The 144,179-nt window shown below is 40.6% G+C and overlaps 1 protein-coding gene and 1 long non-coding RNA gene across 3 annotated transcripts; one reads left to right on the plus strand and one right to left on the minus strand.

Annotated features, from left to right (window-relative positions):
- Positions 1 to 37,646: 37,646 nt before the first annotated feature.
- Positions 37,647 to 105,747, plus strand: LOC141548369 (uncharacterized). 2 transcript variants are annotated; one of them, XR_012483911.1, is made up of 5 exons: positions 37,647 to 37,933; positions 70,926 to 71,066; positions 78,059 to 82,445; positions 87,237 to 87,553; positions 104,528 to 105,747. It is a non-coding gene; the product is annotated as an uncharacterized LOC141548369 (long non-coding RNA). The 2 variants fall into 2 exon arrangements; XR_012483912.1 differs by lacking the exon at positions 70,926 to 71,066 and having other exon boundaries at positions 37,659 to 37,933; positions 78,059 to 78,258.
- Positions 105,748 to 116,512: 10,765 nt separating this feature from the next.
- Positions 116,513 to 117,798, minus strand: LOC141548427 (diphosphoinositol polyphosphate phosphohydrolase 3-alpha-like). The gene has a single exon (XM_074277307.1). The coding sequence runs from the start codon at positions 117,119 to 117,121 to the stop codon at positions 116,552 to 116,554; it is 570 nt and encodes a 189-aa protein (XP_074133408.1). The 5' UTR covers positions 117,122 to 117,798; the 3' UTR covers positions 116,513 to 116,551.
- Between the last annotated feature and the right edge of the window lie 26,381 nt (positions 117,799 to 144,179).

The raw sequence follows: 144,179 nt of genomic DNA on the forward strand, positions 1-144,179 counted from the left end.
ATCCTCCCCCCTTCTCATATGCCCTTCCCCTCCTTATCCTGCAAGGTAAGATAGTTTTCTATATCCATATTGTGTATGTTATTTTTTTCTTTGAGTCAATTCTGATGAGAGTAAGGTTCACTCATTCTCCCTCCTTCCCCTTTTCCCTTCCATTGTAAAAGATTTTTCTTGGCTCTTTCATGGCAGATAATTTGCACTATTCCATTTCTTCCCTTTCCTTTCTCCCAATACATTCCTCTCTCACCTCTTAATTTTATTATTTTTTAGATATTATCCCTTCACATTCAACTCACACCTGTGCCCTCTGTCTATCTATGCTCCTTTTAACTTCCATAATAATGGGAAAGTTATTATGAGCTACTAGCATCATCTCTCCATGTGGGAAGGTAAACAGGTTAACCTATATTAAGTTCCTTATGCTTTCTCTTTCCTGATTACCTTGGTATGCTTCTACTGACTCCTGTATTTGAAAATTAAATTTTCTATTCAGTTCTGATCTTTTCATCAAGAATGCTTGAAAGTCCTCTATTTTATTGAATATTCTTTTACCCTGATAGATTATACTCAGTTTTGCTGGTGGATGATTCTTGGTTGCAATCCTAGCTCCACTGCTCTCCAGAATATCATATTCCAAGGCTTTAATGTAGAAGCTGCTAAACCTTGTGTTAGCCTGACTGTGCCTCCACTACACTTGAATTGTTTTTTTCTGGAAGCTTGCAGTATTTTCTCCTTGACCTCGGAGTTATGGAATTTGGCTATAGTATTCCTGGGAGTTTTCATTTTGGGATCTCTTTTAGCAGATGATGGGTGGATTCTTTCAATTTCTATTTTACCCTCCAGTTCTAGAATATCAAGACAGTTTTCCTTGATAATTTCTTGAAAGATGATGTCTAGGATCTTTTTCTGATCATGGCTGTCAGGCAGGCCAATATTTTTAAAATGATCTCTTCCGGATTTATTTTCCAGATCAGTTGTTTTTCCAAATATTTAACATTGTTTTCTTTTTTTCATTCTTTTGATTTTGTTTGATTGTTTCTTGATTCCTCAGACTTCTGTTTGCTCAATTCTAAGTTTTAAGGAATGATTTTCCTCAATGAACTTTGATACTTCCTTTCCCATTTGGCCAATTTTGCTTTTTAAGGCATTCTTCTCCTCATTATTTTTTTTTATTTCCTTTTGCCTCTTAGTTCTCTTCCCAATTTTTTTTACCTCTTTTACTTGATTTTAAATTTCCCTTGTGAACTCTTCTATGGCCTGAAACCAATTCTTATTTTTCTTCAAGGCTTTTGGCTGTAGGAGCTTTGATTTTATTATCTTCTTCCGAGAGTGTATTTTGATTTTCCTTCTCACATAGTAGGTTTTATATGGTCAGAATCTTTTCCTGTTCTTCATTTGTTTTCCCAGCCTGTTACTTGGCTTTTAACTATTTGTCAAAGTAGGACTCTGTTTCCAGGATAGAGAGTGTAGTGTCTCAAGCTTCAGGTGCTTTGTGCAGCTGTTTTTAGAGATCCTTCTAGGGACCTGTGACTTTTCAGTTTTTCTAAGTGGGTATGATTCAGGAAGTATGTTTGAGTGACCACAAGCACTCTTTTCTGTCCTGGAACTGTGAGGAGGGTCCCCCCACCCCACCATTGCTATTAGTTTTAGTGTGCGAAAGCACAGTCAGTGCTAGAGAAGAGATCTCCTTCTGACCAGTTTAATCCCTTATCATTTATGGGCTGAGACCTCTGAAAGCTGCTGCTGCTGCAGCCTGCTAACCCACCACTGTTAACACTGTTAATTCAATGGCTCCTAAGGCCTGCTCCTGATTTGCTGGTTTCCCAAGGCCTTCTCACCCTAGTGAAACAAACTTTTTTTTTTTTTTTTTTTTTTTTTATTAACCAAACTTCCAAGTTGTCTTTGATGTCTCTAGGTTGAGAGGTCTAAAAATCACTGCTGATTCAGAAGCCCCAAGGTCCACTTTTGATCTGCTGGGTACAGGACTGTGCTAGACTCCGACCCTGGTGCAACGCCCCTCCTCTGTTGACCGTCTAAGTTGTCTTCAGCTGGAAAATTTTTCCACTCCTTTTTTTTTTGTGGGTTCTGATGATCTAAAATTAGTTTAGAATCATTTTTAAAGGTGTTTGGGGAAGAGCTTAAGTGAGTCCCTGCCTTTACTCTACCATCTTGGTTCCATCTCCCCCCTTTTCATTCTCTTAAAACATATTGGGTTAAAGGGAATAGAACCCATACTTCTCCTCTACACTGAAATACTATTGGAGTATCACTGTCCTTCCTAGAATCTGTCTTTAATGCTGGGTCTATTTTCATACCGACACTGTTGGAAATCTCAGTGGTTCTCCTTACTTCCATCGCCCCTTTGCAGATGGTCATTTCCAGCTCTGACACAAGAGCTACTCTGTTAGGATTACTAAGTGAGAACTGAGGTTTTCTGGACAATTACAAGGTGAGAACTCAGGTTGACTTGATAGAGGGGGCAAGCTCATTGGCTGGGGTGGTTCTTCCCAGAAGCCCTTGCATTATCCCACGCCCATTCTCTGGGAGAATAAAAGAGAGGACTCTCAGAGAAAGAAGAAGACTCTCTGCATTACATCAGGCCTGACGGGGCTCTCTGCAGGAAGGGAAGTCACTTCTTTGGACAAGAGTTAACAGCAACTGCCTGGAGACAACGGTTCATTACGGGAAGAAGAATCTGTCGGAGAGATTTGAGTAGAAGACACAGCAGATCTCTTCCCAGAGAGCGATCCAGCAGCTTCTGGAGACGACAGCTCGTTACAATTGGCGTCCACACGTGGGGCAAGGACTTTTACTTATCCTGACAAGAGGAGCTAGACCAGACCTTTGCAATTTGGCGCCCGAACAGGGACAGACACAGTCCTGATTCCAGTGGAAAAGCTTCCAATCTAGATCTCAGTCTCTCTGACCCAGAACCGTGAGTAACGAGGAAACTTTGTTAAAGATTAAGTGAGCGTGCTAATAGATAAATAAGGAACTTAACTTGTGAAGGGCTAAACCAGGAATCTCTTATAGCTGAAATGGGGCAGATGTTAGCTATATTCAATCCCTGGACCTCAGCCGACTCAACCTCAGCCCCAGACGCAACCTCAGCTCCATTCAGGAGTGGTACTATAGAGAGTATAATCAAGATAATTGAGGAGCAGAGTTTACTTGTAACCTGGGTACAGATTGCTAAACTCTTGGCTGCATTAAGACGCATATCCCCTTGGTTCTTAGAGGAAGAAAAGATAGATGTAGATAAATGGAAGCTAGTGGGATATGAAATGAAAGAATTTCAAGCAAAAAATGGGCCTCGTTCAATTTCTGCAGAAGTATTTTATATCTACAACATAGTTCAATTAGCCTTAAACTATCAAGCAAGTTGTAGGAGAAGGAAAAGTTCTAAAAATGAACAGAGGAGGAAGTGTGAGGAAAAAAGGAAAGATCAAGATCTTTCCCTAGACCAAGAGGATTTAAATGAGGAATTATGGTATGATTCTCTTGAAGAAGCTTCAACCCTGCCTAGAGAACAGATTATTGACAGGCCCACATCAACCCCACCTTCAGAGATGGAGGAAGAAAGAGGGGAAGAGGCAGAAACACAAACAGAATTGCCTGTGAAGAAGCCTAAGCCTATGACAAGATTAGAAAAAGCATTGGTTAAAGCTAAGAGAGAAGGACAGGATATAAGTGATTTTATACATGCATATCCTGTGATTGAAAATACTGACTCTGTAGGTAAAAAAAGGAGAAGATATGCACCTTTAGATTTGAATACAATTAAGGATTTGAAAAAAGGTTGTACCCTTTATGGGGCTACATCAGCTTATGTCAAAATGTTACTAGATGGTTTGTCTTATGAAGTCCTAACCCCGAATGATTGGAAATCCATAGCAAGGACATGTCTGGAACCTGGAGAAAATTTATTATGGCTTGCGGAATTTCATGAATTATGTAAAATTCAAGTCAGATGCAATTTGGAAATAGGAGTTAACACACAATTCACTTTTGAGCACTTAGCTGGTGAAGGTCAGTATGGAGAGAATTCGGAACAGATTAATTATACCATGACAATATATGAGCAAATTGCTAAGGCTGCAATAAAAGCTTGGGGTGTCCTTCCTGGACAGAAAGATCGTGGAGAGGCTTTCACTAAAATACAGCAAGGTCCCAATGAACCTTTTGCAGATTTTGTGGGACGTTTGCAAACTGCTGTCAAAAGAACTATTGGAGAAAATTCAGCTACAGAAATAATGACCAGACATCTGGCTAAGGAAAATGCCAATGAGATTTGCAAAAGAATTATATGGGGATTAGACAAAGATGCTCCTTTAGAGGAGATCATAAGACGCTGTGCTACAGTGGGAACAAATGCTTTTTACACCCGGACTATGATGAATGTGGAAAGGCAGGGTCCCTCCTGGCAAGGGACTTCTAGAGAAACTCGGCGATGTTTTCAATGTGGAAAAATTGGGCATCTAAGAGCTCAGTGTAGATATGGAGATACAGTGAGAAGACAGGGTGAGAGAAGACCTAAAACTCCATGTCCAAAATGTCACAAGGGCCTCCACTGGGCCTCCGAATGTAGATTGACCCAGGGAAATGACAGGTGGGACCCAGCTTCAGCCCCCCAAGTGGGGCATGATGGCAGCCGAGGTTACATCCAGAGAATTTTAAGACACGATCAATCAGCCAAAAGGCAATCAGATGGAAGAAAGGGATTGAAATTAGGAAAAATAGAGTTGTGTGCAGTAGAGACTACCGAGATACTCCCTGGAGAAGTGAAATCTGTTCCTGTTGAGCCTATGGATCCTTTGCCTCCAGGCACAGTAGGCTTGACCATTTCACCTTCTGAGAGTGCCTACAAAACAGTGTCCATCCATACACTGATGTGGGAGACTGGAGAATCTAATATCCCAGTCACTAACACAGGCAGACAACGTGTGATTTATCAACCAGGAGAAGTAGTAGCATCAGGCTTATTGTTACGGACCCCTAATAAGCAACCTAGTGATAGTCGCCTAGATTTTGACTCCAATGAACAAAATCCAGGAATATATTGGACAGCAGCTGTGACAGCTGACCGACCTATGCTTACTATTTATATAAACGGAATACCATTTGAAGGATTGGTAGACACGGGTGCAGATCGTACAGTTATTAGAGGTGCCAATTGGCCCGGTCACTGGCCAAAGATTAAAGCAGACACCTATATGTCTGGGGTGGGAGGATCAATAGCAGCAGAAGTTAGTGCTAGGCCTTTGAGATGGGTATTTGAAGGAGAAACAGGAGCTTTTACTCCTTTTGTGGTTGAAAAAATCCCCATCAATCTGTGGGGAAGAGACATTTTACAGCAGATAGGATTACAAATAAGCACTTCGGCTTTTTAGGCAGGGCTGCTGTTGAAGGCCTACCTGCACTTTCACCAGTTCCTATTCAGTGGAAGACTGATTCACCAGTGTGGGTAGAACAGTGGCCCTTAAGAAGTGATAAAATTCAGGCCTTATTAGACATAGTGCAAGAACAACTTGACCGAGGACACTTGCGGCCTTCTCTAAGTCCTTGGAATTCCCCAGTATTTGTGGTGAAAAAGAAATCTGGAAAATGGAGGATGATAACTGATCTAAGAAGAGTAAATGAACAGATGGAAACTATGGGAACTCTTCAGCCTGGACTTCCATCTCCTACTCAGTTGCCAAGAGAATGGCCTCTATGGGTTATAGACATTAAGGATTGTTTCTATTCTATTCCTCTAGATAAGGAGGATATGAAAAGATTTGCTTTTTCAGTGCCTAGTGTTAATTTGGCTGAGCCTTATAAAAGATATAAATGGACAGTTTTGCCACAGGGAATGAAAAACAGCCCTACTATGTGCCAAATGTATGTTGCAGCTGCTCTTGCTCCAGTAAGAAAAGCCTTTCCAAAAGTAATATTGTTACATTATATGGATGATATTTTGGGATGTGCACCTGAGGAACAAATGTTAGAGGCATGTCTACAAAGGACCATGGAAACATTAAAGTACTACAAACTACAAGCTACAGAAAAAATTCAAAGACATGCTCCTTTTCAATATTTAGGATATGAAGTATATCCTAAGGTGCTTACAGTACAAAAACTCTCCTTAAGAACAGAGAAGTTGAACACCTTAAATGACTTTCAAAAATTAATAGGAGATATCCAATGGATGCGTCCAGTGTTAGGCTTCACTACCAATCAACTACAACCTCTCTATGACATTTTAAGGGGAGACAGTGCTTTAAATTCACCACGCCAGCTTACAAAAGAAGCACAAAAGGCTTTGAGAGAAGTTGAACTGGCTTTATCCAATGTGGTTGAAAGAGTCACTCAAAAACCCTTGGAAATATCAGTTTTTGCTACAAAAGAGGCACCCACAGCAGTCCTTCATCAAGGAGACAGAGTGATTGAGTGGGTGAACCTCCCAGCACAACCAGAACAAAGCCTTACACCTTACCCAGTGCTTGTGGCTAGGATTTTATTAAAGGCTATTAAGAGAGTAACACAATTATCTGGGATAAGTCCTGAAAAAATATACACATTCTATACTAACGCACAGATTAATGTATGCTGTGAGACCATCCCAGAATGGCAGATTTTATTAGCCACCGCTCCAAATTTTGCACATGGATCTCCATTAAAGATTACCCGGCTACTACATAATTGGCGATGGATTTTTGAAGAAAAGGTTTCTAAGGTTCCTCTTAAAGGACCAACAATCTTTACAGATGCCTCCAAAGAAAATATTTGTGCCATATACTCTCATGATTTAACCATAAAGAGAGTAATCAGGACTCCTTTTCAATCCACTCAACAGAATGAATTATTTGCTATCATGCTAGCTCTCACTTATTACCCAGGAGACGTAAATATAATTACTGATTCAGCCTATTCAGTAGGTGTAGTACAAAGAATTGCCACAGCCCAAATAAAATTTGCAGCCTCCAATATTTATCAGCTCTTTAAGGAACTTCAAGAGCAAGTGAGAAAACATCCAGGCAAGATTTATATCTTGCATGTCCACTCACATAGTGGACTCCCAGGTCCCATTTTTGATGGAAATTCAAAGGCAGATAGCCTTCTAACCATGTTAGCCAGTAGTCCTTTATTTCAGGAAGCACAAGAATCTCATTCTAAATATCATCAGGCTGCTCGAGCTTTACATTTACAATTTGGAATCACAAGAGAGGAAGCTAGGAGCATAGTAAAAAGCTGTACAGCTTGTCTTCCTTTCCATGCTCCTACACTCCCTCCAGGGAAGAATCCTCGTGGTTTGAGACCCAATGAAATCTGGCAAATGGATGTGACCCATTATAAATCTTTTGGTCGTCTATCTTTTATTCATGTTGTGGTAGACACCTTTTCAGGATTCACATTTGCAATGCCAGCAGCAAAAGAGACAGCCCGAGTGGTCACTGAATTCCTTATACAGGCTTTTGCAATTATGGGTGTGCCACAAGCAATAAAAACAGACAATGGACCTGCATATACGTCCAAACATTTTACACACTTTTGTGCACAGTATAAGATTTTACATACCACGGGCATACCCTTTAATCCTCAAGGGCAGGCAATAGTAGAGAGAAGAAACAGAGATATTAAGACACTCCTCCAAAAACAAAAGAAAGGGGGAGCCACAGGTAGCCCTAGGGAACTTCTAAATTTAGTTCTCTATACCATTAATTTTCTAATTTTTGACAAAGATGCACTGGCTCCAGCAGACAGGTTTTATAACCCACCAGAAGGGCAGTGTCCAGTGAGAGCATCTCCACTGTCCTTAGATAATCGCCAGGTGATGTGGAGAGATCCAGAAAGTGGTGAATGGAAGGGACCAGATAGGTTAACTGCCTGGGGAGAGGGTTTGCTTGTATTTCTTCAGCAGGAGAAGGAATCAGATGGGTGCCAACGAGTCATATTCGCCTTGTCCATCAGAGAGAGACAGAAAAAGAGAAAGGCCTCAAAATAAAGGAGAAGATCTAAGAAACATCTGACACTGAAAGAGCATGGATAATAAGAAGACTGTTAAAGAACTTTAAAAACCAGCAGGAATCATTGGACTTCCTCACACAAGATGAGACTAATGGACAATGGACTTATGGACATTTATAAATTTTCAATTTATGATTATGTTATATACTTCTAGCATGTGTTACGTTACTATGTTACTATGTGCTTATGTAATTTATGTAATTATCTGTAATACTTCCCATATTGATGGATTTATGTTTCAAGGTCATGACTGTCCTATGTTCTAAATCAAAAGAAAGGGGGAGATGTTAGGATTACTAAGTGAGAACTGAGGTTTTCTGGACAATTACAAGGTGAGAACTCAGGTTGACTTGATAGAGGGGGCAAGCTCATTGGCTGGGGTGGTTCTTCCCAGAAGCCCTTGCATTATCCCACGCCCATTCTCTGGGAGAATAAAAGAGAGGACTCTCAGAGAAAGAAGAGGACTCTCTGCATTACATCAGGCCTGACGGGGCTCTCTGCAGGAAGGGAAGTCACTTCTTTGGACAAGAGTTAACAGCAACTGCCTGGAGACAACGGTTCATTACGGGAAGAAGAATCTGTCGGAGAGATTTGAGTAGAAGACACAGCAGATCTCTTCCCAGAGAGTGATCCAGCAGCTTCTGGAGACGACAGCTCGTTACACTACTCCAGTGAATTAAGATTTCACTAATAACTGGAGAGATCATCTCATGAGATATATTCAAGTATAATAAATTTTATGCCTCCGGAGATAATTAACACAGATCCAGTAACTATCTTTCCAGTATAATTGCCCACACTTCCCCTTCTTGCTCTCGTAAAGTACCAACCAACCAACTTTCTTGCTTTTCTGTGTTCCAGAGACTTCATCTGAAGTCTCTGAGACTTTGAATGCACCCATGCCCATAATCACACCTCTCTTCAATCTCATAGAATCCTTGATTTCCTTTACACTTCACCTCAAATTACCACCTCCTGCATGAGACTTTTATGGGCCCTTGCAGTGGCTCAGGCCTCCCACTGGAAAATTTCTTTGCATATATCTTGCATCTATAATTTTAGATGTAGCCCAAAGCTCCTTAAGGATCAATAGGGCAACTAGGTGATACAGTGGAGAGAGTGCTAGGCCTGGAGTCAGGAAGACCTGGGTTCAAATCCAGCCTCAGACACATACTAGCTGTGTGACTCTGGGCGAGTCATGGTTTGCCTCGATTTCCTCATCTGTAAATTAATCTGGAGAAGGAAGTGGCAAACTACTCTAGTATCTTTGCCAAGAAAACTCCAAATGGGGTCACAAAGGATCAGACATGATTAAAACAAGTGAACAACAATAACAAAAAACCTTGAGGATCTTTGGCTCTCCAGGGCAGAACTTCACAAAGGCACATATTCTGATTGCCTGTTGATTGGCTGATGTTAATAAGGGTGTTCACATTTCATGTAGGGGTTACCTACATTACCTTGGAGGTCCCTTCTGATACTGAGATGCAAAGATTGGATGATTCTATGAAATTAACAGTTTTGAACTTGAGCTGCATGGCCAATGTGCACAGCGATGTTCAGTCAAAAGAAATTGGTTGGCTTTCAAGGACTTCCCTAGCTTGACTTGAAAAAGCCCATTGTGTGCTGGGTAGTGTACTAAGGGCTTTCCAATTATTATTTCATCCGATTCCCCGCATGAACCATGGGAAAGAGGTGCTGTGATGATCTCCATTTTTAGAGATGAGGAAATTGAGGCAGAGGTGAAGAGACTTGGCAGGGTCAAACAGCTAGAAAGTATCTGAGGTCACATTTGAACTCAGGCTTTCCTGATTCTAAACCAAGTGCCCCCTTACCTGACTTAGCTAATACTGTACCAACTTGAGAGAGTATTTGAGTAGAGTGTTATTCATTTATTTCTCATGCCTATTGGGTACTTCCTGTAGAGCAAGCCAAGTGCTAGATGCCAAGAGTAACTTTAAGAACCTTTTAACATCAAAAGAGAAAAACAAGCATACATCTCTCTCTCTCTCTCTCTCTCTCTCTCTCTCTCTCTCTCTCTCTCTCTCTCTCTCTCTCTCTCTCTCTGTATATATATATACATACACACATATGGATGTGTATGTTTGTCTTTCTCTTTTCTACACATATACATGCTATGTGCCAATACATATATGCATATACACATGGGCAAATATTTTGGGTTTGGAGGGTTGATATTTTATTTTGTAGTCAGCATATCTCATGACACAGTCGGCCTTCAGCTAGTTTGCTGCTCATTTGTTAATAAATGGACACGTGAATGATTGTACATGCACTCACATGCACATATATACACAAGCATATGCAGGTTCATCCTTCTGGATTTCTGAGTGGAGCCTTTTAAGCCCTTTCCCACCCATAGTAAACATCCATCTCAGTGCTAGTTGACCTGTGCACTTAGATGCCTACGATGGGCTGATCTCTATAGAGAAGTTCCCTTATTTATTCGGGTTGCAGGCTGTCCACACCAAACATGGACTCTTTCTCTGCTCATTTCCAGTTCCTTGATGAATGTAGTATTTCATAGTCCCACAACAGTAAGTCATAGAGTGGGGAATTAGCAGTAACAGCTAGTTCTATCTTTCACCAGAGGCAGGCACTGAGATTAATGGATAACATACTGGAAATGAAGTCAAAGTCTTCCGGATGAGACTCGGTTTGGTTAGGGTACTTAGGATTTGGGTCATGTCAGTCTGTCCATTAGCATTCTGTGTGTCAGACAGTGTGTTAAGACACGAAGCCAGGCCGAGGTAGAATGGGAGACAAAACCGGTAACCCCCTACTTTCTGATATTAAATCCCTTGTGAATTCTAGGGCTGTATCAGGGTGTATTTAGCACTCCATCAGTGGGCTCTCCCATTAGCTCTTATCCTTTTTTGTACATGTGTGCTATGTCTGGTCCTGATGACCTAGAGAGAACTGCCCTGGGAGAGGATTTCTTCCCCAATCCTCTAATTCTTCACTAGATAGACTCTCTTCTGAACCTTCTATTCAGGCCCTCCTCTGAAGTGGGCTTATGATGGTCATTCCCCTGGGCGTTCAAAGACCACCGGGAGAGCAGAAACCCTGGTGAAGAGTCCCTACCGAATCGGCAAGACTTTAAAGACAGGCCCAGCAATGGATGACACGCCTTTTGTCTAAGGACCAACCCGTCCACTGAAGTCTGCAAAAGCACCTGAATGTTGTTCACCAACGATGTGTCTGGGCCACAGCAACCCGTGAATGCAGCCTAGGGTTCTTAATATTAGTAGTGGTTATAATTTATGTTAGGCAAGTAAGACTTCCACACCACCCCAGTGAAATCACAGCTCTTCTAATGGACTGTGATATTTTTTGAATAGGGTTTCCTGTATCTCACACAAGTTATATATAATTTAAGTAAATATTTGAATGAAAGAACAACAACAAATTTACAAGTCCCCATTGAAATCACAAAGAGATAATGAGCAATTAGACCACACTTCACACTTTTGACATTATAGATAGAAATAGGTTAAGCTGGAAAAAAGGGGGTGCCTTCAAAAAATGGACAATATTATTGGAGAATCAACATTGAGAAAACAATAAACCGAGCTTCAATGGATCAACGATGTCCTCTTTCATTCGAAGGGGCCAGTGCTGCCTCCCAACTTGCCCCGCATTCTCTTTCTGACCTTTCCAGACTGATTTTGCCTCATTCCCCTTAGCATGCATTCTCTGTTCCAGCCCAATTGAACCCTTAGCTATTCCATAGCCTCTTCAGCCCACTCCTGGTGGAAATCTCTAGTTCTCGGTAACTAGGCTGGCTTCCTTTCCTCTTCTAGGGCCATTGTCCTTGTTTACACAAGAAATGCAAGTCAGGTCACTATACAGATAGGCCAGAAATTCTACAGAAGAATGCAAACTACCTTGAGTCGGTGTAAATCACAAAAGAAGCTCCCGCCAGTCCACAGGACAACTTGAGGGTGATCCTGGGCCATTCTGGCACTTTGTTCTAGTTCTAGATAAGACCTGACCAGGGCACTTTTTCCTGCTGCCCCCCAGGACGGCTGGTGTGTGTTAAATAAACTCCCCCAATTAAGCCCAGATGAAGCATCTTGCTTGTGGAACAGCCAGAAGGTCAGTGTCACTGGACTGAAGAGGGAGTATTGAGGAGTAAGGTGAAAGAAAACTGGAAAGGTAAAAAGGGGATAGGCTCTAAAGAGCTTAGAATGTCAAACAACATTTTGTATCCTGGAGGTGATAGGGAGCCACTGGACTTTCTTGAGGGGGGTCATGATCAGACCTGTGTTTTAGGGGAATTGAAATGGCTAAATGGAGGGTTGGACTGGAACGTGGAGAGACTTGAAGCAGACAGACCCACTGATGGCCATTGCAATGATCCAGGTGTGAGGTGACCAGGGATTACACCAGGGAGTGGCAATGTCAGAGGAGAGAAGGGGATATATCAGAGAGATGTTGTAAAGGTAGAATTGGCAGGTCCTGGCAACCACTTGGGTATGGGGGGCAGGGAAGAATGGTGAAAGAGAGTGAGGAGTCCAGGCCGACTCCTGTGTTGGGACCTGGGGAGGTGCCCTTGAAAGTAGTAGGGAAAGTAGTGGGGGATACAAGAATCAATAGGAGAATATTATGAGACTTATGAGAATAAAGAGACAAAATTGTGTACAACCTATAATTCAGGATAATTTGTAATAGAAGAATTTTCGTGACTGCTGACATTCATGGGAATTCTATTTGATTTCCTTGTTGACTGATAAAATGACTTTGGACAGTCATTTGTAATGACAGTTTTTGGTTCCTGATCCCCAGAATGGGAACAATAACACTCGCCTCTACTTACAAAGGTGACGTTCTAAGAAGCGACCTGGTTGTCAACGTTTGGATTTCTTGTTTTTTTGAATCAAAGAAACTACAAAAATGTAAGGATAATTATTTACCAGAATCCCCATCCTCACATAGCTGTGTTGCATGTGAGCTTTTGTTTCATGGTTAAAGATGTTCCAAGAGTATTTTTAGCACTGCTCGTGACCTCTAGAACACATCACAACCACCTTCTAACATTCTTCATTTCCATGGAAACATCTTCCTCAGATGATGTATTTGGGCAGGACCGAAAATAAATAGATGAGGGAGCCATTTGTTTTCTTCTAGATCTTTTAAGTCATAAAAAAGATCAGCAAACTTTGTGATGGTGTCAAATGCTGACCGATTCAGACCTTAGCTAAACACCAGTATAGTTGTTGTGTAGGTTCAAATAGTCCATGCTTTAGGAGCTTTCAAGTATTTTCAGTAGCTATCAGAATAGTCTATAATTACAGAAGATGATCGATTTGATGGTGATGATAGCTCATATTGCTATATAAGCTAATCTGAGCAGTATGCTCATAGGCAAGTCACTTAATCCTGTTTGCTTTGATTTCCTCATCTGGAATGTGAGCTGAAGAAGGAAATGAAACATGGTAGGCCTCTCCACTGTCTTGGCTCAGCAGAACTGCCTGTCTTCCTCAGTTCTCCAAGGATCTGTGAGTTCCCAGGTGTAGCTTCTTCTTGAGTAATGTAACTCCTCTATTATTTAGCTACAGTCTACTAGAGTTTCTCTGGATAAGAAATCATCACTCAGTGGCCAGCCTCATGGACTAGCCTTTCCAAACTAAGCTCTAGAACCCCAACATCTGTAACTGCCATGAGGGCATGATTGATACAGTAACTGTTAACCAGACTGAAACCAGCTCTGACCTGTGAGTAGCCAGAGCCGCAGAGCAAGTCAGAGATGGGAGAGTCAGGATTCCGCAAGAGGGCCTGCCATCCCCCTGCCTGCCTTGGGCATCGCACATGGTGCGGCTCAGGTAAACTGAGGTGAACCAGAGGGTGCTGGGAAGAAGGGGGTCCCACCTGAAGAAGCAATGTGGCAGTTCCCAGGGGAGGCGTGCCAGACCTTGGAGGGGAGTACAATATTCTCTATTAGGAAAGGAATGCTCAATCATGTATCTGCTATAGGTTAGGACGTGCTTACGTATGATAGAGGAACTAGAAGCAGGCACTGAGGAGCTTTTATCTCCTTTATGCAGTCTTTGTAATAAACGGAGTCTCACACCACCCTGACTCTCGCCCCTCATTGCTCACAGGCTTCGCTATTCAAGTGGCCGGGCAGTGCTGGTCACATAAGGCCTGTTCTACTCGGCAATTGGGGCCAAAACCCCAACAGGATACAAGCAGAGATTTCAAATTGTGAACGAGATGGATGGCCCTGGGGAATAAGGGAAGACTAAATTCCTCAGTGAAGACCAGGTGCTGGCCCAAGCAGCATGCTTTGCCGGAGGGCAACGTCATCCTGAGCGCAAAGGATTCCTGTTACGCCAAGCTCGGGACACAACCTCTTGCTGGGCCTTAGATCTGGGAAATAGGGTATCATCACAATATTTTGACATTCCGATTCGGGTCCAGTTGACAAAACCAAGTGATTACTATATTAATGTTCGTGAGTATGCCTGTTATTCAGTCCTTCTCTCAGATGGATCATCCGTTCAATTATAATACTGTCTGTGCGTCCACTTTCCCAGTTCTGAAGAAGGGAGAACGCAAGCTAACCTTTTCATGGCTCCATCTGTGTGCTTTTGCTGCTTTGATCCAGAGAGTGACGTAAGCAGACTCAAGAAAGAGTGAGATAAACATAATATCCTATTGAAGGAGTACAGTTTATTCTAGAGACTCGATGAGTAAAAATGAGCTGGTGTTCAGAATAGGTGCTGTTAAGTTTGTAGGCATTTGGGGCAGGCAGAGTAGGGAACACACAGAACCACTGAAACTCAGTGTTTAATCCAATTGGACCAATGCCATTTATTGAGCACCTACTTCGCGTAAAGCATATAGGTATTAAGCACTGGGAATACAGAATCACAAGCAAAACTGATCTCCTCTGGGGATTTCAAATAGCCATTTGTTAAAAGCATGTTGCCGGCTTTATCAAGACATTCCTTAAGTTAATTTATTTTATCCCGATCAAAAGAACTCCAAGTTAGCCAATGATTTCAAATGATGCCAGTTATTAAGAAATCTGTAAATATCTGGTCCATGAACTAAATGCTTATGTCCTGCAGCCAAGTTCTTTGGCAGCTTATTAACTCCAGTTTCCCATGTTACAACTGAAAGAGACACTTTGTTCCAACCAAGTTAAAGGACTTCATCGAGAAGAGACGGATGAATCCTTTCTTCAATCACAACACTAAAATTTCAATCCTTCAAGGGAGTTGAACTTCATCAAAGACAGGAGCTCAGGAATCAGAGGAGGAAAGAATTCATTCACTACCACCCTCCAAGTTGTGAATCAAACCAAGCACGACAGACTCCTGTAAGTACCATCATTCAGATAGCAGGGAAGAGGTTGTCTGTGTGGGAAGGGAGTAGAATGATTTTATTTTTCTTTCCAATCCCACTTCTGACACCAACTGCTCGCTCTTAAAAATAAATGGCCAAAAAGCCCGAGAATTAGCCGCCACCTATTAACTCTGAAAATACAAAAGAGCTTACCAACTGTTAAGTCTGAAAAAATAAAATACCAAAGAGCTCACAGAGGTCATGGGCAAAAACTCTTCTTTTTATTCCTTTGAAGGATGGAAATTAGATAAGCATGCTGGGACCTGCTCTAGGGCCCAGAGTTCCAAGGCAATGAGGCTAAACCTGGAAACATGTAGTTATGGCTAGACAAAGAATTGAGCAGTGAGGTGCGACCACACTGATAAGGCATAACAGGATCAGGGAGGCAAGGTTGCCTAATGACAAAAAGTCTATTTCGCAGCAGGGCTTCATGTCAGAGAGGCGACTCCTGCTAGGGCTTGCCCGAGCTCAGGAGCCGTTGTTAGCTTTGTGATTTCGCTCCGGCAGAATTCTTCCAGAGGGGGAGTACAAAGGGCTGTTGTGATGCCCAGTTCAGGGTACAGCTTCCTTGCTGAGCCTTAGGTCTGGAAAACAAAGTAGTTCCTAATAAAAGAGAGGGATGAAAGGACAGAAGTGATCTTGGGGCAGGGGTCCTAAAATTTGATGAAAGAGAGCAATTAAACACTGGGGGAATCAGAAGGAGCTTCCTGGAGGAGGCAATCTGTGAACCGAGTCCTGAAGGAAACCACCGATTCTAAGACAAAGAGGCGAGGAGGGAGTGCACTAGAAGAAACGAAGAGGAGTGATGTCAAATTTATCTGAAAACGAGACAGATTAGGAAGGGCTGTCGATGCCCAAGCTAAAAAGCTTGGATTTTCTCCTAGAGGCAACGGAAGATGGTGTAGAGAACATGCTCTCTACACAAGAATCAATCCCACTTGAAACAGTAAACCTGAGTAAAACTGGATATCTACTCAAAGTAACCCAGAATACGTCATAAGCCACTCTTCTTTTAGGATAATTAAATGCACGGAAATTCTTATCTGGAAACACAGAACCGAAACCTATATGACATCGACCATCCCAAGTAACAGAATCATATCCTGGAGTCACAAATATAGATGTGCTAGGACAGGAAGAAGCAGGGACATGATGGCAACAGTACAAAATAACTCCAAACCTGAATAAAAAGATAAAATCTAGTCTGTTTCAGTGGATTTCAGGTCAGAATAGTATGAACAGCTAAGTATGTGGCAGGATGTCACAGCCAGGCTCAGAATTAACCAGACGGACAGATGTCTTGGATGGGGAAATGAATTAACAGGGTTCAACCTTAGCCTTCCCAAGCTCTTCCTCCCAATTTGAATCCCAGGGTCTGATATTCACTGGCCTTACATGTCAGATGTTAGATCTCCCATTGAGCTGCTGGCATTTATGTTGAATGGATGAAGCATTGGTCCAAGGACACAACAAACATAAAAATGAAGCTCAGAAAGAATATTCAATGTTCCAAAAGATTTCATCTCAAACAGCAGCCTCACTAATCACAGAAGCAATGGACAGCATTGTTACAATTGCTCTCATGTTGTTGCACTAGATTAGCTAGCAAATAAAAATTTAGGCCTTCTTAAAAAAACACAAAAGATTTTCCTTCGCATTGCTTTCAACTAGTATTTCTCCTCAAAGAAAGTCATCAGAATCTAATCAAGTCCTAACATTCTGTATGCTCACACAGCTGCTCTCAAGGCTGCTCTTAATGAACCCTTACAGCAAAAAGTACATTTTTAAGACTGGAGTTTAAGTTGTTTAAAATGTAGCTTCAGTACAGACCACTCCAGATATATCTTCATAATTCACAATAACCAGACCTATACTATAGACAGATCCCTACCACTCTATCTCATCAAAAAAGGAGAAGATTCAGTTTCTTAAATGGATAGCCAATAAAACTTCCTTTTTACTAGAGGCAAACTGAAAGTTTCCAGTTTCTTAAATTACCATACTTTGGAATAATAAAATTTTCTTCTTTTTTATAATAGTTTTTTTTTTAATTTTCCAAAACCATGCAAAGATAGTTTTCAACATTCACCCTTGCAAAATCTTGTGTTCCAAAATTTTCTCCTCCCTTTTCCTCACTCCCCTCTCCTAGATGGCAAGTAAATCAATATATGTTAAACATGGACAATTCTTCTAAACATATTTTCACATTTATCATGCTGCACAAGAAAAAACAGATCAAAAAGGAAAACAAATGAGAAAGAAAAAAAAAAAAAAACAAGCAAGCAAATAACAACAAAAGGAAATGCTGTGTTGTGAACCACACTCAGTCCCCATAGCCATCTCTCTGGGTGCAGATGGCTCTCTCTCTATCACAAGTCTAGTGGCCTAAATCACCTCATTGTTGAAAAGAGCCAAGTCAGGGCAGCTGGGTGGCACAGTGGATAGAGCACCAGCCTTGAATTCAGGAGGACCTGAGTTCAAATCTGGTCTCAGACACTTAACACTTCCTAGCTGTGTGACTCTGGGCAAGTCACTTAACCCCAATTGCCTCAGGGGGAAAAAAAAAGGAAAAGAAAAGAGCCAAGTCTGTCACAATTGATCATCACATCATTTTCTTGTTGCTGTATACAATGCTTTCCTGGTTCTACTCACTTTACTCAGCATTAGTTCATGTGAGCCCCTCCAGGCCCCTCTGAAATCATCCTGCTGATCGTTTCTTAATTACAATAATATCCTATAACATTCATATACCATAATTTATTCAGCCATTCTCCAGTTGATTTGCATCCACTCAATTTCCAGTTCCTCGCCACTACAAAAAGGGCTGCCACAAACATTTTTGCACATCTGGGTCCTTTTCCCTTTTTTTTTTTTTTTGATCTCTTTGGAATACAGGCCCAGTAGAAACATTGCTGGATCAAAGGATATGCACAGTTTCATAGCTCCACTAATGTATGTGTGTCCTAATTGTCCCACATCCCCTCCAATATTCATCGTTATCTTTTCCTATCAATTTAGTCCATCTGAGAGGTATGAAATGATACCTCGGAGTTGTCTTAATTTGCATTTCTCTAATCAATAGTGATTTAGGACATTTTTTCATATGACTAGAACTGACTTTCTTCATCTGAAAATTATCTGTTCATATCCTTTGACCATTGTCATTTGGAGAATGGCTTGAGAATAATGACATTTTCAAACGTTTCCTGTTCCTTTTCCGGCTCATCACCTAGGAACATCCAGATTAGAAAAGAAGGTGCATTCCTAAGTGAATGCACAATATCAAAAACATTATCATAGATTTGAAACATGAAACAAAACCTATTTCGATTCAGATGGCCTCAGTTCAAATTGCCTTACACCGAAAATTATTTTGAACAAATTTGAGTGAAACTTGCTTCCTAAATATAAACTGATGTATAAACTTTCTCCTTCTAACTTGGTGTGCCTAGAGCTCTTTTCACCTCTTTAGCTCTCAGGTTTAAGCATGTTGTTAGCAGACTTGAAACAAAATAAATGCAGCTAAAACAATGCAGAATTTTTGAAACCCTTATTGTCAATCTTGTGAAACAAAATACACAATAAAACTAGTTAGCAGCTTTTAAACAATTCTTTATTATGCTGGTGTTACCAAGTTCCACAATAAACATGTATTTAATTTTGCATTGCTAGTACTAGGAAATACACATAAAGCTTCACCAAATTAAATTCACAGCTATTAGCTTTGCTTTGATAGAAATTTATGAGGCAGATCTCCTAGTTAGGCATCCTTTATTATGGTCTAGCGGCCCAGCTTCTGGCTAAGAGTTCCAAATTGAAGTACAATACATTTTCAGAAGCATGGAACAAAGAACAGAAATCTCATCAGAAAGAGAGAAGTTTAAACTTTAATACTTCAGCTTCTCCACCCAAACCTCAGTGAAGAGGCTTCAGGTCACTTCAGGATTCTAGGTGACTGATTTTCATGCTGTCTTTTTTTCTCCTAGGCAGAAATCGTTTCACAGAGGGAGTTAATAAAATAATTCTCAATTTGCATGATTCGAGGAAATATTTAAGGGCACAGATCACACTAGCCAATGTTTATAGAGTGCCTGGTATATATAATATGGGAAAACCCAAGACTAAGTAATTTATAAACAAGTTTCCTACAACCCATCCTGAAAAGGGTAGGTGAACACAGTAACTAGATGCTTATCTCATTTCACTTATAAGAGACTAAGAAAGCTTCAGAAAATTCTGAGGGCATCCTGGTACAATGGATAGGGGATCTTTAGTAATTTCTGGTTATCAACTAAAATTATTCAAACTTAATTACTTCAAATCGTCAGTCTCCTGTATTTCCAAAAAGTGGTTTTTTTTTTTTAAACATATGTATATATCTTTTAAAAATTAAATTATAACCTAAGAGAATCAAAGAATAGTTCACTTTTCCAAATTAGACTTCTAATCATGTACGTTAGGCACTATTTTTAGACAGTTAAGAAATTGGTAAGCTGAGGTCATTTGATTTGTGATCATACAGCTAACAATTTTCTTGATTCAAACATCTCCCCAATTTCTCTAAATGGCAAATAGTAATAACTTCTAGGGGGAGGCAAATTTCCCTTAAAATGAAACCAGAATAAATTCAATTATACCTGGATCTATTTTTTAAACTAGTATTGTAGTTTTTCAATTACATGTAAAGACAGTTTTTAAACATTCATTTCCCCCCACTTATTGGTATTTTATTTTTCCAATTACATGTGCAAACAGTTTCCAACATGCCCTTTTTTTTTTTTTTTTTTTTTTTTTTTTTAAAGATTTTGAGTTCCAGATTTTTTCTGCCTCTCTCTCTTACTTCTCCCCTCCCTAATATAGCAAGCAAGCTGATATAGGTAATACATGCATGGTTATTTTACACATTTCCATATTAGTTATTTAGCATCCATTCTTGTAAATTTATTTTTATTTTAATAGCATTCTGTTTTTTCTAAATACATGCAAAGACAGCTTTCAATGTTCACTTTTGCAAAACTTTGTGATATTCTCCCTCTTTCCCTCCCCAAGACAGCAAACAATCTGTATAGTTAAATATTAATATCCATTCTTATAAAACTTGGAGTTTCAAATTTTCTTTCTCTCCCTAAGATGCTATGCAATTTGATGCAATCATGTAAAACATTTTCATATTACTCATGTTGTAAAAGAAGAAACAGAACAAAAGGAAAAAACACACACACACACACACACACACACACACACACACACACACAGTGAAAGTATTATGCCTTGATTTGCATTCAGATTCCATCAGTTCTTTTCCTGGATGTGGATAGAATTTTCCATCAGCAGTCCTTTGGAATTGTCTCGGATCACCACTTGGATGCTGGGAAAACCTAAGTCAATCATAGTTGATGATCACATAATCTTGCTGTTACTATGTAGGATGTTCTTTCAGTTCTGCTCACTTCCACCAGCATTGTCTTTCTAGGTTTTTGTGAAATCTGCCTGCTAATCATTTCTTAGAGCACAATAGTGTTTCATTACCTTCATATACCACAACTTGCTTAGCCTTTTCCCGATTGATGGACATCCCTTCAATTTCCAATTATTTGCCACCGAAAAGGGCTGATATACATATTTTTGTACATGTGGGTCCCCTCCTCCTTTTTATGATCTCTTCTGGATAATAGACATGGTCACAGTACTACTGTATGCACAGTTTGATTCCAAATTGTTCTCCAGAATGGCATCAGTTCACAACTCCACCAATAGTACATTAGTGTCCCAATTTTCCCATATACTTCTGGATCACTTTTCCAAGTGGTATCATAGAGAATATCAATTTATAATTTCAATTATTTGTTATTATATTTTACACAAAAGGGTGTTTATTCCAAACATTTCATATCATGGGGTTCGCTATTTCCAGCCAATTCACTACCAAAGATGTTGAAAGTGGCAGTAGTCTATCTCAATCATCACACTTAAGATGACATTGTTATTTAGTTCAAAATTGGGTTCTACCATCTCAGAAAAAGCTCATTGCTTTTCTAACTTTCTCTACTGATTTTCAAATGAAGTTGTAATTTGTAAAGGGCTGAAACTCTTGAGTCAATTTACTGAGGTTGGACAATCGATCACTTGAGGCTAATTACCGATTGGACAATACTCTATAAGAATATGCTTGGAAAATGGCCCTTCCCACTATTCTGTGCTGGCCCAGTCGTTTGGTGTATACAGAGAATTGTGGGAGGGACTAGGAGGTACAGGGATACTAGCCAGGGTCCCTTCTGTGAGAGAGATGAGGTGGTGAGGTTGCAGAGATCTTACGCATCCACTTTCTTCACTTCTGTTGCTAAAGACCAAGAATAAAGACTTTTGCTTATCCTGACTCTGGCTGATTCTAAGGTATCCAGGGTGCTAGCGCGGTCGCCACAGTAATTTTTATTATAACTCTAGTTTCCATAAATACATAGTTTCTCAGAACCTCTCTCCTTAAGCAAAGTCAAACTTTCTCAGATCAAGAAATAACTCAGCCCATGACACCTGGCCCAGAAATCTGTATAAATATGAGACCTTTTTGTCGAGCTTGCTGCTGGTCCCTTAAGAGCTAAGTCATCTTTGCTGTTTGAAGTAAAAATCTGCCTTGACTGAGAACTGACTTGCCCCCTGAAATTCTTTTCCCAATCAATTCAAGTGTTCTTGACCAATCTTCATCAATATATTGGTAAAGATCTTGAAAAGCACACCTTTCTTATTTCTCTTTCCAAATCTCTATAACCTTTTACCCAGACTACACAACTTTATTTGCTCATATCTTACATTTCAACCAGATCTCAGTCAATCCAAGTGATCTTTAAAAATTAAAGCCTGTTGCTTGATTAGTTGTAATTCAGGCATGTAGGGGATTGGGTCACCTCAACTCTCTCATTTTCCCAAAAGGAGATAGAAAGCTATACCATCTCTTCCTGGTTCCACTATAGGAAGATGTTTGTGGAACAAAACCCTTTTTAAAAACCCGTGAAGACGTTCTTCGTAATCACAGAAACTTTTAGACGATTTGCAGTGGCTTATGCTCCCGTTGAAGCAAAGTAGTGGGGTTCTGGATTCCCCCAACCCTCGTTCACAGCTTACATAAAGCTTGACTGCCCAATTAACAATCAAGGTCTGTTATGTTGTCTACAAAGATTAAGTTAAAGCATTTTTCCAAATTAAATCATATTTTCTTCTTTTTTCTATTTACTTCTTTTTCACTTTTAAGAATCTAGAGAGAATTGATACTTTGTAATTTACAAGCCAAAAGTTGTGTTTTTCAATTCTTAACAACATTCCTTATTCAAACAGCTTGCAGAATGGTGACATACATTTTAAATATAAGTTGCTGAAATTCTAAATTGATTGTGTTTATGGCCACTATAGTGCAGCCTTGATCCACTTGTGCCTTAAAAGGATAAAACATTCCCTTCTTTTGCAATTTTGGACATATTGCCACGATCACAAACCTGCTTCCTCTCTTAGTTCTAAAACAATAAACCTGCCTGTAAATTTCTTTTTAACTTTCTTGAAGTAAATTTCAAAGGCAAGACAATAATTTCAGTGGAAAATCCACAATTTAGAGAAGCCCCTGATAGTTTCCAATGAGTTTAAATTGTCTTCCCCTTGCCACTGGCACAGTACCATCGAACATGGCTTGCCCTCCTCAGAGAAGGTGCTGTGCTCTATGAGCAAAGCAGAGTTGAAGTAGATCAAAAGAAACATGAGATGTGCAAATGTAGAGAAGCCCATTTTGTGTCTGACCTGCGGTAGAGCATTCCACGCTCATATTGGTCTGATCAGCCACAGACGCTCTGTTGACTAACGTAAGCGTCCTCTTGAGAACTAGCTAATTTGCAATGTATGAAACTTTTCATTGAAAATAGAGCTGATCTTCAAGTGTTACTCCATTCCCCAGAGGGAAAAAGACAGCCAAGAACATACCCATGGGATACACAGTGTCAGTGACTAGAAACAACAATGAATTTTCCTAATTACTTCCTCTGTTCAAGGCTCTCTGTTAACAGTACACGGACACCTAGCTGGTTGGACTTTGTCGGTTGAAGCTCTGTGCTGAAGCATTCAATCTGAAATGTTGCTACATGGAGCCCTGTCATTTGGCTCAGACTGGTTGATTTAAAGGAATTTTAAAGTTTATTCTCTCCCAGATCAATGGCCTGGCCTTCTTTTTGACACACTATGTCTTTCAAAGAATGGAGGCGCACTGCTTTGAAGCTTAGGGTTCGTAGATAGAACCCCACAATACATCAAATTCTGAGGGGACCAGAAATTGTATTTTATCTCCCTGGTCTACTTCTGGAGATCTCTATCAGTTTGAGTACGTTCTGCTGAAGACCCCACTGGAAACTCTTAAAAGCACACGGAAAACAGAATAGACACAGAATAGAGATTATTTTAACCTGGAAAACATCTAATTGTTGGGAAGAGGGACAGAGTCAATTCATAGCCAGTCCCTAATAGAATTTCCATTTGGGCCCAAAAAGATATGGAGAAGCTTTCTGATAAGTACATGGGGTACAGAGTTCTCGTCCCTATTTATGTTGACAAGTTGTAGCAAGGAAATAAGCAGCCAAGGGGAAATAGAATTTTCCTACCAGCTCTTACTTTTGAGTGGCCAGAAATCCTTCCAGAGGGGCCAATGGCTTAGCATGGGTGGTCTGACCTCTAAGAATGAAAGGTACAGGACACATAAAATTTTTGGAAAACAATTTCCCTATCATCTCTTGCTTTCTACAGCTGGATTCACAGTGACATGCTCCCTCAAGGTGGGTTCCTCTCTCTGTCTGGGGGAAGCCCAATTCATAAGTAAATGGGAGCCATTTCTGGGCATTAATAACCAATTTATTTATTATGCTGGCCAATAAGTTGATGGTCAGTGGTTACTCTTGCTAAGTAAAGACATCAAGGGAATATCTGAAACATTCCAAATAAGTCAGATATGTTCCTTTTGATAGGGAACTCCCCTAACAAGTGAAACTCAATCCTATTGGCTAACAGTTAGTGAGGAGGTGGGCTAGGAAATCTTCCCATCCTCCTGCTAAGAAGGGGCAGAAGTCATTTCCGTATCGACCTCTCTAGCTAATTTTCTCCTTCCGGAGCTTAGGCTAGCTCTAAACTCTAATGGAGGGAATCAAGGACAGGAGTTCTTTTCCCCAGGGAAAGAACCCTTTCAGATTGGATTCTGTCTATACAATGAAATTGGGTGGGATACCACCCAGATGCCATGAGTAGAGCTAGAAGGCTTCTGACATTCTTTGGGAAGGGAGAAGGGGGCTTTTTAGGATTACTTCAACATCTATGGGAGGATGGATTGCAACAGAGAGAGACCAGAGCCAGGAAGCCAATTGGAATGAGATAGATATGTGAGGGATAGAAAATCCTATCCAAAAATGACTACTCAGAGATCACTCATAGAAAAGCAGAAGTATTTATTAGAATCTCGAGAAGCCGACCCCATCCTGGTCTGTGAGCCAGATCCACAGCAGGAGAGAGCCCCTCCCTTGAAGATGTTTGCGACTTTTATACATTTCAGACAGAGAACCTCCAAAATCCCACCCTCCATAGGTCGTGATTGGTCACATTTGGTCAGTGGAATGCAGCCGACAGTGTGATTTGTAGCCTCTTCGGCCACGTACAGGTTAATCCCTATTTGGGCAAAGGAATGTGGCCTAGGCCTTCACGTGACTGGGGCCTATAGGTCTGGTTTCCCTTAGCTAGAAGTCTCTGATAATCTTTTTGCTTAATCTGTGAGTTCTTTCCCATACCTTACTCCACACAGACACAAGTAAGGACAAAAGTTTCACAAGTGGAGAGAAGAGCTATGAGGAAGATTAGGAAGATAGGGATGTCCTCAGGTAATTTTCAGTCACATTAATGAGTGTCATGTATATGTCTTATTGGGAGTAGATAGTTTGAAATAAATATAAAGTGTGACTTAGTGAAATTAATTAGGTCCATGTCCCTCATACTGTGAACAAGGTAAGACTAAGGTGATTTTAATGTCTGAGTCGATGATAATGAGCCTCCTTAAGTACCACTGTACTTGTGTTTTCAACTCTTCCAAGTTTCAAGCACCCCTATAATCAAACTCTCTTGCTTTCTACAGCTGGATTCACAGTGACATGCTCCCGCAAGGTGGGTTCCTTTCTCTGTCTGGGGGAAGCCCAATTCATAATGATGGCTATAATGATATGAACAAATGGATGGAGTGATCCCAAGGACACAAAACTTACAAGGTATTAAAAATGACCACGCTGCTCTTTGTTTTGTTTTGTTTTGTTTTATTTTGTTTTTTCATTAAATCATACCCGAAATTCACATCTGGTGAAATAGGTCATGGTGGCTATTGAATAAAATCAGGTAGAATAAAATTATCTGACCACCCCAAAAGGCAGATTATAGAAACTACATCTCACCCCCCAAAATCATCAGCAACGTCATTTATTCAATTGTACAGTTTGAGTTTTGACTTGGCTTCCAATGATCATCAGAGTCCCTTCTTTAGCAATCGTCCAAGAAAAAAGAGAAATATAAATGCTGTCCTCTGTGATTTTTGACTCTTATTCATCAGACCATTTTGATTTAATTCAGAACTTAACTAATATTCAAGCGTTTTAAACTTGGAGATTGGTGTCTACATTGGCATAGTATTTCAGGAATCTCTGACCCGAGACAGGTTTCCCTATCCAAAGGGACCTCCTGTCTTCAAAAGCTATCTTAATCCTTTCTTATTAAAAAATGGCAACTCATATTGCCAAGGCAAGCCTTTCAAAGATTTGAGAAAAGAGAAGATGGCTCTAACCCCTTAGAGGTGGTGAAGAAAGGAGATCAACAGGCAAAGTTACTCTTTGTTCAGAAGTTGGTTGTCCCCCTTAATGCATTCTCTAAGAAGTCTTTTGGTCCTCGACCTATCGCCCAACTTTCCACAGGGCTTTTTAGGATCAGTGAAGTCAATTCAATAGGTCAGTAAGTGCCAGGCACTGTGGTAATTCCAGGGATATGAGGAAAAGCAAAACACTCCTTGCTTTCAAGGAGCTCATTGTCCAATGTGGAAAATCACTTGTAAGACAAAAACAACCGATGTACAGACAATATACGCAAGCTAAATTTTTGCCTGTCTCGCATCCCTAGGAATGAGCACAATGCCCAACGGACAGTATGCCATTAAGAAATATCTGTTAGGCTGTTTTTAGAAAGGCTTGGAAAGATCTGCAGGAACTGGTGCTGAGTGAAACAAACAAAACCAGGAAAACAGCACACATATTAACAGCAAGACTGTGTGGCGCTCAACTAGGACAGACTTGGTTCTTTTTGGCGATTCAGTAATCCCATGCAATCCTAATAAACTTTAGATGGAAAACACCATCTGAATCCAGAGAGAGAACTGGAGACGCATGCTGATTCATTTTTTTGTTGGTTTTTTTCCCCTTTTGTTCTGATTTTCCCCTCTCAACACGATTCATGTGGGAATATGTGAAACAAAGAAATATCTGTTAATTGACTGATTAAATGTTAGAAGATCTTACAGGAAAGGTTCTGGCATTAAGGGGGACCAGGAAATTTTTAGTTGAAATTTGATGGAAATAAAGAAGAAGAGATGAGGAAGAGGGTCCCAGGTGTCGGGGTTCTGGAGATGGAGTGTTTTAGGCAAGAAATAGCAAAGAAATTAGTGTCACTGGGTCAGAGCAAGTGGAGGAAGAAAAGTTTTCGAAGACTGGAAAAGTAGGAGGGAAGAAGGTTGTGAAGGAATCTGAAAGCCAAGCGGAGATTTTCTAGTTGATGCTGGAGAAACAGGGAGCCACTGGCCTTACTTGAACACGGTGTCAGACTAAGACTGATCCGACTCTTACCATGTGCTGGAAGTGAGTAGGTGGCACTGCTGCCTGGAGTCAGGAAAATCTGAGTGAGTGCAAATCTATCCTCAGACATTTCCCAGCCGTGTGGGCTCAGTTCCTAGTCTATCAAGTGACCTGGGGAGGAACATGGCCAACCACTCCGCGCATCTTGCCTCTACACTTTGGTCCCTTTACCCCTGCTCTTCACATTGATCATCCCAAACACCCACCTTGGCTCACTTCTCCCATCTGGACGCCTACTTTCTTCCTCACATGCTGCTGAGCTGGGAGAGTCCCTTACAGATGCATGCGATCAGGATCTCCTAACCTCACCTGGACCATCACTGCGGACAGGTGGCCCTTTTACAACTTCAGGACCCTGCATACATCCTGCCTTAGACTTTTTCCATCTGGGTGGCCTTAGCTACTTCACTTGACTTCTGCCTCAGTTTCAGCATCCATAAAATGGGAGTGACAAGAGCACCTATCTCCCAGGGTTGTTTTGAGCATCCCAGGAGATGGTGTTTGGAAAGCCACTAGCACGGTGCCTGACCCATAGTAGGCCCTTCTGAAATGCTTTTGCTTTTTCCCTCGAGCTTTCGTAATTGATTCTAGCCCAACGCCATTTGGAGGAAAAGGCTCGCGGTGGAGTTGGTCTCCAAATAAGAAGGAAAGTGACCTCCGAGCGATGAGGACGGATTGAGCGTGAACGGATCCTTAAGGAGCCAAATCCGAATTGGGGTTTGCGTGGCACGGGGAAAACCGGGCCGGTGAGCCTGGCAGCTTCTGCTCTGATTGGCCCGCTGCGAAGTTATGCAATGAATGCGAGATGCCTGTGAAAACGGGGCTAATTTGCAAAGGAGCCCGACTCCGTGGAGGGGGGAAAGCACTTCAGCTAGCACCACACATCCCAATATTCCAAACAGCCTGGAAGCCGAGAAGGGCCGAAGGTTCGAAATTAACCTTGTCCCCAGAGCCCAGCAAAGCCCGAATCCACTTCCAGAGAAATGCGATGCTCGCGGCACGCAGTCTGGGGAAAGTGCTACTCTGATGCATTGTGGGAAGATGGCAGGCAGAGGGTTAAGACCCGCCAGAGCCTCGATATCCCCTTCTCCTCCCCCTCCCCCCCCCCCCCCAAGCTCGGAAAAATGAGCCGAGGCAAAAGCAAAGCGGAGAATCAGCAGAGACGTCGGCCGCTGGGGCCGGGCGGGCCTGCAGGCAAAGGCGGCCACGACCTGGCCGGAGGCGACGACAGGAGACTGCCGCCGGAGTAGCGGCCCGCCGGGCTCCGAGCGCGGGCTGGGACGGCCGAGTCTGCGGACATTTCCCGAGGTATCTGCGCCCGGCCCGGCCCGCGTCCGCAGCGTGCCCCGCGCGTTGTTGGGGGGAGGGGCGGGCTGCTCGGCTTTCTCGGGGTTTTCCCTCCCCCGCTCGATCTGGGTCTGCCCCCGCTGTGCCGGTCCCTCAGCTCGCCCTCGGGACCTCGGCCCGGGGTGGGGGGGCGCCTCCCGGCCCCACTAGGTATAGGGACGAGGGCTGGCTTCCGTTGCTCCGTCTCCCACTCCCCCGCTTTGTGTCTGCAGGGGGGTCTGAGGACAGCGGGGCTGGGGGGACAAGTCTGGACGCGGGGGAGGGAGCGTCGGGCCCGGGAAAGGGGGCAGCGCCTTCTCGGGCCCTTTGGGCCGGGGTGGGGACGGCCCTCTCTGCCCCCGGGGCCGCTCTGCGGGGGGTGGGGGGGCGAGATCGCGGGGCTCCCGCGTCCTGGGGAGGATGAAGGGGAGGGGGAGCTCGGGCTCAGCCCTCTCTGCTGCTTCCTTTGGCTACCTAGCCAAGGGGAAGGGGGAAGCCCCCACCGCGCCGGCCGAGCGGCCTCCCCCCCTCCCCATTCCCCACACGTTCCCTCGAGCTCCTTGGGCCACACCTCTCCGCCCCTACTCCCCCTCCCACCTGGAAAGATGCTACTCCAGCTGCTGATGCTCTTCCCCTGGTCACGTCCATCTTCCCCCCTCCCCTCCAGGGGGGGCCTGCCGAGATCGAGGATCCCCCCTTCCCCTTCTCTTAGCCGGCCTTCTCTTTCAGGACCCCAGACCCTACACAGCGTGTTCTGCTCGGGCAAGTCTTGCGCCAGGCTGCAGAAAGCCGGGGCATCGAGGGCCTGGGGATCCCCCAATCCCGAATCCTCCTTCGGGGAAACCTGGGGGACACCCTAGAAGTGGCATGAAGTGGGGACCCCAAGGAAGGCCAGTGTGATTTCAAGGGGTCCCAGCAGCGCCGAGTTTAAGCAGGCACATGATTACCTGGAGACACATCGGGTCCCTGTCCTGGCTCTGGAGAGAGGGGGGCGGTCGCTGCGGTGCTGCCGGGGCCCAAGCCGGCCGCTTCGCTTTGGAGCATTGTCTCTGCCGTCTGGAACTGGGGGGGGGGGGTGTTTGAAAGCACACGTTAGCGGTGAGCCGGGCCTGTGAGCCGGGAGGACAGTCCGTCAGTGTAGGGCAGGGTGGAAGGGACCCATTGACTCACTCCCCCCCATCCTACCCCAAGTGGGGGTTAGGTGAACCCTAGCCCTAACGCCCAGTCTTTGTGACGATTAGAAGTCTTGGAGGGCCATTTCCCGGGAACTCAGGAGTCCGCCCCAGTTGGCCCAGGGCTCTCTTTGTGAGTCCCATGGAAAAACTTTGACTCAGTGATGGACCTGGCTCTTTTCAGCAATGGGGTGATTCAAACCATTCCAACAGACTGCTCGGAAAGAGCCATCTGTGTCCAGAGAGGGGATTATGGACACTGAATGTGGATCACAGCATGGTATTTTCACTTTTTGCTTTGTTGTTGTTGATTTGCTTGGGTTTTTTTTTTTTTTTTTTTTCCTTTCTTTCTTGTTTTTCTCCCTTTTGAGCTGACTTTTCTGGCACAACATGACAAATATGGAAATGTATTTAAAAGAACTACATGTTTAACCTTTTTCAGATTGCTTGCTGTCTCCGGGAGCGGGGGAGGTAGATAGAAGAATTTGGAACACAAGGTTTTGCAAAGGTGAATGTTAAAAACTATCTTTGCATTTATTTGCAAAAATAAAATACTGTTTAAAAAGAAAAACAAAACAAAACAAAACAAAACCAGAAACCTTTGAGTTAGTCAGAATCAGATAATCCCAACGGGGGTAAGGAGCAGAAGAGAGACTGTTCCAGCACACCTAGGAGAACCAAGGAAAGGCTGAGCTGGGCCAGAGAGATGACATGGGAAAAGGGCTGTTCTTGCCCCCAACTTCCTCTCCTACAGCCACTCTTACACAGACTTTAACGTGTGGCGTGATGTTTTGGTGCCAAATGCTTCCACAGGCCAGCCCATAACAAGAGAGACCTAGACAGACACATATACACAAACACAGAAATTTGAGCAGAGATTAGGATTGAATCCTAATATTTCTTGTCAGAGCTGGATAGGCCTTTAAATAACAATGTTCCTTATCAGAAAATCCTTATGGAGTGACACCAGAACTTCCCACAGTCCCTCGGGCCTCATCCCTGAGTAATGGCATATGGGAAAGTCACTGGCCTCCTTTCAGGATCACTGGGCATGGAAAGTATTCCCTTCTTCCCGCTCCATCCCAAGAACTTTGGCAAGAATTTTGGCCTCCCCTGTATTCCTTGATATCTAGAAGGGCAAAGGGTCAGACTTCTACGGAGGATGGCATTTCTAGAGAGAGTTGTGTCTGGAAGAGAAGCTTCTTTTAGCAAAGTGGGAACGAGGTTGGGGCTCAGAAATAGTCCCTTCCTTCGAGATCCCCTGCCCCCACACAATCACTGGAGGTGGAGGAAGCCCTGAGAAGCTGGGAATTTCTCTTCTCATCTCCACAGTCACAGGAGCCTCTTCCCATGGCTGAGATCCGCCACCTGTCTAGCATGGAGATGGCCATGGGCATCTAGGGTGGCAGCGCTTGCCTGGCCCTTTAAGGAATCAGCGCGAATTTAGGGTTAGACAGGGGGCTGGTGAGAAGTAAAGTTTTTCCTAGCTGCAAGGAGGCAATGAAAGGTGATGAGAGGAGGGAGGTTCCGAGGCACTTTCTCTCTGGATTGAGAGGAGAAGGGGACTAGGCACAAGGCGGCAGCGATGAGCTGCTGGCAGCCCTAACTGAATACACTCATGACTGACTCACACATGGAAGGAGTACACGACCCACAGAGAAGTGACCTTGCCCTGCTGTGTCCCCTCTTCTGCCTCCCCTGCCTCATTGTTCCCACCGGCCCAATTCCAAGCTAGCATCAGTTACCCTCCAAAGTTTGCCGTTCTCTGTAAACTTTGCATAGTTTGTCTCTTTGAAATGACAGATGGCTTTCTTCCAAATGAAGGCCAGCTGATTTGGCTTGCATATTCAGGGATGGTTTGCTATAAACATAGATCACCCTCAGGGAGGAAAAGTCCAAAGGAACCTGAGATTGAAGAGATGACATTAGGGGGATGAAAATCACCCCACCCACAATAAGAGAGACTGAGGAAGAGGTCTAAGGCAATGGCATTTGGTGAGTCCATGGTCCCCTCTGATGAAGAGGACCTCAGATCTTCCTTGAGAGCTGAGATGCCTCCTCCTGCCAGGGCCCTCTTTTTATTTATCTAAATTGTCTTCATGTTTTATTTTCTTAAATAATAATAACTTCATTTTTCAAATTACAAAGATAATCTTCAACATTCACCCTGGCAAAACCTTGTGTTCCAAATTTTTCTCCCTCCCTCACTACTTCCCCCTCCCTAGACAGCACATAAGTCACTATAGGTTAAACATGTGCAATTCTTCTAAACATATTTCCACAATGATCATGCTGTGCTGTTACGGGCCAGAACTCTGAAACAAGGATTCTTACAAGGTGTTAAGTCAGTGGGATTGATAAAGACAATGGTAGTTCAGTACATGTACTTACTACTTAATATACTTCTACAAGATTAAGACCTATGATGAGAGAGCATATAAGCTCAGACAAACTCAACCAGAATCAGAACTAGGGAAGCCCAGAGAAGTGGTGGCAGGCTCTCCGAGATCCTTTGCTTCTCCACCGAAACCAAGATCCAGAAGGCCTCCAGAAAAACTAGCCAGACCCCAAAGTGAAGGAGATAGGACTTTGAAGGAGACAATAAAGGATTTGGACTTTCACACCTGGCTGTTCTTGTGGTGATTACTGAACTGAAATGAAGGCTGCCCAGAGTCCCCGGGAAAACCAAAACAGAGGATGTTACATGTGCGAGGAAAAACCACATGAAAAGGGGAAAAATGAGAAAAAAGCAAACAAACGAGAACAACAACAAAAAGGTGAAAATTCTATATTTTGGTCCACACTCAGTTACCGCAGTCTTCTCTCTGGCTGCAGATAGCTCTCTTCATGACAAGGTCATTGGAACTGGCCTCAATCACCTCACTGTTGAAAAAAGCCATGTCCATCAGAATTGATCATTGCACAGTCTTGTTGTTGCTGTGTATAATGATCTCTTGGTCCTGCTCATTTCACTCAGCATCAGTTCATGTAAGTCTCTCCAGGCCTCTCTGTATTCCTCCTGCTGGTCATTTCTTACAGAACAATAGTATTGCATAACATTCATATACCATAATTTATTCACCCATTCTCCAATTGATGGACATCCCCTCAGTTTCCAGTTTCTTGCTACTACAAAGAAGGCTGCCACAAACATTTTTGCCTATGTGGGTCCCTTTTCCTTCTTTAAAATCTCTTTGGGATATAAGCCCAGTAATAACACTGCTGAATCAAAGGATATGAACAGTTTGATAATTTTTGGGCATAGTTCCAAACTGCTCTCCAGAATGGTTGGATCCGTTCACAACTCCACCAACAATGCATCAGTGTCCCAGTCCCCCCTCCCCTCCAACATTCATCATTATTTTTTCCTGTCACCTTAGCCAATCTGACAGGTATGTAGTGGTACCTCAGAGTTGTCTTAATTTGCATTTCTCTGATCAGTAGTGATGTAGAGCATTTTTTTCATATGACTAGAAATGGCTTTAACTTATTCATCTGAAAATTATCTGTTCATAACCTTTGACCATTTATCAATTAAGGAATGGCTTGATCTCTTATAAATTAGAGTCAATTCTCTATATATTCTAGAAATGCGGCCTTCATTAGAAATCATGACTGTTAATATTTCCCCCAATTTTCTGTCTTCCTTTTAATCTTGGCTATATTAGTTTTGTTTGTACAAAATCTTTTTAATTTCATAGAATCAAAAGTATTCACTTTGCATTTCATAATGTTCTCTAGTAAGAACATCATTTTTCCCTTTTTGGACCATAAATTGCTTCCTTCATAGATCTGAGAGGTAGATGATCCTTTGTTCTCCTAATTTGCTTATAGTATCACACTCTATGTCTAAATCATGCACCCATTTCAACCTTATCTTGGTATAGGGTGTTAAATATTGTTCAATGCCTGCTTTCTGCCATATTAATTTCCAGTTTTCCCAGCAATTTTCCCAACAATTTTCCAGCAAATAGTGAGTTCTAATCCTAGAAGATGGAGTGTTTGGGTTTATCAGACACTTGATTACTAGTCATTGGCTATTGTGTCTTGTGACCCTAACCCCTAACTCTAACCTAACCCTAAATGCATGTATATTTAGTATTGATATTATGTCATTATCTATGCTGCCCTTTAGCAAGATATACTTTCCTTCCTCATCTCTTTTAATTTTAGATTTTTTTTTTTTTTTACTTCTCCTGAAGCATAGTAGATTCTGTTCCAGCCTTTTACCTTTGCCATGTAGGTATCATTCTGCTTCAGATGTGTTTCTTATAAACATATTGTAGAATTCTGGCTTTATAATCCGCTCAGCTATCCATTTCAGTTTTATGGGAGATTTCGTCTCATTCACATTCACAGTTTAGATTACTAACCCTATTTTGTGCCATCCTATTTTTCTGCTGATCCTTTGGCTTCTGAACCAGGGCAGAGTAGCCAATGCTGCTATATTTTGTCTAAGAGCCTCCTGCTAGAATCTCCACATTCTCTGCCCTGGGCTTCCCCACCTACGTCTGCATTGGAGAGGGCCCTGTTTTTATAGGTATAGGGCGAGATGTGCAGTCATTCCAGAACAGCTATGCCAAATATAGAATAATCCCAGTGAATAAGCCAAATAATATGTCAGCAGGGTCACAAGTTGGGTGAAACAAGGAATATCTCCACATAAGATGGACAGATTTGACCTTAATTTGGACAAGAGTAAATGATACAAGCTATCAATCAGTGACCTAAGTGGTCCTAAGTTGGTCACCTGCTCCTTTGGCAGCAGTGATTGGTCCAGAGGTACAAATATATTTTGGTGGACCTTCTACATAGTGGTGATCTCTGGCACACTGTGCTAGGTCCCTCATCACAAGGAAAAACAAGGGTGGAGGGCCTTTAGTTAACTTCCTATAGTGCAGCAAGTAAACTTAGAATCTGCAGCTCACGGCTCGGGAACCTTATCTACAGAATTTTGATATTATACTATCAAATCTATTAATCCTGATTGGAATAGAATAGGTATCCACATGAATTATTTCTCTCATTCCCCCCTCTATCCACAGAAAGACGACACCAGTGTTTTGGGTCCTTACAATCTAAATGCAAGGAGGGCAGTCCTGCCTGAGTGATGCGAAACAAAAAGGGGGAAGTCCCATTACTGAGATGCAAGGGTGACATTAGAGAAGAGGGACATGGGCACAACTTACAACATTCTGATTATGTTCCATTTGATTATACATTAACTCAGCCTATAAATATACAATGAACATCTGAGGTGACTCTCACAAGAATCATGAGACAGAGAGAGGTACCTCCTAATAAAACATCCCCTACAAATTTATGAAAATTGGGAATCCATAAGGCATTTGATGAAGCCCAGCAATGTGAGCATTGCCTGCCCTGTATATGAGTCCTGCAAATGTAACTTTATGAAAAAAGATTCAAGCAATTTTGAGAGCCACTCCATTGTGGGGATTCGTGAAGCCTTTGGTGCACTTCTGTGGTCTTCCTGTCCTCTGGAGGTCTTCTTCTTAAGAATACTGGGATGAATGGGGCTTCAGAGCAGCTTCTACTGCATTTGTTTTTCCAGGTCAGGTCACTTGCAGAGGTCCCCTTCTTTGTTAAAAAATTTCTGACAAAATAGATCTAAATACAATTCTGGTTTGCTATTATAGTAACCAGGTCAGGTTTTGAGAGCCAGCTCCAAACTTAATAGCACTAATATGAGCATCACTAGATCACAGAATTTATGTTGTGGGTTGACAAATTCAAATACCAGTGAAAAATGAAAAATTCTCAACCCCAAATTTGCATTTGGCATATATAACTAACTAATGCTGTTAAAATGATTTATTGATACCAACTGAAAAATTATCATTCTAGCTATTTTTAACTCCTCATCATTCCCTCAGGAGGATGATTTTGCTAATTAATTATTATGAATGTGTATAAGTAAATATAAATTTATATAAAAATATGTAAAATAAAGTGATTCTAAAAATAAATATAAATAAATAATGCATAATTGCTATTGATAAATTAAAACAATTAATAATTATTATTCATCCTATCTTTTAAAATGCTGATGACCTCTACTACACAGCTGAATTTATTTAAAAGTTGCCCCCAAAATTCTGGGATAGGATGGATAAATGCATTGAGTAGTTATTTCAAGACAGTGTACAAAACACATTTGCTTTTCAAGACATCTCAACATTCAGGTGATAATAATAAGCCCAAATAAATTTGATTTTTCCTATTTAGGCAACACCAGATATTCTGTCATTCTCTTTATTTAAAGATGTTTCTGCTGAATAATTAATAGAACAACAATTTGGTCCCATTAACTGATCACAATTATCCTCATTAATTTAGGAAGGGCTAAAATTTTAGACTAATTAGCTCACATTTTATACCTGTATCTTATTGTAATAGCTCTATTGTATATGCTCCAGGATCATATACCCTTAATGTAGATAAAACTTAGAAGATATTTAATTTTATATTTCTAAAACAAGCCATGCTCTTACGCAAGCTTTAAAGGAGCTTCCTCCTTCTATATCTGTCTCAAATGCTAAAACTTAACTCAATGTCAATATGAAATAGAGCTATAAGAGCAATTAGTATATTGAAAATACAATATTCACCTAAAATTTTAAAGAATTTCAATTGTTATATAATAAGTGTCTGAACTGGGAAATGCGTCTTTATCTTAATATTATTAGATAGATGGTTCAAACAATATTTTACATGTAAAATTCTTAATTTAATTTTGGAAATTGTGTTCCTTTTTTATTGTGACATCTACTACTTTTAGTATAATGAAAGAATGTTTTAGGATGGTTGCATATAAACTAAATAACTCACCAATTGTAAGACTTCATGGTCTCTATTATCTGCGATTCAAATGACAATTCAAAATGATCCCTTCCTATTCTAGTATCTGTAACTAATCATTACTAGGGTTCATCTCCTTTTTTTCTTCCTTTTTTAATACTTGTCCTTATCAGTGAAATTTACTATGTGAGAGGAAAGGCAGGGATGTAGCAACATTAGTCCTGTTTGATTTCAGGTATGAGTCATAAGCAGCCAATTGTATGACAAAATTTCATGGCCAGGATAACAAATTTTCTTATTCACCAAGATTTAAGTCAATAGAATCCTACTTCGTTTTTCTCTGACTTTCCCAGGGACAGATATCCACCTGTGGCAGTCCTCAGATTGCAGGGGGCATATGGTATTTCCCTTGAATGATGAACCAGCAGCTTTATGCAGGGTCAAGACACTTATACTTGGATTCAAGATTTAGGATAGCAGCAAACTGAAGTCTCAAGAGACTCTTCCTCAAATAGCAAAATTTTACCAATTATGACTTACGGCTAGATAATTGTTGTTTTTCTCATATATTAGCCTCAATATCTCATCTAGAATTGTTTTCAACTATCATTTCCCACCTTGGTCTGCAGATAAAGACAAAGGGAGAGCATCAGACCATTTCTAGAATAGATTTGGGATCAGGCTGAGATGAGATTCTCTCAACAGAGCCCTTGTAGACGAGTAGGTCATACCTGGGCACAATTTCCTTGGTGAAGGTTACAGGGTCAGACGGAGCTATAGCTTTAGAACTAGAGAACAGTTCAATCTTGGTCAAGGATTGACTGGGGCACAATCCTAATCTTTTATAAGTGCTCAAAGTGGTGCAAGCTAGCAGATGGTCAATGTAACTTGAAAAGGCAAGCTAATTAAAAATGCCACAAATTGGACAAATAGGGGCAGTATCTGAAGTAACTTTCTCTTGCTTAATTAAATCTATCCTCCCATTTGTGATACAATCACAACTCTTTCCGAACTAAAAGTATAGCTGGTGATGGAAGCTCTGGGAAGGAGCGCCTGACCTTCTTCCTCAGTCACCCAGACCCAAGAGATCTGTTTAGAATGGTACTGCTGTTTCGACTTCTTCATTAAAGTTCATATACAGTGAATAGTTGGTTCAGTAATGACATTAAAAATGACCTCCACTTTACTATTCAAAAATATTATTTCTTCACTTTGGGTGGGAGGGGACCTAGTTCCTCCAATAGCAGTGCTGCAGTTTCACAATATCCTGTCAGGAGGGCCCATTCCAAGGAACCTCACCAAGATGGCCTAGGAGGAGTTTACCATGCTTTTTCCCCAACAGTAAGTCATTTACTATTATTATTATGTTCTGTTTTTTAAATGTACTCCAATAATAATATTAGAGATATATTTATAATGTAACAGTATTCCAGTTGAAAAGAGGAAGAATTTTACTTCACTTTACAGGTTTTTTTTAAACCTGCTTGCATTTAAAACATCACCAAGCATATGATAAAAAGATGAATAGCTTTATTTAAACTTATCAACTCATAGAAAGTCATTTATCTTCTTCTCCCCTGGCATTTTCATGCCAATCATACTGCTTTCTATAGTAGCCACCACATGCCAGGCTTTTTCCTGGGCCTTAAAAGTTGCTCAAGTCTGTTTCAGGAATACTTTAATACGTTGAGCCCATATTTTCCCAATTTTGTTAATATTCCATCCCATGTAGAAAAGATACCTATAAATAGGCCAACATCCTGCTCAATTGTATTCCTCCAAGGTCGCAGTGGTCCTCAAACTTTTAGAATAGGGGGCCAGCTCCCTGTCCCTCAGACTGGGAGGGCCCGACTAGAGTAAAAACAAAGACCTCCCACTCTGTCTCCGCCCCTCAGCCCATTTGCCCTAACCCGGCGGGGCCCATAAACGTCCTCAGCGGGCCTGATCTAGACCTCATCCTTTCCACAACCGTGTCAGGGGCTTCATCACTGTGGGTTTCTCCCAACACCCCTAGGAAACAGGTGTAGATAGGTCTTATTCCCCTTGATGGGCTTCTTTAATTTGCTACAATCAGAATATCTCCAACGCAGCCTATTTTGCTTTATAATGCCTAGTGGCAATAACTACATTTCACTTTACACAAGGTGCGTTTTATGAAATGTGCTTTGTAATCTTAATATTGAATGGGGGAGGGAACACGTGCAGCCACTATGAGGGGAGCCTTGCTTTGGAATGGTCCTGATGGAGTTAAAGCCCTCAGAAATTTTGTTTTCAAAATTCCCAAACCCGTTACTTTCAAACCGCCACTGCACAGTCCAACTTTACCCATCCACCGCCCTGCAAACTTGGCTTATTTCCCTGCGTAGCACTACTCTTTCTTCTACTTAGTCTCGCTAATCAATCCCTTTCTGGTTCTGTAAGGGTTACTCCTGCCCGTACCTGGTTCTGTAAGGATTACTCCTGCCCGTATCTGGTTCTGTAAGGGTTACTCCTGCCCGTACCTGGTTCTGTAAGGGTTACTCCTGCCCGTACCTGGTTCTGTAAGGGTTACTCCTGCCCGTACCTGGTTCTGTAAGGGTTACTCCTGCCCGTACCTGGTTCTGTAAGGGTTACTCCTGCCCGTACCTGGTTCTGTAAGGGTTACTCCTGCCCGTACCTGGTTCTGTAAGGGTTACTCCTGCCCGTACCTGGTTCTGTAAGGGTTATGCACGCGGAGCTCCTGCCCGTATCTTTGAGGGCTTTTAGGCAAATCTTAATTACAAACACCTAGTTTTGTTTTGTTCTTTGGCGTAAGTGCTGGGCAAATCTACTCAAGACCAGCCCCTTCTGCAGAAGCTCCTCTTTCCTCTTTTCTTGGTCGCAGATTTTAGCTAGCAAGATGACATTAGCGAAGAAATCATCTATCTTCTCAAAATCAACCTCTTTTATGCCGGCAGGATATTCATCCAGCTATTTTGCCAGTGCCCAAGGGATTCAGCCAAAGCCCAACTGGGGCACAGGCATGTGACCAATTGCATTACTGGAAAACTAATAGAGGTCATACTTTTCTGCAGGCCTGGGATGAAATTTTTAAGCCCTCTCTTTTCAAATCACTCCGAGAGTTAAGTCTATTGATTTTGTTCTTTCAATAATTTGCAAGTTCTGCTTTCCTCTTTCCGAATTTCAGGATTCTGTACCTTTTTAAGCCATATGTTCAATTTTATTTGATTGTTTCTAATCTGAGCACCCTCTATTAAGCATGCACTTAGTTTATTCCTATCTGTATTTATATTTTATGCAAAAGTCTCAATCCCTTCAATAATTCCTTTTTTCCCTGAGGCAACTGGGGTTAAGCGACTTGCCCAGGGAAACAGCCAGGAAGTGTTAAGTGTCTGAGGTCAAATTTGAACTCGGGGCCTCCTGACTTTAGGGCAGATGTTCTGTCCAGTACACCGACTAGTTGCCCCTCAATAATTCTTTATAGGCTTCTTATACAATTTGAACTTCTATTCAGTAACCAATTGAGTTCATCACAAATTTTACTGTGTTTTTAATTTACCTAAAGTGATTTCAATTCAGTGGTATCCTTGCCTTCTGATTTCAGAACAAGTTTTCTTTTTCTGCCAGGACTTCACCTTCAATCAGAGTCCCCATCAGGCCTACTTGCTGCCGTCAGGTTGGTTGTTTTAAAGCAGCAAACAACAGAAGGTTAAATGAATTCCAATTCTACCCACATTTTTCTTCTCAGAAGATGGTCTATTTCCTTATTCTGACTTCTAATAATAAATCGTCCTTTCTATGATAAACTTATGCCAACTTTAACTACGGTTTCTGAGTATTCCTTAAGAGTCTATATTAAAATTAAAATCAATTTCATAGATTGATGCCCCCAAATTTAAAACTAGAAAAACTCCAGGCTTAGCTAATGTGTTTCCTTTTGAAATTATGAGGTGTAATTATTTAGGCTCAGGAGATTTTCAATCTGATTTCTCCTATAATATTTCCTAAGGTTTTCTTATTTTAATACTTCCCTGAATTCCTATTTCACTGAATCTCTCCTAAACATATCTAATGCCTAAAAAGACTACTTTTTTTTGGATAATTGTTTTTTTATTTTCAAAACACATGCAAAGATAGTTTCCAACATTCACCCTTGTAAAATCTTATGTTCCAGATTTTTTGCCCTCCCCCACCCCCTTTCTGAAACAAGTAATCCAATATAGATTAAACATGTGCAGCTCTTATAAATGTATTTCTATATTTATCATGTTGCACAAGAAAAAAAATCAAATCCAAAAGGAAAAAAAATGAGAAAGAAAAAAATCAAGCAACAACGAAAAAGGTGAAAATGCTGTATTGTGACTCACATTCAGTCCCCATAGTCCTCTCTCTGGGTACAGATGGTTCTCTCCATCACAAAACCGTTGGAACTGGTCTGAATTTTCTCATTGTTGAAGATTGTCCATTAGAATGCCGTTGCCATGTATGATGATCTCCTGGTTCTGTTCAATTTATTCAGCATCAGTTCATGGAAGTCTCTCCAGGCCTCTCTGAAATCATCCTTCTGGTTTTTTTCTTTTCTTTTCTTCCCTTCTTCCCTTCTTTTCCCTTTTCTTCCCTTCCCTTCCCTTCCCTTCCCTTCCCTTCCCTTCCCTTCCCTTCCCTTCCCTTCCCTTCCCTTCCCTTCCCCTTCCCCTTCCCCTTCCTTTCCTTCCCCTTCCCCTTCCTTTCCTTCCCCTTCCCCTTCCCCTTCCTTTCCTTCCCCTTCCCCTTCCTTTCCTTCCTTCCCCTTCCTTTCCTTCCTTCCCCTTCCTTTCCTTCCCCTTCCCCTTCCTTTCCTTCCCCTTCCCCTTCCTTTCCTTCCCCTTCCCCTTCCTTTCCTTCCCCTTCCCCTTCCTTTCCTTCCCCTTCCCCTTCCTTTCCTTCCCCTTCCCCTTCCTTCCTTCCTTCCTTCCTTCCTTCCTTCCTTCCTTCCTTCCTTCCTTCCTTCCTTCCTTCCTTCCTTCCTTCCTTCCTTCCTTCCTTCCTTCCTTCCTTCCTTCCTTCCTTCCTTCCTTCCTTCCTTCCTTCCTTCCTTCCTTCCTTCCTTCCTTTCGATTTAAAAAGTATTTATTTATTTATTTTTATTTACAAGGCATATGCATGGGTAATTTTTCAGCACTGACAATTGCAAAAGCTTCTGTTCCAATTTTTCCCCTCCTTCCCCCCATCCCTTCCCCCAGAGGGCAGGTAGACCCATACATGTTAAATATGTTAAAGTAGATATTAAATACAATATATCTATACATGTCCATACAGTTATTTTGCTGCACAAGAAGAATTGGACTTTAAAATAATGTAAAATTAACCTGTGAAAGAAATCAAAAATGCAAGCAGACAAACACATAGGGATTGGAAATGCTATGTAGTGGTTCACACTCATTTCCCATTCTGGTCATTTCTTATAGAACAATAATATTCCATAACTTTCTAGGTCATCAAAAGTTCTGTACTTTGGCCAACACAATCCCCTAAAGCTTTGCATTTCCAAACCAAACTTTATACAGCTCTTTCTTTAACTATCTTCCAACAGGGAGTCTATTCCTGTCCTAACTGGGATCCTATAGGATGCATTTCCCCTTGCCTGACTTCATCTTTTCTGTAGGTGTTCAGGAGCCTCGATGCTTTGGAGAAGTTGCCCTTGAGAGAGTTGGACTAAATTCCCAAGGATACTTCTGAGAATTTCCTCTGGAGATTACCTCCCTTGAATATGAAACAAGGAGGGGTATTTCCTCACTGCCAGAGACCTGCCTACATGGGTGTTTTTTCCTACAGCTAACACGAATATTCAGGAATTTGTTTTGATAGATTCTCCAATACTTCTAATTCTTAATTTTGGGGCTTAATCTGTAGGGCCCTAAAACTGGTCAACAAGGGCCTAAGGGCCAACATGTAAACCTACTCCCTTCTAAAATTTCCTAAAAATTTAGGTCTGATAACTGATTTAATTCTAAGCAAATAGAAATCAAATTAACCTTTTCCTCATCTTTGTAAAACTAAAATGAGTCTCCTCAGGTCAGAAGTGGGTGGGATTGCCCCTGGGAGAGTCACATGCCTTGACATCTCTCCCTCTAAGGGGGTCAATTCTATCCCAGATTAGATCAGATCATTAGAGTGGGAAATCTCTCCCTTAAACCCTATCCATTAAGGGACTAAGGATAAGATGGCTTCCTTGCCACACTGTGGAGACACTGAAAGTCTCCCCTCAACCAGTTTGAGTTTTCTTTATTGATCACATAAATGATTTAATTACTCCTTGTTAAAAGAATTTAAAGGCAAAAAAATCTATTTCAACCAGCAGGAAGTTTTTGTGGCTAGCTCGCTGAAAATGAGGAATTCCACTGCTGAATCTCCATGATCTTAAAGTAAATGTAAGAAAAATGGAGGGAAAAAAGAAAATAGTAATCTATTTTTTAAAAAATTAAAAATGTAGCCAGATAATTTTTACAGAAATAGAATTTGAGTGCTCCAGAGCTTGTAAATGTAGATGAGTTAAATCATAAATTCATATAGTCTCTTTTAGCCTAATTAAGGACCCTTTTTTTTTTTTTTTTTTTTTTTTAGTAGAAATGAATTTAGGGTAAATCAAGGCAGACTCACTAATCTTGAAGAGATTTACCATCGGCTCAGACAATTTGGGTGCAAACATTGAGAGGAGTCTAACCCCACAGTGTCCATGGAGGAGCCATCGATGAAATCCAACCTGTTGTACATTTCCTTTTCGGGTCTCTTGCAGTGGCCAGCCAAAAGAGGCGGGGGTCCTTGCATCATTGTCCCATCTAGGGTCATCAACGTTGTGGAGATTAAAATTATCCCATCTACAATAAGAGAGACTGAGGCAGAGGTCTGAGCCAATGGCTCCTTATTAAAAAGTCCAGGGCCCTATCCTTGTAGGGCGAGATGTGCAGTCATTCCAGAACAGCTATGCCAAATATAGAATAATCCCAGTGAATAAGCCAAATAATATGTCAGCAGGGTCACAAGTTGGGTGAAACAAGGAATATCTCCACATAAGATGGACAGGAGTAAATGGTACAAGCTATCACAGTCAGTGACCCAAGTGGTCACAAGATGGTCACCTGCTCCTATGGGAGCAGTGATTGGTTCAAAGGTAAATATATATTTGGGGGGACTTGCCATGTAATTCTGCCAAGCTGAGTTTGGTCTTTGTCACAGGGAAAAAACAAGGGTGGAGGGCCTTTTAGTTAACTTCCTAGAGTGGAGCAAAGTAAACTTGGAATCTGCAGCTCACTGCTCGGGGACCTTATCTACAGAACTTTGATATTATACTATCAAATCTATTAATCCTGATTGGAATAGAATAGGTATCCACATGAATTACTACTCTCAGCATTAAGCTCCTGCACGGAGAACATGGCATCAGAATATTAGGAAAAGAATGTCCTGCTAGGTTCCAAACGTCAGCTTGACTAGTCAAGGCATAGTAAGCATTTGTTCAGAGCCTCATCTGAGCCGGGCACTGTACTAAGCACTAGAAATCCCAACACCAAGTCAAAGAAAGTTCCTGCCCTTCAGTGCTAACAGGGAGGCAGTAAGAGGAAGTGGATCAGGCTAGAAAAAGGCACCAGGATGTTGCAACAACAGCAGTTCACTTGTTTCAGTCATGTCCAAGTCTCTGGGACTCCATTTGGAGTTTTCTTGGCAGAGTCTTGGAGTGGTTGCCATTTCCTTCTTCAGATCATGTTACAGATAAGGAAACTGAGGCAGAGTGAAGTGACTTGACCAGAGGACAGGCAGCTTAGTCAGTGTCTGAGGCCAGATATAATCTCAGTGAGATGAGCCTTCCAGATTCCAAGTCCAGGGTTCTATTTATTGTGCCACCTAGCTGCCCCCCTCCCCACAATCTACCCTTATAAAACATACTTGTTAAAGAAAGTAAAAAGAGTCAGAAGAGAAAAATAATTAGTAAAATCAATCATTAATTTGAAAAAATCTGAAAGTATGTATAATAAAGGAAAAAGTATTTATAATATTTATAATGTAATTTCTATAGACCTCCACTACAAAGGAGCAGGCACAGTATCTTTTCACGGTTTTTTTTTTTTGGGGGGGGGACCATGCTTGCTTTGTGCATTTTTTCGACATTTCTTTTACAGCTGTTTTATAGGCGTGATACCTTAATTAACATTTTTATATCGTTTGTTGATGAAAACCCCAAAGCACAAAAATCCATCCTGCTTTGCGAGATATCTTCACTTTGCAAGCCATCTTCACTAACAATATGTACTATTCCTTAAAGAGAGGACATTTCACAATAAGATGAAAACCAGTTAGTTCAGGTCAGAGCTTTAACTCACGTAAGACTCTAGACAGAACAATTTCCCTACACCATTTGATTCCACTTTAACCACCACGAGTAAGACATCTTTTTACCTCTCCCCTTCCTTTTTTAACCTTAAGACATCAGTCTTTCTAAAGGTGAACACTCAGGAGACACTTGCATTAGTCATTTCACGTGGTGTTACTATAACCAGTTGCAGGGAGCACATGAGACCTTCCTGGGCACAAAGGACCTCCCACTTCAGAAACTGTCTGGGCCTTTGAGTAAAATGTTGTGTAAAAAAAAAAAAAAAAAAAAAAAAAAAAATCTCAGTACAGGATGCTATTTCAGATGCACAGGCTGGGCGAGTCCAAGCTCCAGGACTTTATACAATCTAATGTACAGGAAGGGAAGTTACCAAGAAAACAGTCAACATGAAGACAGGATCAGTAAAAAGAAAAACAAGTGACTAAGTGACATTAGAAAGTCCAGACAGAAGCTACTCCTCGGTAGAAAGGAGAGGTCCATTAGTGTGGAGCTCTTCAAATCTTTTTGGACTTATTTGATAGGTTGATCTGGTTCTTGATATTTTTAGCTCCCTTTTAGTTTCCTTGTGTGGAAAGTCTCTCTGAGGAATGAGGTGGGGAAAGACTGTGGAGGGGAAATTCTAGTGATGAAAGAAATAGGGAAAGTATTGGAAAACACTTTTTGGACCTCCACTTCTCCTTAGACTGGACCCCCCACCCAACGCCACACTTCCCCCCCCCCCCCCAGCCCAGTACGTTAAGTCCCGAAGCCTCAGGAATCGCGCTTCTCCCATCTTGGCTGTAGCTAACACATTGAGGAGAGACACCTTGTACCAACTGTGTCACCACAAGAGCCCTGGAACAGCAGCGCTTGTGGAAATGAGACCCAAATGCTGTAGAGCCTGAAGTCAAGTCTTCTGATGAGCTGCAAAGGGAAGCCCTAGATACCAGACTCCTTGGTACTGGCAAGTAGTTCCACATCTGAAAGGGATGTGACTTTATTCACAGGGAAGGGCAGTCAAAATAATACTCTATCAGCCTCTTTGCCACTGCCCCTAAGGATTGTGGTCTTGCTGGGAAACCTCCTCTCAGTGTCTCCACCGAGCTTCTGGAAAGAAGGGATCGTCTGGCTTGTTGGTTCATGCTCCCAAGGCTTAGCGTCGTAGTTCATGTCTGGAGAGATCCTATTGGCCAATTCCCACTCCATTAGATGGGAGAATTTGAGAGGTTTTGAGCCATCTTAGTGACTAAGCACCTGTTGGCAAAAGGCAAATTCCATCAAGCGGTTCCCTGCTTGAGTGAGCCAGGTGAGTGTGGTACCCAAGGCTCCAGTTGCTTCCCTTCACATTTAGTAGGACTGGCAGGCGCGGCCCTCTTTGCTCACACAGCCGGTGAGTCTCTCCTTTTCTGCCCAGCCTTCCCCCTGAACCCCTAGCAAACAGTTCCCATGAAAGGCAAGTGGCGTTTCTGCACAGGCTTTGTGGAGGGTGCCACTGGAATCTAGAGCTTCTTGGAGGTGGGCACAGGGCATTTAAGCAATGCCCACCCAAGGGGACATGGTACTAGGCAGAATACAATAGCGCAGGATCAAACTACTGTCCTCTGAGGGCCAGCTTTTTCCACTCTGACTAGCACTTAGCAACATTGTGTGTGTGTGTGTGTGTGTGTGTGTGTGTGTGTGTGTCTGCCTGTCTGTGTGTGTGTTGAGTAGAGAAACTGGGAAAAATTTCACTTCCACACCCTGGATGAGAGTGGGAGGTGGGGGAAGAGAACAAAGGAAACTTGCACCTTGACTCCAAGAGACTTTCCCACAGAATGCCATCCAAGGGACTAAGGCAATGGTGCAAGTGACAGTTCTGGGACAGAAAGAGATGGTGACAGACAGACAAGATGAGATGAAGAAAGAGAAGAACAAGGGAGGGAGACAGAAAGAGAAAGACAGAGGAAGAGGAACAGAGATGAAGGAGGGGGACAGAGACAAAAACAGGAGAAGAGTCAGAAGAAAAAGACCGTAGGGAAGGCGGGAGACAGACATAGAGATGGAGAGCTGGGAGGGAGAGAAACGGAGGCAACCAGAAGCCAAAGAAATGGCTTGTGAGGCTTGGGGCGGAAGACTGAGATTTGGAGGCTGCTCCGAGAACGAATTTGGGTGGGGGCAGGGGTGCAGGGGCTGGGCGGAGCTAGGGTGGACGTGCAACTCAGATACAGCTTGTAAATTCCAGCCTAGCCACCCCAGGCTGGCTGGCGAAACCTGCTTTTGGACTGGAACTGCTCACGTGGTGGAGTACGATTGGATTTGCCATTGACCGGTTCCCGACAGTCAGGGAGGGGCCTGTCAGTTCAGGTGGGGGATTTCGAGTGTCATTCCAGACCACCTTCCAGATGCGGGCTAGGCCCAGGTTAGAATTAGAGATTGTAGCCGCCGTCTCTTACCCTAACCCTGACCCTAAATTCTCTCCGTCTTTCTGTCAAGGGATCCCCATTTGGAGGTGATTGCAGACACACCCAGCTGAGCAACCCTCTCCTACTACTCATAGCTGCTTTGGGGGAATCTTGAGGGGCTGATAGTGTGACTCTAGGGTGAGGAGACAAGGAAGAGATAGTGGGAGAAGGGAAGGAAACACCTGAACCTCTTTTTTCCCCCTCTCTCTTCTATGGCCCTCTCTTCTCCATTCAGCTTCACAGCTATCTCCTAGTCACCCATTCATTCAATTGGGCTCCCTCCTGTCCTGACACTGGGAAAATGGGATTTGCCTTGGGGAGTATCCCCCTCCAGCTCCTCCTCATTAAATCCAATATGTTAAATAATGGAATAGTTGCGGATGTGGGGAAATAATGAATTCTGCTTTGGACTTGGTGAGCTTCAGATGTCTACTGGCCATCTCCCCTGACCTCCACTTTCAGATCTCTGGCTGTTTATTAAATATCTAAAAGAGGATATTTCTTAGGGATCCCGATTCAACATGCAATACTGATGTGGTGATTTCTTTCCCCTCCTCTAAGCTCTTCCCAGCCTTCCTCCCTTCCTATCTTCCTTCTCATGCTGGAGAGCAGCACTACCATCTTCTCAGTCCTTCCGGCCGCCAACCTAAGAGCCTAACCCTCACTTTGTCTCTCTTACCTCTCCCCCTCGTCCAATTTGTGGCCAAGATTTCTTGCCTTCGCCTTTGCGGCATCTGTCCAGTACTTTCCCTTCCATCCTCTGACACCCAGCACTGCACTTCTGCGGTAGTTTCTGGGGAGGTCTGCCTGCCTCGAGTCTCTCTCTACTTCTGTCTACCCTCCATTCAACCACCAAAACAGTTTCCCTGAAATGGAGGTCTGTGTCACCCTTTCCCCCAATTCCATAAAACACCATGGCTCCCTCCCACTGCTGCGATCTCTGGTTTTTAAAGCCCATAAAAACTAGATGTCCCGTTTTTTAAAACCTGTTCCACCTCATTTTATTACATCTTACACCTCTGTATACTTAACTCTCCAGTGATCTTTTCCATTTTAACCAACCTGAGAGGTGTGAGTTTTAATTTGCATTTCTCTAGTCCATTGTGATTTAGAGCATTTGTTTTCATGTGACTATAGATGACCCGAATTTCTTCATCTGAAAAGTGTCTGTTCTTATTCTTTGACCATTTACCAATTGAGCAATGACTGGCTTGTATTCTTACAAATCTGGCACAGTTCTTTATATATTCTAGAAATGAGGCCTTTATCCGAAACACTGGCTGGAAAGATTCTTTCTCAGCTTTGGACTTCCCTTCTAATCTGGTTTCTGTTGGTTTTGCTTGTGCAAAAAACTTTTGAATTTAATGTAATCTGTTATCCATTTTGCCTTTCATAATGTTCTTTAATTCTTTTCTGGTCATAACTTCCCTCCTTCTCCAACAATCTAAGGGGTAAATTATCCCTTGTTCTGCTATGACATCACCTTTACACCTAAATCATATACCCATTTTGATTTGATTTGGATATAGGGTGTGACCTAGAGGTCTGTGTCAAGTTTCTGACATTATTTTCTAGTGTTCTCAGCAATTTTTGTGAAATACTGAGTTCTTATCCCAGAAACTGGAGTTTATGACATGCTAGATTACTCTATTCATTGATTAACATGTCTTGTGAGCGTAATTCATTCTACTGATCTGTCTCTCTATTTCTTAGCCAGGACCAAATGGTTTTGGTGACTGCTGCTTTAGAATATCATTTTAGGTCTTATCCTTCTAGCCTACCATCCTTTGTATTTTTTTTTTCATTAATTCGCTTGATATTCTTGCCTTTTTCTTCTTTCAGATAATTTTTGTTATTTTTATCTTACTCTATAAAATCATTTTTGGCAATTTGATTGCTATTGCACTGAACAAGTAGACAAATTTAGGCATATTGACATTTTTCCAATTGTTTAGATCTGACTTTGTCATGTAAGAAGTGTTTTATAATTGTGTTCATACGGTTCCCGGATTTGTCCTGGCAGTTAGACACCCAAATATTTTATTTTGTCTACAATTATTTTAAATGGGATTTCTCTTTCTAACTCTTGCTACTAGTCTATGCCAGTAATATATAGAAATGCTGATGGTTTTTTGGGGGTTTATTTTATATAACTCATAATAACCCATAATAAAACCCATTTTATTTCATAGTTTGCTAAAACTGTTAATTATTTCAAGTAGGTTTTTGGATGATTCTCTAAGTATATCATCATCTGCAAGTAGTGATAGTTTTATTTCCTCATTGCCTACTATAATTTCTTAAATTTCTTTTTCTTTTCTTATTGCTGAAGCCAACATTTCTAGTACAACATTGAATAATAGTGGTGATAATGGGCATCCTCGTTTTACCCCAATTTTATTGGGAATGCATCCAGTTTCTCTCCATTACAAACAATGTTTGCTGATTGTTTTAGGTAGATGCTGCTTATTATTTTAAGGAAAACTCTCTTCATTCCTGTGTTCTCTAATGTTTTAATAAGAATGTTTAATAGGGAAACGTGCTGGATTTTGTCAAAAACTTTTTTTTTTGCATCTATTGAGATTAAAATATATTTTTTCTTGGTTTTGTTACTGATATTGGTCATTATGGCAATAATTTTCCTGGTATCTCTTGGTATAAATCCTACTTGGTTATACTGTGTTATCTTTCTGATAAGTTGTTATAATCTTTGTCAATATTTTATTTAACATTTTTGCATTAATATTCATTAGGGAGATTGGTATGTAATTTTCTTTTGGCTCTTCCTGGTTTATGTATCAATCACTTATTTGTGTCATAGAAGAAATTTGGTATCCTGCCACCCTGCCCTCAACTTGCCCTCCTTTCCATCACCCCTCTTCCCTTTTCCTAGCCTTTCCTTCTATCCAGCTCCTCCATTTTCTTTCCCTCTCTCCTCCTACTTCCTTATAGAGTAAGATAAATTTCTATACTCCATTGAGTGAATATGTTATTCCCTCTTTGAGCCCAAAGTGATAAAATTAATTAGAGACTGCAAATTAATACAACTCTGAGGTACCACTACCTACCTCAGATTGTCTAAGATGATAGGAAAAAATAATGATAAATGTTAGAGGAGATGTGGGACAATGGGGACACTAATACATTGTTGGTGGAATTGTGAACTGAGCCAACCATTCTGGAGAACAATTTGTAATTATGCCCAAAGGGCTATCCCACTGTGGATATCCTTTGATCCAGTAGTGTCTCTACTGGACTTATATCCCAAAGAGATCTTAAAAAAGGGAAAAGGACCCACATGTACAAAAATGTTTGTGGCAGCCCTCTTGGTAACGGCAAGAAACTGGAAACTGAGGGGATGCCCATCAGTTGGAGAATGGCTGAATAAGTTATGGTATATGAATGTTATGGAACATTATTGTTCTGTAAGAAATGACCAACAGGAGGCTTGGAGAGACTTACATCAACTGATGCTGAGTGAAACGAGCAGAACTAGGAGATCATTATACACTTCAACAATGATACTGTATGAGGATATATGCTGATGGAAGTGGCTCTTTTCAACAGCGAGGTGATTGAGACCAGTTCCAATGATCTTGTGATGGAGAGAGCCATCTATGCCCAGAGAGAGCACTGTGGGAACTCTGGGTGGAGTGCAGCATGGTATTTTCACCTTTTTTGTTGTTTGTTTACTTTTTTCTTTCGCATTTTTTTCTCTCTGATTTGAATTTTTTGTGTGCAATGTAATTGTGGAAATATGTTTAGAATTGCAATGTATAATCTATATTGGATCACTTGCTATCTAGGAGAAAGGTGGGGGAAAGGGAGGGAGAAAAATTTACAACACAAGACTTTGTAAGAGTGAATGTTGAAAACCATCTTTGCACGTATTTAGAAAATTAAAAAGCTATTATTAAAAAAGAAACTGATGAGATTAAGCTTCAGACAATGCTCATCCCCCTTTCTTTCCTTCTATTGTAATTGGTCTTTTGTGCCTCTTCATGTGATCTAATTTGTGCCACTATACCTCCCCTTTCCTCTTCTCCCAGTAGTCTTTTTTCCACTCATTAACATCTTTTTCTTTGATATCATCATATCAGAGTCGATTCACAAACACAGCCTCCATGCATTGTGATGTCCCCTCTAACTGCCACAATAACAGATACAGTTCTCAAGAATAACAGTTCTTGTTTTCACATTTACGGATATAGACAGTTTAATTTTTAAATAACATAAAGATGATGCTCAGTCTTGTGGGATACTTGATTCTTGGCTGTAACCCCAGGTACTTTTCCTTCCAGAATATGGTATTCCAGCCTCTCAGATCTTTTATTGTAGAAGTTGCCAGATCCCGAGTAATCCTGACCGTTGCTCCTCGATACTTGAACTGGTTTTGTCTAACAGCTTGCAGTATTTTTTCCTTGAGATTATAGTTCTGGAGTTTTGTAACAATGTCACTTGGGGTTTTCCTTGTGGGATCTCTTTTTGAAAGTGATCAATAGATTCTTTCAATGAGTATTGTTCTAGTATATCAGGGTAGTTTTTTTTGATGATCTCTTGAAGACTGCTATCCAGGCTATTTTTTTTTTTTCTTTTTTTTTTTTTTTTTGGCCATGGCCTTCAGGTAGACTAATAATTTTTAAATTGTCTCTTCTGGATCTATTTTCTAAGTTGGCTGTTTTTTCCCATGAGGGATTTTACATTCTCTCCCATTTTTCCTTCTTTTTAGTTTGTTTGACTGATTCCTGGTGTGTCATAGAGTCCTGTGCCAGCTTGACTATATCCACAGATGTGTAGGGTTTAAGTTAATTAGGTAGTTTGGGGGAATTAACTCATGAGATCCAGTTCTTGGTGGTGGTGGTGGGGGGGGGGGGACGACAGAATGGATTCTCGCCCCAGGCCAGGCATTATCTGGAAGCAAAACAAAGAAGGCTGAGCACCAGGATGGCCCAGGTCATGTGCAAGTGCCCCCATGAAATAAGATCTTCTTTTGCTGTTTATAGGAAAGGTAGTTTATATAATCACAGAGTCCTAGGTCATATTCTCACATCTATAGACGTTACCATGGACACGAGGTTGTTAGTCTTCAAGGTCACATTCCCAGGTCTGTCCTCGCCCCTGTAGTGCCTTCGTTTCCCACCTACCTTCTTGGTCTATGTCTATTGCACTGCTTTCTCTTATATATGTTCTTGTATGTGTACATTATTTCCCTCATAGAGGAGCTGGTTTCCCCGGTGTCCAGCTGTGCCTGGCACACAGAAAAGGCACTTCATAAAGATCTGGGGATTGTTGAGTGACTGACTTCCAAGAAGTCATTCAATCTCTGCTTTTAGAGCTCAATAGAGGAAGAATGGGCTTCCTCAGTAGTCCTCCAGGTTGGCTCCCAAAAGTTCATGAGATAAAGAATGGAAGTGGAAGCAACTGGGATCTTTCCTCAATTGACTTGGCCAAGACCACATGGCTAGGAAGCATCAAGAGTTTGAGCCCAGATCTCCCACTGCCAGAAGCAACGTTCTTTTCGCTGATTGCCATCATGATGCCTTTGCATTGGCTGAAATGTCTCATGCTTAGAAAGTAGTCCTCTTTCCCCTCTACTCTTGATATCCTTAATTTCCCTCAAAACTCAATTTAACTGCCAACTTCTACAGGAAGCCTTTGGGATCCCTCCAGCTCCTAGTGCCAGCTTCTCATTAACTTTACATTATGCTCCATTACGTTGTATATACGTTGGTTTCTCCTGCTCAGAGGTAAGCTCCTTGACAGGTACTCTTTGTATTCCCCCCAACCTGGCGCCAAGTATATTTGAAACAAAGATTTCCTGATTGATTGATATACCATGATGCTTCCCCAGATTCCATTTCTAGGCCCTTCTCTTAGTTGCTCCCCACTAAAGTTTTCTTAAAGCTGGTCTTGGTCTGAGAATCCCTATCCGTCACCCCCGTGTCTGTCAGCCACCTTTGAAATCAACTCGGAATGCCTTGTCCTATTCTGGACTGAAAAGGAATATCTCTTGGCTTATCCTCACAGCCATCAAAATAAGCTTAGAAGTAATAATAATTGTATCAACTTCCGTTTTTCTGCTGCCTAATTTAACGTTTCCAAAGCATTTGCCTTGTAGAGGCCCAGAGGAGAGGAGGGAACATATGCATAGTCATCTCCATTTTGCACAAGTGAACTGAATCTCAGAGATGAAATGACTTTCCAACTTACACAGATCAGAACTGCTTGAGCTGAGGTTTAGACTTAGCTCTTCTGACTATCTGACAAGCAACTCTTCTTTGGTTAATTTTCTTCCCCCCATTTAACAAACATCTGTCCTTCATTGCCATTCTGTGCTGGATAATTCAAGTCAACAAATATTTGTAAAGCACCTACTAGATGTCAGGCAGCACACGGAACATTGGGCATACAAAGAAAGTAAGTCACTGCTCCCAAGGGACTGAAAGTCTAATGCAGGAGACAACACGCAAATAAAACACAGAGAGGATGAATTGGGAATAATTTTGGAGAACAGGTTAAGTTGGGACAGGCTTCTTGAAGTTGAGCTGGGATTTGAGCTGTGGCAGGAAGGCCAGAGTCACTGGTGGAAGAGTAGATGAGGGAAATAAGATGTCAAAAGACTGGAGGGGTAGGGAGATAGAGAGATGGGGTAGTAGGTGGGAAGGGGCTTGAGTCAAAGATCCTTCCAGCAGTCATTACAATAGTCCAGAGCTGAGGTGGTGATGTTGCAGTATCAAAAGAGAAAAGGGGGGTATATTCAAAAGATGCTACAGAAGCAGAATTGATCATTCTGGCAACAGATTAGACTGTAAGGAGTGAGATCACCCAATTAAACAGTTGAGGAGAAAAGAAGGCATAGGGTAGAATGATAAGGGGTACCTATGACGAGAGGATCCTTGAGAAGGATCCAGCAAAGGAGATAGAGGAGTGGTCAGATAGGTAGCAGAAGAACTAAGAGAGGCTGGATCTCGAGAATATCACCCTTTGTCTCCTCTGACTCTTTAGACTCTTTAAATCTTACCTTTTTAATCTCTCTTAATGTTGGTGCCTTTCCCCTAATTATTTCCAATTGATCTTTTCTGTGGTTTGTTTATACATAATCATAATCATGGTGACAGTGTTTGGCACATATTAAGCATTTATTAAATGATTCTCAACAGACCGACTGCAGAACTCTCTATTCCTTCAAAGATTTCATATCATTTCCATGATCTTTCCAGCAATTTCTTAGGTGTCAGGGAACATCAAGTGGTTGGCAGAAGTGGGGAAAGGCTCTCTGTCAAAGGACATTCTGAAACGCATAAGAGAGGCTTCTGACCTCTTAGCCCCGAATTGACTATATATATCATGTGGACTGTGATGAAGAATTAACCCTGCTGTGCCAGAAGCTGGACCATGGCCTTGTTGTCCATGTGCTCTTGTTCATTATTGGGAGAATCACCATAAATTGCAAAGATCTGGCATCACCCATAGCATATGGACAACCCTGTGGAGACCCGAGATGTAACCCTTCTGCTTTTTGTTCTTCCCTACATTTTTGACCACTCATTTAGAGGTGACTACATTTCATTGTTGTGTTCCTTTTCTTTCTTTTTTTTTTTTTAATATAAAAATTGTATAAATTTTTCATTCATTTTAAACTTCAATACAAAAGAAGAAAAGAAAAAAATTTTCCGTGTGCAGAGCAGAAGATAAGAGAGGATTCAATATAAAACAATAAACTTACATATCAAGAAAACCTATGTAATAAATACTATTCATTGTCTTCAAAGCTACCCTGCTTTTCTTTGCTTCCTTCTAAGTTTTTCTCTTTGTCCTCTGCTATACAATTTTTACTTTATGTTCCTTCTTAGCTCCTTGCATCCCCCCAACTCCCCTCACTGCCCTAGAGAAGTATACAGTTAAGCTCAGATATAGAGATGAATCTATAGATGTCTATCAACACATGCACATACACACACACACACACATATATATGTAAATACATATACATAAAACCATATCATGCACATTTCTAGTTGTCATCTCTTTCTCTGGAAGTAGATAGCATCCTCCTTCATAGGTCCAAGTCTTTCCATGTGTTTTGTAAGGCAACCAGCTCATAATTTCTTAATTTCTTTTTTGTAAACAAAGAAACAATAAATTTATTTTAAAAAAAAGTGTACCTATGAAAGAAAATGCTATTTGCATACAGAAAGAACCAATAAATAGAAGTATATATAAAACGATGTTACGTTTATGCATATTTGTGTCTAATAGTAGCCATCTCTAGGGCAGAGGTGGGGAGAAAGGAAAAAAAGGGGGGGAAAGAAAGTTGTATGATAATTTTATTATATATTTTAAAATAATAGCAAGTTGTACATATAGATGGCTGCTTCATGTGTTAATCATCCTTTTTAAATTCTATGTTATGGAAATGCTTATTTTATTTCACAAATTAAAAATAAAATAAAAGGCTGGTCTGGAAATTAGCAAGAGGGGGGAGAAAAAGGAAAAGGGAAGCCATCTGGGGGAGTTTGGTCAACAATGTCAAAAATAGCAAAGAGAGTCAAGAAGAATGGGGATAGGGAAGAATCCATTTGATTTGATGTCTGGTAACTTTGAAAAGAACAATTTTAGTTGATTGATGGGGCCAGAAGTCAGATGATAAAAGGAAGAAGAAAGTATCAGTTTTAATATCTAGTGTAAAAAGCCTTTTTTAAGAAGTTTGGCTAAGAAAGTAGAGAAACAAATGGCATGGTGTTTAATGGTGAGGATTTGGGGTGGGGTGTAGAATTTTCTTAAAATAAAAGTAATTAAATACTGGAATGGATTTTGGAGGAGACTTTAAATTCCCATTCTTGAATCTTAAAAACAGAATAATCTGCTCATTATTTCTTATATCACAGCAGTATTGTTATACAATCATATCCTATCTGAGAAATTGTTTATGAAAGTTTCCTGCCCTCCCCCTCCCCAAGTTTTCTGCTTTCATTTGATTCTTGTCTATATTGAGTTTTATGCAAGAATTTTTTTTTTTTCCTTAACCTAGGGTTAAGTGACTTGCCCAGGGTCACCCAGCTAGGAAGTGTTAAGTGTCTGAGATCAGATTTGAACTCGGGTCCTCCTGAATTCAGGGCTGGTGCTCTATCCACTGCGCCACCTCGCTGCCCCTAATGCACGAAAATTTTAATTTAAAATAATCAGAATTATCCATTTGATACCTCCATAATGCTCTTGCCTTATAATGTAGTTGAAGGTCTGGTACTGCTGAAGCTCCTCCCTTTGCATTTTTTCCTTCTTAGTTTCTTTGAAATTGCTGACTTTTTGTTCTTCCAAATGAATTTTGATATTTATTTTAACTCAGTAAAATACTTTTTTTTCCCCTGTAATTTAACTGGGCTGACATTGAATGAATAGATTAATTAGGTAAATTTGTCATTTTTCAATTATATTGGCTTTGCTTACCCATGAACAATAACTATCACTCCAATTATTGAAATCTGATTTTATTTATATAAAAAATTCATGTTTATGTTCATGAAGTTCCTGTATCTGTTTTGACAGACATACTCAGGTATTTTATACAGTCTCATTATTTTAAATGGTTTGAAAAAATATTGAATAATATTAATGACAGTGTAGGCTCCCTATTTTTCTCTTTCAGTGAAATCTATTTTAGCTTTAACTTTGTCTGAGATTATGATTATCATTCCTGCTTTTTTCCCTTAATAAATTCTACTTCAGTCCTTATTTTATCTTTGTGTTGTATCTTTCTTTTTGTCATGTTTCCTGAAAGAATATTGTTGAGTTCAAATTTTCAATCCCTTCTGTTGTTTTCTTTTTCTCAGTAAATTCATCCCATTCACATTCTAACCTATAATTACTTGTTGTGTAATTCCCTACTTCTTATTTTTCCTTACTCTCTTTTTCACCCTATTCCCTATCCTTGCTCACTCCTGTAATTTCTACCAGTTACCTTGCCCTCCTATTCTCTAACCTACCCACCCCTCTGAGTGTCCCTCCCTTAGCCTCTCCCTACACCCTTCTGCCTCCTTTTCTTGGTTTTCTTGAATTGCTTTCATTTTTCCTCCTAATTTTTCTCTGATCTCTCTTATTTGATTTTTAAAGTCCTTGTGCTCGGGACCATTTAACATCTCTCATTTTTTAACTCGAGTATCTTCCTCTGAATATCAACCCAGATCTTCTGTATCCTTATAATAGTCATCAATAGTGGGCTTTTTTCCTCTGTTGCTTCCCCTTATTAATTCCCGACTCCCGACTTAATATATTGTAATAATTATTAATGTAACATATTAATAATACTTTCTTATTCATTTATTTTGTTTTGGTTTTATCAGCTATTATAATCAAGTTGTAATCCTGAGCCGTGGGGATTGATGCCCCAGGCCTCAGGTTCTAACCTCTGTCCCAGGCCCAGCCCCAGTCCCTCCTCTCCACCCCTAAGCCACAGCGAGGGGCGCGGGCCCACACTGACCTGCAGACGCTTCCCATCCCGGTGGTCCGGCTGCTGGCTGCACACTGGAGCCGAGACCAGGGACTCTGCTCTCGTGCAGGTGGGGTCCCTGCCCATGAGCTGCTGCACTCAGCAGGCACGGCTCCTTCCCTGCAAGGGCAGCCGGGACGCTGCTGGGAGATCCGCTGGGCTTGGTTTCCCTTTCTGGAAGGCGCTTCGCTGTCAGGGAGGCGAAAGTGCCCCCCGGCCCGCTGCCCGGATGTAACGGGCTGTTGTCACTCAGAGCACCCAGAGGCGCCGCTGCCCGGATGTAACGGGCTCCAGAAACTGCCGATGGCTCGGAGCACCCAGAGGCCTCGATGTCTGTTGGTTTTCAGGTGTCTGCGGGGCACTCGGGCCCAATCTCTCCCCCTCCCGGAGCCTTCTGGAATGGTCCTTGGAGGACCACTGCTTTACCCAGAACTTGTTTGTGTCTGCTGCTCTACATTCCCTCTGAGGTCATCTATATTTGCTATCTTCTTAGTTTAGAATTTTCTCTTATGTCCCTGCCCCCACCCCTCCCCACCCCCCCCAGTGCTGCCTCTGGCAGATTTCTCTCAAAATCATTTAAGTGGTGGAAGGTTTTTGAGAAGCCTTTAAGGATTTTACAACCAAGGGGATGAATGGGTTGAGAACAATATTCTGACCCCTTCCTCCATGTAAGTTGTGATGGATTTTCCTCAGAGGGTTACAAAATCGTCTCCAGGATTTCACTGGTTTCAGACTTGAAGTCTTGAAATGTGTTGCACTTTCCTGCAATATATTGCATATATACTGGTTACATTGCTCTAACTCTCCGTCCACCTAAAAGGCAAATTCTCGTGAAGCTGGGGCCCTTCCTATTTGCTGCTCAAACACATTTCCATATGGAAATGACGAGAGCCATGTCCGTCCAAGCCAAGTGTTGCCATGCATTTGGTGAATATCTTTTAAATACTGTGTTATCTATTAAATGAACCGTGAAGTGTCTCATTCCCCCCCCCCCCCCATACCAAACCTGAAATATCAGGTCAGATCTACTTCTACCTAACGTCTTTCCTTGTGTCCCCAGATCTTAGCATGATGTCTCACATAGATTACATACCTAATGAGTACTTACTGTGGACCGGGTTTCTGTTGCGTACTTAACTTTGGTATCTGGCAGTGGCAAATCTTCCCACTTGTTTTCTCTTTTATTTTCCTTGAGAATCCTTTTTCTTGCTAACAAATAAATTTATTATTTTTTTCTAATTTTGGTAGCTTAGTATGCTACTCAATACAAAATTCAATTTAGGTAATATTGATTTTTTTAATATGTCAATCCAGCAGTTATCCATGGGCAATTAATATTTTTCTAATTATTACAAATATCTATTTCTATAAATGGTGTTTTGTAACTGTATTCATATAGTTCAAGGACCAAGACATATGTCTATATTTTGATAGGTAGAATCTCACATTTCTTAATATACTGTGTGTTTTATTTTAATTTATTTTTTTATTAATTTTATAATTATAATGTTTTTTTGACAGTACATATGCGTAGGTAATTTTTTTTTTTGCAACATTATCCCTTGCACTCCCTTCTGTTCTGAGTTTTTCCCCTCCTTCCCTCCACCCCCTCCCCTAGATGGCGGGCATTCCCATACATATTAAATATAGCATATCCTAGATACAATATATGTGTGCAGAACCGAATTTCTTGCTGCACCGGAAGAATTGTATTCAGAAGGTAAAAATAATCTGGGGAGAAAAACAAAAAAAAAGTGCTCACAGTTTACACTCATTTCCCAGTGTTCCTTCTCTGGGTGTAGCTACCTCTGTCCATCATTGATCCACTGGAAGTGAGTTGGATCTTCTTTATGTTGAAGATTTCCACTTCCATCAGAATACATCCTCACACAGTATTGTTGTTGAAGTGTACAGTGATCTTCTGGTTCTGCTCGTTTCACTCAGCATCAGTTCATGTAAGTCTCTCCAAGCCTCTCTGTATTCCTCCTGCTGGTCATTTCTTACAGAGCAATAATATTCCATAACCTTCATATACCATCATTTACCCAACCATTCTCCAATGGATGGACATCCATTCATCTTCCAATTTCTAGCTACAACAAAAAGAGCTGCCACAAACATTTTGGCACATACAGGTCCCTTTCCCTTCTTTAGTATTTCTTTGGGATATAAGCCCAGTATATACTCTGTATTTTAAGTGGAATCCCATTATAAATTCATTTATTCTCCCTACACCTGTTTCCTCCATCCACTTCAGTTTATTCAATTTCAAAAGAAGGATAATTTTTGAGGTAGCTTGAATGGTTGTAAGAACCACATGAATTAATTGCAAAATAGCAAGTGCATAGCATATAGTCAGTGCTTAATAAATGCATTTCCCTCCCTCCTTCCTTTGATGGTATCATATAGAAATGTTCATAACTTAAGTGCATTTTCCTTATGTCTTGCAACTTTGCTGAAATTTTAATTGTTTGTTGTAAAAGTTGATTCAGGTTCTTTAAGTATACCATCCTATTATTTGCAAAAAGTGATCATTTTTATTTTTTTCTGTATTATGCTTAGTCCCCCAATTTTTTTTTCTCTTATTGCTATAGCAATCTTGCTATTTTTGTTGTTCAGTCGTGTATGACTCTTTGTGACAGATCTCCTGGGACACCAGGCCCTTCTCTTTTCTGCTCTCTACACAGTCCAGCAAATGTTAGCAATTTGGTCTCTAGTTCCTCTGCCTCTTTGAAAACCAGCCTGCTCTTCTGGGAATTCTGGGTTCATATATTGCTGAAGTTTAGTGTGCAGAATCTTAAGCATAAGCTGCTGGAACTCTATCTTTCCAGAAATCAGCAGGAGTCAGGATCACTAAACGTCTTTATTCTAGATCTTTACTGTCCCCTCCAACTCCAGGTCATGAGTGCGAGAGAGCGTGAGTTCCACCACCCAAGTTTCTCTTGCTCCTCCCACACAAGTCACTTCCCTCTCTTTGTCTCACCAATCAAGTCAGCACAGAACAGCTGGGGAGGGTCAACCTTAAACAAGTTAATAGGGAACCGTCCAATTGGCAATTAGTCTCACGTGCTTCACCATCCAAGTGCATTGCTCAGTTCTAGCCCTTTACAATAAGCTTGCTGGTGTGTGGAGATGGGCACAATTGTTGAGTAATCTGAACATTCCTTGGTATTCCCCTTCTTTAGGATTAGGACTGATCTTTTCTAGCATGATACAAACAGCAGTGATAATACTGGGCATCCTTGAATTAACCCTGATCTTAACTGATAAAAGACCCTAGTTTATCCACACACTGTTGGGTTTCGGTTTTAGATACAATCTACTTACCATGATGAGGAAAGTTCCATATATTGCTGTGTTTTCTATGTTTTTTAGCATAAATATGTTGAATTTTGTCAAAATTGGACATAATCACATCATTTTTGTTGTTATCATTGATATACAATCACATTGGTAATTTTCTTTATATTAGACCACTACTTCGTTGCTGGTATAAATTCAACCTGGTCATGGTGTAGCATCTTAATGATATATATATATGTTGCTATAGACTTTTTGTTACTATTTTATTTAAAACGTTTACATGGGTATCCATTAGGGATGTTGGTTTGTAATTTTCTTTTTCTGTTTTGACTCTCCATAATTTAGGTGTCAAGACCTTTTTTTGTATTATAGAAGTACTTCGGCAGGACTCTTTTTTGTCTTTTTGCAGAGTTTGTGTAAAATTGAATTGAATCTGTACAATCACCGTGTAGATACCTAACCTGCAAACTATATCTTCTACCTATATAGTGCCATAGCTAGGAGCATCCTTGAAACACAGAATGCCAGAGCTTAGAGGCACCTTAGAATCGAAAATAGCTGAGCTGTAGATCACCTTAGAAAAGAAAATGTTTGATAGTGAAAGAGACTTCCGGGTGTACACTGCTCAGAGCTATTGACCAACACATTCAATGCCAAGTTAGGGTCCCTTTATTTTTAGCCCAGAACTGTACCAAAAATCAGCCAGAAAGACAATCAAAAATGGGATATGGGGGGAGAGGAGAATTTTACTCAGGCTGATGCTCTTAGGTTCACTGTCGGAATGAAATGGGCCACTCATAGACCATTCCTCATTTAACAAAGGAAGGGTTATTTTGCCATTATATAAGAACTAGATTCAACAAGAAGTATCCTCCAGAATTTAATTGGGGCAGTGGGGCAGGTGGTCTCCTTATGAAAATACATAAGATCAGCAGTGCAAGATGTAGTGCCTCCTGTAATCTTGGAACATAGACTAAGTTTAAAAGCCCTGACTTCATCTGAGTGGACCTTTTATGACCTTAAGAGAAATCCACAGGGTGCCAGGAAGCTGCCCTGGTATAACTCTGTTGCCTTTCAGGTCTAACCCATCATGCAGAGGTGACAAGGTCCTAAGACTTGTAGACCAGATGGGTCCTCCATGATCCCCAAGTAAGCCTGAGCCAGATTGAAATGTATTTGGGTGTAATGTTCAGGTTAGCTTTCTGGAGGTCTCGGGACCAGCACTCCTTTCAGCAGAGTAATCACCAGGAGAATAGCCAGGGATAAAGTCCAAAAGTCTTGTCTCCTTCACAGTCTGTCTCTTTGCCTGGGGCTCGGCTAGCTTTGGAGAGGCCCGCCTGAAGGGCCTTGGTCTCATCAGGGGAAGCAGGAGAGCCACCAGGAGGCTGATGAAGATGGAATGTCTCTGGCCTCTGAGAGCTTGAGTTCCAGCTTATATACTCTGTTACAATCACATCATGACAGTATATTGAGTATAAACCAATCATTCTATCACTAGGGAACCATTATTTGTTGTAAGATTAAATCGATCATACTGAACTAGAGAATTCACATGCTAAACTTGATAACCACTGTCTTATCAATTCCACTGAGTTAACACCTTGTTTCAATCATACTGAGTTCCTGCCCTTTACATAGCTAATGCTAGTTTTCTCTGTCTGTCTGTCTTTCCGTCTTCCTCCCTCCCTCCCCCTCCCTCCCTGTCTGTCTGTCTGTCTGTCTGTCTCTCTCTCTCTCTCTCTCTCTCTCTCTCTCTCTCTCTCTCTCTCTTCTTTCTTTCTTTCTTTCACAGTTGGGGTTAAGTGACTTGCCCAGGGTCACACAGCCAAGAAGTGTTAAGTGTCTGAGGCCAGATTTGATCTGAGATCCTCCTGACTTCAGGGCTGGTGCTCTATCCACTGTGTCCCCTAGATGTCACCTAAAATGTAGTTTTCTAAATCTTTATGCAGCCACCAGGAATTTTTATGTATGACCTAATGGCCCTTGTTTCTCTTTGAATTTAACACCAATATTCTAGATGATCTGCCATAATTTAAATGCTTTTAGAGGTTTTCCTGGAAAATGCTGCTGGAAACAGCCTCCACCCACTTAGTAATCTTTCCTTCTTTAAAGTTCATTCAATCCACATCTGCCACCCAATCAAAGTCCTGCTAGCTGTTGTTTACAATCCCCCAGATTACTTTTCTTCCTTCCTCATTGTATCTAGTTCACAATTTTTCTCCTCATACTGAGGTACTCTAACACACACACACACACACACACACACACACACACACACACACACACACACTGGCTTTTCCTCAAATTTTCAACCATTCAGTTCCTCAATCCACACACCTCCCATGACCTCCTCCTCTACCCTACCTCAGTCACACACAGAGATGGTCAAACCCTTGTAAGCTGAAGAATTCAGAAGTCTCCTTTTCTGGCCCAAACCACTTTCCACTTGTCCCTTCTCTTACCAAATCCGACTCTTTGTCCACACCTTTAACCTCTATCATTTGCTTCTCCCCCAGGCCATCACCTTTTATTAGCCATTCTCTCCTGTTTTCTCCATTTTGATCCCTTGGTGAACCCGGTCAATTATACCGGTCTCCTCTTTTGAGTCCCTGGCCCCCTGATCATATTGTTAATTGTACCCTGAGAAGACTAGGCCTTGCATGATTTCTGCAATTTGCTACCTTCACTCTTACACATGTTGGGCTGAATGAAGGTGGGAAAGATCACACGACTGTTCCATTTGGGTCCAGTATAAATATTTTGCGTGACTTCAACTGGCACTTTACTGTTGTTCAGCATTTCTACTCCATCTCTTTTATCAACTCACTGCCATATTCTTCCCCAGCAGTTTGCAAACCTTTACCAAGTCTCCATGACCCCTCTCAGGTGAGAACTTTGTCTTGCTGATGTGCTGCAGCTTCTAGGAAGATGTAGCTGTAAGCGGAAGACCACCTGGCTTTCAGAGTGATGTAGTTGCAAATAATCTATTTCTTCCCCTAGGTCATCCTGCCCCAGCTTACTCTATCTGGCCAGGATGCTATGACTTTAAATATTGCTGGCTGTCAGATAGCAGCCTGTTGGTCAATGATGACAGAGTTTCTGACACAAATGATGGACAATAATGAGGTGCTTAAAGTTAATCCAGGTACAAAACAAAATTGGCTGTGTGCCGTTCGACCTAATGAGGTTTCAGACCTAAAAACACACCTTTGGAAGGTTCCCTCCACCAGGAGCTCTGCCCAGAGAATTATAGGTATTGTACCTGTGCAGACCACTTCTCAACTTCACTTCTAAGCCATAAAATTAGCATTCCAGGGACATGAAGCTTTTGGTTTCTCTAACCTTTCCCATAAACGTATCTTCTTGCTCCTGGTGCTTTGCTGACTTCTTTTGGAACTTGGCCCACATCAGTTGGCATGACAATTGTAATAAACGTTGCCCCTTGACTTGGAGATGGATCTGAGTCTGCAAATTCTTTTGAGACACCTCTCGATGATGAGTTGCAACCCCAGCCTTAACCCTGACACTGCCCCATATTTTACACAAAGAGTTGAGACCATTCACTTTGAGCTCCCTCTTCCCCCATTACTTCATGTCCCATCACCCAGGCCCTCTCTCCTCCTCCCCACCTGTCTCCCACACTCAAGTGGCCTCCACACGCATCTTGTTCCCTGCATCTCCTCTAACGGATTGGAGTCCCTGTTACCCTCACTCCTCTCACTTGATCCTTCCATCCTCAACAGATCTTGTCAGATATCTCTCCTGCCATTTATGCTAAAGTCCCTCAAAGGCCGTCTATGATCCCCACCTTCTCTGACCCTCTTCTTAACCCCTTACAGTTCAGTTTCTGACTTCATCCCTCCACTGAAAGTGCTCTTTTTATAGTTACCAACAATTTCTTTCTTGCCAAATCCAAAGGCTTTTGGGGATCTTCCTCCTTCATGACCTCTCTGCAGCCTCTATCACTGTTGAGCACCTTTTTCACCTTGATACTCTGCTCTTTCTAGTTTCTTTCAAGACGCCCTCTTTCCTGGTTCTCTTACTGCTCCTTTTCTGTCTCTTTTTCTGCATCTTCCTCCAGATCATACTCTTTAACTGTAGGCATCCTTCAAGGTTCTGTCCTAGGCCTTCTCTTCTCCTATAGGTCTTTATTTGGTGGTCAACACCAATTAATTACCATCTTGATGCTGATGATTCCCAAATATACCTATCCTGTCTCAAACTCTGTGCTGATCCTGATCTCGCAACTGCAACTGCCTTTCAGACATCTCGAACTGGATATTTATTTAATAGATATTTGAAATGCAACATGTCTAAAATAAAACTCATGTTTGTTTTCCCTTAACAGCACTCCTCCCATCTCTTTTTCCTGTTAGTATCAAGAGTACTGCCATCCTTCAAGACCTGAAGGCTTGAAACTGTAAGAAACAAAATGTCTTACCAAGAACTTTACTGACTCACTGATGAATATAAGAAATATTTACTTTACATTCTTGCAAGAATGGGTGCCTAGGTGAATAGGCCTTTGAAACTCCAAAGGCAGCATTTTATTTCCCATCCTTAAGCACATCCCCTGGTTCCTCATTATTTGAATGTTAGAGAAGTTATACAACATGAATCTCTACCCCTCACTACGTAGCCAGTTCCTGCCCCCAAGGAACTTCCATTCTTTTGGGGGAGACAGCTTCCCTCCTTGCTTGTTCCTTGATGTCCTTATGGGTTCCAGTTTTCTAATTTATTTCATTTCTCCAATTTAATTTTCCTAACTGTGGAAACCAAAAAGATGCCCACCCATTTGTCACAATTTCCCACTTTTTTTTCTTGTTAAAAATAATTTAGTTTCCGCATCCTTTTCTAACCCTCAAATTTGGCTAATATTTTTTTACATCCCATTTCATCAAAGTCTCTTAACCCCTGCACAGATCTCCTTATACAGGATGGATAATTAATCCCTGAATTCTCTGCCAATTCTTTTGACAGGGCTGTACTAGGAGTGAAACTACTCCTAGTAACTGTAACACATGTTCCTCCTCTTCCTGCCCATAACCTTTCTAGAGTCATCCTATTTTCCCATGCCACTCTGCTGGTGGCATCTCATTATTCTGTTATTCACGTCACTGCTTCTCTGGTGTAACTTATCCAATAATATTTACTCACCAGAGTAGGAACTACCCAAATCCAGAACAAGATTCCTAGCCTTAAGTTCATCAGTTTCTATCCTTGACTTAATTCTTCCTGATTCAGTTTTACTTCTTTGAATACCAGGGTAAAAGGAATAGCCAATTGGGTCTTTGCCCAGGTGCCCACTCAGGTCCTGGAGAGTAGTGCCTCCACAATAGCCCCCAAGGTTTGCTTGGCTCACACTCATTCGAGAAAGTGCCAGAGCTACCCTCAGTCACATTCCAGACTTGGGGATCTGCCACGCCAGTCGCTCGATTTTGGACTCTTTCACCCTGCCGTGAGAGGACAGCTGATTGATCTCCAGAGGTGTGGGACTAATATAGCCTGGTTGATTCCCTTACAGAAGGGGAAGGTAGAACAAAGCACTGCAAATCTATCTCCCGGGGAATGTTGTTTTGGGGACAGAAGGATCATACACTTGAATTCACTCTCATGGTTTTCTGTGCCCAAAGGAAACGGTACTATCTGGGCAGGGGGAGACCTGCAGCACAGACGGAGAAACTGCTTTTTGTTCAGCCTCTTTACACAGTACTTTATCAACGCTACCCAGACATCGGTATCTATCGCTTGCCTTAAGTCCTTATATTGATTCTAAATCTTCCTAAAAGATCTATATCAATTCTATCTATTCCCAGATTACTCTTTGATCTGGATTTTCTAAATGCCCAGCCCTTGTAGCAAACCAAATTGGACAGGCAGTTCCATAAAATCTTCTTTTTCGATGAGGACACAAATACTTACGGTACCTACTTATCTATGGCTAGTCTATAATGCTAGCATTTGACAAGCATCAAGCTGAATTGTTTGTGGGGCATCTTTCCCAATAATATTAATCCAATCTTAACCCGATGTCCCCATCCTAAGCCCCAAATACTATTGTAGCACAGCAGTAGCATTAATAACCTCTCCCCTTTCACTGAATCAATGAACTCCTTACAGGGAACCCACTCAGACACTGGGTAGTTTGGGGTCCCTTCACCAATCAGTTCCAGTTCCTTCTTAAACAAATGGGGCCCAAAGTCCTCTGGGGTATGGAGCGATGATCTCATCTTCTGAAACTACTTCCTGCTGAGAATGGACGTTGAGCCGGGTCATCCTACATCGTCTCACTTGAAAGGGCTTGAGCTGATTGAAGATCCAGTGGGTTGAGTCAGACCCTTGAAGTCACACCCATGACATATGTCATGAGGCATATGTGTAAAGGCTCTCTGCCAGTAAGTTTTTTCCCTAGACTTTTCCACTGTCTTGGCTGTGGGATTAGATGTTGGGATCCCTCAGAATAGGGATATTCCCCCTCTTTTTCCAGGATCTGTTATAGGATGGCCTGGGAGAGGCCAATATAGATTGGCCAGCAGCTTTTCACCTAAGTTATTCAAAAGAAAGCATGTTTGTGCCACAGGACACACTATGCAAATAAATGGTATTATTCCCACATTAGTAAAAACAAATCAAACTGACTTTCCCATATTCAAAATATTCCATAAGTTATATCCCTTTAAGAAAACTTGAATATACTAAAATCTTCTTCTCTAAACTATACTAAAGATGTTTCAGCTTTAGTTTCAATAATCAATAAAATAATAGGTCCCACAGACAGTTATACCAATTATTCTTACATAATTTTGAAACCTTTAAGGACCTTATTTCATAAGACATACATTAGCAGCAGATAGATGACTAGGCAAAATACTCATTCACCTAATTATTTAAAATATAATGACTACGTATTTTCAGACTGAAAACAGCAAGATCTTACATATTTGAATTGTGCTTGTGGCTTCTATTGACCCCTTACTCTGATTATAGAAATTTGCTTTAAGAGGAAAAAGCAGGGGCGATTATAATAGCATCAAAATTGGTCCTTAAGGCTTCAGCCAATCACGTAACAACCCCACCTTATAGCCAACTCAGCTCTCAGATGGTGGCCTACTAACTTGACAGCTCATTGGATAATCATTCCCAAATTCAAAACTCAAAAGAGTAATCGTTATAATCCCAAGAGATTTCATCTCAATAGCAAGTTTCACTAGTCAGAAGTTTTAGATCCTAATCTCCCTATCCCATGTGCCTGCAGAGCACAGCCCAAACTAGGGGCAGGACCATCAGGTTCAAATTCTGCTCAGGGTACTTCAAGAAAGCTGTGATCCTATGTGCTGTCCTAGTCATTAAACAGTAAGACCATCATGCACTTAAATAAATGCTAAAGACTTCTGCTGGAGACATAGGGAGATAGAAGTAATCGTTTTCAGAGAACTTTCTAACAAGCTTCACTTAAAGTTCCTTGTATTGGTGAGCAGTAGAACCTTTGATACAGCATCACAAATGACTTTGCCTTAAAACAACCAGACTTGTAAAACAAAAGCTGACATTCAGTTATTAACACTGTGTAGACAAGCTATTCCTTTCAGCAACAGAAGCAAATAATGTTAAAGGAATTTCATTTCATCAGCAGGGGGAAGGCCCCAGGAGGAGGCCACCATTGCAGTGAGCAATAGTGGGTGGGCTGCCAGGGGAAAGCACTCAGAGGCTGGAGCTAAAGAGCAGCCTCACTCCATGGGGAAGGGTGGTCTATTCCTTTACCTTCCCAAGCCAACTGATCTCAAATAAAACCGTGAAATCATGCAGATAACTAGGAGCCAATTTTTAACCCTAAATTTCTAATGAATCACCAAAAACCCTACTCAAGAATTTTCAGAAATTTAAAGGTGGAGAGATTAGCATTTTATACCTAGAGCCAAGCTTCTTCCCCCTCACCCCAAATCTGGGAAGTTTACAAAGTAGGGGAAGGGACCCCGAAGCAGGGGCTGAGTATGCTTCCTCTATTTGTCTGACCCCACCTTATCGCCTTCAACTTGTCACCATCACATCCCCACAAACCTGAACCTGACTCCAATTAATTTTGCCCTATTCTTCTTTTTTTTCTTATCAATTGCTCTTACAATCAATCTTTCTTGACCCTTGTTTTTCCCAACCACTTTTTTTAACTTTCTATAAAATTTTATAAACTCTACTCTTTAAATATATTTCTCTGTTAAAGGGAGAAAGCAAGACAAACCTTAAGGTTCAGAATGTAGGCGGTATCTAAATAACTTTAGACCCAATTTCACACAACTTATACCACATGTGCAGCAGAGCTGGCAAAATTTTAAAGCATAGCTCATATAATTTTTGCAAATTGCCCAATATGCAATTTAGAAAGGAACATAGCACCTTAAATATATTTTATCTAATTAGGGGATACAACCATGTGGCCTCTTTAGGTAAGTTACCAGAGAACTTTGTTTTAATAATCAAGTTTTTTACTTCAAATCAAATACAGATTTTAACTTCTCATAGCCATACTACCATATTAATGCACACACATTTCTAAAATCTTATTCCCAGATACATCAATTGAAAGTAATTTTATCTTATCCAATTTAAAGTTAGACACGCAAAACTTTAGGTCACATTTTGGAGAAAATGCTTCTTCCCCCTCAAAAACTCCACTTTTTAAAGACTCTCCCAAATCTTTGAAATGACACTGAACTATTTGAGATCTGACATGGGGACACAGGCTGCTGGGAACAAAATGGCAGCGGATGCTATCTCCCTCTCTAAATTTTGTACTCTTCCCTATGTGGACTACTGAGTAGGGAAGGGGAAAGATTTTAACGGGTAAAGTGGATTTCCCCCCATTTCCCTAAGCCACGTGGAGACAGACCACACTCTTTTACAGAATCCAGAGTCCCCAGAAAAGAGTTTTGGGACTCGTGGGGGGGGGCGTCAGGGGCGTCAGTATCTAGAGAAACTGAGACTGCCTCCATAGCATGGAGAGGCTGGACATGTATTGTCCGTGGCCATTCCTCAATCCTCTGTAGGGAGAGAAGCTTGAAAACTTAAGAAAAATTCAGGTTAGTTTGCATCAAGATACCTGACTGGCAAACTTAAGGAGATACCAAACAAGTGCTTTTAAATCCCCCAATGGCCAGATCGTTTCCTTCATAACTCAGCTGACTGAGAGCAACATAGAAGACAAAACCCATTCACACACACATACACACAACACAAACTGCTTCAAATTCCTTTTTTCTTTTCCTGTCTAGTACAGAGTTGTTCTTTCCCTACTTCTTGGAGAAGAACCTTTTTTTCTTCTGGAGCCCCACTTCTTTCTTTGCTAGAGTTTCTTGTAAGTTCCTCTTGTGCAGACCCTTCCTCCACCCCAGTAGGGAGATCTCCACCCTCCCGGGATCACTGATATTTACTCAACCTTAGAGTTCCTGATATTCCCTCTCTTCCAGGACTAGATGAGATGTATATCCCAGGGGTTACCACTCCTTGCGTTAATTCTCCATCTTACTAACCTGTCTGACACCTCAGGCCCCCACCCACCCAAGGCAACACTAGGTAGTCCATGTTCTTACCTTTTTGGTCTGTGCACAGAGTTGTCTGGACGCTGCAGAACCTACTCTACTTCCCTTCCCGATTCCTGGATTATTAGTGGCCTCACTTACCTCCGTGTTCCTGGGATCTCAGATGGTCTGTGAGTGGGGGAAGCCAGAACCCAGCCACGAGGCCCTGAAATAACTACCGATGTGTCTCCTCCTGCTTTGATAGGGGTCTCCCCCAGCTCATAATGTCTGCATCCTGGACGAGTCCCCACTTGTAAGAAACAAAAGATCTGACAAAGAACTCCACTGACTCGCTGAGGAACGCAGGACAGATTTCTTTTACATTCTTGCAAGGACGGCCACCTAGGTGAGTAGACACCCCTTGGAAACTCCAAAGGCAGCATCTTATTTCCTATCCTGAAGCACAAGTCCCTTTCCCGATTCCCCATTAACTGGGTGTTAGAGAAATTACAGGACATCAATCTCCACCCCTCATTACACAACCAGTCCCTGCCCCCAAGGAGCTTCCATTCTTTTGGGGGTGACAACCTCCACCCTTGATTAGTCTCTGATTGGTGGAGTCCAGCCCCAGTGAATACCAAGAGTGTGAGTGAATGTCCTAGGCCAGGCGGAAGATCCGCTTTGCAATGTCCGTTTATTCATCTGAGTGTCGGCACGGATGTATCTTTTGGGCTAATGTTACAACAGATATTACTAGCTAGCTTCAGATGACACCTTCCAGGGTTAATGCACAATCCATACTTTGACATTTCTGTATCCACCTTAACTATCAATACCAAGATGCTTATCAACACTGAGTGGTAGATAGCCTGGTTGTGATCCTCATGAACATCATCAGCGTTGCAAATCGTTGTCATATTTATCAATGCAGAGTAGTAAACAGCAGAAATGATTGTACTAATGTATTTGCCTCAAGAATGTCTTTGATTCATCATATAGTTAAAATGTCTTGCTCCTGTCTTTCCCCAACAAGATTATCCTGAATTTACCAAGTATGTCTTTACAATACTTAGAGAGATGCTGAGCCCATAATTTGAATTGAGTGCCCTAAAAGAGAGTAGGTCTCAAGTAAATCCTGGACTGGACTCTAGCTGTTTATGGACTTATTCAATACTGGCCCTCTACATCTAATGCCTTTGGGGGTTTTAGTTTTCTGATTTAAGTTTCATTCTCCAATTTAATTGTCAGAACTGTGGAAAACAAATGCCCTTCCATTTCTCACGCAAACCAAATATTAGCCTCACTAGAAAGGAACCACCACCAGTTCCTAGGGTTTCTCAGGAAATGTGTCTCCTACTCAGTGACCAAGTTTCCTCTCTGCCCAGCCCAGAAACATGTGTCTCCTTAGGTTGTTGCCTGGCAAGTTAGCAAATCTTAATCAGTCATTTATTTAGCCCTGCCCTCTAGGAAACATGGCTGCTGGTGGTGAAGGGTTTTGGTTTTTTTGTTTTTAAACAAATAGAAAATACAAAGAGAATAAAACAAAATAAAAAATGAAAAAAAGCCATGCACAGCAGAACATGAGAGGATTCAAAATATATAACAATGAACATTCACTTCAAGAAAACATATATAATATGCTATAATAGACATTGTATTCAGAACCGTTCATCTTTGCTTGCTTCTAGGTTTTCATTTGTTCTCTATTATACTCTTTCGACTTTTTTCCCCCTTTTCTTCTCTTCCACCTCACTTTAGCAGGCTACAGTAAAGCACAGATATATTTATGTATATACACACATACACATACATTTATCTTATTTCCTAACCTCCCTAACTCTTCTACTTTATTTCTACCTGATTAGCTTGCCTTGCTATTACCTAATCTTCCCTCCCCCAAGAGTCAGTCCCTCCCCTATCTTCTCATCCCAGGACTCCTTCTTTATGAATTTCCCATTTATCCACATGCCCTTCTATATCCCACCTTATCTTATTCCCCCCCTCTTTATAGGTTTTGGAGGGTGTATGGCTCCTTCTTTAACCATTCCCTACATGAGCAGGATTTCAGGACTACCTACTCTCCTCCATATAATTCTGTGGTGTTGGCTGTTGCTCTCACACCTCATTTATATAGCACAATTACAATTTTTATCTTTTCCTACATGGTTTTGCTTTTTATAATCACATCATACTCAGCACTACCACAATCTTTCTTTTGGATTGCACAGTTACTGATGACAGTCTTAGACATATGGTTTCCATTTCCATGTATAAAAACATAGTTTGTCCTTATTGAGTACTTTGAAATTAGTCTTTGATCTTAGCTCTTATGTTAAATTTTCTTTTAAGTTCAGGTTTTAAAATCTGACAGTTTGTTAAATGTCCTTTTTTGTTTTTTCAATATTATACTTAATTTTACTAGATATAATATTTTTGGCCAAAACTCTAGTTCTTTTGATTGTTAAGGTACACTATCCTAGGTTCTCTGTTCTTTGTTTTTTTTTTTTTTTTTTTTGTAGACTCTGTAGCCTTGTAATTCTAATTGTAGCTCCAAAATATTTGAACTGTTTGGTTATTGATGCTCATAAAATTTTCTTTTTGATCTGGCTGTTTAGAATTATGTTCCTATATGCTTTCCATGGAGGATCACTTTAAGGTGGCGATTTGTGGATTTTTTCTATTTCTACTCTTCCCTCTTGTTCTAACACTGCAGGACAACTTTCTTTAATTATTTCTTGTATTATTTTATCAAGATTTTTTTTAAATTGTAGCATTCAAATAGTCTAATTATTCTTTTTTTTTTTTTTACTTTTTATTATCCAAATCTGTTTTTTTTTTTCTTATTAAATGTCTCACTATTCTATTTTTCCATTCTATATTTTGTTTCATTATTTCTTGGTCTCTTGTAACTTCAGTGGCTTCTCCTTGCCCAATTCTAATTTTCAAAAAATCATTTTATTCTTTAAGACTTTGTATCTCCTTTTGTAGTTGGTTCATTTTGTTTTCATAATTTTGTTTTTCTTGAATAGTTTTTATTTTTTAAAAGTTTGTCCTCAATTTGATTTTCAATTTAATTCTACTATAAATTCGTTCTGGGCAGGTAACATTTTAATGTTACTTTTGGCATGGGAGAGGCTTTTACTTCAATATCCTCCTCTGAATATGAATTTCAGTCTTCTCTATTCCCATAACAACTCCCTATGGTTGTATTCTTTCTCCTCGGCTTGTTTCTTCTTCTTCTTTTTTTTTTTTTAATGAGAACTTATTAGTGTAACAACCTCTAGTCCTGGGGTGGGGAGATGCAGGAGCTTCACTTCAGTTCTCCCCTCTGGCATGGAACCCCAAACCAAGAACTCCATTGTCCTGATTATAATTCTAGATCTAGGAATTAGCTGATTACACCCAAATTCTCTTCTTCCTTGTGTGATCCACTTTGGTATGGATAGCATTTTTCATACTAAATGTTTCAGAGTAGTCTTGGATCATTGTATTGCTGAGAATAGCAAACTCATTTGCAAGTGATCATCTCACAGCATTGCTGTTACTTTGTACACAATACGTTTCAGTTTGCATTAACTCATGGAGGACTTTCCAGTGAGCATCCTGCTCATCATTTCTTATATAACAATAAGTATTCTGTCATAATCATATACCTCACTTTATTCAGCCAGTCCCCATTTACTGAGCATCCCCTTAATTTCCAATTTTTTTTTGCCTTGACAAAGGAGCTGCTATAAATATTTTAGTGCATATAGTTCCTTTTTTCTGAAATCTCTTTGGGTATACATGCCTAGTCATGGTTAGGTCAAAGAGTATGCACCATTTTATAGCCCTTTGGCCACAAATCATATGTTTCAATCATTTATCAACTGGGGAATGATTTTTTAAATATAAATTTGACTCAGTTCCCTATAAATTTGTGAAATGAGGCCTCATCAGAGACACTTGCTTCAAAATTCTTTTGATAATATTGCTGACTGCATTGTCCCTCTGTTTATTCTATTCTCCCTCTCCTTTTATCCTGTTTCTCCCCAAAAGTGTTTTGTTCCTGACCATCCCTTGTCCTACTATGGCTTCTCTTTTATCACCCTCCCCCCTTCTCATGCTCTCTTCTCCTCCTGCTTTCTTGCAGAGTACTTTCTCTTTGAGCCAATTTTGATGAGAATCAGGTTCACTCATTCCCTTTCCTTCCCTTCCCCCCCCCTCCACTGTAAAAACTTTTTCTTGCCTGTTTTATGGCACATAATTTACACTATTCCACTTCTCCCTTTCCTTTTCTCCCAGTGCATTTCTATTTCATCCCTTAATTTTATTTTTTAAGATATTATCCCTTCATATTCAACTTACACCTGTGCCCTCTGTCTATATATACTCCTTCTAGCTGCCATAATAATGAGAAAGTTCTTGTGAGCTCCAAGACTCATCTTCCCATGAAGGAATGTAAACAGATGAACCTATATCAGGTCCCTTATGATTTTCCTTTCCTGATTACCTACTTATACTTCTCCTGACTCCTGTATTTGCAAGTCAGATTTTCTATCTGGTTCTGCTCTTTTCATCAAGAGTGCCTGAAAGTCTCCTATTTCATTTAATCTCCTCCGTTTCCTCAGAAGGATTATACTGTTGTTCTAGGTAGGGGAGTCTTGGTTGTAATCTTAGCTCCATTGCTCTCTGGTATATCATATTCCAAGCTTTCTGGTCTTTTAAGGTAGAAGCTGCTCTATCTGAGGTTGTCTCCTTGACCTGGGAGTTATAGAATTTGGTTATGATATTCCTGGTAGTTTACATGTTGAGATCTCTTTCAGGAGGTGATCAGTGAATTCTTTCAATTTCTACTTTATTCTCTGGTTCTAGAATATCTAGTTGATGATTTCTTGAAGGATTATGTCTATGCAATTTTTTTCATCATGACTTTCAGATGGATCAATAATTCTAAAATTATTTTTCCTGGATCCATTTTCCAGATCAGTTGCTCTTTCCAATGAGATATTTCTCTCTTTTTCTCTTTTTTTCATTCTTTTGGTTTTGTTTTATTGTTTCTTGATTTTTCAAAAGTCATTAGCTTCCATTTTCTCAATTCTAACTTTGAAGGAATTATATTCCTCAGTGAGTTTTTGAACCTCCTTTCCCATTTGGCCAATTTTGATTTTTCTTTCCACCTCTCTACCTCTCTACTTGATTTTCAAAATCCATTTTGAGCTCTTCCGTGGCCTTAGATCGATTCTTAATTTTCTTGGAGGCTTTGGATGGAGGAGCTTTGACTTTGTTATCTTCTTCTGGGTGTGTGTTTTGATCCTCCTCGTCACCATAATACCTTTTGATGGTCAGAATCTTTTTCTTTTGTCTGCTCCTTTACCCAGCTTATAACTGGGCTTTTAACTCTTGGTTAAGGTAGGGTTCTGTTTTCAGGGTACTGGTGCACTGTCCCAAGCTTCAGGGGCTTGTGTGGCTGTTTTCAGAGATCTTTCCAGGGATCCGGACTGTGAGCCAGCACCACTACCCAGTGGTAGATGAAATGATGAGCAGGATGTTCACCACTACCCAGATCTGAGTATGGGCAAAGCAACAGAGTCCTTCCTTGGTGCCGGTAAAGAGGCCTCTGCTATCTCCTTCTGACCAGCTGTTCCACTCCCACATCTGTGGGGTGAGACTTTCAGAAGCTGATACTGTTGCTGCTGTCTCTACTGGCACCACTGATTCAGAGCTCCCAATGCCCACTCCCAATTTTCTGGGGCTGTGCTGGCATGGCCTTTCCTGTAACTGACTGTTCTCTCACCTTGGTATAATAGACCTTTTGTCTGACCTTCTAAGTTGTCTTCAGCTGGAAAAGTGTTCTACTCTTGTCTTTTGGTGGGTCCTGATGCCCTAAAAAGTTTAGAGTCATGATTTTAAAGGTATTTGGAGATGTTTGGGTAAGAGCTCAGGCAAGTCCCCTGCCTTTACTTTGACATCCTGTGCCCTCTCCACCCTTCTGCTGGTTCCTTGGCTCCAATGCCTGGTTACAATGCTGTGAAATAAAGCTATTCTCCCCTTCCTAGCCCCATGGTGGTGGTGGGGGGGTCAGCTGAAGATACAAGGGTTAGGGTTAGAGTTGGGGGTTAGAGTCGGGAGGTGGGAGGGTTAGGGTTAGAATTGGGAGGCAGTGCGCATTTCATAAAAGAATACTAACTGACTTGGGTTATCCCTGTGATCAGGCGGATCAGGAGATCTTCTCACCTGACATTCAAAAGGCTGTAGAATAGTTTTAGATCTTTTTAAGTGTTAGGATCTGGGAACAGGACTGTGTCTAATGGTTGTTCTGGGATGGGGAGGGTAAAAGGTTGTCTCACAGGGCCTTTGCTTCAACAGGCCCAGAACTTCAGAGGAAGAAGAACATGCAAGGTGTTTCATATGGGACCCAGACTTGGGTGAGCAGAACCCATGGAGATGGGTCCCTTAGAGCCATGTCCAAACTATAGTTAGTCATCTGATCTCAGACTCCCCTGGCTCTGTTCCCTTCTTCTCGGGATCAGCAAATTGAAACTGCACAGGTGTGTGTGTGTGTGTGTGTGTGTGTGTGTGTGTGTGTGTATGTGGGGGGGGTGGCCATGCAGAGAGGCAAGGTACCTAGAGTCAGAGTGATACAAGGCTTGAGGAAAGGGAACAAGGAGGCATCTGTGCAGGAGTGTTCTAGGGTCCTCTTCACTTTAGAGGGTTCTCTGAGATTCAAGTACTGGAGGAGAGCTGGGGGCTGATCTGCTAAGGAGACTTGGCCTTTTACAGAACCTTTTAGAAGAGGTCTGGGTTCCCCAGGGATCGTGGAAGTCTGTCATATTGTCTGACCCTTGCCTGAAGAAGTGGGACCGCAGAGATTCCCTTGGTCTCAGAGCTTCCCCGTTTGCTCTCTGCTAGAACTTTGGTCAACACTGGGAGGGCCACATCTCCACCTTACCAGGAACTGTGCTAAGCATTGAGAATATAAATGTAGGAAATGGTGAGGTAAGTCATCCTAGAAGCCCTCCAGAAGTTAGGAGGAATCCTCCAATTCTAGCATGCTTCCAGCAGTGGATACTTTGACTCAGCCTCTCGTAGACTCTTTTGCACACCTGAGCGCGTGGTTGCAGTGGGATGGAGTGAGGGTGGCAAGTGATAGTCCTGATTTTCATCCACTTGCCAGGTGCCTTCCTGAGGGTGACTAGCATTTCCCAGGTGCTGTTTTGGGCCTTGTCCCCGATGCATCCAGTGAAATCTGGCTGACTCCTTTTAGGCAGTAAAGATACTCAGATGCTTGTCTGGGCTCCTCCAAGCGTTCAGGTCGTTGTTCTCTTGGAGCAAAAATTATAGGGAATCGACACGTTATGACAGAATGCAGGGCACAGCATTTGATAACCCTTCTACCTATTTCTCTCCCCCTTTTAGGTTCTATCATAAGAGAGCAAGTAGTCTGGTCCTGTCCTCACCTCAGCAGCCCCATCTATTCCCTTCCGAAATGCAGGTCGTCAGTAGCGAGAGCAGCACCAGAGGTAAAAACTTGTACCTCGGCCACTCCGGGCATCACATACACCAGTACGTACAACCGGTAGCTGCCTTCTGAAAAGAATGGCAGCATGGCCAGTGAGGTAAGCATTTTTCCGATACTCGTTTGACTGATGGGCGAAGGTCCAGAAGCAGAAGGAAAAAGAGCAGCTCCAAAGTTGAGGTGATACGACGCCTCCCGGCCGTCTTTGTTAGGCTACTCCAGGAAGGTACTCCCCAGGAGGAGCCATAAAGACTCATAGACACGACTGGATTTTGTCCTGACGGTGAAAGACACTTGCCATGGGCACATGCTTTTCCCTCTAGACTTGCCAGAGATCTATTTTTGTATGCAAGAGCTTCCCAGCTCTGGTCACCTGTCCTTTTGCTTCCTCCTCTCAAAGAGCCAGTCATATGCTTGCTAGCTGGGGGTCATGTTCACAATGATTGCTTTGGGCAGTAATCCTCAAACTGAATCAATCCGTGGGTTTAAAAAAAATTGATCCATAGCGTATCCTGCTGTTTTATTCTGATTTGTTTTTCCAACATGATGTGCCTGGCAGACGAAGGGGGTACCGGAGTACTGTGAGAGTGCTAATCGACATTGATCTGGGCCACACCAATTCCTACTGTCCCTTTTCTACCTTGGCTACTTGATAGACCTCCCCTTAGGCAAAGGCAGATGTGTCCTTGCAACAGAGCATGATCTTCCAGGATAGTTGGGAAAAGCAAAACAAGTTATTTTTCCTTGACAGACAGTGGCAAATAAGAAGCCACGTTATTTGCCAACGAATCAGCCTAGATGTTCTCTGTCTAGTCAGTAAGTATTTATTAATGGCCTGATTAATTCTTAATTGATTGATTAATTATATTATTATTGCATGTTATAATTAATTATTATTAATGAGCTAAGTGTTGGGGACACAAAACAAGGGTCAGGGTTAGAGTTGGGCTAGAGTTTACAGGAGAGACAATGAGTAAATAGTATGAACAAATAAGCTACACACAAAATAAAGAGTAAATAATAGAGGGGAGTAACCAACATTAGGAGGGGTTGGGGAAGACTTCTGCTAGAACCTGGGAGAAGTCAGTAGTTGGAGCAGAGGAACGAGAACATTCCAAGACTGGGACAACCAGAGAGAATTTGAGAGATGGAGCCTTTTGTTTGGTGGAACATCCAGGAGACCTGGGTCACTGGCTAGAAGAATACATGTCAGGGAGTAAGGTGTAAGAAGATGAGAAAGGTAGGAGGAGGCCGGGTTATGAGGGCTCTGAATGCCAAGCACGGCATTCTGTATTTGCTCCTGGACTTTATTGGGGGCGGGGGATTGTCATGGTTCAATCTGTGTTTTAGGAAAATCGCTTTAATGACTGGAACCAAAGATCCACCTCCAGCTGTTACAAAAATTCAAGTATATGTTGATATTCCCTGAACCAAGATGTGTGTGTTTGCCAGAGTCAGAGAGGAAGGGGTGCATGTGAGAGAAGCTGCAAAGGTGAGATGGACAGGCCTGGCAACAGCCTGGATATTGGAGGCCAGAGGTAGTGAGAGTTCTGGATGACTCTTACGTTGTGAGCCTGAGGGAGTGAGAGAAATTTGTTGCCACCTCCAGTAATAGGAGGCGGGGCAGGGTTTAAGGGGCAAAGATAATGAGGTCTGTTATTGGACGTGTGGAGTTTCAGATGTCTGACGGCTATATAGTTCAAGATGTTTGAAAGGCAATTGGAAGTGTGGAATTAAAGAGCAGTGGGGAGATTGCAGCCGCTTAGGCAGATTTGGAACTAATCCTTATTTAAGATTTCATCGTGAAGTCTCCATTTGGATTCCTGTCTTTTGCTTGTGGTCTCAGATCCAATTTCTCTTTTCATTGTGTTGCTGTCTGGAAAGAGTGTGTTAGCTGTTGATAATTTTTTTTGTATTTGTTTGCAATATCTCTGTACCTATATGGTCAGTTTTTTATAAAAGTTCCGTATTTTGCAGAGAAATATGTATATTCTTTTGATGTCTCATTTAGAAGATCCACAAGTCTTTTCAATTTAATTAATTCAATCTGGTTTCTCAGAGGTTTATTCAGTTTTCAGGCACAAGTCCATCAGTTGGCTTGAGTCAGTCTTTATATCCCATATAGATACTGGTAGGGAAGGGATATTGAATGGATACTTGAGCATTTTCCTCCTCAAATGGTGGTGGATAGATTGCAATTGTCCTTCTTGTAGACTGTTTAGTCATTATAATTACACAATGTTTAACTTCATGTTATTAGAACAATCCTGCCCCCCCCCCCAGAATAGATGTCCATTGCAAAGAAACGTAGAGCACATAAGAAGTCAGTAAAGTGAGCCAGTTTCATTGAGGGATTAAAATACGAATGGTAGTCAGGAAAATGGGCCACTTGCACCCAAAAGGAATGGGCCATCCCCAGCCAGTATTATTTGGTGTGGTTTTTATAGGGTTTTGATCTGTGAGGGAATGAGAATACAAGAAGTGGGGACTGGTGCTAGTGGGAGATGGTGAGGAGGGGGAATGGGGATGCCTGGGTAATTGACAAGCGGTTGACTTGTGGGAAAAGAGACTTTTGGCAATCACTTCATCTCTAGGGGAACTCAGGGGTTCTGATGGGCTTTGTACTTCCTCGGGCTCTTTTTATTTAGTCACTCCGTCAATAAACATTTATTAAGCACCTACTACGTTCTAGGCCAGGGGTTCTCAAACTATGGCCAGCGGGCCAGATGCGGCCGCTAAGGACATTTATGCGGCCAGATGGGTTATGGCAAATGGGCTGAGGGGCGGAGACAGAGTGTGAGCTTTTGTTTTTACTACGGTCCGGCCCTCCCACAGTCTGAGGGACAGGGAACCGGCCCCCTATTTAAAAAGACCACCGTCTAGGTGGCGTGCCAAATGCTGGAGACACTGTTGTTGTTCAGTCATATCCAACTCTTCGTGACCCCGTGGACCATATACCAGGCCCTTCTGTCCTCTACTACTTAACGCAATTTCAGGCTTCTAAACCAATCTCCTCATTTTCCTGGATGGATCCTGGAGAATAAGTATAGGATCCCACTACCCTTTCTTCATATCCCTGATCTATGTGGTAATAGCTCCCTATTCCTCGGGAAGAATGTGTGCCTACTGATTTTCCCTTTTGATCTAGAAGCAGCACGAGTTGTCTTGAAGACAGTGCTCACCCATGTGTTGTGTTCCCCTCCCTTCTGCCCTCCTCGTGGCATAAAGAAACTGAGTTCCAATCTTGGTAGGGGAGGGGTGGGGGCAACAATAAGGACGTGGAGGGAAGGGGAGGCCAGGATTGCAGTTCTCAATAGCAGTCAGAAGCTCTGTAATCCAGCCTCCATAATGAAGGAAGTCGGTCCAGAGGGCCAGTTCTAGGAATCCCAGCAAGCGATTAGAGCCCCCACAACACTACCCTCCTTCGCTGTTTGAGGGACCACTCCAGCCCCTAAGTCTGCCTTCTGTCAGGGGCCCAAGTGCTACCAGGGAGAAAATGCTGACATAAAAGGGAAAGAGAGGCAGGCAGGTGGCTGAATAGGGGAAGGGGAAGAGGTTGCAGGTGAGCCTAAGTGATCATTGTAGCTAGAACACCTGCTAGAATTCTAGTGCACAGATGCCCCTTTAACTCCCTAGTGCTGGTACAGGCTGGCTGGATCCCTGCGCGATCAACTGAACCTCAGCCTCCTGCTGTTTTGTTTTGTTTTGCAGCCAGCTTCTGCAGTCTAAAAAGGAAGATTGACTTTTTGTCTGAAAGAAAGTTTGAGGGACAGGAATGTGTGGACAGTTGAAATTGAATGAGCTTCCTCAAGACTGTTTAGGAAACTTCCAAGCTCCATGGGGAAGCACAAAATTGGGGTATTCCAAAAGCAGACTGAATTGTAGGCTACTGCCTTGGAGTCAGCCAAAAATGTGAAGGGAAAAATGTGGACCCTGTCCTTAGCCTGGTTGATAAACCTGACAACAGGTAGAAACTGCTGAACCGAGTCTGCCTCATCCTCTCACAGAAGCATCGCGCTACTAATGATGGGGTGGCAGGGTTTGACTCCCCACCACTGAATCACAGCAGTACGGCCTGTGGACTATGTCTCCCTGATTCCTGTGTGGAGGCTGCTCTAGCTCCCTCCCCAGCTCCTCAAAGTTGGGGGAGTGTCTCCCCAGCCAGCTGAGCCAGCTGTCGGTCGTTGAGGCAGGAGGGGACCGGCAGCCTGGCTCCTACACAGTGATGGTATCTTGGGCTTAGCTCACCCTTCAGGCACAACGCCCGCTGGAGATCAGGGAGCTGAGGTAAGAGCTCACGCCTTTCACATCTCTGACAAATGTTTTTCTGCCTCACTCGGGGCACACCGATGAGGGTTTCTGCCCCGTGACTTCTCTTCCCTTGATTGCTTTCTGTTTTCTAAGAGGGAATCAAAATACAGTGTGGAAATGGGGTTGCCCTTGGGAGCCAGGAAAAGCTTTTGCATCAGAATGCCCCAGGTGGGAAGCTTCTGTCACGGATTAGGGTTCAGTGTGGTTGTGGGAGCACGTAGGACAGTGGTAGTGACAGCTAAGCAGGCCGCCGGAAGAGCCTTTGCGGCTTGAGAAGTTAACAGATCCTTTAGGTTGGTGGTGTGGGGGCCAGTGTCTAAGGTCCCTCCCTGGTACCCCATCATGTTAGGTAAGCTGGCACAGAGAGTGGACCAGAGCATCTTCTTGAGCATTTAGGGTTGGACTTAACCTAGGAGTGTGCCTCAATCTCTAAAGCCACAGTAGAGTCCCTCTTCAGAGGGCTTGGTTTCAGGTCATTAGGCCAGTTCAAGAAAAGCACCCAGTGTGGTCCTGTTAGTGAAGTTAATGGGCTACTGTTAGAGCAGCACCTCTCTTTTTAACTTCAATTTCCTCCCCTTCCCCCATGGACTTCAGAGGAGATGGGTGGGTGGGAGTCATCCCTTGCAACCCCTACTGCAATCTCAACATAAGGACTCTCAGATTGGGGTGAGGGGGTTGGCGCTGAGGCTGGGATTCCTGATTTCCCAGTGGTTCCAGGCCATCTAAGCCCTTCTTCCCATCGTTATCCTGCCTGATAATGGACAAGAGGGCTGTCCCATAGTTAGGAAGGGCTTCTCTGAGAAGGAATTGATGAGTGTCGGTGTAGTCAAAAGGCTCACCTGTTACCTCTTTAATTTCCACTCCTTGGTGTAGAGGCGGGCTAGCCAATCAGCCTTTATGATCTGTTGGTGGCCATTAACAAGGCTCAGAATTTCTAGATGTTTGAATTTCCTATTCTCTGTTTTAAGCCTCTGGCTCCTCTCCTTTGGGGTTTGGATGGCTGGCTGCAAGGAAGGGGTGAGAGGCTAAAGGGTCAGCAGCAACAATAATGCTTTTGAGCCACGGAATAGATCCGCACTTAATTCTCTGTCATAGCCTGGCAAGCCCGTCTACGGGAATCTAGCCTTAACAAGTCCATCTCTGCGGGCACCTCCTTCTAGTCTCACTTTGAGCAGTCAGCTAAATAATAAGCACACGCTATTGCTGACTTTGGTATTCTGTTCTCATAGCGTTTATCATAATGCAAAGGTTCAGAAATGGAACAGCACAACTTTATTGAAGAGATACAGTTGTATGGAGGAAGGCCATTCAAGAAGGCTGGTGGAAACGGGTTGGGTCCACGGGGCCTAGGTGGAATTGGGCCCAAAAGGAACGGGACCTCCACAACCAGTGAAGGCAGGCTTTTTATCTGGATTGTGTTGCACCAGACTTTAGGGAAAGCGAGGAGCCTGGAGTGGGAAATGTGTTCGGGGGCTTGTTGTTTGGCCTTTGTTCTTGAAGGGGATGGATGAGGTCTTGTCAAGGGGAGGAAAGACTCCCAGGAAATTGGTAGCTACTTGATATTCAGATTCCCTGTTGGTGAGAAAAAGATGCCTTGGACTAATCTTGCTAGTCTTACTCTCACAGGGTGACTTGGGTGAGCTTCCCTGAGACATCCGCGTTTGTTGGTTTATCTGAGTTGCTGGAACTGATCCTTAGGCAGCAGTAGGTTCTCCTGAGCCTCAGTGAAGCCACCAAAAGGATCTAGTCCCAACTATCCGTGAAATTCAGTATATGTTGATTAAGTACTATGTGCTAAATGCCAGGGATTTCTGTCCTGAAGGAGCTCGTGATCTGATGGAGGGAGCAAACAGCAATGTGGACAAGATAAATTGCGGGGGGGGGGGGGGGAGGGTCTCAGAGAGAAGACTTTAGCATCAAGCAGGATCCAGAAAAGCTTCTTGCAGAATATGGGACATATTCTGCAGAATATGTCTCCCTGAGACAGGGAGGAAAGTAAGGAAACGAGGACTTGGAAGTGCGAGTTCCTTTATTGCGTCCTCTTGGCAAGGAGAAGAGCACTCAGCAAGAGTCCAGCGCTTCTGCCCAATCTGACAAAGGTCTGCATGTATAAAAGTGACTGCCCTGGCCAATGCTTAGATGCCATGCTTGCTATATTTTGTCCCTCTCCCAGGGATCAGGCTCTGTGTCATTGGCTCCAGCCCCCCTCCGCCCAATAATGCTACTTCAGCTTTCGGGGAGCTCACCCCCGGGGTCCATTGAAGTACTTAACATATTACCTTTTACAAAGGAATATTTATTTCAAAGGTATAGCCAGAACAAACACCCATGTTTTCCCCAACACTTGGGAGCATAATGCCCTCCTCATACCACCTTATACTCTGGGGAAGGGGAGGGCATTAGGTTCACGGTATAATAATAATGAAAAGAAATAACATTTATTCAGTTCTTACTGTGTGCCAGGCACCGTGCTGAATGTTTTACAACGACCACCTCATCTGATCCTCACAACTCTGGGGCTATTAACATTCCCATTTTAGTGATGGGCAACTTGAGGCAAATGCGAAGTAACTTGCCCAGGCACACACAGGTAAAGTGTCTCAGGCAGAATTTGAGCTCAGACTTTCCTGATTCCAAACCCCAAGAGTTCTTATATGGCACAGTCCCATTAAGACTCAAGTCCCAAATCCCCTAGCTTCTCAGGCTTTTCCTGATGGGTTTAGCTGGCTGGCTCCACATCTGGCCTAGAGGCAGGATGCCTCCAAAGGTGTCATGGCTTGAGCCCCCAGGACCAATGAGGACTCCATCACCTGGGTCTAGAATTGAAAAAGACAAAAAAAATTAAGAGGTGAAACAAAATCCCAGCCTCAGGCTAGTTTCTCAGAGTCACAGAGGGAGAAAGCGAAGGTCATCTTTCCTTCTTCTCAGTCAGTTCACCGAGGCAGCGAAGGAACATCACAAAGCACAGAGCAATGGGATCAGGAAGCCCTGGTTCCAGTCAAATCTCAGCCACTAACTGTGCGATGCTGGGCAAGTCACTTAGCTTTTGCCATCCTAAATTTCATTCAAAATTCCTCAAAAATTGGGCTGATAATAGTACCCATCTCCCAGGGTTGTTGTGAGGCGAAAGTGGCACGATAAGTGTAAAGCACTTAGCACAGTGCCTGGCACATAGTAAGTATCTGGTAAATGTTGTTTTTATTCAGTTTGTCCGACTCTTCCTAACTCCATCTGGGCTTTTCTTGCAGAGATACTGGATTGGTTTGTCATTTCCTCCTCCAGCTCATTTTACAGAGAGGAAACTGAGGCAGACAGGGTTAAGGTTACCCAGGATCACACAAACAGTTAGGTGGCTGAGATTTAAACTCCAGAAGATGAGTCTTCCATCAATTCCGTCCACTGTGCCACTTGCTGGCCTAGTAAGCATCAGTTTTTATTAACTACTATGGTGCGCCTGCTGGGGGTAAATGGGATCTTCACCCTCATCTTGGGAGAAAAAAGCTGATCTTCCCAGTCTTCTGGTTTTGAAGATGCAGCCTATTCCAGCTATGGCGCCAATGGAAACAGCCTGTTGCCATCCATGTGGTAAGGGAATGAAAGATTTTGGTTTGGGGGTTTCCCCTCCCCAATCAGGGTGCTTCCATTTTAGATGACGTGGGCACGTGCAGCAAACCCCCCCCCCTACACTTGTAATCTCACCGAGTTGCTTGAGAGGTCTATCAAAGCAGTCAGAGATTCCCCTGATTACTTCTTCCGAACATGTGTGTACCATAACCTGTAACTAGTGCAATGGAAAGACTGACTAGGCTCGCACTTCCCAGTGCATGCAATCCAGTGTTATCCAAGTGTGCAAATCGAATCCTCTAAGAACGGATCCGAGTTCCGTTCTGCCCTCCACTGCTCCAAAATCTCCATCGACCCATCGGCACTATCCTGGAGCTCCAATCTCAAGTGAAACAGAATTCAGGACCCAACCAGAGAGGGGGTTATGGGCAGGCTGATACCTGGGACCTCAGGTGGGATTTGAAACGTTTTAACTCAAATCATTTACCACATTTGGTGGTTTACTTCACATTTCTGAATGAAATTTTTATTGATATTTTCTGGGTTTTACATGACCATAATAACCCATGTATCCCTCCACCTCCCAGAGAGCCATCCCATATGACAAATACTATTTACTACAGAGGAGAAAGAACTGGTTACTCTATGTTTCATACGGGACTCCCGTGGATCTGACTTCTCCACCAAAGGCTAGATTGGAATTGGCCTCTCATATTTCTTCATTCGAGTCCTTCTTGATGGTTAAGATTTTGTTATATTGACTTTTGATTCTTTGATGTGTCATCATTCTTTCTATTTGCATCAATGTATTTAGTCACTGCATAGAGTGTTTTCTTGGCTCTGAAGACTTCCTCTGCATCCGCTCATATGAATTCTGGGTTTCTCATCCCATGCACTGTTTCACACGCACAGGCATCTCCCATTACATTCTGGCGATGTCTTTCTTAGCCATCCCCCGATTAATTTGTTTCCACTTCTCAGATGTCAGAAAAGGCAATGCTATAGATATTTTGGAGTATATGGGAACTTGCTTTTTATCAATGACTTCCTTGGGGCATGAGCTGAATCTCTGGTTCCTGAGATGTTTGTCCTTCATTTTCAAAGAGAGCCAGCAACATCACAGGGTGATGTCTTGACTGAGGGGTGAATTGGATTTAAGTGAGGCAGAGTTGCACAAAATCACAGCCTCACTCTCTCTTCCAGAGTCATCAAAGTCCAGCGGTGAGACAAAGGTCAAGAAGGGTGGCGATGGCTCCGGATGCAGTGGGGGACCTTGAAGCCTGACCAAGCTCTGAGCGCTCCACAGTGCCTGCTTGGGTCACCTTCATAGCTGTTGAAACAGATTGTTCTCATCTGCTCATTCCACCAGCGAAGTCTTCACATGCGTGGCAGAGACATTTCCCTAATTCACTGATAGATTTGAAGCCTCTTGAATACCCTCAACCTGATTTAGCCCATTTATCAAAGCCGTTTAACTGGGATGTACCTGCTGCACAAGGGACAGCTTCTTGGAGCCACGGGTAAGAGTTGGGTGATGGAGAGATACCAAAGATGGATGAGCATCTTTGTATGGGGTGTTCAGAGAGGACCTAGCACCTCTGATGTGAAGGCCTGCTGAGACTTTTTCAAAAGATTTAGACACTTTAGTCACTTCATTTGCATAATTATAGTTACTTTCCAAAATGGTTGCTCTACTTCACAGCTCTAATAACGATTATTAATGTACTTCTCTTTCTACAATCTCTCCAATGTTGACTTTGCCATTTTTTTTCCATTTTTGAAGCCTCGGGGTTTTGATGTGCATTTCTCTCATTAGTGATTTGGAGCAGTTTTTTCATTAGATTATGAATACAGCATAGTTCTTTTGCAAACTGTTCTTTTAGCATTTAATTATTGGGGACTATCTATCTGACATATATACATATATACACATGTATATATATATATATATATATATATTGCCACAGATACATATATATATATATACATTTGTGCATACATATACATGTGTATATGTATACGTGTATATAATTTGATTTATGAATATGTGATATATATCTTGAACACCAAAATCTTATCAGATAAATTTGATACAAAGCTTTTTCCATTTATTTTCTTTACTTACTTGATTCTTTATTTAAAATACATATTTTAATTTTATTAAATATTTCCTAGTCAACTGTATATTATTTTAAATAATTGTTTTTAAAAACTTGGAATTTCAAATCCTCTTCCTCCTTCTCCTTTCCCTCGAGAAGCCAAACAATATAATACCCATTATACATGTGAAGCCATGCAAAACATATTTTCATATTAGGCACGTTGCAGAAAAGCAAGAAAAATAAGTTTCAGTCTGTACTTGGAGTTAATCAGTTCTCTGGAGGACAGGATTTTTTTTTAATAATGAGTCCTTTGGAGTTGTCAAAGATCATTGTATTAATCAGAATAGCTAAGGCTCTCAGAATTGACTGTCTTTACAATATTGTTGCTATTATATAAATTTTTCTGATTCTGCCCACTTTACATAAATTCATATTAGTTTTCCCAAGATTTTCTGAAACCAACTCCTTTGTTAATTTTTTTTAGCACAATAGTATTCTGTCACAATCATGTATCACAACTTATTGAGTCATTTCTCAATTGCTAGCCATCCCCTCAATTTCTAATTCTTAGGCACCACAACAAAAAAAGCTACTAGAAATATTTTTGTACACATGGAAACTCTTTCTTTCTTTCTTTCTTTCTTTCTCTTTCTTTCTTTCTTTCTTTCTTTCTTTCTTTCTTTCTTTCTTTCTTTCTTTCTTTCTTTCTTTCTTTCTTTCTTTCTTTCTTTCTTTCTTTCTTTCTTTCTTTCTTTCTTTCTTTCTTTCTTTCTTTCTTTCTTTCTTTCTTTCTTTCTTTCTTTCTTTTCTTTCTTTCTTTCTTTCTTTCTTTTTTCTTTTTTTTTTTTTTTTTTGGATATCTTTGTATACAGACCTGGTAGGTGATTTCCTTGGGCTAAAGGGTAAGCACAATTTTATATCCATTTGGGCATAGTTCCAAATTGTGTGGATGCTATTCAGTTTCAAGTAATCCAATGAATATGTTTTATCTTTCATAATATCTTCTATCTCTTATTTGGTTGAAAGTATATCTCCTACCCATAGATGTGAGAAATAGGTAATGTGTTTCTCCTCTAATTTTAAAAAATCTTTAATAGTAAGGTCTCATATCCATTTAGAATGTCTTGAGAGAAGTGGTATAAAGTGTTGGTCTAAGCCTAATTTCTGTCAGATCAGTTTTCCCAGAAATTTTTATGAAATAGGGATTTTTTCCCTGAATATTTTGTTTTTCACTTTGTCAAACATTGGGTTACTGCCTTCTATTGTTTCTGAATCTCCCTTGTCTAGTCTGTTCCATTGATCTAATTTTGTATTCTGTTTATTTTATTTTATTTTATTTATTTATTTATTTTGCTGAGGCAATTGGGGTTAAGTGACTTGCCCAGGGTCACACAGCTAGGAAGTGTTAAGTGTCTGAGACCAGATTTGAACTCCGGTCCTCCTGACTTCAGGGCTGGTGCTCTATCCACTGCACTACCTAGCTGCCCCTATCTCTCTATTCTTTAATAACAGATGGCTTTGTTGATTGATGCTTTATAATATACTTTTAGATCTAGAAGTGCTAATCTCCCTTTGCTTTTACATCTCATCATTTCCCTTGATATTCTAGATCTGTTGTTTTTCTACATGAATTCTGTTATTCTACTACATTCCCTTACCAAGTTTTATAAAAATTTGGCTTTTTGCTTGGTAATTTGATTGCTATAGCATTATAAGTGTAATTAATATTGACGGTTTTTATTATAATGACATTGCCTAGCTTTGAGCACTGACTGTTCCTCCAGCTATTTACATTTTTCTTAAGGAAATACCTTAAAAACACTTTGTAATTGAATCTGTGTTTTATGCAGTTGTCTATTATTTGGAATTCTATTTCCTTTTCTAATATTGGCTCTTTTGTTTTGTTATTATTTTTGTAGAAATACTGTTGATTTTTGAGGATTTACTTTGCAGCCAACAACTTTGCTAAAACTATCGCCTCAGACTCTTTGCTGAATCCCTGATGTTTTCCAAATAAACCTTATAAATCATTAGCTTAGAAAGAGAGTTTTAGCTCTTCTTTACCTATCTTTATTCCTTTAATTCCTTTCTAACATTTCTAGTACCGTGTCAAATAATAGGAGGGAGACCAGACATTCTCATTTTACCATATTCAATGGAAAATGTTCCATTGTATTCCCATTATATGTGATGCTTGTTTTTGATTTCAGATTGCTTTTTATGACATGAAAAAAAGTCCCTTTATGCCTTGACTTTGTAGACCTTTTTATCATAAACGAGTATTGTATATGGACAAGGCTTTTTTTGGATCTGATCATGAGGTTTTAGATATTTAGTTTTTAATATGATTAATTATGTTGATTGTTTTCCTACTGATAAATCGTTCTTACATCCCTGGTATAATTTTTTTTTCTCTTTCCCTTGTTTAGGTATTAATATTCTATTTGTTTTTAAAACAGATTCTGCTAAGGGTGCTTTCTTTCTCAATTTTTGAGAATAATTTCTGAAGCATGGGTCCTAACTGTTCTCTAAAAAGTATGATAGAATTCTCCTGTGAATTCATTGGGTTCAGAAATTTTCTTTTTCCTGCCTTTGGTAGTTTCTTTACAGCTAGGTCTAATTCCTTTTCAGAGATTGGGCTATTTAAGATCTGTGTCTAGTCTTCTGATAACGTGGGTATCTTTTAATTTCTTTTAATATTTTTAAAATATTTTTTAATATTTTTGAAAATATTCTTTTTTTTTTTCTTTTGTGTTCCCAGTGTGGAAGAACTGTGCTTTGAGTTCTTGATTTAGTTTGATTATTCTTTTATTTCTCCTGGTTTTGCTATGATTTCATCTTGTACATTTGTTATTTTATTTTATTGATTTTCTTATTAATCAGATCAAAGGTTTATCAATTTTGTTACTTTTTGAAAGAACTTTTTTCAAGGTTTTATTTGCCATATCTGTTTTTCGTTTCCAATTTATTCCCCATTTAATTTTTAAAATCTTCTATTTTTTTGCTTATTTTGTTTTTTTTTGTTGATTTTATAATTTTTAAATGCATACTCAGTTCATTAATCCTTTTGTTTTGTTAATATATGTTTGTAATGAAATGATTTTCATTTGAGGACTGTGTTAGCTACATCCCAGAAATTTTGTTATGTTGTTTCCTTATCACTTTCTTTTCCTTAAATTTATTGTTTTATAATTTGTTCTTGGGAACTCAGATAATGTTTTCATTATGAATTTGGATGTCAAGATATTAGGAACATATACATTTATTCCTGAGAGTGATTAATTTTTCTGTGGTTCCTTTCAGGATAATATATTTTCCTTATTTATCCCTTTTTATTTTTGAATATTTGTTTTTGCTTTACCTGCTTTTTTGGATTCACTTGATGCAGAGTAGAGTTCGTGTTTTTTTTTTGTTGTTTTTGTTTTTTGTCTTTTTCCATTTCCTCAGTTTTGTTGTGTAAGTCTTTTTTTTTTTTTTTAAAGTATTTCTTGTAAGCGTAAGATTGTAGGGTTTGTTTTTCTTATCCAATCTGTCACTCTCTTAAGTTTTATTAGATTTTTTGATCCATTTCCAATTGAAGTCATAGGTTTATACTTTCTTCCATCTGTTTCTAAAGTTGATATTTTTCTGGTTATGTTTTTCTCCCTTTTCCACTGTGAACACTGTATTATGCTTCTTTACTTATTTTACTTTAAGTTTTTTTTTAAACATGGCCCTCTTCCTACTAGCTTTCTTCATCTCCTCCCACCCCCTTTTTAATTTGATACAACTTTTCCTTTTGGGTTTTGTTTATTAGTTTATTTGCTTACAGGTCTATTGTTTTCTCTTTTGTTTCTTTGATAAGTACTTCAGATTTCAGTTATTCTAGAATTATTTTTGCCACGGCAGACCAAAAATTCTTTCATCATAATTCTTGTTTAAATCACTCAGAAACCATGTTCTCCAAAAATTCCACAGGATCCTTTGTCTCAGCAAGTGTTGAATCAAGTTTCTTCATTCTGTAGTATTCACAGATGCCTGAACTTATTTACTAGATCTGGAGGCCATATTTCCTTCTGTTAGTGTTTTTCCCTGTTCATTTATCTATTTATATTCAAGGTCTTTGAGATAGCTTTCTTTTTCCTTTTTTTTTTCCCCCCTCATTCTCTTTCTGACTCTCCCCTACAATTACATTGCCTTGAGATCGGATCTTAACATGTCTCTTCCTGTGCTGGATCATTCATACCTTACCAGCCTAGGTTTCTGCCCTGGACAGCTTTTAGGTGATCAGACAAGCTCCAGCTGGGTGCTGTGCTTAGGCTTGATGGAGTGCTACACAGTTTCTCCCTACCTGCTGTGATGTCCCACTCCCTTGATCCTTCAATTCTCTGCCCTGGCTTAAGTTGTTTGGAGCTGAGCAGCATTGGTACTTCTCCGTTGCAGCCCCTTCTAGACTTTTGCTCCTGAAGGGCTATGGCCAATCCAGGTCTTGAGTCTTAAGGAAATTTTCACAACCTCCATGACCTTGGAAATAGGGATGGGGATCTGGGGCTTAGGGGTAGGTTTTGATATGTCTATTTCTTGACCTTGGCTCTGTTACTGTAACCTCAAAATCCACAGCATGCAAGGTGGAGGAAGTGCAGAGTGAACTCAAGGTTGGTGAGTGTTTGCTTTTATTGTTGTTGATTTTTTGTGAGATGGTGTGTGTGTGTGTGTGTGTGTGTGTGTGTGTGTGTGTGTGTGATGTTGTTTTTGACTTCTGGGTGTCCCAGCTATGGAGACAGATTAAGTTGCTTTATCTTTGGTGCATAATTTCTCCTTTGGAGAAGTTTGAAAGGTTATGGGGATTGGAGAAAATGTCTAGTCTTATCATCTTGTTACTCATATGACTTGAAAGTCCAGTTTACTTCATAATTATTAAACAAGTTTTTTATAACATTTTATCACTGGTGACCTATTTTATTGGAGGATTTACTTGTTTATTAGTTATTTTAAAGAATGCACAGGGGGTGGGAGGCAACGAGGTGGCGCAGTGGATAGAGCATCAGCCCTGAAGTCAGGAGGACCTGAGTTCAAATCTGATCTCAGACACTTACTACTTCTCAGCTGTGGGACCCTGGGCAAGTCACTAACCCCAATTGCCTCAGGAAAAAAAGAAATAATTTTAAAAAATAAGATTTTAAAATGTCTCCAGTAAGGGTTTACTATGTGAAATATGTGTGTGTGTGTGTGTGTTTATTCAATGATGACTATAATATATAAAATAAAATTATTACAAGTTAGTTTAAAACTCTGAATTTTGATCACCCATTTACTAGGGCATGACTCACATTCTTGTGTTTACTTTATGGAGGATGAGGCTAAAGATGTTTAAAGAAATGAAAATTTTTGACATTTGATCATTTTCTCTCCTCCTTGATCCCCTTTTCTCTTGATGTTTTGGGATGTTTCTGCCCTAAACTCTCTCTAGACCTCTAATCTTCTATCTCCAGCAGCTTTTCAGTCATCTGAAATCCATTATCTTCAAAATATAACTCATTTTCCCTTCTAAACCTTCCCCCTACTACCTTCCCTGTTATTATAGAGGGCAATAGCATCTTTGCAGGTCCTCAGGCTCACAACCTGGGTGTAATGCTGGACCCCTCATTACTGCAGATTCAAGCTTTTGCCAAGGTCTGTCAACTTAATCTCTGCAATATCTCTTGACAAATGTCTCTTTTTCTCCTATGACTGCTCCATCGTCATCTTACACCTGGAATAGTTTCTGGGTGAGATGTCTGCCTGCCTCAAGTGTTTCCCCCTCCAGTCCATCCCCCTTTTGACTATCAAAATGATTTTCCTGAAGCGCAGGTCTGACCACACACCACCTCCCTCCTCAATAAGCCCCCGGGGACACTCTTGCCTCCAAGATCAAACACAAGATGCCGTTTGGCATTCAAAGCCCTTCAAAACTTAGCTTGCTCTTAGTTTTCCAGTCTTCTCACGCGTTCCTCCCCCCTCAGACTTCAGTTCCGTGGCAACTAGCCCTTTGACTGTTTTACAAAGAAGATACTCCATTTCTGGCTCAGGACGTTTGCGCTGGCTGTCCTGCAGACATGGAATGTTCTTCCCTCTTCATCTCTGCCCATTGATGTCCCTGACTTCCTTCAAGGTCCGACGAAAGTCCCATCTTTGACGGGAGGCCTTCCTCAATCTCTCCTAATTGTGATCCCTTCCTTCCCTTAGTTATCTCCCATTTATTTCTGTCTAGAATTTGCCTTGTTTATATCTGTTTGCGGTTGTGTTCTCTTTAGATTGTGGCTTCCTTGAAATCAGGGATCATTTTTGCCTCTTTTTGTATCCCTGGTACTTAGCAAGGTGCCTGGGGGGGGGGCAGTGCTGAATGAATGTTTATTGGCTAATGGAGATGGGAATAGAATTTGGGTCACAGGATCTGGGGATAATATCCAGCCCCCTCAAGGCCATGTGGAAGGAAAAAGGATGATACCATTTTGGAAACATTGTATGACTAAGATGATAACCTCCTCTTTTCCTCTGGTCCAAGCTTTCCAGCTGATCATCTGCAAGAATCACACATCTAGGACTTGGGTATGCTCAATTCAATGCAGCTATCAGCTTTCCTCACATGAAGACATGAAGGAAATGAATGGGTCGGCAATTTGCTCTGTCCCTAACCAGCCTACAAGAATGAACATACCAGGCTGGAGAACACATGGCGTTGCCTTTTGTTGCTAACTGCAGTGAGCTACCCACCTGCCCAGCTCTACCCCACACCAATGGCTTATCAATAAGTCAACTGATAAGCACCCAGTCAACTTGGGCTTCATCCCAGGCCTTGCTCTAAGTGCTAGAGATAAAAGAAGAGGGAAAGATAAGCACTCCTCATCTTCTAGGGGCTCACAACCAGTGGGTTGCTTGTAAACAACCCACAAACAATTGGGTACAGATTAGAGATCAGATAAAGAGAGACCTATTAAGAAGGAAGACCCCGGAATTAAGAGGAGTTCCGGAAAACTTCCTGTAGAAGGGGATGTAAAGGAAGCCAGGAAGGTCAGAGTTAGAAAAGAAGAGGGGGGAGGCTACATTCCAGAAGTGGGGGACAACCAGAAAAAATGCCTGAAGCCAAGAGATGGAGTATCTTGTTGGTTGAAGCCACTCCATCAGAGAGTACAGGAAAGGAATGAGGAACGGAGGGAAGGGCTACGTTATGAAGGGCTCTGAATACCAGACAGCAGTAGGGAGTTCTGAAGGCCACTGGGAGCCACTGAAGTTTATACTGGAGTAGGGGGAGGTGTGCCATGGTTGGATTTATTTCTGTTAGGAAAATCACTTTGGTGACTGGAATGGGGAACAGCTTGAAGCAGGTAGTCCCACCAGTAGCTATTACTATAGTCCAGGCATCAGAGCCTACTCTAACCCTAACCCTAAACCCTAACCCTAACTCTAACCCTAACCTGACTCCTCTAACCCTAACCCTAAATGCCGGAGGTAAGAATATTGTCTCCTCCAAGGTCAAAGGGATTAAGTAAGTCATCTGGTTCATCTTTACATTCAGGTACCACACCAAGCTTAGAACCCAGCCTCTAGGGTAAACTTCAGAAATATTTTTGGAAGTGGAGTCAGATGGATGATTCTTTCGGCCATGAGATGGCACTGTTGCTTCACTGAACAGAAAGGCTGACCGAGGACCCTGGTGGAATCTTTCTGGAGCTAGGGTTCTGAACATCAGTGACCCCCTTTAAAGTATGAGGACAAAAAGAGTAAGACTAGCTCTTGTTTCTGTGGCCTTCTAGACTTCAAAGACAATTCTCATCCAGCAGTCCTGTGGAATGTGGAACCCAAGAATAATGGGGTTTACTACTCTGAGAGGGTCCCAGGGCTTCTCAGGAGAGGAGGGAATTTCCTTGACCCCATGTGTTGGGAAGAGACCAATTTTTATGGACTCACTCAAAGAAACATTTACGAAATGCTTACTGTTCTTGCGTAGTTGGGACTCTGGAGAGGCCCCTCTGCCTGGGAAATGTTTACTGAGGAATATGGAAGGAAGGGTCTTCCAGAAGAGTATTCATCAGAGACCAGGCAAGGTAATATAGTAGGAGGAAACTACAGGCCAGTTCTGCTCCTCCCCACCAGTAGCAACTGCTCCCTAAAGATCTAGCAAATTCAATAGTCCTGATCAGGAACACTGAAAAAACCAACAGTGATTCATTTGGTTTTTCCTCTCAGGTAACCATAAGGAGATGAACCGAGGTTCTGGGCACCACACATACTTATGTGCCAGACGCTGCTATTTGTTGTCGTTCAATCATTTCAGTGGTATCCCATTCTCTGTGACTCCATTTGGGGTTTTCTCAGCAAAGAGACTGGAGAGATTTGCCTTTTCTTTCTTCAGCTCATTTTACAGATGAGGAAACGGAGGCAGATAGAGGTGAGGTGACCAGCCTAGGGTCACATGACTAGTAAGTGTCAAGGGCCGGATTTGAATTCCGGAAGAGAAGTCTTTCTAACTTCAGGCCTGGTTCTCATGCCTCCTGACAACCCCCTAGCTGCCCCTAGCCAGGAATCCACCACCCAGCGCCCTTCAGTGAGAGGACACTGAGCTGTGTACCGCAAGAACAAGAAGTCCCATAGCTTTATGCAAGGCGAGGCCTGAGGAATAGGATACATTACCTACTAGGATTGCTTGTATTTCAAAGCTGGGCCCGAGATCCAGTGGGATGTGAAATACTACCTGTGGGAGACTGGGAAAAAATCTTGGGCCCAAGCTTGTGTGATGTGCCAGGAACGGAAACAGAAAGCACCATCAGCTGTCTGGCTCTCTCCCCAGGAGCAGAGCGTGGTGTGTGTGGGGGGGAACCAGGGGGGAAAAACAGAGAGAAAAGAATGGAAAACACCCTTTTAAGTTGGTTTTGCATTATTATAGTTTTCTTAAGACAATAAACAAAACAATGAATCGAGCCCCAATGATTTCTTTCAGCCTTTGCTGATTTCTGAGAATATAAATGTTCACAAAGAAAATTGAAAATCAGCTTTGTTGAACTGCCCCTACAGTGCCCGTCCCCTCCCAACTCCCAACTTTGCAGTTTGGATGATTCATAAAAAATGTGTTGATCACTTTTTCTGATTTTTAAACTTTTCTTCTCCACCTCCTCCCTCCCCACTCTGTGCCTCTCTCTATCTCTCTGTCTCTTGGTTAAAAACATTATCCATTATACAGATGAGGAAACAGACCAACAGATTTAAGTGATTTGCCCAGGATCACAGAGAAGATCTGAGGCTGGATTTGAACTCTAGTTTTCCTGATTCCAGCAAGCAATAAACATTTTTTAACATTATATTTGTATCATAAAAAGAATTTAGAGAATCCCTTCCCCTCCTATTTTTGTGTGTGAATGAAATTAATTGATTTGTGGACATTTGATCAAATTTACTTCTAAATTCATCTAGTGCCAAGTTTTTTGTTTTGTTTTGTTTTGTAATTTCCAGTACTTTTATTTCTTCTTCATTTGTTATAAAGTCTCTGTTGTTCATTTTTGATACAGATACTTTTGTTTTCTTTTTTTGATATTAAATTGACTAACATTTCATCTAATTTTTGAGGTCTTTAAAAACCCACTTTCTGGTTTTATTTATTAATTTAAATTTTATTTTCTTATACTTTTGTTAAAATTATTCTAGGTGTTAGAATTTCTAATTTTGATATTCAATTGTGGTTTTAAAAGCTGTTGATTTTCTGAGGTATATTTTTTAGTTGCATACTTGATTTATTGACCAGGTTTCATTCATTGATGAATTTCTTATATTGATGAAAGTGTGTGGAGATAAACATTTTCCCCTTAAGGATTGCTTTGGCTGTATCCCACAAAGTTTACTATCTTGTCTAAATTTCTTTATCTGTTTTTCTGTGATATGTTCTTTGACCCACAAACCTTTAGGATTGTTACTCTTTAATTAATGACCCCTTACTCAATATAATTTTACTTGTGGTCGGTGAAGAATAATATTTCTACTTTTTTGCAATTTTGCAAGGTTTAGTACATTGTCGATATTTGTGAATGTTATGTGCAATGTGACCTACTGTCTATTTCCATTCAGTGATCTCTAAAAATCTGTCATAACTAATGTTACTAAAATTATAGTCATATTTTTAACTCACTTCTTATATATTCTTAGTTTTATCAAGGTCTAAAAGGGGTACACTAAAGTCCTTGATTGTTAGTTTTATTGTCTATTTTTCCATGTAACACTTTAAGGTATACTTGAGGTATTTAGGTGTTATACTTCTTCCTTCCCTGCCCTCCCTCTGTCCTTACCTACAGATGCTCTCAAATGCATTTCTATTTTCTCTTACACGTCTGAAGTCTCCCATGATACCTTGGGGTTTACTGGCTAGATTTCTCTCTTAAGGACCAGGCCTTAAACCAAAACCAAGCTGATTCTCATTGGCCACCAACAGGTCCCAGGCCAAGTCCCATTGATCATTGTTTGGGTCCAGATTGGCTCAGATTGCACGTAAACAGCTCTCGGTTCTGCTTTGATCAGAAACCCTGGGGATCTTCCCCTCCCGGATTCATTCATTCATTTACTTATTTATTTAGAACTTTGGGGACTAAAGATGAAGGAAGAGATCGTTTGCTTCAATAGCTACCCGGCCTTAAGCACTGAATGGGTGCGGCCTCAGTCAAACTGAGGCGGTGGGAGAACCTCAGCTTAGAAAGGCCCAGGTCTCCCACTGCATCCGGGGCCATCTCCAGGCCTGCCGAGCTCTCTCTGGCCATTGCCCCACATGGCTCTGGAGGGAAAGTGAGGCAGGTGACCTAGTCTGATCTTCCCTTACTTCAATCCAATCACTTGCACCTCCCTATGTCACGGACCTCTTTGAGAACGAAGCAAAAAATAACAGATGCTATGCTATTTGCTGTATTTTTGTTAACTATTACTATGAAATCACTGGGTATGGTACCTTTTAATTTAATTCATTTTCACTATTTGTCCCTTTGAATCAGATCTATTTTTGCTATCGAATTATCTGAGAGCATGATTACTACCCATACTAAGTTACGCTAAAGCATAGCAAATTTGGTTTCAGCATTTTACTTTGTGTTAATTGTTATGTTTTAACTCTGCATCAAACTGGCCTCAGACTCTCACTAGCTGTATGATCCTGGGCAAGTTGCTTCACTACTGGCTGCCTCAGTTTTCTCATTTGTAAAATGGGGATAATAATAGCACTCACCTCCCCAGAAATATTGGTAAAGCACAGTGCCTATGTACAAATAGATAGATACACATATGTATACATATAGATACATGCATATGCAAACACTGGAGAAGGAAATGGCAAACCACTCTGGTATCTTTACCCCAAAAAATCTCATAATATCGGCACACTGTGGCCCACAGGGTTATGAAGAGTAGATGCGACTGAACAAGAAGTTTAGTTTAGATGACCTTAGGCTGGACTTATGTAAAATATATATGAGATGGCAATAAAAGCTAAAGGTCAGAAAGGGTGGGAATCTAAAAGGGGAAGCCTTCAGATGCAAAGCAGACATTCCTGGCTTGGGAATGGGTAGAAATTACAATTCTCCCTTCCACACCACAGAAGGAGGATGGAGGAGCCTCGTTGCTCCCTGTGATTTGGAAGATGTGTAAAATTTTTGGCCTTCTCTTTGTAGTAAAGTCTGAATTTTTTCTTTTTCTTTTATGGGGTGTTTACAATACCTTAATGCAAAGTTTGGCTGAATATTATACAGTAGTATACCAATATTTTATGCCTTGCTGCATTTCTAAACTTTTTCTCTGACATCAGCGCTTTCCACAAAACCTCCCCCCCCCCCAATCCCATTGAGTTTCTCATGATATATTGAAACCAGGCTGGGAAAGGCATGTTGGGGAAGAAATAACCATAATGCAGTTGTATATGGAAAGAATAGGAATGAATGGATTTGTTTCCAAGGCACGGCCTTCATTCACAATTGGAAGTCTGGCCACTGAAATCTTATCATTCGATTCGTAAACATCTAATATATTCATCATCATTTGTGACATATATCCCTGCTGATTTGTCCAATTTGGGGAAAAAAATTCCTCTCTTGCTACTGGGTGAGGAAATAAACATTCTTAAATTCTGTAGTGGCAGGAGTGATATTGAAGGCAAGATTTCACCTGTTTGCCCTTTCGGTTTCCATAAATGCACCCATGTCCAGGACTTATCACCAACTAGTTTAGACTATTTACCCACTGAAGGAATGGCCAATTTTTTCTCACGTCTTTGAGGATTCTTGACGTTGTATTTCCCTCCACTTCCCGGGTCACTGCCTTCTCAGGGCAGAGATGCTTATGCAGTTCAATGAAACTATGAGCATCTCAGTGCTGGGTTACCCAGGATGGAGAGCACTGACAAAAGGCGATCCATTGGAGAAGGAAATGCAAACCGCTCCAGTGTCTTTGCCAAGAAAATGATAAAGGAGATGACATCAGAAGATAAACCCCTCAGGTTGGAAGGTGTCCAGTACACTACCAGGGAAGAGCGGAGGACAACTGTAAATAGCACCCGTTTGAATGAAGTGGTTGGGTCAAAGCTGAAAAGAAGCTTGGCTGTGGATGTGTCTGGTGAGGAAAGGAAAGTCTGATGCTAGAAAGAGCAATGTTGTACAGGAACTTGGACTATAAGATCTATGAACCACTCGTTATGCCATTTGGTTGTTTGTGAGAACAAACTCCAAAGTCTAAAATAGTTTTAGAAAGAAAATTTTGAGATCATTTGGTAGAGAGAGGCAGAAAGAAGCTGGGACTCCCTCCCCTATGTAGTTAAAGGTTTACATTATACAGGACTTGGACAAAGATTTCCACTGCTGCATCACATGGAATCATTTGATAGGTATCACACACCAGACACATGTGAATCACAGGAAGAGAACACAAAACACAAGCTTGGGTAGATCCAAAATAAGACTGTGGGAAAGACCTCCCCAAAACAAGAATACTTTCAGTGGATCCAGAATCTGGAGGATCCCCAAATTCCCCATTTCTAGCATTCCTAACTGAGGTATGGATGACATTCTGGATGCAAGCAATCTCTAATCACCTGAAGTTTGAATAAAAATATTAATAAATTATAATTAATCCACAAAAGCCAATAACTTCCATCTGGCCAATTTTCATTTTCAAGGAATGATTTTCTTCCAAGAAGCTTTGTACCTCTTTTTTCCAAGCTGTTAAATTCGCTTTTCATATCTTTCTTGCATAGCTCTCATTTCTTTTCTCACTTTTCCTTTAACACTCCTGTTAGAAATACTGAAAAGTTAAGAATGTTGCAAGCTTCATGGTAATGCAAGATTAAGTTATCACTGACCAATGTACTTTCAGAAGGCGAAACTAACTTAGCTTCAAAATTCTGATAAAAGAGTCTAGGCTAGAAACTGACCAGGATCAATGACCAGGAGAAGGTTTTTCTTGCTTAATGAGGCTCATGCATAGTGTCTTCTCTGTCCATCAGGGAGCAATAGCAAAAATCTAGACACATTGGAGTGGGGAAGAACGCTTCCTAGGGTTAGGGTTAGATATGTGCCAGAATCTGTTCCTCTGGCAATTAAAGATTAAGTGGGAGGGGACAGGGAGGGTACGGGGAGGGTACTAATTTAGAAAAACTTGCTCTTGCTTCTGTGTTGGTGCACTCTCCCTGAGAGAGATGTAACCACTTCTCATGAGAATTGAAGGCTGCATCCTATAGTCTCTCTCAATCTTTCAAAACAGACTGAAATTTTACCTGTGGTCTTGTTTCTCACACTCCCATTTGTTTTTTGAATTTTTTTAAAATTCCATCAATTCATCTAGAAATTCTTGTTGGACTCGTGTCCAATCTACATTTTTCTTCGAGGCTTTTCTCAAATTTGTTTTAAATTCTAAAGTTCTTATTTTCTTCTAAGTTTGTGATTTATCTTACCTTTTATATTATAACATATGGTAACATTTTTTCTTGTTTATTCATTTTCTTTCAGCCTATTTCTTAGTGTTAGGCTCTGTTTGCTTAAGGGTGTGGGGTTGTCTAGCCTGAACTTTTGACTTTGTTATGCCCTTCTGCTGTTTTCACAGCTCACTTTAGGGAGATGTACAAGCTTTTGTACTTCCAAGGTTTGGAGAGAGGTTTTGTTCCCTGCTCTCTTGATCTCAACTTAGTTTGCAAGTTCTTGACTCATAATTTGGGGCTGTTGGCTTTTGTATAATTGAGCTCCCATAAACTGCTATTGGCCCCAGACAGTATTATCCCTTTGGGAAGTTCTATAGCTTCAAAGTGACTGAACTTCTAAGTCATCTTTGATCTAGGAGTCTTGCCCTGGTTATTTTACTACAGATTTTTAGGTGCTGGGCTAAATGCTAGAACTGAGTAGCTGTTCTGCTCCTGGGCTCCAACCACACAAGCCACATTTCTGGAACTTATTCCTTGCCTATTATACACAACCATGATCAAGACTGTAACCCCAGGTTATTCTTTGCTCTGTAACTATGACTAGGACTTGAATAATGGTTAACAGAGTTGATATCAGGCAGTCTAGGTGGCGCAGTGGATAGAGCACCAGCCCTGAATTCAGGAGGACCCGAGTTCAAATCTGGTCTCAGACACTTAACACTTCCTAGCTGGGTGACCCTGGGCAAGTCACTTAACCCCAGCCTCAGGGGGGGAAAAAAAACAAAAAACAAAACAAAACAAAACAAAAAAAAACTGAGTTGATAACAGGCACTTGTTCCTATTCTCAGCACTGATCCTGAGGTCTTCTGCTATTTCAGTTTTATCCCCTTCTCTATCACTGGATGCTACTACTACTACTACTGCTACTGCACTATGCTCCTGGCCAGTCCTGCCCAAATGTCCCCAGCCCTTTCTGTCTTCCTCAACTGCCCTGGGCTGGAAAAATGACTCATGATGACTTTATCTTGGCTTTCCAGTCAGAATTCAGTGTAGCATGTTTTCTAGGTTGTGGTGGAGTAAGTGTGTTAGGTGAACTGAGCAAAAATATTAACTCATTTTCCCATATTACTCTATCAGTTTTTGAGAATAATTTATGAAGTATATGAGTACTAATTGTTCTTTACAAGTCTAATGAAATTCTCTTGTGGACCAGGAAATTTTTTTTGGTTAGTTCCTTTACAGTAAGGCAAAGTTCCTTTTCTAAGATTGAATTACATAAGATATCTATTTGGTTTAGGGTTAGTTCAAGTATTTTATATTTTTGAAGCTATTTCTTTATTTCTTTCTCATTTTTAAAAAATATTTGTGTTCTGATTTTTCTTTTAATTTCTTCTGGTTTTATTCTGATTTTACATTGGTCATTTAGTCTTTTGTTCTTTTTATTTTCTTTTCTCTTAAAAATATCATATTGGCCAAAAGTTTATAAATTTTAGTAGTCTCTTTGATTTTAGCTTGACTGATCATTTCTATATAAGTTTTCAGTTTATATAATTTTAATACTTCCTCTTTTGTGCTCATTATAGGCTTGCTTAATTATTAGCTCCCTAATTTCGTACACTCACAAATCATCACTTTTTAAACATTTTGTTGATATGGGTCTCCTTTTCCTCTGAGGACTACTTTAGCTATAGCCCCCACATTTTATGTTGTTTTACAATTGTCATTTTCTTTTATCTAATTGTTGTTTCTATGATTTATTCTTTGACCCATTCCTCAGAAGCAATGTTTGCATATTCTTTGAAGTATGTAGAGGATTGTATCAGCAGAGCAGCATACTGGTCAATCTCAGAAGAAGAGGGCTCATTGGCCAGTTCTCACATTACATGTGCATTATCCCCTAGAGAGAAACAGGAAAATATAGAGGGGGAGCTGTGGTAGAGGAGACGGATATTCTGAGCTTAAAAAATCAGGAGTTTGAGGTGTCAGTTGTACTTTTGAGTGAAAATGTCTGGAGAAGGGAGGGAAGCAAGACTAGAGCACGATTAGGGGAAAAGCCCCATGTTTGACTTTAGTAGGGAAAAAAAAAGACTCTCCATGGCATCAGGCTCTACAATAGAAATAACAGTCGTGTTGGCATTTGAGTGACTAGGAGCTTCTGGAGGGAGGAGATGTCTTTTGCCTTTTTTTTTTGGTATCTCTGGTGCTAAGCAGTGTAGTGTACTCATAAGAGGTGCCTCATAAATACTTGTTAAATTGACTTGATACAGGGAAAACATGATTTCATATGCTTCTGGTTGGGAAAAGCAGTAATAAATAACCTTTTATAGAACTTTTAAGGTTCACAAAACACTGCATCAAAATCATAAAGTATATAAAATCCTTTTTGCTGGAAGAATATTAAAAAGATGGGTCTTTGTTTCAGGGAGTAATTTGGAATAACCGACACTATTATGTAATCCCAAACGCCATCACCTTTACTCTCTACCAATTGCCACCCACAGGGGAGATAAGCCAGCCTAGCTGAAGCAAGCCGGCACCCTGAGGGAGAAACAGGAGGCAGTTTGTGCCTGGCAAGTTATTCCCTCACCATCACCTTGACCTTCACCCCTGCATACCATCAACCTTCTCCCCTCAGAGCCTGATGGAGATAGCCCAGATCTTGAATCCAAAAGCTTTGGGAAGAAGCACCCCAGCTATCCTCCTGTGAAGATGCAGCCTGGAGCACGACTGCTCATGTGGCAGCCGGGTCCACTGAGGACCCAGAAAGGAAAGTTCATCCCGCCAAAGTCTTTGGCTCTGTTGTATGTTTCAGCATCAGAAACTGGTAGGATTTTATCAGTGGAAATCGCATTAGAGAAGAGACCTGACTGTCCCCCCAAAGGACCATAAGACCTCTATTTCCAGCTGACTCACAGCTGAAATCTGCCCCATTAGAATGTGAGCTTCTTGAGAATGGTAGCTGTTGTACTTTTTGTAACTTTAGTTCTTAGTACAAGGCTTTGCACAGAGTAAGTGCTTAATAAATATTTTATTTATTCATCCCTTCTTTCTCATCTGCTTCTCATTTGGGGCCTACTTTATTGTCGGTCTGAAATCTCCCTGTGTGCTAACTTTGACCAGGGATATTGGTTGTCTCTACAAGAAGTAGATCTGAATGTGGTTAAGAGGCCTTCTGATTCATCCACTGGGATTTTACTGTGAGGATCAATCTCATCTATCAGGTCGTAGCAATGTTCTGGGTCTTGAATTAGTGTCTCGGGTGTAGCTGAAAAACTCCACGATCCATGGCCGGCATATCTTCCATTTGGGGTTTGTACTAGATATCCTCCATAAGACAACTGCCATTAAACAGCCCAACCCTTCCTCCTTTCGCATACGTGGAATTTAAATTGAGCTCATATGTAGTGGGAAACATTTTTGAAGAACAGTAAAGACATACAGTACAGCCTCAGACACTTACCAACTAGGTGACTCTGGGCAAATCTCTCAAGAGTCAGTCAGTATGCATTTCCTAAGCCCCAGGACCTACTATGTACCAGGCAGTGGGCTAAGCTGCAGTGACAAAAGACAAAGACAATCCCTGTCCTCGAGAAACTTACAATCTCAGAATGATTTCTGAGAGGCTGGAGAGACTCACCTGAACTGATGCTAAGTGATAAGCAGAACCAGGAGATCATAGTACCCGGCAGGCAATAAGGAAATTATAAAATGATCAATTCTGATGGGCGTGGCTTTTTTTTTTTTTTTTTTTAACAATGAGATGATCCAGGCCAGTCCCAATGATCTTGTGATGAGTTCGCAACATAGCATTTTCACATTTTTATTGTTGTTGGTTTACTTTTGTTCTCTTTTTCATTTTTTTCCCTTTTTGATCTGATTTTTCTTGTGCAGCTTGATAATTGTGGAAATAAGTGTAGAAGAAATGTGCATGTTTAACATTGGATTACTCACTGTCTGGGGAGGGGAGAATGGAGGAAGAAAAAGTGGTAACGCAAGGCTTTGCAAGGGTGAATAAAAAAACCGGAAGCTTGCAATCTAATGGTGGAAAGTGGGGAGAGAAACAACAGTTGGAAAGCAGATTGGGGTAGTAGTGGGGAGGGGTCAAGGGAATCATCCATTTAAGATGGGAATTTGGAGTCCATGGAGTCTGGAAGACCTGAGTTCAAATCTGGCCTCAGACATTTGGTAGTTGTGTGATCTCAGGAAAGTTACTGTACCTCTGCCTCAGTTTCCTCAACTGAATAGTGGAGATAAGAATCATATCTACCTCCCAGGGCTGTTGTGAGAATCAAATGGATAGTAAAGTACTTAGCCCAGCGTCTGGCGCGGAGTAGGTTCTGTATCTAGCTTTATTTCCTTGTTCTCTACAAAGGTGAGATATGCAGGCCAAATTGGAAGAACTCAAAGAAAGTACCAGTGTTAGGGGGACCAGGCAAGATTTTTTGCAGATAGGATTTTAGCTGAGATTTGAAGAAAGAGGCAGGAGCAGTATTCCTGGCATAGGAGTGGGGATAGGATTGGAAGTGGGTAAGCCAGCCAATGAAAAGGCAAAGTCAAGAAATGGAGCTATTACTTGTTTCAGGGTCAGCAAGGAGGCCAGTGCCCCTGAATTCCAAAGCCCTCAGAGGGAAAAGTAAGGTGTGAGGAGAATAGCAAGGTACCAGGAGGCTCTAGTTATGAGGTTATTTACATGTTGTCTCTCCCATTGAACTGCCTTGGTTTCTTCATCTGTAAAGCAGAGATGAAAACAAATACCTACTTCCCAGAATTATTATGAGGACCAAAGGCAGTATTTGTAAAGTGCTCAGTGCCTGGCACAGAGGAGGCACTTCATAAATGTTTGTTTCCTTTCCCTCTTTACCTCAGTCTTTGAATCTCAGAGACTCCATTAAGGCCAATCATTTGAGAATAGAAAGATGGAAATTAGGAAAGAGCTCCATCAGCACATCCACATTGAAACATCACGATCCCCAAAGTGCTGGATGAGGAACTAAAAATGGGGAAAGTGGGAAATTTTTACAGTTTTGAGGAAATTGGGATACAGCACTCAAGGCATCCTAAAATGGAAATGATTAAGGACAAGGTCAAAATTATGAACCCACCATCAGCCCTTTTACATTAATCAAGTGAGAACAAATAACCTTTTTTCTCTAGATGTGAGCAAGACCAGGTTACATCCCTCAGTGTTGAAATAGAGTAATCCTAAATTTATTTCTGTAGTTAACATTTCCATTCCTCACTATATAGGCCTATTAGCCATTTCCTGATACACAAAATGATCAAAGGATATGAACAAACACTTCTCAAAAGAACTGCAAGGTATTCACAACCATATGAAAAAAAAATGCTCCAAATCATTAATAATAAAAGAATGACAAATCTAACCTGAGGATTCACTTCACACCCTGCAAATTGGGGGAAATGGTAAAAAATAGTAACACACAGTGTTGGGGAGGCTGTGGAAAGATGGGCACGTGAATCTGCTGTTGTAGAGCTATGAAATGGTGGTTTGGAAAGCAAAGTGGAGTTTTACAAATGACATGATTGAAATATCCACACCCTTTGACCCACAGATTGCATTACTAGGCTTATACCTCAGGGAGATAATCAATAAGAAGAAAGTACATACTCCAAATATATAATATTTGTAGCCTCATTTTTTTGTGATAGTGAAGAATTGGAAACAAAGTCAATTGGGGAATGGTTAAACACATTGTGGTACATGAATTCAATGGAATAATATTCACATGTAATAAGAAATGATGTGTGGGGTGAATAGAGAGAAGGATGAAAAGCTCCACATGAACCGAAGCAAAGTGAAGTGAGCAAAGCCCAGAAAGCAATATACACAATGACTGTAGCAATGTAAATGGAAACAATGATGATGTGCCGAAAAATCAAAAGCAAATTTAACAAAATTATAAGGATCAGGGAGGGGCTTAAATGAAGAAGGATGAAAAGACATCCCCCAGCCCACCCTTTAATGGAGGTGGGGGCACTACACTACAGGTGTCACATATCACACAAGTTTTGAGACTCAGTGTATTGATCAGTTGCACTTTTTCTTCTCTAAAAAAATACTATTTGGAATATGGAGTGGTTCTTGGGAGAAGCGGAGTGGGAGGGATACGTGGGATACCATGGTGATATGAGAAACAGCAAACAATAATAAAAATTATTAAACAAACCAACCAAAAAACCTTCCATTATTCAGTTCTTTCCTGGACTTCTCCTTGAAGGACTGAAAGGACTTCCTCCCTGTGATCAGTATCTTAACTATGACTTACTTGTCTTAAATCACTGCATGGGTCTTGCCTCAGTCACACTGAGACTTGGGAAGAGGTCAAGGTCTCCCACTTTGTCCAGGATCATCTCCAGTCATCCTGATCTAGAGCATTCTACCGGACGCAGATGTTTTGGGAGAAGAAAGTAAGGCTGGTGACCTTGCCCAGCCCTCCCTTGCTTAAATCCAATTCCTATTTGCATGTCACCGCATCAGCTCCCTGATATCATGGTCCACTAAGAGAATGAAGGACAAACAACAAAATCTTAACCTTGAAGACAAAAAAATAAAAGAACACTCCTCTTCGCTGTATTATGGTCACTGTTGTATTTTTAAGTGTTTAAACAGCCAGCTTTCCAGAAAACAAAGCCAAATAAAAAAATGTGGCACGTTTAAATGTAATCTATGTTATTAATACTTTCTCCATCACTTAAACCTAGACAATCCAAACAATTGCAACAATCAAGCCCTGATTTGGAACATTTCCTGATTTTCAAGGGAAAAATACTCATACTAAAAATTGGACTTGTTTCCTAGATATGGTTCCTCTCCCATCAAGTGGGTTTGGAGGCCAGGATTTTGATACTGGAGGTAAGTACGGTTATCAGCTAGTAAACGGGCATTTATTTAACATCTGCTAAATGCTAGGTTGGGGAAGTGGGTAGAACGCTGGGCTTGGAGTCACGAGGCCTTTCTGAGTTCAGGTCTGGCCTCAGACATTAGCTGTGCGACCCTGGCCACACCACTTCACCCCGTTTGTTTCAGTTTCTTCCTTGATAAAATGAGCTGAATGGGGGGAATGGCAAAGCGCTCCAGTAGCTTTTCCCAGAAAACCTCACCTGGGGTCACAAAGAGTCAGACGTGACCGAAGGGCAACAAGTTCATCACCTTTATCTCTTTCTCTGAGAAGGGTCTCCACTTCTCCCTCCTCGCTTTATCTCCACATTGATGATTCTCAGATCTGCCCTAATCTTTCTGGGGACCTTCAGATCTCAAATCTTTAACTGCTGATGTTCAGGAGACTTCTTAAACTGAAGATTGGTTCTCTTTCCTCCTAAGTTCTCCTCACCTCTTACCTTCCCCATTACTGTTGAAAGCGATACCATCCTCCAGTCCCCCATCCTTGAGACTTACGTGTTATCCCAGACCCCTCACTCTCTCGCCCCCCTATATTTAATCTCTTGCCAAGCAGTGTTGATCTTACCTTTCTGGCATCTCCGTTATATGCTCCTCCCTCTTTGCTAGCATCATGAGCCTTCCTCACCTCATGCTCCAGCTATTGCAAAAGAATCATGTCCAGTGAAGATAATAGCTTAGGGTAGCCACAACCCAGGCCAATAGCCAAAACCAAATTCTGATAATCTGACAAATTGTCAAAGCAGTTAAGAATTTAATTTTGTCTTTTAGAAGAAATGACAGAAAATGAGGTGTTCTGATCCTCTGAGGAACAAAGTTAGAACTAGGCTGAGGCAGAGAAAGGAGATTATCAAGTATAGTCAGTCATCATCTTGGGACAAAAATCCCAGGCTGAGGGAAGTCCCAAGAAGACATCTTTTCCCAGTTTCTCCTTTCAGTGCCTGTCTATCCACAATCATATCATGTAAACTGTTGTTTCCTTATCCAGGCATTTCCAGCGACCTGAATTTTGCTTCAATCACAAAGGGGCTAAGGCAACTAGAGATAGATGGAAAATTTAAGATTAGACAACTTCTGCATAAGTTTTAGATATTGCCCTGCGAACTAAGAGCATTATGACTAAGTTCATAAATTTGTATCTAAAATAAACTTCCTAAACCACGTGGAATCACGTGAAATTCTCTCCTGGGCTCAAACTGAGCTAATAACTGGAACATGATATTATTCCAGATTGGGAAAATTTTTCCACACAGCCTGAAGTCTCTGAGATTAACTGGTTGGGCATCTGACTTGAAGTGGAATGGGATTTGGTAAATGAGTTACCCCACATTTATACCTCTCTTTGGAACCTGAACCCTAAAGGAGGAGAGTGTAGGCTTTTCTCTCTGTCTGCTTCATTGTCCCCTCTCCAGAGTTCCAGGGGAAATATCTTAAAGCTTAGGTATGGTTTCTGTTTAGGGTTTCCCCAGAAGGAGTTAGCAGGCTCCCTTAAAGAAATGAATAATGTACAAAGGGAGTATCAGGTACGGGACAGGTATTGATTTCCTCAATCATAAAAGAAACACTTAAAACTAAAAATGTCTATAAACATGTTAACAAACATGAATCATTTTTTTAATAATCTTTTAGAAAGTCAAGTCAATTTTGAGTATTTCATTTTCCTCTGTGCTATATGTCACACAAGTCCCGACACCCCCTTAACTTACAGATTGACTTGGCTTTTAACTTTTCCTCCGCCAACCATCTTGCTAACCCTCTTCTCCTCTAAAAAACTCTGTGGGCAACCGCTGGTCAAACCCTGGAATTTAGAGTCTAGCCTCCCAGCTTTGCCCATGTCTAGAATCCCCAAGCTGGAGGCCCTCATGTGGGAGATAAGAGGGACCTACTTTGGGGGGGGCATTCTGTTTCCCCTACTGTTCGCGTGCAAATAGCGTCATTCCATTGGCTGCATAACTGGAATAAGCTGCATCTTTAAAACTCCCCAAATGGACAAGGGAGAATATTTTTCCTCTCCTCTTCCTCTCTTGGTCTCTGTCTCTTCCCTGTTCTCTCCAGAGACATTCAGGGATGTGGCTGGCGGGAAAGGTTGCTTCCCCTTCATCCACACCTTTAGGCTCTAGGGCCCTGAGAAAAGGGTTTGGGGTTTCGGTCTATGTTGCTTGGCCTTTTCCATTCCAAGCATAGGTGGTGCAGTCCCCATTGGATCTGAATTCAAACCATGTCAACCTCGGGGACAGGGTTCCAGGAAGAGTGCTGTTGCCAGCCTGGGGGGAGGGGGTGCCAGGAATCAAGTTCTGGGGAGGCTTTGGACTTGGAAGTTGGAGGGACTGTGTTCTACAGAAACCAAACCAAGTTGTGAACCGGATCTCTCTGTCTTCCCCAGAGTATAAGATGGTGCTGGAGATGATTAGGTTCCTAACTGTAGGGGGAAACATTTGTTCTTGTTACAGGTGGCTGGGTGGCACAATGGAGAGAGCCTAGCATCATGAAGACCAGAATGCAAATCTAGTCTCTGACACTTACAAGCTGTGTGATGCCAGGTTCACTCAATAGTTTACTCAATACTAAGAAGGGGATAATAGCACCTACCTCACAGGATGCTTGTGAGGATGAAATGAGAACATCTTTGTCAATCACTGCGTACAACAGCTGGCACAGAGTAGGTTCTTAAGAAATACTTCTCACCCCATCCCCATTATACCTTTGAAGTAAAAGCTAATCTGTTCAAGTGCTTAAATGGATCTAGAAGAGAGGTGGTTGTGTCCCACTGTGTCCGAGTCTTCAGAATTCTGTGGGCCATACATAGCACACCCATAACTGTCTATGAGATTTTCTTTCTTTTTCCTTTTCAATAGTATTTTCCCCCCAAATTCACTCATAGTTTTCCACATTCACTTGTGCAAAGCCTGATTTTCCAGATTTTTCCCTCTCTCCCTCCTGCCCCTCTCCCCAAGACACCAAGCCATCCAATATAAGTTCAACGTGCAATTCCTCTAAACACTTTTCCATATGTCACGTTGCTCAAAAAAAAATGGATCAAAAGAAAAAACAAGGAGAGAAAAAAGTAAGTAAACAGTGACAACAACAACAAAAGGTGAAAAATCTATCTGATCCACATTCAACAGTCTCCATACTTTTCTCTCTGAATGTGGATGGCCATTGGCTCTACAGGGAGAGACATGCTCTGACTCGACACTGAAAAATAACCCTTGGGAATCAATCCCTGTATCCGTGGGACTATGTCCAAAATGATTGGTTACCGAAGCAGGAGAAGCCACCTCTCAGAAATCCCGTCTATTAGAATTGCCTTGAATCACCTACCAGATTTTCTTGGCAAAGATATTGGACTGATTTGCCATTTCTTTCTCTAGTAGACTAAGGCAAACAGGATGCACAGCTAGTGTCTGAAGCCAGATTTGAACTTAGGTTTCCCTACACCAAGCTTGGCACTCTTATCACTGAGCTGTACTTTACTGCCTTTACCTTGAGATGCAGAGAAACCTTTCTAATTGGTGGGAGCTTGGGCCAATGGCAGAGATGCTACTAGACATCCTCTAAACTCCTTAAAGAGTATTGGAGAAACCTTCTGAAGGAGTGAAATGGGATACACAGCCTGTGTCAGCCAGTTGGGAGACCATGATATTCACTATTACTCTAAAAACTTATAGTTCACTGATCTGGATTTGGGAAAATAAACACAAAACAAAAGGTAGCCAGAGATATGAGTTCAGGCTCAGGGTCACTTCAAGAAATTCATGCTCCAGCTGCCATGTACTTCTCATTGCCGTTAATTGGGGTGAGGGGGTTTCTTTCTTCTCTGTTCTCCTACCCCAAGTTCCAAGATGGAGGCTTCACGAGTCTTGTGTGATTCCCTCCAAAGGGAAAGGAAGAAGAATATGTGGTTTCTTAGTATTTTTTTTAATGATCTTTTCTGCGAGGTGGCTTCTCCTGCTTAGGTAACCAATCAATTTGGACGTAGTCCCACGGATACAGGGATTGATTCCCAAGGGACATTTTTCAGTGTTGTCAGAGCACGTGTCTCCCTGTAGAGCCAATGGGCAGGTGTATAAATCCATGAGTGGGGCTCCAGGCCAACAAGTGAAGAGAGAGGAAGCTCTTCAGATCATTCTGGTTATACTTAAGAATGATAAGCTGAAATCTGCCCCATGGAAGTTTTTCCCCTCAGTCCTGGTTCTCCTCTGGGGCATATGTCCCAGACATATCAAATAGATGAAGCCCCCCCCCAGTTCCACTCAATTATTCTCTCCTCTGGGTTCAACAAGCCTAGGCCTTCTACCAATTCTACCATAACAAACTTTCGGGTCTATCCATCATCCTGGTTGATTTTCTTTAAAAATTTATGTATGTGTGTGTGTGTGTGTGTGTATACATATACATACATATATATATGTATATATATATTGCAATGTTGTATTTCCAATATAAATATATTCATATTCCTCCTCCAAAATAACCATGTGAGTCAATTACATATTTTTACCAACTTTTATTTCCTTATTTTTTCCTCCTTTAAACAGACTTAGCAGAACATGCCAGAATTTTCTTGAAAAAATGGCACACTATTAGGCACCCTAATGTTTATTTGTTCAAGAGACCACTCTGATGGCTCATTTCAAGTTCTTCCCAATGTTAAGAGGATGGCCCCAGCTAGCCCTAATCCAACTAGGAAACAGCTGGTTTACAAAGTGAGTTTCATGTCACCAGTCATTCAGATTTGAGGGCAGGCTGCCAACTCTTCAGAATGAACTTTTTTTTAACTTTTCACTGGATGGCCTCTTGTTTCAAAAATACATAAGGGAGCAGGGGGGAAAAAGTTAAGGAGGCATCTTTAAGCAAAAGAAATATGCACAAAATAAAAGTTAAAACCAAATTCATGGGAGGGGAGGAAGAAAAGAGTCTTGGCCAGTTATTCCCCACACTCACTTCTGTTTAGGACTTCTTCCTAGCTCTGTAAAAGAGCAAGTGGTGTTCTTAGAGCTAATGTTGCCAAACTAGTTTGGGAAACAAGAAGCAACCCTGTGTATTTACATACTTTCAATGTCCTTTGGAATATGACAACTATAAAATGTCAGGAATGATTTTATAAAGAATAGTTTCAGGGATTCAAAGTAATCTAGGGGGTCCTGTGATTTGCATAGGTACCAAGATCTAGGCACACATTCACCAGCATTGAAAAATCCTAATGTGGCCCCACATCTGGCAATTATTTTTGACCAAAATTACACTCAACTGTCAATGGCATATTTGTTTATATGTTTACTTTAAGAAGCACATGGGAAGTAATCTGACAGTGGCTAGAGTGTTCACCTCTTAGGAAGGCCCTAATCCAAACTCCATCCTTTGATCTCTCTGTGATTTCCATCCCCGATTAACCCTGCCACAGGGTTCCCCAAATCCACTAGTGGAATCACAAATCATACCTGCCCCCTCCCAGAATTCACTCCCTATCATTTGGATAGGACAAACTAAGATCATGGTTATTCTCTCTAAGAATGCCATCTGTGAGTGTCACAACTGTCGAGTGCATATATGGACAGGAAATCCATAAAACCAGAATACACTTTCCTTGGGTTGTCTGTGTGTAATTCTAAGAAACTTTTGCAAAGAACCAGGGAAGCTGAGAAATCTTGAGCTCATGAGAATTCTTAGAGTAGAAAAGATCATCTATGGAATTTAAAAGCCTGAATTAAGGAAAACCAAAAGGCTAGGATGTTTGATTTCCTGTCCAGTGAAGCTGGGGGATAATCATATAGCTTACTTGGCTGATATAATTTGCAATATGAAGTTCCCTCTCAATAGTTGGGGCAGGGGAGAGGGATTAAAAGGTGCTTTTGTCAGCCCTTACTTTTTTTTTTTAATTCATTTTTGTTTTAGGGCATGTGCCCCACCCAATCTTCGTGTGGGCTCTAACTTATACTCAGTATAAATGCAAGATACCAGTTTCAGCAATAGGAATAACACTTCCACATTGGAACAGCACAACTTTTAATTTCTATCAGCATTTTACACAACGGTGTTTTCAAAGTTGGGTAATGATTTGTATATTGAATAACAAAAATGGTTTGAACTACACTGAATTTCCATTTTACACTCCAGGACATTTGCAAATGGTTTGAATGTTGTATACAGGATGATCTTCAACTTCTTTTTCTTCTTTGAAATGTGAAAAGTCCAACTTTGATTCTGATCAGGAAAAGGAGGAATAAAGTTCCAGAAGAGGTCTTGAATTGAAGCCGGGAGTCTTTAGACGATTTAAATGGTTAATTATATGAAGAACTTAATGCCAAATGCCAATTTAGAGTCTCAGAGTTCTGGGCTAGAAGCAAATGTCCCATGGCAATCTTCACTGGCCACCACAGCCCACGTATCCCAGATCCTCGGTAGGGCCGTACTGTGGGGTTGATTAGCAATTGGAGAGGTGCATAACGTTTCGGTGGTTGCAGAACAGTCTCCACCCCCCTCCCCTTTCCCACCCACACCCGTGTACTGTGCAGTCATCATACATTACACCTGGACATACAAAATGCAATCTCTGTTGGCTACTTGGAGGCAGGCTAGAAAATCAGGGGAACTAAAACAAGGGGTGGGGGTGACCTGCCAAACGACAACATCATTTTTACAACGAGAATCTCAAGTCATCTATACAGCAACATTCTGCCCAAGCAATCGGATAGAGAGGGGATCCGGGTACGACAGAAACAGTGGGCGAACGCTTTTGGGGGGGTCACCAAGAATCTGTAAATGGGTGGAACTGCGAATCTTATGAAAAGGGGAAAAAGAAACGCCACCCCTGTGCATTTACCATTAGCAATACACGACAGAGAAAACGATGGTGATTTTCTCGATTTAGGAAGTTGTGGGGAGGGCTATGACTTGTTCGAAACACACTCGAGCTGTACTGCCTTTTGTATTTTTTTTTTTCCGTTTTGAAATATGTAGATTGAGACATGGGAATCTGCATTACAGAAAGCTTGCTTTAGGTGGGCCGGATTATCATGAAGTATTGAGGAAAGTATCGAATATTCAAGTCATTCCTCCCATTGACTTCCTTCCCAAACACCCAATACCCACCAAAAAACCACATTGAAACCAAACTGGCATGGGGGAAAGCGACCAAGCTAGACCGTCAGAATATGCAATAGAGGGAGGTGGAGGCCGATCTGAGGGGAAAGGAGTGATCGGGGAGGGGGGGGGGGCAGGGGAGAAGGGGGGGAGAGAAGGGAGGAAGAGGAGGGGGCCTGGGGGGCCAAGGGTGGGAGGGGCAGGGTAGGCACGCAGTTAAGGCATCTTTTGAAAAATCCCTTACGGCTTTGGTTTTACTGAATGAAGTATTTTACACTGGTACAGACCAAGGGCGAGATTTCAAAGCATCCGCAAAGCGGGCAAAGGGAATACACAACGCAGAAGGGTTGCCATCGAGTTTCCAGACGCTAGCAGGTGAACGCAGACCAGACCCTCCCCCCCCCACTCCCCCCACCCTCCCCCACCGCCGCCGCGAGCGGGCAGCGGCTTTCCCCCCCCCCCTCCCCCACCCCCCTTCCCCGTGCTCTCCCCCTCCTCTTTTCAGGATGACCTGGAACACTTCTTATCTGCCAGAACCCGGGGCGGGCTCTGCCGCAGGTTGCCCCGCGCGGTCGCCGTCGGGGACCTCGGAGCCCTGGGAAGCTTCGGCGGCCGCGGGCGGGCCGCCTCCGGCGGGGCTGCTGCCGCTCGGGGAGCCGGCCGACTTCCACTTCTCCAGGTACTCGGCCTGCACGGGTTTGTGGCCCTGCAGCACCTTGATGGCATCCTCCACCTTGAACCACTGGCGCTTGCGGCCGATGTTCACCGAATCTTCCCAGTCCTCCAGGATCTCGGTGACCGCGAGCACGTAGACGTGGGTGCGGTGCTTGCGCTCCAGGTTCTCGAACAGGCCCAGCAGGCGGCCCAGCTTGCCTCGGACCCCGGCCTCCTCGTAGACCTCGCGCACGGCCGCGGCGCCCGGCTCCTCCTCGGGCTCCATGCCCCCGCCGGGCACGATCCACTGGTCGGGGTGCCCGCTGCTACTCACCAGCAACACCTCGTCCTCCTGCTCGCCGCGGAAGCACAGGCACGCCGCGCGCTGCTTGAAGCCTTCCAGGTCGTAGGTTCGGGTCTGGTCGGGCTTCAGCTTCATCTTGCCTGGTGCCGTTCCCGGACTGGCGCGCGCGAGGCTGGGACTGGGGCGGAGGCTGGAGTCGCTGATGGTGAGGCCGCCGCTGCGGATGCAGCCGCTGGGGTTGCCGGAGTGTCGCCCCGGCAGCCTCGGCGTCGGATGCTGATGCTGCAGCCTCTGGGGCGGGAGGACGCCGCTGCCCGGATAGACTGGGATGCGGCTGGCGCGGGCTCGGGGACGGGCTGCCTCCGCCCCCGCCTCCCTCGGAACCGCCCGGGATGCTACTACGCCTGGAGCGTCGGTGCCGCCGCCGCCGCCGCCGCCGCCGCCGCCTAGGCGATCTCTCTTGCCGCGGTCTCTGCCGCCGCCGCTATCTCTGCCGCCGCCGCTATCTCTGCCACAGCCGCTGCTGTCACCGCCGCTACTGCCGCCGCCGCCACTCAGGAGCTTGGAGAAAAAGGGAGAGGTGCCGACGCACGAGCGACCTACCACCAACCAGAGCCCAGGGCGAGGAGGACGGGTATAAAACGGGGAAGGAGGGGTGGAGGAGGATGGGCAGGCGAGGGGGAGGATGCTCCGGGAGCCAAACGCAGAGCGGGAGGAAGGGAGGAGGACAGGAAGAGGCGAGGGGCTGGGTACACCGCGCCCCCGCTGTCCTTGCCAAATGGGGGCGGCCGGAACTGACCGCGATACTCCTGTGGAGGCGGCGGCGGCGGCGGCGGGAGGGGAGGGGGGGAAGAGAGGCGGGCTCTCGGAGACACGGGGCAGCGCAGATCGCAGCGCGTGCCTACCTCGTCCCCCCCCCCTTTCCGTCCGCGCCCCCTCCCCCAGCCCCGCACCGCAGCGGCCACTCACCGGCACCCCCGTGAGCCCCTAGCGCGGGACCGGCTGCTCCCCCACTGCTGCGGCTGCTCAGCGGCTCGGCTTGCACTCGTCCCTCCACATGTCCTAATGCATGCCTGCACACACGCACGCGCGCCCCAACGCACACACGCGGGCACACGCGCGCGCGCCCATGCGAGTGCACACACGGACGCGCGCACACATGCACACGCACATGCGCGGGCACCCACATCTGCACACACGTGCGCACACATCCAGACCGACCCCACGAGCGCACATACGTGCGGACACGCGTGTGCGCACACGCCTGCCGAGGCCGACCCTTTCCACCCCGGCACATACATGCATGCTCGCTCACACCCAGAACACACACGCGAGCCCCGGGACGGACGCCCCACATGCGCACAGTGCACCCCCCAAGGCTAACACCCCTCCACACTCGCACACACACGAGCCCGCGTGGGAACACGTGAGGACCCGCCAGGGCTGCCAGCTCAGTTGGGTGGCTGTGTAGGCACCGTATCGCTGGCTCACGGCCTTCTCTATGAATGACACAGCCCTAACCACCTCTACTGTCCAAAATGGGGCATGGAGTCAGGTCGGGAAGGGAACGTGGGGTACCCCATTAGACAATTCCTCCCAAGCCAACTTTCGCCCAGCCCTCCGATGGTACAGAAGTTCGTGGGCCGGCCTTCCAGCCCTGGCACCTGAATTCCGAGGGCTTCCGGGGGTCCAAGCAGTCCTCGATGGCCCTGCCCACGTCTCTCTCCCAGTTCGGAAAGAGCATCAGGACAGGCGCCTAGGGAAGTGCTGAGCTAGGGAGAGAAGACCGTCCCCTTCACCTTAGCCTCGCAGATACAGGGCAGTCCATTAACCACAGCGCCTATTGTCCAGACGCTTGATTCCTTAGGAGTGTCTTTAAGAGTAATTTGATGTTCTTCTTAAAGCTCCGCTGTTAATAAGTTAGCTCCATATCTGAATATGTGGTGAACTATTTAACCAACAGAACCTCTGCCAATAGCTGGAACCACACAGGGATTTAAAAGGAACACGTTTCCTTTTCCCCACCTTACTTAACATGTCCAAACATGTCAACATGTCCAAAGCTTTCAGTCCCCCATTTAGGCACACAGCATCAGCCACAAGTGCTGCCTGAAGTCTCACTTTCTACAAGAAAGAACCTTTTCCAGGTCCTTCTTAACCTTAGATCCTTCCCTCTGAGGGGGAAAAAAAAAAATAGGGACTGTCTTTTTTCTTTTCTCTTACTTCCCACAGTACAGTGTCTGATACATAATGGTGTTTTGGTACATACCAGTGGTGTGATGGTACATGACCTACTATTGGATTGATGGGTATTCTAGGTACTGGTGTTTCAAAAACAGTGGGACTTGATCATATTTTTTAGCTTTCTGGTTATTTTAGCTTGTAATTTAAAAAAATTGCCTTTTCTTTTTGAGATTTGTGAAAATTTATTAGAGAATAGCTATTATTTATTATTGAGATGAGTAGTTTCTTCAGAATTCTGTTTACCATATCTTCAAAGTTTTTATTGTGCATTATATCTATTCTGCTTCTAATTTTCAAGGTTATCTTCTGCATTTATTTTGGGGAGGCTCATTTGTTCATTACCTCGTTATAAGATTGCATATCCAGACCCATCCTCTCATTTTCTCTTTTTGCTAATTTGTAATCTTCGCAACTCCTTATCCCAACTCCCATACTCACTGATAAATTACGTACCAGAGGTTCTCTCCTCAAGGCTTTTGAGTTAACCTCTGAGGAACAGTGTTACTTGTCTCTGGTACTCCATGGCATCATCCCCAATATAAATTGCCAATGATATCAACTGTCACCATATCATTTAACCAATTATGATCAATCAGCTTTTGTAAAGAATGATTTACTGACGTGTGTATATACATACACTTTATATATAAGTATACCGCTAGAGCAATGTTATGGGAACGTCTTATTGCCATCTATTTTTGGGACTCAGAGTTATTCCTTCTGAAAATTTTGGTTGAATAAATGTCTATTTCAATATTAACCCCATATGACTAAAACCTGTACCATAGGATGTTAAAGTTACTTAAAACCTTAAGCATTCCTTAGATAACATGCCAGATGAAGAATTTCAACTGTACCCGCCTCTTTAGCAACATGGAAATTCCTTAGTCAGCCTATTTGTGAACCTGATAAATGCAGGAATCTGGCTTAATTTACCTATGGAGTTTATTTGCCTAGGAGGTGAAAGAAATTATGACTGTTTGACTAGGTTTGTTCAACTTTGGTGCCATTGACGGAAGTATGAGATTTATTTCTCTTTACTTCACTTGGAAGTAATTGTGCCTATAAGAAGACTTGTCAGAATCTGCAATGGTTTTTTCCAAGACCTGAATCTATACTTATACATAATTACAAAACCTAGATATTTACCTCTATAATTTTGGCATTGTGTTCCACATGGTATTATAAATATACACTCCGTATTAGTTCCTGCCACATGAACTCAAAGGAAATATTTTTTCCATAACAAATTGGTGACCCACAAAGTGATACTGGAAAGACAGAATCTTCCATTGCAGAAATTCTCCAGTGCACACAAGAGTATATTTCTCTTAAAGAAATTTTTAAGGAGAAAATGCAATGTTCTGGTTGGCTTTCTGGAGGGCCTTAGGACTAGCCTTGGTCTCAGCAGAATAATAACCACAAGAATGGTCAGGAATAGAGTCCAAAGTCTTTATTATCTCCTTCACACTCTGTCTCCTTCACCTGGGGCTGGGCTAGCTTTCTGGAGGTCTCAGGAATGGGTCTTGGTTTCATTGGAAGAAAGCAAGAGGCAGGAGAGCCACCAGAGGCTGGTCAAGTCTTCTCTCAAAGTGCAGGAGACAGGAGAGCCACCACAATGATGGGAGATGGAATCTCTGTGGCTGACTTTGTCCTCAGTTTAAATACTCTATTACAAATACATCATCATGATCAATTCTGATGAATGTGGCCATTTTCACCAATGAGATGAGCCAAATCAGCTCCAATAGAGCTGTAATGAACTGAACCAGCGACACCCAGCGAAAGAACTCAGGGAGATAATTATGAACCACTCCATAGAATTCCCAAACCCCCTATTTTTGTCCGCCTGCATTTTGGATTTCCTTCACAGGCTAATTGTACATTATTTCAAAGTCCGATTCTTTTTGTTCAGCAAAACAACTTTTTGGACATGTTTATATATATTGTATTTAACTTATACTTTAACATATTTAACATGTATTGGTCAACCTGCCATGGGGGGGGGGGGAGGAGGGGAAAAATTGGAACAAAAGGTTTGGCAATTGTCAAAGCTGTAAAATTACCCATGCATAGATCTGGTAAATAAAAACTATTTAAAAAAAAACAAAATAAAAACAAGTACATCATCATAGGTGTCAATTTTGTAGAATAGATGTCAACTTGTAGAACTATACTAAGTACTAATCATTGTTTTAATTCCACTGAGCTAACACCTTGTTTTAGGATTAAATCAATCATACTGAACTACAGAACTATTAATCATCATGCTAAACTAGATAAACATTTTCTTATCAATTCCACCAAGTTAACACTTTGTTGTAAGATTATTAAATCAATCATACCGAACCTTAAATATATTTCTCCAGAGTTCCTGCCCTTTACAGGAAAACTCAGCCAGGCCATAAAAACTGCTGTCTAAAAAGGAAAAAAAAAAAAAAAATGACCCAAAGGAAGCTAAGCCTGTCTTCTGTATGCATCCTGTGTAGTTCTATGTATTATTGTTCTGTATTTTAGTTTTGGTGTCCTATATTTGAAAACTCTGTTCAAGTTTGAGGGGCTTAGTCTCTTGGCTGCTCAGACACCCTGATGAGCAAACCAATTTGATTTAAGCGTTTAAAGCAAGTCTGAACTAGGAAACTCTAACTTAAAAGACTTAAATGTATTTTATTTTTCTCAATCACATGTAAAAATAATTTCCAACATTCACTTTTTTTAAGATTTTGAGTTTCATGATTTTTTCCTCCTTCCCCAAGAGGGCAACCAATTTGACATAGGTTGTAAATGTACAATTATATTAAACAAATTTCTATATTAGTCAAGTTGTGAAAGAATTAGAACAGAAGGGAAAAAACACGAGAAAGAAAAAAAAAGTGGAAATAGTATTCTGTAATCTGCATTCTAACTCTATGGTTTTCTCTGGTTGATCATTTCGGAATTGTCCTTTATCATTGTATTGCTGAGGAGAACTATGTCTATCAAAGTTGATCATCACATAATGAGAAACTTTGACTTGTAATAGGCAAAACAAAGCATTTCTCCCCCAAACCCCCAAAATATTAACATATTTTGTCAATATGTTGTGCCTTTTTTAAACCTTTTTTTTTTTTTCCAAGCACATGAGCAAAACATTTGTTTATGGGTCATGGGCATTATCTCCAGTTCCACTCAGGTAGGGTCTGGTGCCATGATTCTGACCACTTGTTAGGTGGTCCTGCTTCAGTTGCTCTGGTCTTATATAAAGTTCTGCAACGATTAACTCAGAGAACTCCTTTTTGATCTGGTTCTTGTTCTGTTCTAATCCTGGTAGGGTCTGGGGCTGTGGTCTGATCCCAATTAAGTACTGCGGTTAAGTGATCCTGGTAAGAATGCACATTTGGCATAATATCAATGAGGAGAGCTCAGATATCATCTAGGGAGCTCATTCTTTCAATACACCGCTTCCTTATCTGTTCTATGGTGTGGTCACCAACAACAAAACTTGGACTGATATATGGAAATTAATTTTGAGGGGTTCAAATGACTTTATTTTAATGCATTGGTTTAGGTAACTTGGTTTTGTAAACAGGTTTCAGTGATTCTTATTAGGTAGAAAAATGTGGTTCCCAAATTATCCTTCTTTTGGGATATCCTTTAGATTTTGCTTCAAATATTCCTGATTTTAAAAAGTTCTTTTTACTCTAAAAATAGGAATCTAGTCAGCCTGTTTCTTTTTTCTAAACACATCCTGATGAATTTTCTCTTGGCTTATTTAGAAAAAATTCCCAAGGAATCCAAATTATCTAAAGCTTGGTTTTAAAAATCTCTGTGAAAATGTTTGAACAGGATTAACTTCAGGGGAAAGCTATCCCTGGGTCTGAGAAGGATTCTTTGATTTTAACACGTGAATTGGATTACCTGGACTTGGATTGGTTGTAGAAAATCAGTACCTTTATCAGATGACTTATTGGCACCTTTGGGTAACTCTTGTTATAACAGCTTCTGCTCTATCTTTGAAAACTGGGCTGTCCCATGATGGCCTTTGACACCTCGCCCTACAGGTGGGTCTGTGGGCTTTGATGATCAGAAAACCCTACTTCCTTATATAATCAAAGAGTCAGGGTATTGATTCCCAAGGTTTCTCTAAATCTTCCCGAGTTAAGCAGTGGGAGACTAATAAATGGAAGACTGTATAGATTGAGGTTCCAACAGATCCTGTGGTAGTCAAAGTAGTACTAGTGTTGCTAATGGGTAAAGCTGCAAATGACATCCAGGATTTGTTTTTTACATTAGCCCTTGAGTGGGAAGCTATGACATCTGATGGGATCGTGGCTCTAATCCCCTATGTTTATGACAGCAGAATAAAAAAGATAAGGGAAAAATGACTTGAGCAAGAATTTCAATAAAGCTGCTCTAAAATGATACCTTCCTTGAACAAAGAGAAATATGGACTACTATATCACAATCTGAGTAGTCCCAGGCTTCCAGAACGACTGTGCAGGCTCCTATTCTCATGATGATTGTCGCCCTGCCCCCTTAGTTCTACTGGAATTCTTTCAAGTCATTAGAGGAAATTGATACCCCAAACATCTTCATTCTAGCATAGGTAAGAATTTGGGAAAATTCAGCACTACTAAATTAGTAAAGCAGTTCTCCCCGGCTATCTGTAATAGACTGCAGTTCTGATGCTAAGCTCCTCTTACTTCCAATGACCCTTTGATTGACTTTCAGTGGGAGACAAAAAAAAAAAAAAAAAAAAAAAAAAAAAAAGAAAAAGGCCAGATACTCTCTTCTTTGTCTTCTGAACTTTGGCCAGGTTGAAGTGACAGAAATGAAGACAAGAAAGAAAGGAGACTCTATGGCATTATAAACTGATTAGAGACTGACGTTGAAGCTGAATTGTAATTTCTTTACTGTAAATTTCTAAGTTTTGATCTGAATGTTTTTGTAAATGATGAAATATCCTAATGGATTTTTTTGGGGAGGAGGATTTACAGCTTTTTAAACCCAAGTTTATATGCAAATTATACTTAAGATTTTTTTAAAATAAAAGTTTCCCTTGGAAGATGATAGATTAGTTATTTTAATAGAAAAACTCACCATCTAGAGAATGATGGGAGAAAAAAATGGTTTTCAGCCTACAGTTTAACACAACTTAATGGTTTAGGTCAATTAGAGGGGAAATCGCCTAAAGAGAAATTGAAAGAGATTATGTAATTCAAACAAACATAACAAAAAAAGAAAGTTTAAGCAAGTAGATATGAAGAATGGGTAGAAAGTTAAGGAAAGTTGGAGTCTTCATTGATACTGTGGAGTAGGGGATTTTCACAAGGGATTTGGGAAAGAGAGGTTTGGTGTGGCTTTATTCTCCCTGAGATAAGGAAGATGAGAAACTTTTTTGAAGAAACGCTTGTTAGGAATTTGAGAAAGATAATAGTTTATCAAGTTTCAACATTTATCAAGTGGAAACTATAGTATTAAATTTGTAGCCTAAAAATATCGGGGTAGTTTACCAAAAAATTTGCCCTTGAAGCACCATTAGAAGGACGTGTTCATATTTTTCTGTGGGGGCTATATAATCATAATATCATTATATTTACAATGTTCATATTTTAGGAAACTCACAGGCCCTGAAGTAGGGGGATGAGAGTATGAGACTATCACCATATCTTTGGAAGTGAGCTAAGCAAGTAGTTTCAGGTGCTGGGTCCTGGGAAAAAAATGAGACTTTAATGCTACTATCTGTGACTGTAAATCTAGATTTGGTTTGATTGATTGGGTTTATCGTCAAACTAAATTATAATGTAGTTTCATTTAAAGTGAGATGTCTTCTTTTATCAGGATAATTGTGCTTTTTACGAATAAGAGCTAAAAGTGTAACTACTCTGTACTTTTTTTTTTTTTTAAATACAACTGGCTTAGAATACCAAATTGATAGAAGACATAATTTTCTATGTAAGATGGTTCAGAAATACATTCAAATAAATTGATGTTATTTGATTGGCAGTGGATTTTTTTTGGATGATTTAAAATTCCATAATATTAATGCTATTGTTAAGCTTCTAATTTTTCTTGTGTTTTAATTTTTGGGAAATCATTGCATGAGAAATGCTGTGAATTTGAAAAGTCATACCTAAAGAGTGATATAATTTTATTCCCAGGAAATTAACTTCTCTTTTAATCTGGATGCTGTTAGATTATGAATTGTGCTGTTAGATAATGTTGTCTCAATGTTTAAAAACTCTCAAATATATATATATATATATACATATATATATATATATGTATATATATATTTGAGTATATTTTGCCTTAAAATTGTTATTGTTAATAATTATTAAAATAAGAATCACAACTGGGGAAAGAACTACAGACTTTTTTCTTATCTGTGAAGTTCTTTGGAGACTTAGTAGATTTCTTCTATTTGAATGAAGTAATTAAATCTCATCAGCTTTGTTGACAGCAAGTTGTAAAATTCTGAAATAATGAAGTGGTTTTTTTAATAAAAAACTAGAACTTTATATAGCTGACATAAGAGAACATGCAAGATTATTATGTGAAGAATGATTTTTTAAAAAATTATTTGGCCATTGCTTATGAAGATTATTAATTTTTACTTAGGAGTATTATTTGTTACACTAGTCTTAGCAGACCTCACATTTAAAGATTTTATCTTTTCCTTAAGGGCTAATATGAATTTCTTTAAGATATGGAAGATATGGTCATTGTGCAAGTGTTTTTCTGAGGTTTGAGTGAGCTATCATGTACTCACTATCTGTATGTAATTACAGAATGTGATTATTTTCTTAATTTGTAATGAGTGGTTTTTGCTCCAAGATGGACTTAAACTCGAAAGGAAGAAGATAAAAGCTTGTATGTGCTTATTGTTAATTGTTATTGCAACAACATTGGAAAAAATGACTGTACTTAGCCCTAAGAGTAGTAGGATTTGCTATTCAGGTAAACACTCTTAGAACTTATTTTGATATTACTCTGAGTTTTGATTTCAGGTATGATTGTCTAAATTATTAAATCAATAATCCATCATTCAAGGAAATGCTATGTGCTGCTCATAGGGAGTACAATCTGAGAACTGTTACAGGTAGTTGTATTTGCCTGGGAAACTTAAGGGGGATGACTTTGCACAGGAGCTTCTTGTCTCAGTTTTCCTATTGTAATATAGTTAATCCTTTTTTCCCCCTTTTTCTCTTTTTTGCGCGGGGGGGGGGGGGGAGTTTTATTGAAGCATTTTATTTTCAAAACATATGCAAGGAAAAATTTCCAACATTGACACTTGCAAAACCTTGTGTTCCAAATTCCTTTCCCTTCCCCCACCCCCTCCATGAGATGTGCTGAAAGAGGACAAGCTTATAATTCTGTATGATTTTAATGCTAGGGAAGACCCAGACTACCAGACATGGCAGGGAGTCCTTGGGAGGAATGGAATCAGAAACAGCAATAGTAATGATCACTTACTGCTAACATGACCATCACCAATACTATTTTTCATTTACCTCACAGCAAACACTGGCATTTAATAAATTATGCGATTTTAAATTGAAATTTATTTTTTATTTTCAAAACATACACAAGGATAATCTTTCAACATTGACCCCTGCAAAAACTTCTGTTCCAATTTTCTCCCCTTCTCCCACCCCCTCTCCTAGATGGCAGGTAATCCAATATATGTTACACATGATAAAATATATGTTAAATCTAATATAGGCACAATTATTTATAAAATTATCTTGCTGCACAAGAAAAATAAGATCAAAAAGGAAAAAAGATGAGAAAGAAAACAAAATTCAAGCAAACCACAACAAAAAGAGTAAAAATTTTATGTTTTGATCCACCTTCAGTTCTCACATTCTTCTCTCTAGGTATAGATGCTCTCTTCATCACAAGATCATTGGAACTGGCCTCAATCATTGGAAAGACCCATGTCCATCAGAACTGATCATCATATAATCTTGCTGTTGCCGTGTATAATGATCTCCTGGTTCTGCTCATTTCACTCAGCATCAGTTCCTGTGTCTCCCCAGGTCTCTCTGAAATCATTCTGCTGGTCATTTCTTACAGAACAATAACATTCCGTAACATTCATATACCATAAATTATCCAGCTATTCTCCAAATGATTTGCATCCATTCAGTTTCCAGTTTCTGGTCACTACAAAAAGGGCTGCCACCAACATTTTTACACATACAGGTCCCTTGCCTTCCTTTAATTTATCTCTGGGATATAAGCCCAGTAGAGACACTACTGGGTCAAAGGGTATGCACAGATTGATAACTTTTTGGGCATCGTTCCAAATTGCTCTCCAGAATGGTTGGATTCTTTCACAACTCCACCAACAATGCATCAGTGTCCCAGTTTTCCCACACCCCCTCCAACATTCATCATTATTTTTTCCTGTCATCATAGCCAATCTGACAGGTGTGTAGTGGTATCTCAGAGTTGTCTTAATTTGCATTTCTCTGATCAATAGTGATTCAGAGCACCTTTTCATATGATTAGAAATGGTTTCAGTTTCTTCATGTGAAAATTGTCTGTTCATATCCTTTGACCATTTATCAATTGGAGAATGGCTTGAGTTCTTATAAATTTGAGTCAATTCTCTATATGTTTTAGAAATGAGGCCTTTATCAGAACCTTTGAATGTCAAAATGTTTTCCCAATTTATTGCTTCCCTTCTAATCTTCTCTGTATTAGTTTTGTTTGTACAAAAACTTTTTAACTTAATATAATCAAAATTATCTATTAGGGGTTCAATAATAAGTTTCAATTTTTTGGTCACAAATTCCTCCCTTCTCCACAGATCTGAGAGGTAAACTATCCTTTGTTCTTCTAATTTGTTTATAATGTCATTCTTTATGTCTAAATCATGAACTCATTTCTATCTTATCTTGATATATGGTGTTAGGTGTGGGTCAATGCCTAGTTTCTGCCATACTAGTTTCCAATTTTCCCAGCATTTCTTTGTCAAATAGTGAATTCTTATCCCCCCCAAAAGTTGTAGTCTTTGGGTTTGTCAAACACTATATTGCTGTAGTTAATTGCCTATTTTGTCCTATGATTGTAACCTATTCCACTGATCAACTAGTCTATTTTTTAGCCAGTACCAAATGGTTTTGATGACCACTGCTTTATAATACAGTTTTAGGTCTGGCACAGGTAGGCCACCTTTATTAGCATTTTTTTTCATTAATTCCCTTGAAATTCTTTTTATTTTTTTATTTTTTATTTTTTTTTTTTTCCTGAGGCTGGGGTTAAGTAACTTGCCCAGGGTCACACAGCCAGGAAGTGTTAATTGTCTGAGACCAGATTCCCTTGAAATTCTTGACCTTTTGTTCTTCCAGATGAAGTTTATTCTTATTTTTTCTAGCTCTGTGAAATAATTTCTTGGGAATTTGATTGGTATGGCACTGAACAAGTTGATTAATTTGGGTTAGTGTTGTCATTTTTATTATATTCGCTTGGCCAACACATGAGCACTTGATATTTTTCCAATCCATTACATCTGACTGTATTTGTGCGGAAAGTGTTTTTTAGTTATGTCCCTGACTTTGTCTTAGCAGGTAGACTCTCAAATATTTTATATGGTCTACAGTTATTTTAAATGGAATTTTTCTTTGTATCTCTTGCTGCTGGACCTTGTTGGTAATTTATAAAAGTGCTGATTATTTCTGTGGATTTGTTTTGTATCCTACCACTTTCCTAAAGTTGTGAATTGTATCTGGTAGTTTTTAGTTGATTCTCTAGGGTTCTCTAAATATACCATCATATCATCTGCAAAGAGTGATAATTTGGTTTCCTTCTTACCTATTCTAATTCCTTTAATCTCTTTTTATTCTCTTATTGTGAAAGCTAACATTTTTAAGTTAATTTTATAATTATAAAAATTTTTGACAGTATATATGCATGAGTAATTTTTTTTATAACATTATCCCTTGTATTCATTTTTCCAAATTTTCCCCTCCCTCCCTCTACTCCCTCCCCAGATGACAGGTGATCCCATACATTTTACATGTGTTACAGTATAACCTAGATACAATATATGTGTGTAAATCCAATTTTCTTGTTGCATGTTAAGTATTGGATGTATGGGATATAAGGGATAATGTTATAAAAAAATTACTCATGCATATATACTGTCAAAAATTTTATAATAAAGTGACTTTGTTTTCAATTAAAAAAAAAACCTGTATTGTAGGATGTAAATAAATTACATATAGTCCTACATATTCCTTAAACGAGATGCCAGATGGAAAATATCAACTGTCCCTGACTCTTTGACAGCATGTGAATTCCTCTATCAGTCTATTTGTGAACCCTGTAAATATAGTTTAATCTATAATCTGACTTAGTTTACCTATTGATGAGGTTTGTTTCCTTAGAGATATATAACCTTTACTATCTTAGTTTGTTCAATTTGAGAATGTTGAAGAAAGTACGGGGTTTTGGATCACTATTCTCTTTAACTTTTACAGCCTAAGAGAAATGCATAAGATTGAAATATGTAAAAAAAACCTATTTCTTTGTCACTCTGATGTAATTTTGTCTATGAGAAGCCTTATCAGAATCTTCATGTTTTTTCTGAGGCCAGAATTTATGCTTGAGCATAAGAAGAAAAGTTTGATTTTTTATCTACACTATCTCTGCATTGTGGGAAATATATATCTGGCAACAGTTACCTACCATTTGAACTCAGAAAGGACATATTTTTCCCATAAAGCATGGATGCCCTATCCAAGGTATCTGTACTAGTAAATTGGAATAAGGCTCTATAGCTAGTATATGTGCTTATTCGTTATGTTGATAATGCATCTTTAGAGGCTACGTGTTATAACATGGGATAGGCAGTCAGCACTGAAGCCACGAAGGCCTGAGTTCAATATCCCCCCACCAAGTATGGTTTAAAATCTATTCAGACTCCATCAGTTCCTTCTCTGGAGGCAGATAACATTTTTTGAATTGTTTTTGGAATTTGTCTTATAATTTCAAAATTGTCTTGTAAGAACCATTGTCTTGCTGAGAATAGCTAAGTCATTCACAATTAATCACTGTACTATGTACAGTCTTCTCCAGGTTCTGCTCACTTCATTTCCCATCAATTCATGAAAGTCTTTCCAGGTTTTTTCTGAAATTTGTCTGCTCATCATTTCTTATAGCACCGTTGTATTCCATTGTAATCATATACTATAACTTGTTCAGCCATTCCCCCATTGATGGGCATCTCCTCAATTCCCAATTCTCTGCATCACAAAAGGAGCAACTACAAATATTGTTGTACAAATAGGTCCCTTCCCCCTTGTAAAAATGAGATATAGATCTAGTTGTGATATTACTGAGTCAAAGGATATGCACGATTTTATAGTCTCTCCAGGCCTTTCTGAAATCCTCCTGCTGGTCATTTCCTACAGAACAATAATATTCCATAATATTCATATATCACAATTTATTCAGCCATTCTCTAATTGATGGGCATTTACTCAGTTTCTAGTTTCTGGCCACCACAAAGAGGGCTGCTACAAACATTTTTGCACATGTGGGTCCCTTTTCCCTCCTTTAAGATCTCTTTGGGATATAAACCTAGTAGAAACACTGCTGGATCAAAGGGTATGCACAGTTTGATAACTAATTTCCTTTTCTATTATATTAGTTAATTTGGTTTTAGATGTTACCTCAGAGTTGTTTTTAATTGGCATTACTCTAATATTAATTTAGAGCATTTTTCATAAATGACTACATCTAGTTTTAATTTCTTCATCTGAAAACTGTCTTTTCATATTCTTTGACTATTTATTAATAGAATGACTTGTATTTTTATAGATTTGATTCCATTCTCTATATAGTTGAAAAATGAGGCTTTTGTCAGAGAAATTTGCTATCAACATTTCCCCTTTCAGTTTTCTGTTTTCTTTCTAATCTTGGCCGAATTGGTTTTGTTTGTGCAAAAACTTATTAATGTAATCAAAATTATCTATTTTACTTATTCAAATGCTGTCTTGTTTACTCATAAATTCTTCCCTTCTCCACAGATGACAAACTATTCATTGCTTTCTTAATTTGGTTATTGTATCACCCTTTATGTTTATAAGAGACCAAGAAATAATTTAAAAAAATAAAGAATGAAAGAAATGGAAGGGAAAGTGAGTCATTTCACAAGAAAAACAATAGAGGGGCAGCTAATTGGTACAGTAGGTAGAGCAGCAGCCCTGAAGTGAGGAGGACCTGAGTTCAAATGTGGCCTCAAACACTTCCTGCTTGTGTGACCCGGGGCAAGTCACTTAACCTCAATTGCCTCGACAAAACAAACTAACAAACAATAGATCTGGAGAAAAGATAAAGAAGAAAAAACATAAAAATAATTGAACTACCTAAAATCTACAATAAAAAAGAATCTTGAAAAAATAATACAAGAAATAACTAAAGAAAATTGTCCTAAAGTGTTAGAACAAGAGGAAAGAGTAGAAATAGAAAAAAAAAAAAAATCACCAGTCATCACCTGACAGAGATCCTAGGAGGAAAACCTACAGGAATATCATTGTGAAATGCTGAAATCCCCAAGATTGGAAAGAAAATTTTATGAGCAATAAGAAAAAAAACCAAAAAAACAAAACCAAAAACAATTCAAATACAATGGAGCTACAATTAGAATCACACAAGACCTAGCAGCGGTTACATTAATAGGTTGCAGGTCTTGGAGCAATATATGTCAAAGAGCAAAAGAAAAAGATTGGTGGACAAAAATATCATACCCAGCAAAGCTAAGCACAATCCTTAGTGAAAAAAAAAAAAAACATTCAGTTACTTGCCAGTATTTCAGGTGGGGAGAAAGGATAAGGGAGAGATCCTGGGGTGGGGAAAGAAGTTAAGTAATAACTAGGTAAGAGGAGTCAGTAGAGATAGGAAATAAGAGATATGCACATACTAATAATGAGCAGAAGTAGAACTTATTGGAAAACAAAAGCAGGGCTAGAAATCACTGATCTCAGACAAAGTTAAAGCTAAAATACATTTTATCAAAAAAGAAAAATAGGGAAACTACACTATATGCCAGCCATACTAATCAATATTGTTTAGCTTATTTAAAATAAGTAGTTCATATAAGGTGGGAATATTGCTGTGGTGTGGGAAATGATGAGTTGGTGGATTTAGATAAATATGGAAAGACTTGCACTTATCCACCTTCAGAGAAACAGAGGGCAAACAAGCATAGTACAACCTTACACAGATGCATGTGAATGTATATGTGCATAATTATAAATATCTGTGTGTATGCATCTCCACACTTAATTGTAACCTTCTTTAGGGAAGTGGGGGAAAGAAAGGGGAAAAAAAAAATAAAGTTAAACGTGCAATCAGAGAACAAGTTACAAGGAAGCAAAGATGGATAGCCCAGAAAACAATGTGCAATATTTATTATATAGGCTTACTTGAAATGGAAATTTATTGCTTCATATTTTGAGTCCTGAATTATGTTATGTTATGATCATGGAAATTTTTTTCCTATTATTTTGTTTGTTTTTCTATTCTGAAATTTTTAAAAGTAAAAAAAAAATAATAATAAAGCTCCATTTATTCCTATGCTCTCTAGTTTTTGTTTTTTGTTTTTTGGATTTTTTTGCTGAGGCAATTGGGGTTAAGTGACTTGCCCAGAGTCACACAGCTAGGAAGTGTTAAGTGTTTGAGATCAAATTTGAACTCAGGTCTTCCTGACTTCAGGGCTGGTGCTGCTCTCTAGTGTTTTTAAGAGGAATGGTGTAGAGTATTTTGTCAGAAGCTGTTTCTGTGTCAATTGAGGTAATCATAGTTTTTGTTTGTTTGTTTGTTTTTATTATTGATATGATCAATTATGCTGCTTGTTTCTTTAATATTGAACCCACCCTGCATTCTACCTTATCTTTGTATGATTTTACTGCAGTCTTGCTATTATTTTATTTATTTATTTTTTGCATCAATATTCATTAGGCAAATTGACCTATAGTTTTCTTTTTCTGTTTTTGTTCTTTCTGGTTTAGATATCAGCATCATATTTGAGACATACAGGGATTTCAGTAGGACTTCTTCTTTGATTATTTCTTTATTCTTTAAATGTTCAACAGAATTCACTTGTGAATTCATTTGATCCTGGGATCTCATTTGTGACTTATCTAGCCCTAACCATCCAACTTATTTATGAATTAATTTCAAATTAGTTGGAAAAGAAAAACAAAACAACCTTAAAACTCCAGCTCAATTCATATTTGAATTTCAGCATTTTAGTGTCAAACAACAAATTTTTTAAATATCCAGGAAAAAAAGCCATAAAGGAATATAAGATCTAGTAGTCTAGAGTTATAAAGAGAACTCAAAATTTATCCAGAATAAAATATATTGCAAAGTTGAGTGTAAGCTCATAATAAGTGTCTGAGGTCACATTGCTTTTTATTAAAGCTTTTTATTTTCAAAACATATGCATGGGTAATTTTTTTTTAACATTGACCCTTGCAAAACCTTGTGTCCCAACTTTTCCCCTCCTTCCCCCCACGCCCTCCCCTAGATGTCAGGTAATCCAATATATATTAAATATGTTAAAATATATATTAAATACAATATATGTATACATATTTATACAATTATCTTCTGCATAAGAAAAATTGAATCAAGAAGGAAAAAAAAAACAAGAAAGAAAACAAAATGCAAGCAAATGACAACAGAAAGAGTAAAAATGCTATGTTGTGGTCCACACTCAGTTCCCACAGTGAGGTCATATTTTTCAAACAGAAGTTATTAGCCAAAAGATCATTGAAGCATTTTAGCAAATTAAAAAAAAATAAAGATGTTATAGAGGCGGATGGAACATTCCACATGCAAATATTACAAATTTTACACATCCCCACACCCCCACACCCACACACACCACAGCCTGTGCAATGAAGTTCATTATTTTATTTTTGTATGCTTATGTGTCAATTAATAGGGTTTTTATTTTACTTCTTTTGTCAATTTAGGCAATTTACATTTGTACCGATTCATCCATTTCAAATAAATAGATTTATTGGCACATAATTGGACAAAATTTTGTTACTCATTGTTTTTAGTTGTATCTGATTCTTCTGACTCCATTAGGGATTTCTTGGTAGAGATATGAGTAATTTAGCATTTCCTTCTCTAATTCATTTTACAGTTGTGGAAACTGAGGCAAACATAATTAAGTGACTTGCGTAGGGAAACAGAACTAATAAGTGTCTCAGCCCAACTTTGAACTCAGGTCTTCCTGAGTTCGGGTCAGCTGTGTCACCTCGCTTCCCCTGTAGGACAAAATAACTCCTAACAATTTAGTTAAATCTGCATTAATGGTGAATTCAAATTGTTTATTTTTGATATTGGTAATTCGTTTTGACCTCTTCCAGGAATTCTTTTTGAGCCTTAGACTAATTCATATTTTTCTTGGAGGCTTTTGATTTTATTGTCTTCTTCTGGGTTTGTGCTTTGATCTTCTCTTTCACCATAGTAACTTTCTGTGGTCAGGATCTTTTTCTTGGTTGCTGTTTGCTCATTTTCTAACCAATTCATTGACTTTTAACTTTATATTGAAGTTGGGCTCTGCTCCCAAGGAGGGGACACTGTCCTAAGTTTCAGGTTTTTTGTGCAGCTGTTTTCAGAGCAACTTCAGAACTAGTTCTTCTGTAAGCTTTCAGTTCTTTCAGGGTGGTTTCAGTATGGTAAGGAGAGATGTGTTTACTAATCTCCTCACCTGTGCTATATAGTCTATGAGTAATCACAAGTACTCTTTTCTGCCCTAGAACCATGGTCATGGTCTTGCTCCTTTGCTGTCACAAACTTTGGTGTGCCAGCACTCCTCTTCACTTTGGGAGTGAGACCCAAGACTGAACTGTGGATCATTGTATAGGTCATGCAACAGAATCCTGTACCCTGTGTTAGCAAATGAATCCCTATAATCTCTTTCTAGCCAGTTGTTACCCTTCGTACATTGGGAGCTCTGGAAGCAACCACTGTCACCAGTAATTCCGTTGCCCCTCAGATATGCTGCTGGTTTTCTGGAGCCTGGACTGGACTGCGCTCCTCTCTCACCTTGGTATAACAAACCTTTCTTTGCTGACCTTCTAAGTTGTTTTGATCTAGATAATTGTTTCACCCCATCCTTTTTGTAGATTTTGCCACTCCAGAATTTGTTTTGGGGTATTAGTTAAACTTTTTTTAGAGGATTATTTGGGTGAGCTCAGGCAAATCCCTTTTCTCCATCATCTTAGCTCTGCTCCTCCAGTGAACACCCTAACCTTAATATATACAAAATTGAAATAATTATCTTTCCCCCTAAACTCTTCCTCCTTTTCAACTGCTCCATTGTCTAGGGCATCATTATCTTTCCAGTCAACCAAGTTCTCAACCTGGCTGTCATTCTAAAGTCCTCACTATCTCTCTTTCTTCACCCTCCCTATATCTAATTTATTTCTGAGACCTATTGATATTACCTTGATAATATCCCTTTCTCTCATTTGGTGGCACCTTTGGCACAAACCCTTACCACTTCATGCCTGGAATTGCGATAAGCTGCTAATTGGCTTCTCTGCCATAAGTCTCTTCCCTTTAGTCCATCTTCCACTCAGCTAACAAAGTGATCTTTCTAAAGTACATGTCTGATCTTGTAATCTTCCTACTTAATCAGTTACAGTGCCTCCCTATTACCTTCAAGATCAAATATAAATTTCTCTCTTTGTGACTTGTGAAGTCCTCATACTTTGGCTTCCTCCTACCAGTCTTCTTATACCTCATTCCCCTTCATATATTCTGTAATGCAGTGATACTGGTGGTACACTTAATGGAAAATTAGGAAGAGGAAAGGGTTTGGGGGAGGGGTGAAAAGATAATAAATTTGGTTTTGGTTTTGAACATGTTAAATTTAAAATGCCTATCCAGTTTGAAATGTTTAGTAGACATTTGAAAATGGGACACTAGATGTCAGCAGAGAGGTTAGGCTTGGATAAGTAAATTTAAAACTCGTTTTCAAGAGCTGATAATTAAATCCATGACAACTAAAAAGATCACGCCATGGAACTGTATTTTAAATAGCTTCATTTTCATTTGAACTCAGGGAGATAAGTCTTCCTGGCCCTAGACCTGATACTATTCAGTGCATTATCTAGCACTCAAAGCGAGCATTATAGGGTAGAAAATGGATGATTTTAATTACATTAAATTAAAAAAGGTTTTACACAAACAAAACCAATGCTGCCAAGATTAAAAGGAAAGCAGAAAACTGGGGGAAAGATATACAGCAAGTTTCTCTGATAAAGTCCTTATTTCTCAAATATATAAAGAGAACTGAATCAATTTATAAGAACATGCGTTGTTCCCCAATTGCTAAATGGTCAAAGGATATGAAGAGGCAGTTTTTTAGAAGAAGAAATCAAGTTTATTTATAGTCATATAAAAACTGTTATAAATTAAACCAATTTTGGAGATTGTGGTAGACTTTATGGTAACCTCATACCTATCAGGTTGGCTAATATAACAAAAGAAAAGGAAAATGTCATGTTTGAGTGGATGTGGTAATGTACTGTTCATAGAATTGTGAACTGATCTGACCATTCCAGAGAGCAATTTGAAACTATGCTCAAAGGACTTGGTTAACCCTCTGACCCAACAATAGCACAATTAGATCTATATTCCAAAGGGATAAAATTTTAAAAAAAGGAAAAGAATCTATGTGTCTAAAAGTATTTCTAGCAGCTCTTTCTTTTTCTTTTCTTTTCTTTTTTCTTTCTTCCTCTCTCTTTCTTTCCTTCTTTCCTTTTTTTTTCTTTCCTTTCTTTCTTTCCTTCCTTCCTTCCTTCCTTCCTTCCTTTTTTTTTTTTTTTTTTTTTTTTTTTTTTGTGAGGCAACTGGGCTTAAGTAACTTGCCCACAGCTAGTAAGTATTAAATGTCTGAGGCAGTATTTGAATTTAAGTCTTCCTGATTCCACAGCTAATACTTTATCCAGTGTGCCATCTAATTTCCCCACAAGCTCTTTTTCTGTTGGCAAAGAATTGGAAATTGAGGAATCAAGTGGGGAATGGCTGAAACAAATTGTGCTTTATGATTGTGATGGAAGACAACAGTATTCCAAAAGTGTGCAATACAATAGTAATTGTACTATAAGATGTGGCAAGCAGGGTGCTTTCAGGAAAACCTGTAAAGACTCAACATGAACTAATACAAAGCGAAGTGAGCAGAACCAGGAGAACATTGTCACAGCAATATTGTATGATGTATGATTGTATGATGATCAATTGTAAATAGCTACTCTGATCTTACCTATGCATTGATCCAAGACAATTCTGAAAGGGCTTATAGATGATTCTATCCACCTCCAGAGAAAGAGTTTGAATACTATCAAAGCATCCTTTAACTTTTTTTTGGTTTGTTTTTTGGTTTTGCAACATGGCTGATATGGAAATATGTTTTGTGTTAGGATTACAAGGTGATAACTCGGGTTGTCTAAACAATTCTCTAGCTCAGAATTCACACCTTTAGTTCAAACCTTTAAAAGGAGTTTACACCTTTAAAAGGAGCAAGTTCATTGGTTGAAGTATTTCCCACAAGCCCCTGAGTTCTCACAAGCCCATTCTCTGGGAGGATAAAAGAGGCAACATTGAGCCTGGAGAAACTGGGACATAGAGTTGGGACTGAAGTCTTGAAGATTGAGTCTGGGAGAGCAGTCTGGATTGGGGGAAGGACAAGAGTTGGAGGACATACAGAGCCAAGATTCAGGAAGAAGAAGAAGAGGCTGGCTGGAGGCTCCAGAAGCCTCCCAAGAAACCTGCACACAGAGAAAAGAAACCTCCTCCCAAAGAAGGATTGCAACTCAGAGACGATCAGGACTTTACAATTTTGCATAACTAACCATGCATTACCTTTATCAAATTGCTTGCCTTTTCATGAAGGAGGTGGGAAGGGAAGGAGAGAAAGAATTTAGAACTAAAAAAAAGAATGTTAAGAATTACATGTAAATGTATTGTACCTAGACTATATTGTAACACATGTAAAATGTATGGTATTGCCTGTCGTCGGGGGGAGGGAATAGAGGGAGGGGGGGTAATTTGGAAAAATGAATACAAGGGATAATATTATAAAAAATATATATATATATATATATAATAAAAAAAAGAATTACATGTAAATTATATTGAATTGCTTGCCAGCTAGGGGAGGGGGTTGGGGGAAGGAGGAGAAAATCTGAAAGACAAGGCTATGCAAGGGTAAATGTTGCCAAATTATCTGTGCATATGTTTTGAAAAGAAAAAGCTTTATAAAAAAAGAATTACATGTAATTGGAAAAAATATAATATGAAAATGAAAAAAATCCAAGATTTACTTACTAATGTATCAAAATGGAAAATTAAGAGCATATTATATCAGAAGAATTTACAGATGTAAAATATAATTGTTTACCATATTACAATTAAAGCTTAAAATTTTTCTTCTCAGTGAGCTTTTCATTAGTGAAGATAAATGCTTTGTCATCAGTTTCAGTTTCCTGAATCATAAGGTGTTTTTTCACCATCTCTTTTCCTTTCATGCCCTCTCTTTCTCTGCCCTCTCCACTTGTGCTTTCTCCAGTGCATCCATCTCCTTTTGCTCCAAAGTGTACTATGTACATTGTGTGAGCAATAGGATCTTTCTTCCCTTACTTTTTGCTACCTCAACTGCTCACCCCTTCCCTCTTATTTTTTAATAGATTTTGGAGGGTGCTGTAGCCTTTTTGGTATGTATGTAGTGTTGCCTATTGATTCTATTACTGATGTGCATAAGTTTTCAGAACTATGAGCCCTTCTTCCCCCTCTAATGCCTCTGTGTCTATTCTTCCTCTGCACCTCATTTATATAACATGATTACTATTTCCTTAACTCTGCCAATCTTTTTTTTTTTGTACTATGCTATTGTATACATTTCCCATGTAAGAAAAACCAAACAATTTGTTCATGTTGAAACAGTTTGTCCTTAAAATTGATTTTTGATATTAGCTCTTATATGTTAAATTTTCTGTTAAGTTCAGATTTGGTTGTTAGAAAGTCCTGAAAATCTGCAAGATTGTTGAATATCCTTTTTCTCATTCAAGATTATAAATGATTTTTCTGGATATAATATTTTTCGCTGATTGTTGATAGATATAATTCCAGGACCTGCGGTCTTTTATTTTGGTTGCTAATAAATCTTGTACAATTCTAATTGCAGCTCCAGTGTATTTGAATAATTTTTTGTTTGTTTCTCAAAAAAATTTGTCTTTGATTTGGGGTTTTCAAAATTGGTATTATATTCTTGTGTTTTTTCAGCAAATGATCTCTTTGAGGTAGTGATCAGTGGATTTTTTCTATTTCTACTTTCCCCTTATGTTCTATCACCCAAGGACAATTTTCTTGGATTATTTCCTGCATTGTGTCAGTCCAATTATTCTTACATTTTCTCTTTTTTATCAATTCTCCAGATCTGTTGTTGTTGTTGTTGTTGTTGTTGTTTTATCAGATGTTTCACATGCTGTTCTACTTTCTAATTCTTTATGATCTGTTTTGTTATTTCTTGGTCTCGCATAGGTTCACTGGCTTCTCCTTGTCCAATTCTAATTTTCAAAGAATTATTTTCATTTTTGAGACTCTACATCTCTTTTTCTATTTGGTTAACTTTTTTCATAATCTTGTTTTTATTGGATGGTTTTTGTTTTTTAGTTTTTCCTCAGTGTCTCTTATTTCATTTTAAAAATTGGTTTTGAGTTCTATAAATTCTCTTAGGGCAGTGGCCATTTCATGTTACTTTTTGGGGCAGAAGCTTTTTTTCTTTTACTAAAGTGTCTTTTTGTGAAGATGAACTCCAGTTTTCCCTGTTTCCATAATATGTTTCAGTGGTGGGGTTCTTTCTTTTTTGGTGATTTACTTTTTTATTGAAGCTTTTTATTTTCAAAACATATGCAAGAATAATTTTTCAACATTGACCCTTGCAGAAGCAATAAACTAGGAAAACATTTTTACAATTAAAGGTGCTGATAAAGGCCTCATTTCCAAAATATATAGAGAATTGGCTCTAATTTATAAGAAATCAAGCCATTCTCCAATTGATAAATGGTCAAAGGATATGAACAGACAATTTTCAGATGAAGAAATTGAAACTATTTTTAGCCACATGAAAAGGTGCTCCAAATCACTATTGATCGAAAAAATGCAAATCAGTACAACTCTGAGATACCACTATACACCTCTTAGATTGGCTAAGATGACAAGAAGAGATAATGATGAATGTTGGAGGGGCTGTGGGAAAACTGGGACACTGATACATTGTTGGTGGAGTTGTGAAAGAATCCAACCATTCTGGAGAGCAATCTGGAATTATGCCCAAAAAGTTATCAAAATGTGCATACCCTTTGATCCAGCATTGCTGCTATTGGGCTTATATCCCAAAGAAATACTAAAGAAGGGAAAGGTACCTGTATGTGCCAAAATGTTTGTGGCAGCCCTTTCTGTAGTGGCTAGAAACCAGAAAATGAATGGATGCCCATCAATTGGAGAATGGTTGGGTAAATTATGGTATATGAATGTTATGAGATATTATTCTTCTGTAAGAAATGACCAGCGGGATGAATACAGAAAGGCCTGGAGACACTTACATGAAGTGATGCTGAATGAAATGAGCAGGACCAGGAGTTCATTATATACTTCAACAATACTATATGATGGTTAGTTCTGATGGATGTGGCTCTCTTCAACAATGAGATGAACCAAGACAGTTCCATTTGTCCAACAATGAAGAGAACTAGCTACACCCAGCAAGAGAACTCTGGGAAATGAATATGAACCACAACATAGCATTTCCACTCCTTCTATTTTTGTCTGCTTCCATTTTTTTTCCTTCTCAGGTTATTTTTACCTTATGTCTAAGTCTGATTTTTCTTGTGCAGCAAAATAACTGTATGGACATGTATACACATATTATATTTAACATATACTTCAACATATTTAACATGTATGGGTCTGCCTGCCATCTATGGGAGGGTGTGGGGGGAAGGAGGGGAAAAGTTGAAAAAGAGTGTTTTGCAAAGGTTAATGCTGAAATTAAAAATCTAACCCATGCATATATCTTGGAAATAAAAAGCTAACATTAAAAAATATATAATTAAAAAAAATTGACCCTTGCAAAACCTTGTGTTCCAATTTCAACCCCCCTTCCCCACACCCCCTCCACTAGATGGCAAGTAATCCAATATATGTTAAACATAGCAAAAAATATAAATAAATCAAATATAGGCATACATGTTTATACAGTAATCTTGCTGCACAAGAAAAATCAGATCAAAAAGAAAAAAATGAGAAGAAAAATAAAATTTAAACAAACAGCAGAAAGAGTGAGAAAGTATGTTGTGGTCCACACTCAGTTTCCACAGTCCTCTCTCTGGGTATTGATGGCTCTCTTCATCACCAGATCAGTGGAACTGGCCTCAGTCATCTCACTGTTAAAAAGAGCCACATCCATCAGAACTGATCTTTGTATAATCTTGTTATTGCCATGTACAATGATCTGGTTCAGCTCACCTCCCTCAGCATCAGTTCATGTAAGTCTTTCCAGGCTTCTCTGAAATCAACCTGCTGATAGTTTCTTACAGAACAATAATATTCTATAATGTTCATATACTATTATTTACCCAACCATTCTCAAATTGATGGGCATCCATTCAGTTTCCAGTTTCTTGACACTACGAAAAGGGCTGCCACAAACCTGTTTGTACGTGTGGGTCCCTTTCCCTGCTTTAAGCTCTATTTGGGATACAGGTCCAGTAGAAACACTGTTGGTTCACTTTTTATTTTTTTTAATAAGAGGTGTAAGTACCTCTAACTAAGCCAGGCTACAGATCAAACTACTTAGAGGGCTCACCATAGACTAATTTGAGAAGGAAAATTTATGTCATCAAGTTAGCTAAGAAAACTTAGCAAACATGAATACCATGAAACAAAAAGCAAAAGAAATACAGTGATAATAATCATCAATAATAAACAGCATCAGGTGGTCTAGCTGTACCTGATCTAGAACTGTATTATAAAGCAGCAGTCACCAAAACCATCTGGTATTGCCTAAGAAATAGACTAGTTGATCAGTGGCATAGGTTAGGTTCACAGGGCAAGATAGTGAATAAAAATAAATAGCAATCTAGTGTTTGACAAACCCAAAGATCCCAACTTCTGGGATAAGAATTCATTATTTGACAAAAACTGCTGGGAAAATTGGAAATTAGTATGGCAGAAACTAGGCATGGACCCACATACTAAGATAAGATCAAAATGGGTCCAAGATTTAGGCATAAAGAACGAGATCATAAATAAATTAGAGGAACATGGGATAGTTTACCTCTCAGACTTGTAGAGAAGAAAGGAATTTGTGTCCAAAGGAGAATTAGAGATCATTATTGATCACACAATAGAAAATTTTGATTACATCAAATTAAAAAGCTTTTGTACAAACAAAACTAATGCAAACAAGATTAGAAGGGAAGTAACAAATTGGGAAAACATTTTTTACAGTTAAAGGTTCTGATAAAGGCCTTATCTCCCAAATATATAGATAATTGACTCTAATTTATAAGAAATCAAGCCATTCTCCAATTGAAAAATGGTCAAAGGATATGAACAGAAAATTTTCAGATGATGGAATTGAAACTATTTCCACTCATATGAAAGAGTGTTCCAAATCACTATTGATCAGAGAAATGCAAATGAAGACAACTCTGAGATACCACTACACACCTGTCAGATTGGCTAAAGTGACAGGAACAAATAACGATGAATGTTGGAGGAGATGTGGGAAAACTGGGACACTGATACATTGTTGGTGGAGTTGTGAAAGAATCCAGCCATTCTGGAGAGCAATCTGGAATTATGCCCCAAAAGTTATCAAAATGTGCATACCCTTTGATCCAGCAGTGCTACTACTGGGCTTACATCCCAAGGAAATACTAAAGAAGGGAAAGGGACCTGTATGTGCCAAAATGTTTGTGGCAGCCCTTTTTGTAGTGGCTAGAAGCTGGAAGATGAATGGATGTCCATCAATTGGAGAATGGTTGGGTAAATTATGGTATATGAAGGTTATGGAATATTATTGTTCTGTAAGAAATGACCAACAGGATGAATACAGAGATGCTTGAAGAGACTTACATCAACTGATGCTGAGTGAAATGAGCAGATCATTATACACTTCAACAACAATACTGTATGAGGATGTATTCTGATAGAAGTGGATATCTTCAACATAGAGAAAAGCTAATCCAGTTCCAATTGATCAATGATGGACAGAATCAGCTACATCCAGAAAAGGAACACTGGGAAATTAGTGTAAACAGTTAGCATTTTTTGTTTTTCTCCCCAGGTTATTTGTACCTTTTGAATCCAATTCATCCTTTGCAACAACAACAACAACAAAATTCGGTTCTGCACATATATGTTGTATCTAGGATATACTATAACATATTTAATATGTATGGGAATGCCTGCCATCTAGGGGAGGGGGTGGAGGGAAGTAGAGGAAAATTCGGAACAGAAGGGAATACAAGGGATAATGTTGTAAAAAATGTTATAATTATAAAATTAATAAAAAAATTTTGAAAAAAAATAAACAACATCAAGTCTTTTTGTAACTTGGTAACCCACTCCCAATGTTCATTTAATCAGCACTTTTCATCTTGAGTCCCAGATGTCAGGTAGTAATCTGATTCTTAGAAACATCTTTCCTTGGACATTCTAGAATAGGTCTCATTGTAGGGCAGCTCTGACGGAGGCTAGTTGTGCTAGTAGCCTTGGTTCCGAGTCACTTGCAGAGATTTCTTGGTAATTCTTTTTTTTTTTTTTTTTGTTTTTTTTTTTTTTTTTTTTTTTTTGTTACAAAAATTTTATGCATAGGTAATTTTTCAGCATTGATAATTTAAAAACCTTTTGTTCCAACATTTCC

The sequence above is a fragment of the Sminthopsis crassicaudata genome, chromosome X (genome assembly GCF_048593235.1).
Source record: "Sminthopsis crassicaudata isolate SCR6 chromosome X, ASM4859323v1, whole genome shotgun sequence".
Taxonomy (NCBI): Eukaryota; Metazoa; Chordata; class Mammalia; order Dasyuromorphia; family Dasyuridae; genus Sminthopsis; species Sminthopsis crassicaudata.

Bases quoted from the DNA above. Each gene is read 5' to 3' on its own strand.
- LOC141548427 (XM_074277307.1), bottom strand. From the start codon at position 117,121: ATGAAGCTGAAGCCCGACCAGACCCGAACCTACGACCTGGAAGGCTTC.